The sequence below is a fragment of the Sminthopsis crassicaudata genome, chromosome 1 (genome assembly GCF_048593235.1).
Source record: "Sminthopsis crassicaudata isolate SCR6 chromosome 1, ASM4859323v1, whole genome shotgun sequence".
In the NCBI taxonomy this organism is placed as follows: Eukaryota; Metazoa; Chordata; class Mammalia; order Dasyuromorphia; family Dasyuridae; genus Sminthopsis; species Sminthopsis crassicaudata.
Window position 1 is genome coordinate 274,586,018 of NC_133617.1, and position 114,174 is coordinate 274,700,191.

General features: G+C 33.0%; 1 protein-coding gene across 1 annotated transcript; it reads left to right on the forward strand.

The window, feature by feature from the left end:
- The first annotated feature begins 7,250 nt into the window (after positions 1-7,250).
- SGK3 (serum/glucocorticoid regulated kinase family member 3) lies at positions 7,251-109,460 on the forward strand. The gene is given in 18 exon segments (XM_074278811.1): positions 7,251-7,419; positions 28,592-28,812; positions 34,544-34,627; positions 40,641-40,713; positions 53,199-53,274; positions 66,363-66,450; positions 74,513-74,562; positions 77,724-77,781; positions 84,173-84,256; positions 84,359-84,490; positions 84,876-84,988; positions 85,101-85,137; positions 85,245-85,331; positions 91,236-91,331; positions 94,392-94,496; positions 94,498-94,548; positions 102,181-102,270; positions 107,419-109,460. Coding segments are annotated over 17 exon segments (1,473 nt in total). The 5' UTR covers positions 7,251-7,419; positions 28,592-28,734; the 3' UTR covers positions 107,590-109,460.
- The last annotated feature ends 4,714 nt before the right edge of the window (positions 109,461-114,174 follow it).

Sequence of the window (114,174 nt, forward strand, 5' to 3'; positions counted from 1 at the left end):
TTTTGTTTGTGCAAAATCTTTTAGCCTTCCATGAGTAACTCTAGTCTTTGTTTAGTCATGAACTCTTTCCTTATCCAGAAGTTGAAAATTAATTTCTCCTTTGTTCCTGTAATTTGCTGATGATATCTCTTTATATCTCTGTATCCAATTGGAATTTATCTTGGTATATACTGTGTGCAATATTGATCCTTATCTAGTTTCTGCTAGACTGCTTTTTAGATTTTCCAGTAATTTTTCTGTTGAATAGTGAGTTCTTACTTCAGTAGCTGGGATCTTTGAATTTTTCAAATGCTATGCTATTGTGTTCAGTTCCTTCTTTTGTACATAATTTTTTTCTACTGATTAATTTCTATTTTAACTATATAAATCATTTTAATGATTATTGCTTTGTTTTATAGTTTGAAATCTGGTACAATAAGACTCATCTTCCTCTATATATGTATTTCCCCCGCCTTGAGATTTTTAACCTTATGTTCTTCAGTATGAGTTGTAATATTATTTTTTCTAGCTATATAAAAATAATCCATTGGTATGGTGGAATTGGCACTGAATAAATTGCTTTAAATTAATTTATTGTAATTTTATTATAGGGATAACATACCTATGACAATGAATGTTTCTCAATAAATTAAGGTTGATCTTGATTTCTGTAAAGAGTGTTTTCTAGTTGTATTCATATAATTTCTGGGTATGTCTTGGTAGATAAACTCTTAAATAAGTCATTATTTTTAATGGAATTTCTCTTCTGCTGAGTTTGTTGGGAATAAAAATGAATACTAATGATTTATATGAATTTATTCACATTCTGAAAGTATGCAGAATTTATAAATTGTTTCAATTAATGTTCTAGTTGACTTTGGGTGGGTTCTTTAGATAGACCATGATATCTGCAAAATGGTAGTTTATGTAAATCTCAAAAGCAAATAATAAATTTCATTGTCAAATAATAACTGTTGTAGTGTACTTAGAGAATAATCTCAGTGGAAAAAATAACATAGCTTCAAGGGTTGATGGTAACTTGTTGAATGAAATATAAAGAGAAATAGCATGATTGCTATATGTATATATTTTTTTCTATCAGTTACTAGGGCTTATAACTCCATCTCTTTCAGTAGTCTGGGTCATAAATGTATAATTATTGTAGGCTTTATACAAAAAAGGACCTAGTTCTATATAAAATGGAATTAGTAACATATGTGTAGAGTAACATTCCTATATGAAAATGATATACTATTTGTATATCATATTTAGGCTCCTTTGGGAAGTCATATTATTCATAAGATCGTAGAAAGATGATCTAAAGGTCCTTAGAAGGAACTTTGAAAGTCGTTGAATTCCAATTTTCTTATTTTCCAATTGAGGAAACTACAACTGAGATTTGTCCAGAGTCATTTAATTGTTGTTCAGTTGTTTTTTCAGTCATGTCTGACTCTGTGACCTCATTTCAGTTTTTCTTGGCAAAGATACTGGAATTGTTTGCAATTTCCTTCTTCAGTTCATTTTCCAGAGAAGAAAACTGAGACAAACAGGGTTAAGTGACTTGCCCAGGATCATATAGCTAATAAGTGTTTGAGGTCAGATTTGATACCACTATGATCTCTCTCCCCTCGTTCCCCTCACCCCCCAGAATTAAGTGATTTGCCCAGGATCACACAATTAGTAAGTGTCTGAGGTCAGATTTGAACTTGGGTCCTTCTGACTCTAGGGCCATTACTCTATGTATTAACACTCTTAAGAAAATACTTTAAAATTTAGTAAGTTATTAAATATATATTACCTGAAAACATGATTACAGTATTTTTAGGTCTTTTTGGAAATCTTTCAGTTAATTTTCTATTCAACAAATATTTTTAAGCACCTATTATGTTTAAGACATTATGCTAAACACATGTAAAATGACTACCCTGGGTAGCTTATAGCCTAGTAGGGGAGATGAGATATAAACAAAAATAACTATAATACAGTAGCTATAATTTGTATCACTATTGCTTCCCATTCTCCATTTATTTACTCATTAATTATGTGATGTTGTGTTCTCTTCATTACTGCATCATCTCCAACTTTCTTCAGCCAGATTTATGTTCTCTATCTTTTGTCTTTCTTTGTATCCCCAGCTGTTAATTAGCACAAAACCAGGGGGCAGCTAGGTGGCGAAGTGGATAAAGCACCAGCCTTGAATTCAAGAGGATCCGAGTTCAAATCTAATCTAAGACACTTAACACTTCCTAGCTGTGTGACTCTGGGCAAGTCACTTAACCCCAGCCTTAAAAAAAAAAAAAAAAAAAAAAAAAAAAACATTAGCACAAAACCTAGAATACAGTAGGTGCTTCACAAATGCTTATATTAACTTACTGTGTGCTTTTTTCAAAACAGAGCTAGTGTCAGATTCCATATTAATTATCAGAGACCCTGTACCATAGTAGGTGCTTTATAAATGCTTATTGATTTACTGACTGTCCTTTTTTTCAGTCACAGAACTAGTGTTTGTGGTCTATTTAATTGTTTTTTTTTTTTCTGGTTATATAGGTATATTAACTTTAAATACATATTTCTTTATGAATCATGTTGGGAGAGGAAACTCAGAAAAGAGGAAAAACCACAAGAGAAAAAAAGGCAGAAGAAAAAATGTGAACATAGCATATGTTGATTTACATTCAATCTCCAAGATTTCTTTTTCTGGATGGAGATGAAGTTTTCTATCCAAAGTTTATTGAGATTGCCTTGGATCATTGAGGCACTGAGAGGAATCTGTGATCTATTTAAAAAGCTGTCATACTTTTCCTAGAATTTCAAACATAAAAATGTTTTCTTATTTTGCATTTATTTCTGAATATACTTCTTTTCAGGGTTAATATCTTAGCATAAGAATGTAAGGTCCTTAATGGGCAGCTCGGTGGTGCAGTGGATAGAGCACCAGCCTTGAATTCAGGAGGATCTGAGTTCCAATCTGGTCTCAGACACTTAACACTTCCTAGCTGTGTGACCCTGGGCAAATCATTTAACCCCAGCCTGGGAGGTGGGGGGGGGGGGGAATGTAAGGTCCTTGAGGGCAGTAATTTTTTTTTTTTTTTTTACTTTTCCCTTGAATCTTCAGTGTTTAGCACAGAATCTCTTTCATCATAAAGGCTTAATAAGTGTTTGTGGTTTGATTCATTATCAGAATGTTATCATTTTCTTTTCACATTTTTATTGAAGTTTTTTTTTTATTTCCCAAACATATGCAAGGATAATTTTTTAACACTGACTCTTAAAAAAACTTGTGTTCCCATTTCTTCTCTTTATCCCCCTCTCTCCTAGATGACATGTAATCCAATATATGTTAAACATGGTAAAAATATATTAAATTCAATATAGGCATACATATTTATACAATTATCTTGATGAATAAGAAAAATCAGATCAAAAAGGAAAAAAAATGAGAAAAAATAAAATTCAAGCAAACCACAACAAAAAGAGTGAAAAGGCTATGTTGTGATCCACCCTCAGTTCCCAAAGTCCTCTCTATGGGTGTAGATGGTTCTCTTCATCACAAGATCATTGGACCTGGCCTGAATCATTTCATTGTTGAAAAGAGCCATGTCTTCAGAATTGATCCTTGTATAGTTTTGTTGCCCTTGTATAATAATCTTTTGCTTTTTTGCATTTCACTTAGCATCAGTTCATGTAAGTTTCTCCAGGCTTCTCTGAAATCATCCTGCTGATTGTTTCTTACAGAACAATAATTTTCCAGCATTCATTCATATAATCATATATCATATGTCATTCATATATCATAACTTTTTTAAGCCATTCTCCAACTGAAGGGCATCCACTCCATTTCCAGTTTTTTGCCACTACACAAAGGGCTGCCACAAACATTTTCACACATACAGATAGGTCCCTTTCCCTCCTTTAATATCTTTTTGGGATATAAGCCTAGTAGAAACACTGCTGGATCAAAGGATATGCACAATTTGCTAGCCTTTTGAGCATATTTTGAAATTGCTTTCCAGAATGGTTGGATCTTTTTACAATTCCACCAACAATGTATTAGTGTCCCAGTTTTCCCACATTTCCTATCTTTTCCTGTCATCTTAGGCAATCTGAGAGATTTTAAAAAATAAATCAAGTCTAGAAGATTTCGAATGTCATTCTAGCTGTCATTTATCATTCTTGTAATCATGTGTAAATCATTTAAGCTCTGCAAGATCAAGATAGTGTTTGGATTTTTGTTGTTTTCAATTTTATAGTATTGTAAGAATCAAATGAGATTAGACTTTCAAAAGTGTTTTGTAAAAAGGATAACTATTATTCAATTTTAAAAAAAAATGCATCATAGGGCCAAATTTCCTTGTTTTAGTGTTTCAGTTGCATCTGATTATTCATGACCCTATTTGGGGTTTTCTTGACAAAAAAATGTACTTGAGTGGTTTGCCAATTTTTTCTCCAGCTCCTTTTGCAAATGAGGAATGGAGACAAAAGGATTAAATAACTTGTCCAGCACAAAGCTAGTAAGCATCTGAGGCTGGATATGAATTCATGAAGATGAGTTCTTCTTAGTTTTAAGCCCAGTTCTCTATCCACTATGCCACCTGATTTTCCTGAATTTCTTTTTACCATCAATCTCTTCCCCCCCTACTCCCCCCTCCCCTAAAAAAAAAAATCCTCTTCCAAACCAACTAACTACAATTCCAGTTTTCAAATAAGAAGCTGTGGCAGGGTCAGGATAGGTGGGGACATCAATTGATGATACAAAAATTAATTTTATATTTATATGGGCATTTCCAGAGCATCTATTATATAAAATGACACATATCTATGTCCACTTAATAAAAATAAAAATAATAATACTTTGTGTTTATAAAATATTTTACATACAATTTAATTTGAATTTTATAGTATCTGTAAGATAAATAGGACAGGTGAATATTTGTTGTTGTTTACCATTGCTTCTGTTGTTTTTTTGTAGAGGAAGAACCTGAAACTTAAGACAATAAGTGACATATTTATCCAAAGTCACTCAGTTGTTAAATTGTAAAATTAAAAGACTTTATCTGAAGGCCACATATAATCTAAACCATTGGTGTCAAATAGAAATGGTGCCACTCAGCCATGTAAAAGGAGAGATCCCTTTAGGCCACATATTAACTTAGTTTTAAAATGTAATATTACATATGTGTTATGTTTTTATTTATTTTGTTAAAATAGGAGCACTCAGAAAGTGCTTTAGTTCCCTTTGTGGTCTTTACAATTGTTATCTCTCATTTAAGTTAACTCTTCATTTTGGACTGGAGGAAGATGAGGCTCAGGTGATTAAACATTGTGCCCAAGGGCATACTAGTTAGAGGGATGATAGTTTAGGTAGTTTAGGTAGCTCTCTCTCTTCAGATTTTTGAAGGGCGGTCATGTGAATGACGGATTTGACTTCTGTCTTGACTGGAACCAGAGAGCAGAGATGAAAGTATTAGATGGAAATTGCAAAGAGGCATTTTTAGGTCTGATATCAAAGAAAGCTTTCTAAAAATTAGATCAATCTGTATGTGGCAGGAGCTGCCTTCAGTGACAGCAGGTTCCCCTTTCACTTGAGAGTCTTTTAAAAATTATTATTAAGCATCGTCAAATCAAAGACTGAATTACTATTTCAGAAGATTTTTTTCCAATAGTGGGTTATACTAAAAGACATCCAAGATCACTTTCTATTGTTTTTTCCTTAGTCCCAAGTCTCAGTTCATCACCCTTTTACATAGTACTGGAAAACTTATGTGGCTTCCTGATCACTTTTTTCTCTAGGTTTTTGTAGCTTGTGTTTTGAAAGATGGCTTCAGTCAAAACTTAAAAGTTGTTCAGTTGTTTCCTATTCTTCATAACCCTCTTTAGGATAACTTGCCATTTTCTTCTCCAGTTCATGCGGCAAATTCAGGCTCACACAGTAGTTAGTAGGTGTCTGAGGCTGGATTTGAGCTCAAAAAGATGTCTTCTTGACTTCAGTAGAGACCTCTAGTCAGTAAAAGGGAGATTCTTTGGTGGGTCTATTAAGTGGAATTCTACTGTTCATTAACTGCCTCACCTCTCACTCATATCCCACCAATTAGTACTACCTGTACTTAATTGTAAGAATGTAGCAGAATTGCCTTCAGGTGTTAATGCTATTACAGGATCTCTTTTAAAGTGATGGGACGCAGAATCAATTATTTACTCTGAATTTTTTTTTTTTTTAACCTTCGGGTTTGTGGTCTGGTTTAGTTTACTGAGAACTTATCTAAATTAAAGAGGGGAAAGTCCCACTACCTCATCTATGTGACTATTAAGCGTGAAAGAGCCCACTATTTTGAATGAAGCTAGGAGGAAAGGTATAAAGCTGAAAATGAGAGCTGGTGTTGGCAAAAAGCTTGAGCACCAAGGACTCCTTTTCCTAGCTCTTTGCAAACCTTAAAGCGTTATATAAATCTTAGCTGCTGTTATTATTCGTGATTTTATATAGTTTCAAGTCCCAATCAAAATCCCCAACTCCTCTTAATTCCAGCGGTTTCTCCTGGTTATTTACATCCTATTATTCCTGCACATAGCTTGTTTTTCCTATATTTGTTTGCATATTGTCTCCCCAGTCAGACTGTGGGGTCCTTGAGGACAGGAATGACTTTCGCTTCTTTTTGTATCCTCAGTTCTAAACGCAGTATATAGTGGGCGTTTGATAAAAGTTTATTGTTTGTTAATAATAACTCGCTTTTTTTTTTTTTACAGGTTGTCTCCTTAACAACGTTCCAACCTTGAAACATGAGGTGACTCCAAAACCTTTGGGTTTTTTAGCCTCATTTCAGTGTTAGCTCCGAGGCGGGGACCATCTTCACCTTTTTTTGTACACCTACTCCCTCACTCTCCCCCGCCAGCGCTTAGGGAGTTGCTCCGCTCGTAGTAGGCGCTAAAAAAGTGTAGACTGAGTGATTAATAATGAATGACAAGGCAACAGGAAGGACCCTTTTCTGTTTCCTTAGTCGCTGTTAGGGCTTTAGGGTGTCTTTCCACTTCCCCTTAACTGTCTTTTCCTTTTGCCCCTTCGCTTGCCCCCCTTCCCCCGCCCCTTTCTTTATTCTGCTGCCCTTCAGGTTGTACCCTGCCCGGGGCCCCTCTCCTGGGCCCGGCAGCGGGGAAGTAGCAAACTGGGGGGGAGGGGAAAGGAAGAGAGGGCGGGGAAATGAAGCCCCCTACGGGGAGGCGGGGCAGGCCGTAAAGCCCCGGTGATTGGCCGGGGGCCGCGCGCTGGAAGGCGTGTTCCTTTTGGGTTTCGCCCCGCCCGGATGAGCAGGAGGGTGTGAGGGTCTCTGGGGGTGGAGGTTGCTCGGCGGGAGCCCAGCTGATCTTGGGCTGGATTCGCTTGGGATCCGCTCTTCGGCTCCTCCGGGACTGGGGTGGGGAACGCCGCTGCTGCGCTGGCGCCCTCAGGTACGTATTTGGAGTCTTTCGGGAGAGGGCCGGGCCCGCTGCGGAACCTCCCTGGCCGGCGGAGAGAAGAGGCTGGGCGGGACCGGGCTACAGGTGGTCGTGGCCCCGCTGCCAGAGCGCTGCGCTGAGAAGCGGAGTAGCGAATGCTCCGGGCAGCGCGTCAATTCCCGTCTCGTCCGGCTGCCCGCTAAGTTGGAAGCTGAGAGAGGCGCTCCCGAGAACAGGTCCCGGCGGAGCTCGGGGCGGGGTCTGCAGCCCCTCCACACCCCCGGCTGGGAGGAAGGGGGGAATGGGAGCCGCCCCACGGGGTTGGGGAGCCCTGGTGTTGGAACGCAGAAGCTTCTCTCCGCGCGCGTGTCCCCGGGCTCTGAAAGGAGGCTTCTCGGGGCATAAATTCTACTGCAAATCCACATGCAGGAGACCGTAATAGTTGATGGAGAATTAGGTTCGATCCAAAATTAGTAGAGCTTTCTTCATAAATTGGATTTCGTTGCTATGTGTTTTCTTGTCACATTGATTCCCAAATATATCACTGGCCATTCCCATACATATCCGGCAGTTCTTCCCAGAGGCAGCTAAGGTGGCAAAAGGATAAAACGTTATGGCTTAGAGTTAGGGAGTCCTGAATGGTGTGGGCAAATCTCTTAACTGCCTCAGTTTCTTCATCTGTCAAATGAGGGTGATTCCACCTACCTCCCGCCGTGGTTGTGAGAATAAAACAAAAAGATTTGTAAAGCATCTTGTAAACATTTTAATACATTTTGCAATGTATCATATTCTTTTGTTTAAATTTGTATGTACATTTGTCTACAAATAATATATACTATCTACCATATATGTTGCAAACATATAAATGCTTAAAAGAAATTAAGAAAATAAGGCTTCTCTGCCTCCTAACTCCAGGGGAGGAAGAAGTTTAATGGTAATAACAATAAAAGTCTGGTCCTCACCTATAGATTTAGCCCATTCCAATCCTTTAAAAAAATGCTTTACTTATTTTGTGATTCAGAAATACAAAAAAAAAAAAAAAAAAAAAAAAACAAAAAAAAAAAACCTGTACAGAATTTTCAGTACCTTATGTCTAGACAAACTTCTGTTCATTCTGTTATTCTTAGGCTATCAGAGATTTATTTTTTTCCTTGACTTCTTTAAAAAAGAAAGACAATCATAGAAATCTAAAAGAATAAAGGAATCTAGTTTTGGCAGTGTCACCTTGGCTAACTTTATACATATTTATTATGTGTGTGAAAAGGCATTTTAAAAAATATTTTGTTTTCAGCAAGCTCTGCCTTCTTTCCTTCCCACCTTCCTCCCCCTTGCCCATTGAGAAAAAAGCAAGGAAAACAAAACCTATTATAGACTTGTGTAGATAAGTAAAACAAATTCCTTTACCTGCAATGTGCCCTGCAAAAAAATGCCTGAATCTGCATTCTTGTGTCTTATCACTTCTCTATCTGGAGATGAGTAGCATGTTTTATCACGAGGCCTCAGGAATTGTGGTTGGGTCATTGTGTTGATCAAAGTTTCTGCATTTTTCAAAGCTGTTTGTTTTTACATTACTGTTTTGTTGTTGTTGTTGTTGTTGTTTTTTGTTTGTTTGCTTTAAATCACATAAACTGTTCTCCTGGCTCTGCTTCCTTCACTTTGTATCATACAAATCTTCCCAAACTTCTCTGAAACCATCTCCTTCATAATTTCTTACAGTATTATAGAATTCCATGACACTTGCATACCACAACTTGTTTAGACTTTTCTCATTTGTTAGGCATCTTTTCAGTTTCCAATTCTTTACCACCACAAAAAATCAGGAAGCATTTATCTGCTAAGTAAACCCCCAAACAATCAGGTCTAATGGAAACGTGTGTGTGTGTGTGTGTGTGTATCTATCTATATCTATTTCAGCACTTAGCCCAGTGCCAGGGATATAGTACATGCAAGTGTTTATTGAATAGGATGGAATTGGATTGGATTTTGTAGTTTTTGTATACTGGCATGAATTCCCACATATTGGCCTGGAATACCAACTTAAATGGGATGTTTTTACATACCTTTCTAATAGACATCCAGAATAGAAGATTCTAAAGCCTTGTATGTTTGTGAACCTCTAGTAATCTGAAGAAGCTTCTGGATCCCTACTTTAAATAATATTTTTAAATATATGAAATATGTAGGATTACAAAGAAAACTAATTATATTGAAGGACCATTGTTGAAATGTTTCCAGTCATTAAGCCCAGGCTAAGACCTCTTGTTTTACTGATTATAGGCAGTTACTACAATTACACATTTTACATTAAAATTGAAAATCAAAAAAAGATTGTTTAATGGATAAATGAAGACTGATTCATAGTATTGAATAATGAGAAGTCTGTAATATATAGAGGCTCCACTAATTCAGAGATGTTTCTATTAACTTAAAACAGGACATTTCTCTATTAAAATTACTTTTAGATCCAGTTTGATTTGTGAAGAAACCTCATTGGATGACTGGAAATAGCAGCCTACCCTCCTTTCTTTGCCGCCAACTTCAATAAAACTTCTGAGTAAACCTGGATTTTCAAAATCCAAACCTATTTGAAGTTTCCCTTTGACTTTTTTCCCCTTAGCAGAGAGATGATTGGTTTTAAAAGTTTTACCAGGGAATTGAGAAAAGTAACAGAAAATAAGAAACACTTGATTTGTCCTTATTTACAGATATAGAAATAAATTTTGTCAGCCAACTAGAATTTATTAAGTTCCTACTATGTTTCTGGTACTGTCTTAAATACTCAGATTCAAAGAAAGACCAAAGAAATAAAAAGCAAATCTCAGTTCCTGCCTCCACAAACCTCATAGTTTAATTATTTTAAAGAGTTCCCTTTTCTTTTCCCTTGAATACATTTTGATGTCTTTAATACTGATCATAGTTTAGTAGTTGTTCAGTTACTTTTAAGTCATGTCTGCCTCTACATGACCCTATTTGGGACTTTATTGCTTGGCAAAGATACTGAAGTGGGTTGAAATTTCCTTCTCCAGCTTATTTTACAGATGAAGAAACTGAGCTAAACAGGGTTAAGTGACTTGCCCAGGGTCACACAACTAGTAAGTGCTTGAGACTGAATTTGAATCAGACTTAGCTTCCTGATATCAGTCTAATACTCTATCTACTGTGCCACCTAGCTGCTCTATTTAGTAGCTACAGCCTAAGAAGTTTAGCTAAGTTTACTAATTTTACAAGAAGATGAATGAAATATGCCTTTGTTTAAGTCAGTAAGCAGTTGTAAAAACTGTAGAAACTGAACTTGGTCTTTTGCTGTAAATATTTTGTAAAAGAAGATATTGATCTATCCTTAATTTTAAAGATAATACTGTTTTAAATTCCTGATGGTCTTAGAGTGCTATGAATGCTTTTTTTCTCAGCCATATCCTGCTTGGTAACTTAATTATATGATTCATAATTATCTTCCAACACTGATTTAAATCAACACTAAAAAAATTGCCATAAGATTAATTACTTTGAGAACAAGATAAATCTCTTTTTCTAGTGTTATAGAACCATGCTCTTACAGTGCTTTGGTTATGCCAGTATCAAATTAAAACCTTTTTATACCTTAGAGAATTATGAGCACCTGACAAATTAAATGATCTCTTTGACAGTATTTGGTTATTCATGTTCCATTTTTGTTCTTTGATATTGAATTCCTGTTGAAATAATGTTGTTGTAGAGACAAAGTTAAAAGGAATAGTTTTCTCAAATTGCCATCAACTTCGAAAGCATAGCATATGTGATCTTATTGGTTGTTAAAACTTGTTAAAATAAGATTTGGAACACATAGGTTAAGTTGTTTAGGCAAATCACTTCTTTACCCCCCCATCTTAAAATGAAGAGGTTCAGCTAGATGTCCCTTTCTGCTATTGTCTATTGTTGTCTATTGTTTCATGAACCTCCTCCATTCTTAACCTCATTCGTTTTCTCAAGTCATTTACATTCTCTCTTGCCGTTCACTTTTTTTTTGTCTTAATATTATATTCATTTCAATTTTACATGGCTCTCCACTCTGAAACTTCTTGTTCTTCTTTCTTGCCCAATTACTGCTCATTTCCTTCCATACTATACTTAGTGGATTGTATTCAACATTTGCTTTCTGGATGCTACTGAAAGAAGTCTCACAACTGTGTTGATTGGGTCTCAACTGAGCCCTCACTAGTGAATGACAATCCTGTAAATATTTCCTGATTGACTTTTTTTTTTTTAAGTGTTTTTTTAATGAGGCAATTGGGGTTAAGTGACTTGCCCATGGTCACACAGCTAACACATATCACAGCTAACAAGTATCAGAGGCAGGATTTGAACTCAGGTCCTCCTGAATAGCTGGTGCTCTATCCACTACACTATCTAGCTCCCCTTCTCTATCCAAACTCTTCCCTACCTGTATTATTATTTACCTGACTTCAACTAGGTTTTTTGGCTTATACTTTGAGAACATTGAGACCATCCATCATGAGGATTTCTCCATAGACCCCTTACAGCTCTTAGGTATCATCTCCCATTCTCTCTTCCTTTGCTCCAGTTTAAGAAGTAGTTCTTCCAGCCAAGTGTCCTTGAACCCATCTCCTCCTCTCTGTAATTGCCAGTTTTCTTCATTTACTCTCTTTTCTCATTGCTTACAAAGGCTCCTAGACCTTCCCTATGCTCAAAAATTCTTCATTTGAATCTGCCATCCTCTTGTAGTATCTCTTCAAGGTCAAACTCATAGGGGAAAAAAATTGTCCCTAATGCCTCTGCTTCCTCACATACTGCTGTATTTTCAAACCCTTGAATCCCAGAAACCACTTGTTTGCCATTGGTGACCCCAATTTAAATCACTATTTTAATTGCTATAAGCAATTCCCAGTCATACTTCTTGACCTTTCTCTAACTCTTTTCTCCCCTGTTTGCCCCTGTTACTGTTGACAGTAACCATTTAATATTCTTTTCTTGGATTTTCCTGACATTGCTTTCTTCCTATTTCCTTCCTTTATAAAGTCTTGAATGTTCCTCAGTTTCTTTTACTGGAGAATCATCCACTTTCTCCTTTTTATATTTGGTGTACTCTAAGATTTGCTTCTACTCCTACTCAGTTTCATCAAATTTCATGAGTTCAGTCATCTCGATGCTGATGATTCTCAAATCAAAATTTTTCTTCTCTCCTCCCTCTTTCACTCTTTTGCATCAACCCTTGCCTACTGAGCATCTGTATATCAAACTCAACATGCCTCAAACTGAAATCATGGAAAGTCTTTTCCTCAGACTTCTTTATTTTTGTTAATCCAAGTTAACAGGCATTTATTAAGCACTTAGTATGTGCCAGGCACTATTGCCCAGGTCCTCAACTTTAAAGTCATCCTCAATTTTTGTCTTACTCTCTCTACCATATGAAATCAACTGCTATATTCTTCTTCAACATTTCTTTACTACTACCTACTCTTTACTACTTTACTACTACTACTACTACTACTACTACTACTACTACTACTACTACTACTACTACTACTACTACTACTACTACTACTAAAAACAAACAAACAAAAAAAACACCTTTCAAATGCCCTTTACTGGATCTTATCCCAACCACTCTATCCTTTATCCACCCAGCTCCCAAATTGATAATCCTCTAGGGTAGCTCACTCAACATTTCAAGTAGCTTACTTCTCTCCCTTGCACTCCTTTGTTTGGCACTAAAAATCTTTTACTGTCTGTATCTCATTTGTTTTTGAACACTGATTTCATATTCCTCCCATGAACTTTTTACCCTACTATATATTTAGAAAATGTGGCATTCCACTTCCCACCTCTGTTTTTGTATGATCTCCTTCCTCATCTTCACCTTTTGGATTGTCTAGCTCCTTTAGAATTAAGCTAAAGCCCTGCCTTTTAAAGGACCTCTTTCCCCACATCTTAGAACTGTCCTTCCCTTACTTCCTTCCCCTGTATTTTGCCTATTTGTGTAGTTTTCCACTTAGTCATTTGTAACCTTCTGGAGATCAAGGAATTTTTAATCAATTAATAAGTATTTACTAAATGCCAATTATGGGCCTAGCACTGTACTGCTAGGGGTATAGATTTTATCTTCATGTCCCCAGTTCCTAAGATAAAACCCAGCACACAGTAAGGATTTAATAAATACTTAATTTGTAGGATCATAAACCTAGAGCTGAAGGAACCTTAGGGCCACCTAGCCCAATCACCTGTTCTTACAGATAAAAAAACCAAGGAAAGCCTAGAAAGATGAGCAGTGTGACCACACAGGTAGTGTTTTAAGTATCAGATTTTGGCTTTTAACTACTTAGTAGTATGTATTTGATAGAATCTTATAGATATCAGCGTTGGGGATGCAGATTCTTCTGTTAGGAAAGAACCAATAAAGAATGTATCTATGATTTGTTTTTATTTTTGAAATAATTAAAGAGCAGAATTTTCATTCCAATAGAATCATAGGTAGTGAGGTCCAGGTGGTTTCTAAAATTTTTTGATCCTGTAGCCCTTTTAGTAAAGCTTTTTTGAGTATGCACCCTCAATGTGTATATATTTATTTATAAAGTAGATACCATTTTCTATTATACTAATATATACAATATAAACCATACATAAAATAGGAATGAACAGGATGAAATAAGAGTAAAATAATCTTTATTTTTGCTGAGGCAATTTGGGTTAAGTGAGTTGCTCAGGGACACACAGCCAGAAAGTGTTAAGCGTCCAAGGCCACATTTGAACTCGGTTCCTCCTGACTTCAGGGCTAGTGTTCTTTTCACTACTCCAATTAGCTGCTCCATAAAATAATATTTTTAATAGTTTTATTTTATTTGAAAAAATTTTGTTCTTGAACAACAAGATTGAATATGCTTATTTAAATTTTAAAAGTTTAAAGATCCACGTGCATATCTTGAGGGAATAGAACAGACTTAATAACAACTGGGCAGAGTTGGGTAGCTCTGCTTTGTTCCTGTCATTCATTATCATAGTTTTCATTCTCCTGTAACAGTGACCCTAGTTAGTGATTAATAACTATATAGTTTTTGGTCCCTGCAATTAGTTAAGCAGGTGAATATCTCTTACTTAAGGTAGGCACAACAGTTAAATAATAAGTCATAGTCAACATAACAGCTTTTCAGTAGGAGTCATATTTCTCTATGTATAGTATTTAAAACATGTGTGCAGTGAAAAAAACAGCTAGCAAAAGTAAATTTTCTATGATTTCCATTCAGTAGAAAATTTAAATATTCCATTCTTACTTTTGGGGGACTACTTAATTTTTAGTAATCTTACTAAGGAAAGAGAAACTCTTAAGGTTTATAAAATACTTTAATGCATTATCCCCTTCGATTTTTTTATAACAATCCTCTAATATGGAGCTCTACAAATATCATCATTTCACCAATGAAGCAGTTTGACATTTCCATGTTCACAGATGCCTTAATGATAATTTTTTCTTTAAAATGTGGATAAAACAAGAGGACATTCAGTTCTGGATCTGGTTGTTACCATTGAGGATGATCTGATTGCTGGGATGTTAACCTCAGGGGGAAGAGACCATGTCAACTTAAACCATATGATCAAAGAGAGAAAAGCTGGTTGTTGTCTAACATTCATCCTAAATTTAAGAACAAATTTCAGTAGGTTCAGCCAAAGAATAAATAGAGTTTTGTGAAATAAAATTGACAGAAAACATCATCTCAGGAAAGCTGAGAAGCTTTCGAGTGAATTCTTTGGGACCTAAAGAACAGTTCGAATAAAGAAGAAAAGAAAGATATTTAAAGAGATCTGTTCAGATGAAGAGAGAATTCACTAAACAGCTTTGTTTCTTCTTAGACCTGGACTGAATTGGGAAGCAAGGGCTTACAAACTTGTCTGAATAGTGTTAAAAAGATTAGAATGAAGCTACTTAGCAAAAGTTAATGATAATAAAGAGGACTGAAAAAAAATATTAAAGCAAAAGGGATAGGACCATTACTTGGAGAGAGAAGACAGGAGGCTATAAACTGCCCAACTTTTTGTGTCTGGATTTTTTTTTTCCTGTCAAGAATAATCTTTGATCTTTGTGATGGAAAGGACAGAATGAGAAGACCTTATCAGAAATGAAAAGCTGACATAAACCAGGAGAGAGAACACCTTGCTCTTGATGAGTTTGAATTTTAAGCCTAGACATATATCCTTGAGCACTCAAAGAATTAGCATGTGTGATTGTTAGTTATTAGTGATAGTTGTACATTTAGGACAGGATAAGGGTACTAGAGAACTGGCTTTGTAAAACAGTTGTCTTGGTTTTCAAAGTAAAGAGTCTTCAGAGTATAAGTCTGTGATTTTGACTTTGTTACTGGTAAAATTCTATTATGAATAGTTAAAGAATGGTTAGAAACTATTTTAGGAGTAGGTAGATTTTCAATGTGATGAATTCTGGGGCTTGATGTCTTTCTGACATCAAATTCAAATTTAGTCTCAGACACATACTAGTTGTATAATCCTGGGCAAGTCATTTAACTCTATTTGCCTCCCTTTTCTCATCTGTAAAATGAGATGGAGAGGAAATAGCAAACTGTTCCTTCATTTATTCTTATGGAACAGATAATAAATGAACCTTAGTTTGAATCAGAATTGATTGGATAGCCAGACCCTCAGGAGAGTCATTAGTATTTTATTGTTAGCTTGGAAGAAGGACCTGGTCTCTTGTGAAATGGTCTGTCCATCTGTTCTTGGCCTAGTTCTACTGTACATTTTTAGTAGCAATTTGGATATAGGCACAGCCATTGGCATTGACACATTCATCCAATTTGCAGGTAGCACAAAGCTATTAGATGCAGCTAATGGTTTGAATAATAGAATCAATTAAAAAAAAGATCTTGATAGGCCAGAGTGTTGGACTGAATATGAGAGGAAAAAGTTTAATAGTGATATATTTAGACATATTTAAATTCAAGATAGAAATTCCATAAATAGGTATAAGATGGGGGAAATGTTTGACACAAATTTGTCAGAAAAATGTTTGGTGATTTTAGTGAATTGTATTCCTAATGTGTCAGTAGTATAATACAAGAATCAAAAAAGGAAATGTGATTTTTGGGCTGCCTTAAAGAATATAACTTCTGAGAATAAGCAGTTGATACTTGTACTGACACTATATTCTACACAGTAAGATACCTTCTTTCTCTGAAATGCTGTGTTCTTGTGAGTAAAGAATATGGATTGGAATGTCAAACCAAACAAAAGTTGTCTGAGTATGGAAAAGTCTTCATCTCTATGTCTCGTTCTTTGCTTTCACCTTTTAAATTATATTTAATATTTGCTCTTTCTCAGGGTTGTTAGGTTGAAAGCACTTTGTACACCTTAAAAATACTCTATTAAGTTGTTTCAAAATATATTTCAGAAACCTTTTATGATATGTGCCATTGAGTATGTTTTACTGCCTGAAAAAAATCTTGCAAGAAAATATTTGTTTTGGAATGATGCTTCCTTGTATTTATGACCTTTGTATCTTGATAATTACATATTACAGAAGAGCAGAAACTGTATATGTATGTTTAACCTTCTGGGGTTTCCAGCATATGTTATCATGTACGCTTTCCGGCTTTACCAGCTTATTTTAATAGTGTGCTCCCGCATGACAGAAATTACAACTTGGAAACATCTGAACCACTCTCTTTGTAAATGTTCTTATTGCTTCTGGGTTTTAGACTTTCTGAAAATGAGGTAACACTAAAACTTTTAAATATATGGGGGAAAGATCCATTTTTGACAATCATTTGTCAGACTTAGAAAGCCAAAAGTTATTTCTGAAATTTAACACAGTATTTGCCTTTTTGCTTTTATTGTATTACTGGAAATGATGTTAATCCTCATTTTCCTTTTTCAACACTTGTGATTGTATATCCCCACCCGATGAAATCTCAAATCTTTGTAATTATCAAAATAAAGAAAGTTAAAAAAAAGTATAATTCTATACAATCCATTTGAGAATTTGTGAGTGACCATGGTGTAAAAATTTCTGGAGGACAAGGAGTCTGCCATTTCTCCACAGATAAAAATACCTCGGAAAACTAATATGCCTAATCTAAGAGGAATACTTTTCTGTATTTGAATGACAAACTCTGTTAATTTGTATAGTTTTACATGCTCTCTTTGTAAATGTACTTTCTAATGGTAGCTAAAAAGCATTATGTGACTAAAAATTTTACCCATTTTATTCTTTCAGTATTGCATATGAGGAACTGTCTCTTTATACATTCTGACTAAAATTGCAGTTTTTTCCTTTCTCTTTATATATACGAATAATAGTAAATTTAGACCCTATCATTATTTTAATTCTTTAATTGTTTTTTTATTTCATTGGTGTAGGATTGCTCCTTTCTTCACTTTCTTTCTTTACTATGCAGTTAATAAATCCCAACTTTAACTTCTTACCATGTAGAACGCTTTATCCATGATTTCTCATAAATTCTTCAGTGTTCTGGAGTCTTTCCTCTTTATTTTCATTTTAGTTTCTTAGGAGTGCCAGTATGTCATGTGGTTGTCCATAAACAAATATTCTGGTACTCATTCTTAGTATAGTGATTTCCTAACCTACTTTTATATTGATAGGTATCTTTTATATTATCTTTTATGCCAATAAACATTCATTTATAGTTTTAGAATTAAAGGAGAATTTAGTGTTAAGTAGTTCAACTTCCTTTTTTGCATATGAAGAAAATGAATCCTAGAGAGATTACATGATTTGCTCAAATTCCCAACTAGTAAATGACCAAGAGGGAATTTGAACCCAGATCCTTGATCCTACACAAATAATTGAACCAGGCTCCATGTATATAGTCTGTTGTCAATAACATGCTGCAGTCTATTTATATATCTTTTCTTTAGATATTTGTAATTTCACATAGATTGGGATTAGATTTATGATACCACTGATTTAGGGAACTCCCAGCTGAGAAAATTCCCTCTACCAATGCAGGATATCAGCTTTTATGCACCTTATAATGTTAGACAGTTGTTCAGAGCACTAGGGTGACAACCAGTATATGTCAGAAGACAACAAGTATGTCAGATGTGGACCTTGAAATTCAGGTCTTCTTGACTTTCAAGACTGGCTCTCCATTTGCTATGCCATGTTGCCTCTTGAGATTTTTATATCTGGTTGCAGCTAGATGATGCAGTGTATAGACAGAGCATTAGCCTGGAGTCAGGAGGACCTGAGTACAAATCCAGCCTCAGACACTTAACACTTCCTAGCTGTGTGATACTGGGGCAAGTCACATAATCCCAGTTACCTAGTAAGAGAAAGAGACAGATGGAGAGAGAGAGATTGACTTTAATTATCCAAAACATTAATAAATATAGTTAGAATCTATTAGCTTGATAGAGTAGAAAGGGTTCTTGGCAGGAGAGATATTGTTAGTTTACCTCTGACATTCACTTTGTCACCTTTGGGTAAGTCACTTAACCCCTCTAAACTTCAATTTCCTAATCTGTAAAATGGGCATAGTAACAAAAATACCCACCTCAGGGCTGAAATCTGGATCAATTATAGTAACATATAAGGAAGGGTTTTACAAACCTGCTCTATGAAGGTATAAATTTAATTATGGATGTCATTTGTCATTTCCTTGATTGACATTTTGTCATGGTTGGAGAAACAAAGGGAAGAGTTGCTTTATAGAGAAACTTAAAGACCCAGCAAACTGAAATCTGAGGAACAATACCTTCTTCCATATGCCACTTATCCAGATACATGAAACTCTATGTTTTCTTTCTTTCTAGATTTTGAATATAGATAGACCATTCTACAACCTATGGAATCCAGAACAAAGATCAAGTGTTTCCCTAGGTCTTCCTGCAACCTTCCCTGGGGCTTTCCTCACTTGCTCAGGCCCTTGTCTATTCTCAAGAGCATACACCTTTGAACATATAGAGTTTTCTGTGTAACCAAGTGTGGGCTAGAGGATAGAAAAGGGAAACACGTTTGTAGGACTGGAAAGAGTATACAGGTTGGGTTAAAGCCTCCTGGTCCATGGTACTACTAATAGTGACTGCTTTCCCTGGTGTGTGGCAAAGGAAGTTTTCTCTGCTCAGTTCTTCTCTTAGGTGAACTGCTGCAGGAACCAGTTGTGCCTATGTTCTTTCTGTCCCTCCTCCCTCCCCCTTTCTACCTGTACTTAATTAAGCCTTGGTCTTTATCCTTCCAGATCAGAACCAATCCTTCCTAATTCCTCCTTTAAAACGAAGCGAAACATGTGCTCCTGTAGAGTCTCCAGAGTCCTTCCCCAGAGGCTTACTTCTTTCAGTTTTTATTTTCATGTCTCGGACACACTTGGACATTATACGGAAAAATGACTCGGACATAGACAAAAATCTTTTTTTGCTCTGATTCACTGGAGAGGCAGCTAGGAGGCACAGTGGATAAAATTGGACCTAGAGCCAGAAAGATTGGAGTCCTTATAGACTGAGTAAGTTACTTAACTGCTTCTGCCTCAGTTTCTTCAACTGTAAAGTGAGGCTAATAACAGCACATATCTTCCAAGGTCATTGTGAGGCTCAAACAAAATGATATTTGGCAAGTGCTCATAGTAGGTCCTTCATAGATTCTTATTCCTTTTCATAGTAGAAAAAAAAAAACCCACAACAAAATAAGCTACAGAATATTCCAACAGTTCTTTTCAGCTAATCTTAATTTGAGTTTTTGTCTTGTTCCTGTCAGTGCTGTTTTGGTGTATATTCCTAACCATAAAGCATTAAGTGAATTATCCTCTTTGCTTCTGAGTTGTGTTTATCTAAATTCAGTTTAGTCCATGTGACTCTACAGGATGCACTGAGTTTCTCATTCCTGTGCCAATCTTGCTTCAGAGATGTAGGTCTTTGCTTCAACTGCCCTTGCGTGGCTGGGATGATAGAAGCTGGTAAAGCTCTCCTATGTTTCCTGGCTCCACTGTTGACTTTACCTGCTCTTCTCTGGTCTCACCATGATTCTCACAATGCAAGAGATCTGTTATAATAATACTGTCTTGCTACTTATTCATTACTTAAAGGCTGTCATAGCATATGGTTCCCATTCTCGATAATAGTAGGGTTGTTTGATCACACCATCTATGGATACTTAGTTACTAACATTCCTGGGTTTTTGGTAGGGATGTATCTCCTGTCTGTCTATTATTACCAATACTAATTTTTTCCCCAAAGGCTTTCCCCCTGCTTTTTAGACCAGAAACTAACCATATTTCTACAATATTAATTATTTTTGGTGAGAATTGAACAATTTCTTGCTTCTGTATTTTCTCCCTTACTCCTTTCAGGATGTACATTGAATTTCAGTTATGCTAGGGAAGAAAAAGGATTGGAGAACACTGCCCATAGGCCTACTTTTTCTCTTCATCATGTCTATGACTCCACAGTATCCATATTCCCTGGATTTTCTAGCAAAAACATAGAAGACCTGGCTGAAGGAAAAAGAAAATGGATTTTTGAATTCCACAGTACACAGAGAGGTCTGTGTTGGGTGAAGGGCACCTCACTGAGCAGTCAGAGGGGCATTTTCACATGACAGAGTCGGGACGTAATTATTGTTGCCATTCTTACCATTCCTGCCAATGAATTTTGGAACTTGATAGAAAAAAGCCTGTAATTAGTTGGAGTAAGCTTTGTGAAGCCATTCTTGGCATTCCAGCAAGTTTAAACCCTGTTGTGATTTATTATCTCTTCCTCCCTTACCCAACCCCCATATAATCTGTACTAAGATGCAAATAGGTGCAGGGAAGTTTCTCATGAATAAGTAAGTTTTGGTGCAGTTTTGTAGAGACCCCTAAACTCTGGGACATGTAGTGTTTATCATATTATTAGTCTTGCTGTAATTTAGAGCATTTGTTGTATTACTTATTTTTGTGAAATGATAGATTTGGAACTAGAAGATAATTTGGAGATCTAGTTTGAACCCCTTATTTTAAAATATGTAATTGAGTGATGCCCAAAGAGATTAAATAATTTGCCCAAAATAATTGCAGAGCCAGATTTGATTCCAGGTTTTCTGATTCCATATTCATATTCTTTCTATCTCTCTTTTTAAAAAAATAATATCCATAATTCCTATGTCTTCTTTCTCTCATTTCCTTTCTTCCTTCTTCCTTTTTTTCCTAGAGGATAGAGAGCCTCTAGCTTTAAAGCCAGGAAAATTTGGGTTCAGGTCCTGCTTTTGACATATTCTGGCAGTCAAACTCTTAATCTCTGTCAAACAGGCCTCCAACTCTTAAGTTGCAGAACGTGTGCTGACTTGCAATGGTAGGAGTATTTTGTCTGAAGTTCATATATACTTAAGTAAGACTTATATTAAGGTTCATTTGGAGGAAATGTTAACAGATTCTAGGAATGTTCTGGAATTAAATTGACTTTGAGAGATCAGAGTACAGTATGTATTGAGGGGAAGGGCTGGGGAAGGCATTTAAAAGGAAGATGATAGTGAGAAAGGAAAAACAGGAAAAGTTGTTACTAATTCACCATGTGATATCCAGGAAAAACACACACACCAGAGTTCATTATATGCATCCTGCACTGACAGGCCCAGTGAGATTTCTTGGCCCATTTTACAATGGAATTAATATATATAGATATGACAAGGTGTGTTTTGTTTCCTTTAAAAATGTTTTCTTAACTTAAGATGTTTCTTGGAGTGCTTACACATGTGTACATATATAAGAATTCAGCAAATGTATAAGAACTCAAACATAAAGAAGTTTCGATGAATAATTATGCAGGTTTGTTGGAAATGAAAAGTACCCAGAGAATATCCTCTTCTTGATTAAAATGAGCCCTGTCTCTGTAGATATTCAGTTACTATCCTTGTGATATCTTGAAGAGATCACTGTTTTTGAAATCAGAAAACCTGTGTGATAGCCATAGCTTAATCAGCTTAATCTCTTTCAATTTCAGCTTTCCCATCTCTAAAACTAGAACATCTATCTCTGGGGTTCATTAGAAAAAAAATATTTTGTAAACTTCAGAAAGTAGTATAAATGTCAGATTATTGTCTTTATTCCCTTCGTCCTTGCCCCCTTTCCCTTTCTGTTTGTCTGAACTGCCCAAGTCCCAGCTTTTCAAGACCATAGTAGTCTGATAGAGAAAACAGCCTAAGAAAGTGTCTCCAAATGCATGTAATAACAATTAGACTGATTAGGACAAACTAACAGTCCTTTACTATAAAGCCAAGAGTATATATAATATTGTTAGAAAGAATATTGGCATGCTCACCTTTTCATTTCATGCATTCATCTTTTTTATTGGTATGAAAAGGGGACCTTTTCAATTTATTTTACTGAGGCACAGTAGACACTTAAATGTTTATTGATTGACTGATACCCTCTGTCCTCTGCTGGAGTAGGTACTCTGGTGTTCCTTCCTCTGCCAATGTGCTTGTATCTTTTGAAAACCTATATATCCTACAAATATTATCTTTTATGTGTCAGCTGCCCAATGAAACCTTTCCTTTTTCCCCCTCAATTATTATGGTCTCTCCCTCCGTAATGGAGCACTTGATTGAAAAAACATTTAGTAAGCACTTGCTCTGTTCCAAACACCACACTGTTTAGGATACGAATGCAGGCAAGGAATACAATCTCTGACTTTAAGGAGTTTACCTTGTATTAGGAGAAGACAGTGAAAAGAAGCTAGAGTTGGCTGATTATCTACCGAGTGGAGGTGGTTTGGAAATAGCCTGGAGGTTCTGATAGTCTGATTCTGGGCAGAATACTATGAAAGCTCATCATAGGGATTTAGTATTGTTGAAGCCGAGTTGGACACTTGTCTTACTGTTCCCCCTGTGTTTTAGTTATTGATGTGTTATCACTTTCTTGTAAGATTGTAAATTCTTTGAAGTCAAAGACCATTATCTAACTTTCTAACTCTTCCTTTCTATACAATTTCTTGTATATACTTAATTTTTGGCAAATATTTGCTCGTTTTAACTGCCAGTGAGAAATTAGTGAAGCATGGTAGATTACTTCTAAATAAGTGCTATGTAGTTCAACTTTGTTGAGTTGAAGACAGCCACAGAATTTTTAAAGAAGAATGATTTAGAGAATTTGTTAGTGAAGGAGAGCTTAGAGAGGCTGGTTACCAAACTGTTTTTGTAGACTGAGCAAGGTGCTTCGTGCTTAGATTAAAACTTTTATTGCATAAACTTTTGGATTTTTTTGGTCAAAGAAAAAGTATCCTGTCAACTAATCATCCAACATTTACTAAGTTGGTACTAGGAAAAAGACAAATAGTTCACTACATTGTAATAAGAGGAGAAAAGAGAGGAGTGTGACCCCAGAGAAAGTACACTCAAGGTAACTTTATGAAGGGTAGCATTAACAGAAGAGATCAGGAAAAGCCTTCAATAATAGGAGGTATTTGACCCATGTTTTGTCAAAGGAAACTAGGAATTCTGAGAGGGAGAGATATAGGGACGGAACTAAGCCCTGTTCATATTCTCTTCTCTTTCTCATTTCCCCCACAACCAGCTCAGTACTACAATGAAAAGAACTTCAGAATAAGTTTCAGAATGTAAGAAAATGGGGTTCAGATCTTGATTCTGCCATTAGCAAATTGTGTGACCTTGGACAAGTCAGTATATCCCCAGTGTCCTGGTTCAATGATCTTGAAGGTCATTTTCAGCTCTAATATTATGTAGTTCTTTGTATTAGATGATATTTTTATGCAGACTGATAAAATAATTGTCCAATAGCATTATAGTTGACATCATAAAATAACAATTATTTATAAAGCATTTCCTAAGTACCAGCCTGAAGAAAATCCAAAAGATCCTGCCTTGACAGTTCATATTTCTAATAGGGAGCAAGATCATGCTCTAGAGAGAAGCAGTGGGCAGGATCCAAGGGGAGTAGATTTGGTCTAAGCTGTCAGAGGGTTTACAAGTGAGTCACGGGTAGTAGATTGTTATGTCCTTTCCAATAGCAATTGATTTGAAGATTATTCCCAAAGCAGGGTGTGGGAATGAAAGAGAACAGGACTGGTGGTAATTAGTGACAGAGCAATCTGTCCATGCTAGTGCTGGTGGATGACTGGTTAAAATATGAATCATGGTCAATCTAGTGCTGGCTAAGTGGTGTGTATTGGTGGTAGTGGTGGAAGGAGATATGTTTCTTAATTCTTAATCAAGATTGCTTAGTCCCAAGTTGTAAGTCTTAAGATTGAGTGAATCTCAATGTGCCCTGGGGACAGGGTATGGTCACTGGAGGTCCTGGAGTCAAAAGAGTCCCTGCTCCTGGAGAGAAGAACCGAACCAATGCTAGGGCAGATTTATTTTATTTTTACTTATATCTTTATTTTTTCCACTAATAAACATTTATTTTCTTCTCACCCCAATGACCTTGATATAATGGAGCAATTAAGAAAAAGAAAGCTATCATAACAAACATGCATAGTCAAACAACATTCATCAAGTTCAAAAAATTATGTCCCATTCTGCACTTTAATTTTATCACATTTCTTTTAGGAGGTAAGTGGGTAGCATCAGTCCGCTGAAACTGTGACTTGTTATTATATTGATCAGAATTTTAAAGACTTTGAAAGTGGTTTTTATTTATGATGTAATTGTATATTCTAATTTTGCTCACTACACTTTTAGTCAATTAATAGAGCTCTTCCCACTTTACACTGAAACTGCATTTCTTCATTCTTATGGTTTAATAATATTCTATTATATTTCTTATATTTGTTTAGTCACTCTCCAAAAGTGGGCCATTTGAAAAAAATTCAGGTTTTTCCTTCAATAAAAAGGATATTTTGTATACATGGGTATTATTTTTCTTTCTTTGATTTGTTTGATATACATGCCACATAGGGGCATTGCTAGATCAAAGGACTTTTTCCCATAGTTTAGTGACTTTTGGAGGCATAATTCCAACTTGCTTTCCAAATTGACTTTATCGAACATAATAGTGTGCCTCTTTTCCTACATTCCCTCCAACATTTATCATTTTCATCTAATGGGGTGTAAGATGGACTTTGAATTGCTACAATTTTCATTTCTTACATTATTAGTGATTTGGGATCTTTTTTTTTTTTTTCTTTCATGTAGTTGTTGATAGTGTAGATTTCTTTCTTTCTTTTCTTTTTTTTTTTTTTTTTGGAAAATGGCGTTTTCATATCCTCTGCTTTGTTTGTCACTTCTCTCCGTAATAAGACCTTTATCAGAAAAACTTGGTGCAGATAGTTACTGGTTATCCTTCTGGTTTAAATATATTGAGAATTTTTTTTTAGTGAAGATTTAAATTTTATGCAAACAAAATTGTCCATATTATCTTCTGTGATCCTCACTGTCCTTTGGTCATGAGCTCTTCTACTCATAGATCAGCTAGATATTTTCTTCCTTGCGCCTCCATTTTGCTGATAATGGTATTCTTTATGTCTTTCCCATTATGTTTCATTGCTTCCTTTGAAATTCATAAATCTTTTCTTCTTCCAGATGAATTTCCTTTTTCTTTATCCTAGTTCTCTAAAATAATCCTTTGGTAATTTGATTTGGTATTGCACATTGGCTTGATACATTATTTTACTTATTATAGCTAAAAATTCACATTTTTATTATATTGCCTTGATCTAGCCATGAGCAATTAATATTTCCCCCCCCCATTATTTAAGATTTCTAGAAAGACTTTCTTTAATTGTATACTTTCTAAGTGTGTCTTAATAAATATACTCCCAAATATTTTATACTTTATGTGGTTATTTTGAAATTTCTCTTTGTAATATTTTCTGCTGGGTTTTGTTGATTAATATGCACAAATAATGATTTGTGCAGATTTACTTTATATTCTGCAATTTAGCTTAATTATAATTTCAATTAATATTTTTATTTGACTTGATTTTTTATGTAAATCAAAGTATTAGGAAAAAAGTCATAATTTTGTTTCTTTTTTTACCTTGATCATTCTCTGGATTTCTCTTTCCTGTTTCATTGGTATACCTAGCATTTCTAGCACTATGTTAAATAGTTGTGATTTTTCATAATCTTGCTTGGTCTATTAGAAAGGTTTTACTTTTCTTTGTTAAATAGGATATTGGTTCTTGGTCTTAAATAAACATTATTTACTGTCTTAAGGAAACATTCAAATGGAAGTTATCTTTTGTGAAAAACCTCTTTGGCATCTCCATAATTCATATGGTTTTTATTATTTAAGTCACTAATATAGTTTATTACATTTACGCTGGTCTTGCATTCTTAGTATAAACCCAACCTAGTTATTATGTGCAATCTTTTTAATATGTTGCTGTAACCTTTGATATCTTATTAAACATTTTTATGTATTCATTAAGGATATTGATCTGTATTTTTGTTTTGTTTTTTGTTTATGTTGTGTTTTATCAGGACAAAGTTATCAAATATTTATTAAATTTCTGCTGTGGACAGAATAACATGTTAGGGGACAGAGTTTAGATAAGAGAAATAGTCCCTGTTCTCAGGAGCTAAGGTGATGAGACAAAGAGATAATTGTAATATATCACATGACATGCCTTAACAAATCAGAGGGCTACATAAGTAGGAATATCAAAACCAAATGAAATGTCCAAAGGTTTTTGATAATACAAGTATTATTGAATCATTATAGGCATTCAAGTGAGAACCTGATTTTTTTTTTTTTTTTTTTTTTTTTTTTTTTTTGAGTTCAACAGAGACAATTAGTTGTCTTAACCAAGAGTTTTTTCTTCTGCTTCTGTTTTGCAGGTTAGGACCAGCAATCCTTAGAGATTTGATTAGTCCTAAGATTTCTTGACTCAAAGATAGGTGAATCTCTTTGACCCTAGGCTAGTTCTAGCTTGGGAATCGTAGCATACAACTTTGTCCTGCCACCTTGGAGAGTGCCTCAGCTACAGATATAGAACCTTACAAGTGAGGGTGTGGCTGCAGCATTTTTCCCAGTTACATTGACATCTATCATATTAACTTAAGTTTCACATTGACCCGTCAACCCAAATACATGATAGACCTCCATCCTGATTGTATTTCTTTCAGATTCCTGAGGGTTTTTGTTCCCTTATTTTTCTTCATCTGGTTCTCCCTCCCTACTGACCTAAGTGTTCATATATGCTCAGATTTCCCCCCATTTTGGAAAACCTTTTATTAATCCTATTGCCCTTTAAATACTGTCTTATTTTTCTTCTTCGTTACAGAATGTCTCCTGCTACTTACATATCCTTACCATCTATTCCCTTTGTAACCTCTGGCAATGTCTTCTAGTGTATCTCTGTTGAATTATAGTTTTATAGTCTTGTTCTATTATGTCTTAGACATAAATCTAAGAGTGCTGTCTTATTTCATCTTTATTTCTTTGTCTTCAGTATTATAAGCATTTGATTTCTTTTTGGAACTTTCTTGATTTCATTTTCTTTATGCAGTATTTTGTATTTAATCTGAATCTCTAAATATTTTATATCAGCTTGATATTTTGATTTTTTTCTCACTTAGCTCCTAACTGCTTTTCTTATTCCATATTTGTTCCTTTAGTTCAACAATTCTCTCTCCTTTAGCTAGATTTTAACAATTACTATTCTATATTGAGAACTAAAATCTAGATATTTCATCAAGTTTCTGCTCCTGTGTTTTTCAACATAGAACATGCATATAATTTAATATCATATATCAACTCAGTGTAAGCAAACCTAAAATCATCCTCTGTGTCTTCTTTACTCACCAAGAAGCTTCAAAACAATTTCTCTTGAGTTGGCTGTTGCAGTCATTGGTATACTTTTCTTAGTCTACTCCTTTATAATAACATTTAAATAAATGTTTAGAAAGGTTAGAAATAGTCTCACCATATCCTGTGGAAATTTTTTTTTAAAATAGCTCTCTCATTTATCTGTTCCTTAATTTCTATTACATTCTTCATGTTTGGACTATTTCAATCATTTCTTAAACTACTTTTCCAACTTTTAGTCTCTTCCTGAAAATTCTGTAGATCAAACAAAATCAATACTAATTTTATTATCTTAATTCCTTCTTCAGAAATCTCTAACTGCTACCTATGTTCTATCATTTCTTCCTTTGGCATTCAACACTTACATATGACCTGAGTCTAGTCTCATGGTCCCCCAAAAGACCCTTATACCTCTAGAAGATAGAACATAAGAGTACTTTTTAAATGTTGCTAAATTCTATTTTTTCTTCTTTTTGTTAAAGGTTGCATGATGGAATTTGAATGTTTTCCCAAGAAACTTTATGTTTTGGATCTGTATTATTGAATTTGTATAATATTGGAAACTTCTTCAGACTCTTTTTTTGTCGTGTCCATTTGAGACATTTAACCCAAAAGAGGCTGTACCATGGACTGCAAAGAAAGCTGCCCAAGTGTTAGCATCCCAAGCTCTGATGAACACAGGGAGAAAAAAAAGAGGTTCACTGTAAGTATATATATTAACTTGAAGTATTTGGAAAATAAAATTTTGGGAAACTATGGTTTATAGTCCAAGTATTGTCTCATTACAAGTAAATAATCCTTTCTTAATTTGTCTAATGCAACATACAACATAGTTCTCAGAATATGCAGTAGCATTTTGCTAGTGTTAGCTAAAGAATGAAGGCTTTAGAAATCAAAGCTCAACTGCATATATTTGTGACTTTCTTGATAATAATACAAATGGAACATATGCCATTCTCCTTTTTTTGAAGTCAAATGGGGACTTGGCTATGCAAAATTGTATCATCAACAGAAGCTTTTTATAAGCCTGTCTTTTTTATTTTGTTGGTAATCTTTCTTCCTACTTGAAATAGACATTGTTCACATTTTCTCTGTTAAAATGAGAATCTGTAGGAAGACATTTACTGATTTGTAGTTGGACAATTTACACTTTATTTTGTAACCAACATTTGTTTTTGGCATTTCTCTTTCTACTGTTGGCACTTTCATCCTTGAAGTCATCAACTCCTGAAAATGTATTGTCATTTTCAACTAATCCTGAGTTATCAGATTTTTTTTTGTTTCTTTCTTGGCATTATCTCTGGCATCTTTTCTTTCATTCGCTATACTGTCATAATAATTTTTTCAAAGGATGTGGGATCCAAACCTCACTGACCCAGTCAGATGTCTGGGCTCATAGCTCTTGGAACCTGTATAGAACTTTCACCTTATTACTTCTTATTAAAATTACCTGGTTGATTAATGTGGAAATATGTTTAATATGATTGTATATGTATTTTCTATATCAGATTGATTACTGTGTTGGGGAGGGTTGAGGAGAGTAAGGGAGGAAAAATGGAAATCAAAATCTTATAAAAATAAATATTAAAAACTAATAAAAACAAAGTAATAAATTAATTTTTAAAATTTTAAGTCACCTGGTTACAAAATCCCAGTGGAGCTTTCTGGATTTTGCTTATGGATTCAAAGAACTGTTATGCCAGATCCTTAAAAACTTTCTTCCTTTTCTGCTATGGTCTTATTTTGCTTTTTTTATTTCCCCTTTCCATTTTGTTTTATCTTTAACTTACCTCATTGTACAAATGCTTACTATGTGCTAAACACTGTGCTAAGTGCTAGGGATACAAAGAAAGGCAAAAAGGTAGTTCTTCTCTCAAAGATCTTGTATTTCAATGGAGAGACAGTATTTAAATAAGTAGGGACAAAAGATACATGAACAGAAATTAAGAAATTAAGGCTTTTGCAGCTGAGGGGGATCCGGAAAGATTTGAGGAAAGTGATCTTTGAACTAAGTCTCAAAGGAAGAAGTGAAGGAATAGAAAAGGTAGAGATGAGGAGGGAGAACATAAGAACATAAGGAAGGAACAATGTAAAGGAAAGAGCAGAAAGAAGGTTATGTTTGTGTGGGAACAGAAGACAAGTTGGGGAGAGACTTAGAGAGGTAGGAAGAGGCCAGCTTTTAAAGAACTGTAAATTTACAATGAAAAAGAGAATATGAGAATTCAGAAAAAGACAAAAAGATGAGAAACATAGAAGCGTTTACTTACCAATGAAATTTTTCCACTCTCTAACTGACTGGGCTAGCTTAAACCTTAATACAACCCCACCCCACCCCCAGGCCTTGCCTGGTGTATGATTCTCTTTAGGTTGTATGCCAGATACCTTTGCATCTACTGCCCTTTTGCTCACGGAAGGAAATGCCATTTTCTTTTCAGATTTTTGTTTTTCCTATTCCATTTCTTTGGATTAAATTCACTGGTTCATTCTTCCTATCCTTAACTCACTCTGAGACAATTAAGAAATCTCCTGATGGCATGTTGATCTTGTGGTGCTCCATTGATATGACTTAATATTTAGCTAATTAGTTTTCCCCTCCTTGCTACCAAGAGAAAACCAAGAAAATACCTACTAAGCATAGTTTGTCAGCTTAAAAAAATCAGAGATCAATTTCCTCTGCCCTTGACTCTTGAATGTAAATTTCTAGCTCTCCAGTTCCTCCTAAACTTTGGTTCTACATCACCAGCTGCCCCCTGGACATTTTGAATTATACTTAACAGAAGAAATTCAGTATGTCCAAAAGAGAACTCATTGGCTTTAACCTACCCATTTTTCTTATCTTCCCTGTTTCTTTTTTGGCTCTTCCTGTCACTTGGGTTTATAACTTGTGTCATTTTTTTATTATAACTTTTTATAGACAGAACATACGCATAGGTAATTTTTTACATTATCCCTTGCATTCACTTCTGTTCTGACTTTTCCCTTCCCTCCTTCCACCCCCTCCCTTAGATGGCAGGCAGTCTTATAAATGTTAAATATGTTAATAGTATATCCTAGATACAATATATATGTGCAGAACCTAACAGTTCTCTTGTTGCACAAGAAGAATTGGATTCAGAAGGTAAAAATAACTTGGGAAGAAAAACAAAAATGCAAATGCAAACGTTCACGCTCATTTCCCAATGTTCCTTCTCTGGGTGTAGCTGATTCTGTCTATCATTGCTTAATTGGAACTGAATTAGATTTTCTCTTTGTCAAAGATATCTAGTTCCATTAGAATACATCCTCATACAGTATTGTTGTTGAAGTGTATAATGATCTCCTGGTTCTGCTTATTTCACTCAACATCAGTTCATGTAAGTCTCTCCAAGCCTCTCTGTATTCATCCTGCTGTTTCTTACAGAACAATAATATTCCATAACATTCATATACCACAATTTATCTAATCATTCTCCAATTAATGGACATCCATTCTTTTTCCAGTTTCTAGGCTCTACAGAGAGGGCTGCCACAAACATTTTGGCACATACAGGTCCCTTTCCCTTCTTTAGTATCTCTTTGGGATATAAGCCCAGTAGTAGCACTGCTGGATCAAAGGGTGTGTGCACAGTTTGATAACTTTTTAGGCATAATTCCAAATCGCTTTCCAGAATGGCTAGATTCGTTCACAACTCCACCAACAATGCATCAATGTCCCAGTTTTTCTGCATCCCCTCCAACATTCATCATTATCTTTTCCTGTTATTTTAGCCAATCTGAGAAGTGTGTAGTGGTATCTCAGAGTTGTCTTAATTTGCATTTCTCTGATCAATAGTGATTTGGAACACTCATATGAATAGAAAGTTTCAATTTCTTCATCTAAAAATTGTCTGTTCATATCCTTTGACCATTTATCAATTGGAGAATAGCTTGATTTCTTATAAATTAGAGTCAATTTTCTATATATTTTGGAAATGAGGCCTTTATCAGAACCTTTAACTGTAAAAATGTTTTCCCAGTTTGTTGCTTCCCTTCTAATCTTGTTTGCATTAATTCTGTTTGTACAAATTCTTTTAAATTTGATATAATCAAAATTTTCTATTTTGTGATCAATAATGATCTCTAGTTCTTCTTTGGTCACAAATTCCTTCCTCCTCCAAAAGTCTGATAAGTAAGCTATCCTATGTTCTTCTAATTTATTTATAATCTCATTCTTTATGCCTAAATCATGAACCCATTTTGATTTTATCTTGGTATACTATGTTGTGTGGGTCCATGCCTAATTTCTGCCATACTAATTTCCAGTTTTCCCAGAAAGTTGTTATCAAATAATGTATTCTTATCCCAAAAGTTGGGATCTTTGGATTTGTCAAACACTAGATTGCTATTAACTTCTGTGTCATTTTACTCATCAATTATTCCATATTGTTAATCACTTGCCAGATCTTGTTGATTCTATGCCTACCACAGCTCTTAGCTCTGTTTCTGCTTGCTAACCTGTCCACTTATTGAGAGCAAGAAATGTTTCAACTTTGTCTTTATAACCCCAGAAGCTAGTACAATGACTGGAGCATAAGTCTGTTGAAATAGTATGTCATTGTATATTATGTGTTACTTACACATTTTATTATGTACTATAATATATTGTAAGAGGCCCTTAGGTGGCACAGTTGATGAACACTGGGCCTGTATTCAGAAATACCTGAGTTCAAATTTGGCATTAGACACTTCCTAGCTATATTAGCTGGACAAATTGCTAACCTCTGCTTGCTTCAGTTTCCTCAACTATAAAATGGATATGAGACCACCAGCTTCCCAGAGTTGTTGTGAGAATAGCATCAGATAATATTTGTAAAGTACTTACCACAGTGGCAGGCACATAAAAGGCACCACATAACTTTTAGCTATTATTATTATTAAAATATAATTATGTATAGTTTTTAATGGAACACTTCCTTTATTGCCTAAAAAATTACTGGGGAAAAAAATCCTGAAGAGTTTTGGATTTTCTCTTTCTTGAAGATTGTATCACTTCTAAATATTTAATGAATATGTAATCTTTCTTTCTACACATTATATATCCTACAATGGGTTTATGTTTATATGTATTTTTGAACATAAATTCTTTGAAGGCCATCCATATCTTATATGTGTTGATACAATGTGGTTTTCTGAGGATTTTTTTTTCAATGAAATTGATGATATATTGGTACATGAAGAAAATTAGGAGACCTGGATTCCAGGGCTTCTATTTAATTAACATCTGATCTTGGGCATTTAACCTTTCTGAACCTAGTTTTATGTACTGGAGATATTATCTAGTAAAATATAAGCTCTTTAGGTGAGAATGGTTTTGTACTTATCTCTTTAATCATTAGTCCTTTTACTTAATGTGCACATTATAAATATTTGTTGAATTGTTGAATTATTTCTTATCTGTAAAATAAATACAAAATGCCTTTCTTGCTTACCTCACTGGGTAGTTTTGAAGATTAAGTAAAATAATTAATACTTGCAAATAAATTTTATAGATTACAATACATTATGTAAAGAGAAAATACTATTGTTAAAAAGAATAGGGGGTATTTATTTCAATTTTACCTCTAAAGAAGTTTTCTATATAAACAATTTCTTCATATCTCTATGTCATATCATGTCTACCCTATTTTTAGGAATATATGGATATAGGATTGCTAGTATGAGGAATGGAATATTGGAGATTTTTAGAAAAAAGAAGTCTTTGAATTGGAAAGAAATAGGATATTTTAAATGAAGGATACTGGAAAAACTCATCAGATAAGATATTTTTTTCTGAACTTGTATAGAATTTTCATTGCTAGTGAAGACTTACTTGAAAAGTGTTCCATTCAGTTCTCTATCTTCCTTGATTTTCTGAGATTCTCATGTGAGAGAACAATGTTGTCCACAATGCTCCCAACTCTCCTACTCTTAAACTTTACTAATTGCTTTCTAGAGGAGTGGTGCTGACCTCCCCTTTCCTTGCTTAGAAACTAAAATATATTCGAACTATTATTGTCTTTCCCCTCCCAAATCTGAAACCTAGTCTCAGCCAAAACTTTGGAGAAACAAAAAGTATTTATGCTTTTAAAAAGTTTTTAAAGCTTTTATTTAGAAGATAATTTTAATCTGTGCACAGTTACAGGGTTTTTTTGAGAATACTTTTCTCTTGAGTCATAAGTATATTATTTTTAAGTGAATAATGTTATTGTGTTTAAAACTTTGTAGTTTCTACAAACCTACAACCTTTGCATTTTAAAGCACTGAAAAATTTCCATTCTTATATAATAATAATTTCTTTTGAGCTTGTGCATGATAAAAGAAAATTAAAGTGATTTAATAGGTTTAATAGGCTTTTTTTTTTTTTTTTGATTTGGTAAATCGGATATTCTTGGCATTTTTTGTTTGCAGTTAAATTGATTTTCCCTTTATTTTTACAGGTTTATAAAGTATTAGTTTCAGTTGGAAGGAATGAATGGTTTGTCTTCAGGAGATATGCTGAATTTGATAAGCTTTATAACACAGTGAGTAAGATTCTGTCTATAAAATTCAATTAAAACAAAAATCATCTTAGGAAATTCCAATAGCAAAAAAGTATTTATTTGAGTTTAATTTATATTATAATGCTTATTCTTTTGAACAAAAACAGATATTTCATTTAAAAATTGCCCCTTGATAATAAAAAAAAAACATGAATTATGCTAACTTAGTCACAAGATCATTTGAAATATCTTTCAGAAGCTTAAAATATCCAAGGCTACAAGGAGATACCATTCCCCTGGTAATTGTTACTATAATATTACTTGGTTAATCCAATATTTTGTTTAGTTTATAAAGTCTAAAATGAGCCCAAACATCCTTTGTGAACTTAGGTTTTTTTTTTTTTTTCTGTGAGACCACTTCAGTTTGCATTTAAATATGTCTCATTTTTTTAAATATAAAGGACTTGACATACGTGAAATAAACAACTATCAGAAGTTCTTTGAAAGTTCCCTCTATCATCCACCTGCCCCCTATAACTGAGGGTTTTTGTTATTTAAAATCTGCAAATCTGTTTTCATATTCATTTAATATTAATCATAACCTAGGGATTAATAGGTACAAATATCTTCTAAAATGGGGGGGCAGTATATAAACTATACTAATAAGTAAAGGAATAGTCCAAATATGTTGCAACTATTTTTTATTTTAAATTGAGAACTATTTTAAATTAGCACTATGATTTTTGTCACAACTAAGTGTTTTTGCTATTGAAATCTATTTCACTTAAGGGTTAAGACAATAGTCATCATGTCTCTAGTCTTAAATTTTATTTATGTATAATTAAAATGCTGTGTGGCATTGTTGAAAGACCATTGGATTTGCCCTCAAAAGGTATCTAGGCTTTAAAGCTTCATTGCATTTATTAGCTGTGTGACCACTAAAAAGTGAAAACCTCTCTGCTCCTCCATAAAATAGTAAGAATGGTAATACCTTTAGTACCTATCTCCCAGAGTGGTTATAAGGAACAAATAAGATAATGTTTGTAAAGAATTTTGTAAATTTCAAAAGTGCAACATCAATGCCAGCTAGAATTTTCTTTTTTCTGACACCTTCAGATGGAAAGACTTAAAATATTGGCTGATAAAAGGCTGCTGTCTACAGATGAGCCAATTTAGATGTAGGCAGACCTAAAATCAGAAAGCTGGCTATGGGGTGATTTGATTCCTTTTCCTAAATATAAGCCCTGAAATTGACAAATATAAAATACTCTTTAGGTCTTATGTATTCCCTGTAAGATTATTGAGGGCCTGGGACTTTCTTTTCCCTCATTTTGAATTTGCAGGTCTTAGTACAGTGCTCTATAAATAGTAGGTATTTACTAAAAGTTGATTGATTGATTGTTCTATGATGGCAGTGGAATAGCTAAAAAGAAAATATACCAAGAATCACAGTTTTGGAGCTATAAACATTTATTTAATGGATGGTACTCTTAGTGTGCAGGTTTTTGTCCAGTGAGTAATAAATTGATATCCTGATGTAGACTTAAGCCATAATTCATATGAAAATATTGATATAAATGAAATTGAAAAAGATTTTGGAGGTAAATGGAAAGATGTCCTTGGAGAGGTGAATAATTTGTTGGAGCTAGTCTTGTGTTCCTTAAAAACACAATTTTATGGATTGCTTGCTCATCTAAATACGCTAAACAAAATGACTACTTTGAATATGTTATAGTTTATGTGTTTTAATATGTTACAAAGAGTGGAGAAATAGAGAAATTACATGAAGAACTTAATAAGATCCTCCAGACTAAGACAACAAATTACTTGATACCTAGTTACCCAAGCACAGAATGAGTGGGTACTGGGAAATATCAACAAACTGTACTGGACAGTACAGTTCATTACCAAGAAAATAAAGGATCCAGAAGGTTGTAGTACTGCTTGGGTGACTCATACTTATATATCATAAATTCCTCAAGTAGAGTTAGAAGGTACTGATAAATATAGACAGGTGGGGAGAGAGGATAGAAAAGAAGGAAAGGAAGGAGAGGGGAGAAACTGAGTACTGCATACCTTAAAAGACAGGAAGAAACTGGTTACAGACCGAATTATCATTTCAGAATTAGATGAGTATGTGAAGTCATATCATTGATTATTTCAAGAAATAATCATGATAAATCCTAAATTAGAATAAAAGGTGAATATGGTAAGTCCAGTTATAGCAACTCCATTTCCACTTCTTTAAAATTGTTTATTATAGAAATTTAGAAATGGACAATTCTTCTGATGTAATGCCCACTGGTTGTGATTGTCCCCCCTCAAGATCTATCTTGGGCCCTCTTTTTTTTTCTTTCTATCTCATCTCACTTGGTGATCTTATCTGTTCCTATATGTTCATTTATGAATATCTAAATGATTAGATATGGGTATGGATATCTGTGCAATCTCCAGGTATAGTCTCTATCTTGTGTTCCTCTCCCACATCATCAACTTCCTATTGGATAGTTCATAATGGGAAATTCCGTAGACATTTCAAACTCTTCATACTCCAAACAGAACTTCTTATCTCTCTTTTCAAACTCACCTCTCTTAGTAACTTCCCTATTAATGTCAAGGGTACCACTCTCAGTTCACTTAGATTTATCACCTTTTTTCCTCACTTCCACTGAACCCACATTTAATCTATTCTTAATTCTTATTACTTTGGCTCTCATATCTCAGGTAGTCTCCAATAATAGAGCCCCACTACCTGAAAAAATATAGGCCTTTTCCACTTTTTGCCTAGATTAGTGTAATAGTTTCCTAATTAGTCTCCTTGCCTTGGGTTTTGCTACATTCTATTCTGTCTTCTACATAGTTTCCTAAAGTATAGTCTGACCATATCACATCCTTCTGAGCTCCCTCAGAAAATTAGTGCTTTTCTGTTATTTTATTGTGATATTTGTCTGATATTATGTGAAATTATATGATATTTAAAGCTCTTTACAACCTTGTTCCTTACTGCTTTTCTAATTTTCTTCTTTATGTACATTGAACCAGCCATTCTAGCCTAGTTGCTGATTTTGCATATAAAGCTCCTGTGGAGTAGTGACCTGCCATCTCCACCAATTGTTACTTTTAGGGCAGGCAAGGCAACCTAGCTGCAGCAGACAGGTTTTTTGAGAAAGAGACAGGAAATAATATGTGCCAAAGCAATAAAATCACTACTAGCATTTGACTTAAATGGAGACATTTCAGTGCCCGAGGCCCAGGAGCTTCAAGTGCCTATCGCACCACCAGCCCTGCTTCCAGCTTACCCTTGCATATATCATCCAATATATTTGTATAGGTGTAACTTGGGAATTATTCTCTAGATGTTGCAACCTCTGCCTTCTTAGCATTCCATAGATTGGGTCCATAATTACTAAAGCTTTGGAATATAAAAAAGTTTGCATCATGAAAGTCCTTTGTATACATTCAAATGATTGAGGTGCTAGTAAATCTTGGAAGTTGGGTCATGATTATCCTACTGCTCAGTATTTTGCATGTATGCCTATCTTCCTCTATTAAATGCTTTCGAAGGAGTTGACTGATTTTGATTAAATTTAATGTATTTTAAAGAGGAATAACGTAGTTTAAGCTGTTTTCTTGAAACAAAATGGAAAATTGAAGCAATAGATATGCTTTTATAATTTTTAGTTCATTTGAGTTAAATTTGAAGGATAGATGTATATATTTGCTAGAGATAATGTAATTTCAGGGTATTCTTAGAACCTCTAAAGATTTTTTAAAAATTTTTGTCTTTATATTGAAAATGAGATAAATTAGGAAATGACAAATTTCTCTAGGTTTTTTTCAGGTGGGAAAAATATTAAGAAAAACCTATAACAATTAGAATTTTATGTTTATTTTGTATATTTATATATACATAATATCAGTGTACATATATAGATACACATACATGTTGGACCTCTGATTTTTTTGATGTAATGAATTCTTGGTGTGGGAACATTCTACCAGTGCAGATTTCATATATGGTATCAAGTTTGAAAACTACTACCATTAAGATCTTTGATAGTGGCTTTTTGATCTCTTTGTGTGACAGTTCTTGGCTAGGGTGACTGACCATAGTGAAGTAGATAGTTTATTTGGCTTCTCTTTTTCATTTTAAAAGAAAATATTGTTAAAAATTTTATTTTCTGTATTTTATTTATGAGAGCCAAGTTCATTTCTATTTTCATCATTCCTTTTCCACCTCTTTTTTTCTGCTTCATTTGTATATCTTTTTGTTTCTCCTTTACATTTTTCTCTGCACCTACTTCTTTTTCTACTTTTCCTTCTCTTCTTTTATCTTTTGGATTTTTTCAGTATTTAAGATCAAAGACAACCTTCTCAAGATATCTTGGTATTTACTGGCTAGATTTCTTTCTTAAGTACCATGCCTTAAACCAAAACCAATCTGATTCTGATTGGCTGCCAGTGGGTCCTAGGCTAAGCCCCATTTGATCATTGTTTAGGTCCTGATTTTCTCATATTAAATGTAAATAGCAGCCATTTCTGTTTTAGCTAGAAACCCTGAGGGTCTTCCCCTCCCAGATTCATTCATTCATTCATTCATTTATTTATTTAATTAATTTTTGACTAGGTAAAAGAAGAGATTCTTTGCCTCAGTTTCTATCTAGCCTTAATCACTGAATAGGTGTGGCCTCAGTCAAATTGAGACCTGTTGAACACCTTCAACCAAGAAAGGCTCCCATTTCATCAGGGGAATCTCTAACCCTCTTTATTTCTATCTGGCCACTGGACCCAGATGGCATTGGAGGGGTAAGTGAGGCAGGTGATCTTGTACAGCCTCCCTCACTTAATTCAGTTTACTTGTATGTTATAGCATCATCTCTTTGATGTCATGGTACTCTGGGAGAATGAAGGACAAACAACAATAACAACATAGAGGGAAAAATGAGAAATGATATCAGCATAGTAGTGATTAATGGAAAAAAAAAACAAGTCAAACTTGACCAAGATTCCCATAAATCAGAAATTAATGTTCACTTCAGACATGAAACAAAAATAAAAGTAAAAAATGCTACATTCACATTTCAGTTGCTAGTTGAATTATAGTTAATCTCCTTTGGATTGTAGAAACTCATATCTTTACTTTATAACAGCTCATATTTATCTAGAGCTTTATAATTTGCCAGTTGACTTTCATCATGCCTTATCTTTGCACTAATTCTGAAGATAGCTAGTACAAGTTATAGTTATCCCCATTTTATAGATAACCAAAATTTGTGTTTCTTTTCAAGATCAGGTTCTCTATGCATTGGTAAGGTAAAAAATATGTAATCTTGCACACTAATTTATATTAACAAGCTAATTTGTGAAAACTAAATAAGGAGGCAACCAAAATAAAAGAATTCATGCTCAATCAGTAAACATTTATTACATACCTACTACGTGCCAGGCTACCATATTCTAAGCACCAGAAAGTCATCAGTGGAAAGCTACTGTAATTTATATAAAGAAAACATAGGTAACATGTTTTCTTGATGGATAGAATTTATTGTTATTAACTATTAAAGTTTATAGACAGTCTAAGAACTATGTGAATTTTAACAAGTCCTGTTGTCTTATCCCCCATTCAGTCACAACAAAAGGTTGTGAAGGCATCAGATAAGACTTGAGCACAATTTTGGGTTTGTTTTGTGGTTGGGTTGGGCAAAGAATTCCTCACCAAGTAGCAAGGCTTCTGGGAACTGCCCTTGTCATTTTAGATAGTTTGATCAACTTCAGAAAGCTGCCCTCATCTGTTGTTAGGGCTCCACTAAAAGCTTTTCAATTCAAGTAGAATCTGTCTCAGTTTACATTCTGCTGGTTTAGTACTCAAGAATGAGTCACCTCCTTGCTAGGATCGGACTTTAGTATTAATGCATTTTATTACTGTGTGCTGACTGATCATATCTATAAGAAAAGATACCTTAGGGTAAAGATTTTTAAAAATCAGATTTAATTTCTGTGAATTTTTTGATTTGTAAAATTGTTAGTGCATGTAATTTTATTTTTAAAATTTTAGCTAAAGAAACAATTTCCAACTATGACAATGAAGATTCCTGCCAAAAGAATATTTGGTGATAATTTTGATCCAGGTAAGAAATGATTTAATGGAAAATATTTTGCCAAAAACTAGCTCAGCTATTAACTAACAATCATATATTCAAGGAAAGTTTAACTTAATCATACAGCAAAATTTTAATAGCTTAATCACATGACTAGTGAAAAACAATAGCAGGATTTAGCTATCTTTCTGAGAGCTAGAACCATACTATATACTTTTATGATCATAGCTTTACCTTTTTTAGGTAGACATTGGGAACCATTAAGTCAGTATTTATTGAGATGCTTATTTTACTTACTTTTATTATTTTTAAAATACATGTGTGCATATAGATACATGCCTGCATGTATTCATATACATACATACCTGCATTTACACATACATACATTTACACATACATACATTCCTGTAAATCATCACGTTGGGCTGTTTGGAGATGAACATCCTGAATATTAACCTAAATCTTATATGCATATTTATCTCATAGTGTTTATGGTGCTGGGGAAGATATATAGTACAGTAATTAACATTAATTGCATACAATTTTGGGAGCTAAGAGTAGTCAGAAGCATCTAGAAGAGAGACAGTAGTTTGAAAGGAGAAGAGAGTAGGTGTTTTTCTCCCAGGCAAATTTGGTGATTTGTAGTTTTATGGAGCTAGGTCTGAACTTAGTTGAAGTTCAGGATGAAGCTGAGTTAGGTTGGGAAATTTAGCTCGTTGAATTATTTTAAATACTAACTTTACTTGTACTCTTTAAATGTAATGTTAAGTTCATCCTAGTTACAGACTAAGTGTCTAAAATCTGAAGCCTTTCAGGGTGATACTGAAAACTAAGAGGTAACTTTAAGGACTTGGGCAGCTAGGTAGTACAGTGAATAGAGCTCCAGCCTTGAAGTCAGGAGTTAAAATTTGGCCTCAGACATTTACTAGTTATGTGATTCTGAACAAGTCATTTAACTCTGCTCAACTCCTTAATAAGAAGGAGATAAGGAAAAGAAAATGGCAAACCAGCGTCTTTGCCAGGAAAACCTCAGATAGAGTCATAGACATGACTGAAACAACAATAAATGTTAAGGATCTAAGTGGAGATGGAAACATCCAACTACTTGGTCAGATGATTATAATTTTTAAATTAATTAATTAAATTAATTTTTACAAAAATTGTATGCATAGCATAGGTAATTTTCCATCATTGACAATTGCAAAACCTTTTCTTTCAAGTTTTCCCCTCCTCCCCCCCACCCCTTCCCCCAGAGGGCAGGTTGATCAATACATATTAAATATGTTAAAGTATAAGTTAAATACAAGATATGTATACATGTCCAAATAGTTATTTTGCTGTACAAAAAGAATCGGACTTTGAAACAGTGTACAATTAGCATGTGAAGGAAATAAAAAATGTAGGCAGACAAAAATAGAAGGATTGGGAATTCTATGTAGTGGTTCACAGTCAACTCCCAGAGTTCTTTCCCTGGGTGTAGTTGGTTCAGTTCATTATTGCTCTATTAGAACTGATTTAGTTCCAGATGAATAGAATTAAAGACAGGAGTGAGTTAGGTCTGGTTTTAATCTGTGCCTTCTTGGAGTCAAGGCTCCAAGGTACGGTCCCCTTAAAGTATAGAACTTTTCCTTACTGCTGGAAATTAAAAAAAAAAAAAAAATGAACCATGGTCCCTGTTCTTTGGAAACCCAACATCTTCTAGAAAGGTAAGATATAAAGAAAAGATACATTTTTGTATTTTTGTTGTTGTTGTTCAGACTTGGGAATTTATTAGTGTAGGAAATTATTTCTACTGGCAACTTTTCTTTAATTTACAGCTTTGGAGAGTTGCTTGTATATGTGTGTGTGCTTCTGTATACAAACACATGCACATTTCCAAACAGATAATAATGCAAGATAATACATGATTAAATATGTCAGAAAGAGTAACACAAATAAACACCATAGGAACTTAGAGAAAGGAGAGATTGGAGTGGGCACTAGGATTGAAAGAAGGCCTATTAGAGGAAGTTGGGTTTGAGCTAAATTTTGTACAATCAGTAGGATTGAGATGAAAAAAGGAGGGAAGGAAAAGTTTTGAAGAGTGAGTGATAACTTGAACAAAGGTCTGGACTTGGGAATGAACACTCTGTTAAGGGGGACAGAAAGGGAATTTGGTCAGAAGGTAAGGTTTATATGAAAAGCAGGACAGGAAAAAATAAATTTCAGTAGACTGGGTGATGCTGCATCATGAAAAGCCTTGAATATTTGTTTGAGGATTTTGGATTTTGTTCTATAAGCATTGGAATGTTTAAGCAGGGAAGTGTCATGACAAAATTGGGATTTGAGAAAGATTAGTGTGGAGGTGGTGTGGAGGTTGAATTGGAGCAGAAATTTGATAAGAACAAAAATGAAACAATTGTTTATTAAAAGCCTTGGGCTGTTCCAGTGGGAATTAAAAAGGAGCAATTTGAAAGATTTCAGAGAAGAATCCTCAGAAGTAGAGGTGATAGAAAAGAATAAAGATAATTTTGAGGTTTCAAGTCTGTCTGTTAACAGAAAATAGGAAAATTGCTGTGAGTAGAGAAAGATTGATGAATATAATTTTGGAATACCAGGTTTGAAGTTAAGACATCCAAAGTAAATGCCCTGTAAGAAGTTTGAAATGCAGAAATTCCGAGATCTGAGATAAAGATTTGATAGCCCATAGCACAAAGGTGATCAAGCTATGCCACAAAGTCAGTGCACCAGAAAAATTTAGAGATCTCTGGAACGATGCTCTTCCATTCATACATTAATTATAACACATATTGTCTGTGTAAAACATTGCATTGGATGCTGGAGTAGATATAAAACAATGCCTATCTTCATCGGTCTTAAAGTCTAGTAAGGATAATAAATGTATATAGACAATAAAAATTAGAATATTGTAAGGATAGAAGGAATATAAGTGCTTATGGGATCAAATAAAGGAAAGATGCTTGTTGGACATTTTTAATTGGATGTCCCATTGATATCTGAGTTTCAATATATTAAAACAGAACTTATTATTTTTTTCCTAACATCTACTTTTCTCCTAAATTTTCCTTTTGTTGACAGTGGGGCTAGTATTCTTCCATTCACTCTGATTTGAAACTGGTGTTCTCTTCAACTCTTCTCTTATTTCTATCTCCATGATATCTCTTTTTTGCATTTCTTCTTTTCACTCAAGATCCTCTCTAGTTCAGGCTCTCATTACTGCTTGCCTGGACTATTGCTGTAGCCTTCTAATTGATCTCTTTGCCTCAAGGCTCATTCTAATCCATTACAGGGCTGTTAAAGTGATTTTCTTAAAGCTCAAATTTAAATATAAAGTGTTCTAAAGTCATCATGCAGTTGTAAGTTATTAAAGCTTACGTGTAATTGTATTTTTATTGTATATACCTATATGTTTCCTTTCAAGAAGATCTTATTTGGGGGATATATTTGAGAATATCAGCCTATATTCAGATAAATATCATAAATTGGCCATTTTGTATAGTAAAGATTCCTCTCTTTCTAAGACCTAGTCATTTAACCATTAAATTTAGTATTATTAACTACTACTAGAAAGTAGCATATACGTCAAAACAGGATCATGTTTTTCTTTTGTAGCATTACATTTCCTTCAGCATACTTACTAATTTGATATGAAAGAGTGAACCATAGCAAGTATGGCATCTTTCATTTTTCAATATCAGTAAAATAAATTCCCAATTGTTGGTCAGTCAACTAAAAAGTATTAATACCTACTATGTGCCATGAACTAGAGATATATATTCAAAAAAATGAAGCAATCCCTACTTTATGTTTTAATAGGGAGGATGACAAGTACTTATAAAATACAGATAACATAAAGTTGATAAATATAAATATAAACAAAGAAATTAAATACAAGGTATTTTGGGAGGGAGGAAGAATCAGGGAAGGCTTCGGGTAGAAGATGGTGCTTGAGCTGTGTCTTGAAAAGAGAAATTCTCAAGCAGAAATAAGGAAGAATTATATTCCAGGTATGTGAGATGATCAGTACAAAATTCCTGACAGTGTGTGAGATAGATGGGTTGGAGTGAGGAGATTCTTATAGTTGAGATAACAATTAGGATTTTGGTGCAATAGTCTATGCATGAAGTGATGAAGGCATAAACTAAAAGAGTAACTGTAAGTGAAGAGTAGACTTGGCTTTGATAGCTGTTGTGAAAGTTGAAAGATCAATTTTTGACAACTTATTAGACATGTGAAGTGAGGGAAAGACAAGAGGTCAGGATAGCATCAAAGTATACATAAGTCAAAGAGAATGGGAAAAAGTGGTGGTGTTTTCTCTAGAACTAGTTAAGTCTACAAAAAGGAAGGTTTGGGAATAAAGATGATGTTCATCTTAAGGTGATGTTCACTTAGAACTTTTAAGATGTTCCCCCAAGATATAACTTGAAATGTTTAATAGACAGTTGATGATACAGGACAGAAGGTCAAGGGTACAGTAAGTAGAGGGGTGGGGCTGGACCTTTGTGTCTGAGTCATGTATATAGGCAGGATAATAAAATCCTCAGGAGTTAGGTGACCACTAGGGAAACTGTAGGCAAAAAGTTAAGAGGCTTTGGGTAACAACAGCAGTTTGGGACTATGATATGGATACTAAGCCAGGAAGGGAACAGATTAGTAGCACATAAACCAAAAGAATGATGTTACAAAAATTCAGAGAGGGATGAGTGTCTAAGAAGATGGATTATTCGACAATGTCAGATGCCACAAAGCTGAGAAAAAAATCCCTCATTGAACAAAGGTCTGGACTTGGGAATGAACACTCATTGTAAATACTCATTGTGATTTCTGGGTAAGGTGACCAACAAAATGGAAAACTAGATAGTATTTCCAGTCTTCTGGAGTTTTAAAAATTTTTAAATAAAAAAAAAAATTAAATATGAATATGCACAAGGACTAAAGTAATTGCAGCTGTCTTCTCAGGAAAACACAAAAAATTCTAATAAAATAATATTCTAATGAATTAACAGCAAAAGAAGGTAATCCAGCCAAGTATGTAGAGTCCAGAAGATCTGAGTTCTGCTGGGGCCACAAACACTAACTGTGTGACTTTGAGCAAACCATTTGACTTCTTTTTGCCTCATTTTCCTCAACTTGTAAAGGAATTAACAAAGGAAAAACAAAGTCCTGGTGGATTCACAGTAAAATTTAGTCTAGCTTTTAATGATTAATTAGTTCCAGTACTACACAAATTATTCTTAAAACAAAACTCCTTTTATGAGATTCATTTAGTCCTTATACCTAAACCAAGGAAAGATAAAGTACTAAAGAACTGGGATGGAATAACATCACAAGTCAAGAAATATACTAGCTTATCATAAATATGAATAGATGTTGAACATTTATTTGGAGAAACAAGATCTGTAATGTCAAGGAAAAAAATCAAAAAAGTTGAGAGGAGGGACAATAGCATTACCAGATCTCAAAATATATTATAAAGCAGCAGTTGTCAGAATAATTAGTATTGGTTAAAAATAGATAAGTAGATCAATGGAAAAGTCTTACAGATTTAACAAAATAGAAATGGTGGACCTCAATAATCTAATGTTGCTCCCATTTAGGAAAAACTCCCAATTTGATTTTTAAAAATATGCTGAGACATTTGGGAAGCAATCTGGCCAGAATTATCTTTAACAATGTACACATTTCACAAAAAGTTCAGAATAGATATATGACCTGTTAAATGATCACATTTTTTAAAAATTGGAAGAGATAAAGAATCAGATATTTTGCAGTTATGGATAGGAAACATTTTCTTAAACAAAGTATAGAGGCAATTACAGAAGATAAAATAGATGATTTGGGTTACTTGAAATTGAAAGGCTTTTTCACAAATGAAATTAATTCATCTAGGTGAAGAAGGAAAGGGATTTAATGAGAAAAATCTTTGTATCAAATAAGGGTTTGTCAAATATCCAAGATGTATAGATATTACAGATACATGAACCAAAAATCTTAACTCAGTAGATAAATCATCAAAGAATTGCAAAGTTTTAACAGCCATATACAGTGCTCTGTATTACTAATAATAAGAGAAATGCAAATCAAAATAATCATGCTGTTTTATCTCATACCTACTGTTACAGAGATAACAAAAGAAGTGAAGTTATTATTGGAATGGTGGCTCATTGTTGGAGTTATCAGTCAGCATAACCATTTTGAAAAACAATTTGGAATGATATAGATAAGGTTACTATGAAATGATAAGAGATTCCACTGCTAGACATTTCCCAATGAGTATGTTCTCACATATTCCAAAATATTTATTGTAGTCCTTTTTGTAGTAGCAAATACCTGAGGCTGGGGTGTAAAGAGGTGTCCATTACTTGGGGAATGGCTAAGCATACTGTGATGTGTGTATTATTGTGCTTCAAGAATTTATGGATATGATAAATACAGAGAAACATGGAAGGACTTAATATGAATCCATGCAGAATGAAGTAAGCATGGATAATTCAGAAAAATGTAGATGTAAAGACCTCCAACAAAACAATAAAAAATAAATGTTGGGGGCAGCTAGGTGGCGCAGTGGATAGAGCACCAGCCTTGAATTCAGGAGGACCCGAGTTCAAATCTGGTCCCAGACACTTAACACTTCCTAGCTGTGTGACCCTGGGCAAGTCACTTAACCCCAGCCTAAAATAAATAAATAAACAAATAAATAAGTAAATAAATGTTGCAAAATTATAAAGAACAACCTAGCACTAGTGAAGAGACATGAAGAGACAACCCCTTTCTCCTCTGCAGACATAAGAAGCCCATGGATATAGAATGTTATATAAGTTTTCCAACTATAGCAATGCATGCTCTTACATTCATCAGTAGAGGTTTGCTCATTTTGTTTTTGTTTTTGTTTTTGTTTTTCCTTTTTTTTCCTTTTAAGAATACTATTGCCTGTCTGAGAAAGATTAGGGGAAGCATTACGAGAAGAAATTCTGATGTAGAAAGCAAATGATACCAATAAAATAATATGGAAAAGAAAATGAAGGCTGTGGAATCACAAAGAAACCAAAGAACCATGGCCCCCAAAGAAGAGAGAGAAGAAAATACTTTCACCTACTCTTTTAGCAGAATTGGAAGATCCACAAGTGTGGAACACTATATATTTTTGGAGTTTTTTTATATATTGATGAGGGTATTGGTTTTTTTTTTTTTAATCTTAAAAAAATTCTTTGTTATATAGAATTACTTTCAGAAGGGGGAAGGAGAGAAGAGGAAAATTTAAGCAATCTAAAAACAAAGGATATCAGTAAAACTTTTTTTAATGAGATCACTGATAACCTTGGAGAGAGCAATTTCAAATGAGTGATAAAATTAAAAGCCAGATTAAAAAGAATTGAGGAGTAAAAAGAAGTATAATCATTTTTTCAGAGATTTAGCTGAGAGAGAAAAAGAGACAAGATATAGGATTACACCTTCAAAGAAAGGTAGAATCTAGCAAAGGTTTGTAATGGATGAGGTATACTTGGACTGTGAGAACTGTGAGGAAGGAATCCATTAATAGTGAGAGGTTAAAGATTCTAGAGATTGTAGAAAGGATAAGGGTATTTGAATATTCATTCTGCTCTAAAAGTAGGAGGGAATGAGATCAAGTGCACCGGTACAGTCGAAAGAAAAAAGACCATCTCTTCATTAGAGAATGGGGGAAATTGAGAGTGGAAAGTGAAATCAAAGAATTTTGCAATGAAGAGAATGAAAAAAGAGGGGTATCATGTTGAGTAACCTTACATTTTTTTCAGCAAAGGAAAAGACAAATCCTCAGCCAGGGAGGAATTTGGGACAGTCTGAGGAAATAAACAGTTTGGAATTTCCTGTTCTGTGGGCCCATTGATTTTATATTGTGCTCAGTAATATGACCATGAGATTTTCTCCAACTTCATGTGATGGAGTGGAAGAAGGTAGGAATAATATTTAAGACTGAGTTTTGTCAAGTGAAGAGCCAGAGATAGGGAAAAGGAACAAGGGATTCAAGAGCAGAGATCAATATAGGGTTGAAACTGTGATTGGGTTGACTTGGTGATAAAAAGAGAAAAGTAAAAAGGATATTGGTTTAAGAACATATTAATGTTGAAAATTTGTAGTTCAGGTGGAGTGAAGAATAGACAGAGGTGGAGTGATAGGTTATTGTCAGAGAGTGTAAAGTTTCTAAATGGAGGAATAGAATATTTATAGGTAATGGTGAGATATGGTGTGTGACCATCTTTTTGTGTGGTTGGGGTGAAGTAGTAAATCATAAGCTTTAAGGAGTTGGAGAAAATGTAAGTTTAGGGAGCTTTTGGGAGCATCTACATCACTATAAAGTCCATAAACATAAGAGTAGGAGTTGGAGAAGAATGGAAGATGCTCTCATGAGAAAAAGGAAGATTAACCTAGAGGTTATATATCTACCATAATTTTGATCAAGTATACTTCAAGTATACAATAATACTATTCAAGATTACTTAATAAAAGAGGTAAAGAGAGAATCTGGAAATAATAGTGAAGAACAAGGAATATTTTATTTTCCTTTCCAGGAGCAGTGTGGAAGAGGGTATATGAGAGAAGGTGGTTAGTGCTGGAGAGAGGGACCAAGCATGAAGAGATCTCTTAAGGGGTGCCAGGCCTCACTGAGGGTAATAGATGAAAAGAGCATGCGGGAAAGAGATCCCAGATGAAAGGGATTTTGTTCAAAATGAAACGAGCATTCCAGAAGACCTAGAACAATGGTTGAGACTGGGACTTGGGTAAAATAAAGTGAGGAGAATGAACATAAAAAAAAACAAAAAAAACAAAAAAAAAAAAAAAACATGTTGAAGGGGATGAGGAGAGTTTTCTTCTAACTAGTCAATGTTTAATTATTACAAGAGTAGGGAGGAAAAAAAGAAGAAAGCTAGGGAGAATAGAGTTTGGAAATTGACAAAGGCAGCTCAGACTTCGTGAAGATATTGCAGAAGAGCCTGGTCTGTTTGCTCTTTCCTCTGGGGGACCTCTTCCTTGGAAGAGAGTAGGCTAGTGGAGGGGATAGGGAAGGAACTATGATTATTTGGTGGAGGGCACTCACTGGTCTGTAGTTAGATGAGGGTCTGCAGCCTGCTTGGAGCTTCCCAGACACAGGTGCCCTTCCTCTCTTCCAAAAGGTGATGAGTAGAGGGAATGGATCATGGGGGAGAGGTGCCAGTAAAGGGCACTCTGGGGATTAAGCCTGATCCTGTCAGCTGCAGGTGCATGAGATATAAATTTCCTCCAGAGCATCAGATTAGGACACCTGGAATAAGGTTCAAATTCATAAATAAAACTCCCCAAATCCTTTTATACTTTGTAGAAGTTCTGTTTCTCTATCTTTGTGAATATGACGATACTAGGGAACTTTGATTTCTTCATTATGACTACCTCCTTCCTCAAATAGAGTGTAACTATTCACAACAATAAATTGTCTCAGAATTTCTGAGGCTGAAAAATTCATCCTTCAGATTATATTTATTGGAAGATTAGAAAATTCATAGAAGAATCTATCAGTGAGCTCCCATTATAAGTTTGACCAAGTTGATGTGACTCAGGATGACTCTTGGCACAAATGTTAACCTGGTATCCTCATGAAATGTTGGAGAATGATTTTAGTGGAATTTATATGACTAATAATGACTGGTGTTTACGTGGTGGTAAAAGGTTTACAAGATTGTGATATCTGTTCTTATTTGATTCATATAAGAACTTGGATGGGTAAGGAGCAGGTAGGTAGAAACAGTAAAATGACTTGCTTGAAATGACACAGAATCCTCCCAGCTAAGTCCAGGTATGAGCTCTCTGTCTTCTGAGACCAGCACCATTATTGCCAATCTGTTTAGCCAAACCTTGGTTTGGATCTTTGATGCTACATCAAAACAGCAGTTTTCCTTAATTAGAAGCAGCTGGGAGCCACAGCTTAGAGATAGAGAAAGCACCAGGCTTAGAGTCAGAAGGACTTGAATTCAAATTTGGCCTCATGCACTTGCTAGCTTCTTGATGCTAGGCAAGTCACTTAACCTTTGTTTGCCTCATCCATAAAGTGGTAATGATTGAGATCAAATTTGTAAAGTACTTAAGAAGATGCCTGGCACATAGTAGGTACTTAATAAATGCTTATTTTCTTCATTCTTTTCTTTACCAATAAATGCTGAGTAATTTGGAATAGATAATCTCTAAACAGGTATAAAGTAGTTGGTATAGTGGAAAGTGATGGACTGAAGTTTTAATGCTACTCTTTTTTACTAACTATATGGCTTAGTTAAAATACTTTATCTCTTTCAGCCTCAGTTTTCCCATATGTAAAATGGGGGAAATAATAGCACCTACTTTTTAAGTTGTGAATATCAAACAAGATAAAGTATTTTTATAAACTTTAAAGCACTATATAAAAGCTAAGTAGCATTGTAGAGTAATTCACTATATAATTTCATAGTTACTAATTGACATGGCAAAGACTAATATTTTCTGCAAAAAATGTGGATAGATGAGGAAAAATTAGAGCTCAATTGAAAGAAATATTGTTGATTCAAATGAAGCAGCATAATAATATATAGAGGAATAAGTGAGAAAACTATCAGTTGTACCCTAACTCTAATTTGGGACTTTGAGTAAATCTCTTAACTTTCTTTGATTTTATTTGCTCATTTTTGCAAGAAAGCAGTTGATAGATATGGAGGGTATCGAGATGATATCAAAGGTTACTTTCATCTCTAAATTCTTTGATTGTGTTTCTCCTGAAGCTCTGTTGTTTCTCTTGCTAATTAATTTTGTTAGAATGGTCAGCTACTCATTCTGTAGTCATTCAATAAGTTTGAGTGGATGAAATAAAGTTAGTAGTGAAAGAAAAAAATTTAGTAGTACTTAGTGTATAATATAGGCTACATGCTTATTGAAAAAAGGAAATTCCTGTCTTTTCAGAACTGGCCTCTGAAACCAAAGCATACTTCTAGTAAGTATCCACAAAGCACAGTATCACTCTGGTTATTTATGACTAGACTTTTTTCACAATATCCCAAATTCTTATATATCTTATTCTCCCTGCCCTATAAAAAGTAGCTAAATGTGGGTGTAGTTGTACATGTTCGTTAATCAGTTTATTAAGCATCTGTTATGTGCAAAGCATTAAGCATTGGGGATATTAAAAAAAAAAAAGGAAAAAGAAAAACTATAGGTACTTTAAATCTTGGCTCTGGATACAATTTTCATAGAAACTTTTTTATGTCCTATGATACAAACAGCAATAACAAAATTTTCCCTGTAATTCTCTGAGAAAAGTGAGTGCTAAGAGAGAAAAGTATGCTCTAAGTCTAAGGAGGACCTTTATTAAAAGCCTTAAGAGACATATCTTTAGGAGAAGCACAATCAAAGAATTTAGAGATGAAAGTAACCTTTGATATCATCTAGATACCTATCATATCTATCAACTGCTTTCTTGTAAAAATGAGCAAATAAAGCCAAGCATTATTTAACAGCTCATTGAAATACTTTTTTGTGGGTTTTAGGTTTGATTTTTTTTTGGATCTAGTTTTTGATATTCCATCTTTCTAAGGAGGGAAATAATTAAAGAGCTAGTCAAAATCAGGAATTAAATATATATATATGTATATATATATAAAGCTTCCAAAGTATAACTTAACATGCAGTATACATTCATTTCTTATTTCCTCACACACAGTCTTTATTTGCATTTCTATACAATAATATCTCTTACCAAGAGAGATATTGTGAATAGAAGGACAGACAACTTTGGCATCAAGATCTCAGTTCAAGTCTTTTTAACACAAACTAGCTATTTGATCACAGGCAACTCATTTAATCTCCCATAGTCCTACATAACCCTTTAAAAACTATAAGTTACTAATTCCCCTTATGACATCACAAGTTTAGTCCAAAAACAAACAATACTTCCTAGACAAAGTATATCAATATCTTTTAGGAAGATAATTATGGCAAGCAGGAATGAAACAAGTTTTTTCTTGTTTTCTCAGTTCATGCAAAAATCTCAGTTAATTGCAGTAATCAATTCTATATTTTTATCTATTGAAGTTTTACTCTCATATTTCATCACCATTATCATAAGATCAATTCTTGTTAATGTGATTAACCACAATATCAAAGGTTGGAAAACAGGATGTAAATAGTCTCTCTTGGAAGGCAGAATATTTTAGACCCTTAAATAGTCATTTTGTGTAAATTAGTTTTGAGAGATATGTTCATATTCTATTAATAATTTTAAAGTGTGTATTTCAGTATTTAAAATCATACACAATGTGTGTATATACATATATACATACATTTGTATATATGTATATGTACATTTTGTGTGTGTGTACTGGAGCTCCAATTAAATGCAAAATAACCTGATATATACAGTTAGAAGAATTATCTGTCATAATTTCCTAAACAGTATTTATTGTCTATATCTTTGTTTTTATAACTCCAAATAATATGATTGACATGAATAATCCTACTAGCATGTGTCTCTTTTTTAACAGATTTTATTAAACAGAGAAGAGCAGGACTGAATGAATTCATTCAGAATTTAGTTAGACATCCAGAGCTATGCAACCAGTAAGTAACTTTCACTTGTGTTCTAAAAGGGACTTTATTAAGACATATTGCATTTTATATACATTGTAGAATCAAATTTAGTTAACTATGTCATTTTGTGTGACTCATTTTATTTATATTTATTTCTATATACACATAAATACACACCTCAGAGTAGAGTCTATTCAAGATGTTTTCTCCTTATCAGAATAAATGTACTGCATAAAGCATATAAAATTTATTTTTGCTTTAAATAACACATAGGATTATTATCTTGTTTTTTCAATGTTTTCCCAAATTATAACCATTCTTGTAATAATTACAAATTCTCTCTATATTTTTTCTTAACTAATTTGTTTAAAAATTCTAATTTAAGAGAGTTAAATAAGAGGAAAATTTTGCTAGTCATTCTTCCAGTTAAAAAAATTCTTAGAGTTATCTTTAAGGCAACTTGAATTGACTAAAGAATAAAATATTTAAGCTGTTTGAAAAAAAAAAAGCCATTTTAAAAAATCTTGTTTTATTAAGAGGAAACATCCCAACATTTTATTTCTCCATCTGCAACTCAGAAATCTTTAAAAACAGTGTTAATACTTTTCTAGCTCTCTTTGTTTTTCTTTGCTTAAGGAATGTAACTGTGTTCTTAAATTTAGAAATTGTAGATCTACTTTAACCTTTAAATTAAATTAGAGAACAACTTCAGCATGAATTTATAATTTAATTCATTTTTATTTCTTAAACCACTCATCTATATTTTTATCCAAAAATACAAGCTTTACATATGGTCTTTTTTTTTAGCAAGTTAACTTTTAGGCAAAGTTAACTTCATGAAATCAATATATACTTTTATTTGATGAGCAAAAAGCATTGAGAGAGGCAGACCAGCAAAATGGATATAAGACCTGACTAAGTTTAGATGTGGAGAGTTTTGGGCACAAATTCCTATCTTAGATGAGCAGGTCACAGGTTTAGTGAACTTCATTTTTCCTCATCAACAAAAGGAAATTAAAAATACCTATCTGCTAGGGTTGTTAGAAGACATCAGTGTAATAATTTATGAAAAGTGCTTTGTAGCCTTTAAAACACTATGCAGATGTCTGGTTATTACTATCATTAAAAATGTAATAAATCAAATCTAGGTCAGAGGCTATGCTGATTATTTAAAAGAAAATTTACAGTGTCCCAATGATTATAAAAATAAAGTATTTCCTACTTTTTATTTCAATTTTAGTGATAGCAGTTACTTATGACATACTCATTGGTGTTCTGACTTTTAAATCTGATTATTGTGCTAAGCCTAGGTTTGTACATTGTAAAATGAGAATACTACTTCCATCTTGAAGGTCAAATGAGACACCTCAGTAAAACACTTTAAACTGGATGAGCTTCTGTAAAAAAAAAGTTTGTCATCGTTATTTGTTACTTGATAATGGTTATCAGTGCCCCAGGCATACATAGTATTTATTTCCTAGTTATTTTGTATTACTTAACCAAAGATTGACATTATTTAAATTATACACTCAGTGTTACTTGTAAGTATATAGAAACTTTTGTCTGAAGCTTTAAATTATTTCATGTTCATAAAATTTTTTCTGTTAAAGTAGTTATAAGAGTAAGTTACATTTTTAGAATACTTTCACATTATTTCATTTGATTTTTCACAACAGCTGTTGTGAAATTAGTGCAATTATTATAATTTCCATTTAATGAATGTGCATACTGAAGTTCATAGAGGTGATTGATTTGCTTAAGATAATAAAGATTGTTAAGTGGCAAGCCTGGACTAAAATGGTGCAGTGTTCTTCACCTTCTTCTATGTTGCCATGTCTGAATTGTCATGTCCTGGAGGGACAGGAAAAATGCTCGCCCCACTTTAGAACTACTGACAAAATATTATGGAGATAGGGTCAAAGTTTTTCCTGATGGAAAATGACTGTGAATGGAGGGTCAGAGAAGTGATGTCAGCAGTTTGCCTCTCAGTTGCTTTTTTAATGCTTTAGGTGCAGAAATAGGATTTATACTTCTGCATATACATAGAAGTACATTTAATAGGATATTGAAAATTTTAGCTCTATTATTATCATGCTACCTTGCTTTAAGAATTATATTTTTAAATGAGGGAATCTTTTCCTTTGGAGGGCTGCATTCTTCCAAGTCCATTACAGCTGATCTTGTAATTAGGAAGATTCTTAATTATGATCTTCTGCATATGTGCTGTTTCTTTCTAAACCCAGTTCATGTTATTACCTTTACCATGCTTAATGACAGTCTGCCCTCCTTTATGGCTGTAGCATCTTGCTAAAGAGATTGTATAATGAAAATTAATTGTGAAGTAAGAATTAATAAGTTGTGTTTTCAAGATAGTTCAGAACTGCATGAAGCATTAAAATTTTTCAAAGGCATGACACTGTTATTTCCCTAACCAATAACTAGAATAGATTTACAGGAAGAATTGATGAATTTGACTAAATTTGTTTATGTTTAATAATGATGTGCTTGGGGCAGCTGAGTGGCACAATAGATAGAGGACAAGGCTTGGAATCTAAAGTGTGTTCATGAGTTAAAATTCAGTCCAGATATTATATTATTAGCTATACATTCTGGACAAGTTCTATTTGCTTATCTGTAAAATGAGATGGAGAAGGATTTCAGTATCTTTACCCAAAAAGTGACAAATAGGGACTTTAAAAGTCAGACACAACTGAAAACAACCGAACAACAATAAATAATGTGCCTCTCTAGGAGAAATATTTTTTTCTTTTGTTGAGTCTAATTGCCTTTTCTTTTTTTCTCAATAATTGAAGAATTCAATTCTTTTTTTACATGAATTTTGAAGCAATGTAAATAACACACCTTAAAATGTATATTTTCTCAATCATCATATATTAATAAGAGGAACTCTTATTGTGGTCCTAATTCTCAGAAAATAATAATAACTTGTATTTATAAAGAGATATCGGCTACAAAGGCAATATAGTGTAATCATGTAGTACATAGACTGCTTAATCTTAAATATAGGAATGCCTGGATTCATGTTTTACTTCTTAAACATGGTGGCTCAGCAACCATGAGCACAAGTCATTTAGTCTCTGTTCTCTGAGTAGTTCTTTAAGACTACAGTTTTTAGTTAAGTTGCTGATCTGAATTGATAAGGGGAGTTTCTTTATGTGAGAGTTACATTTATCAGTGATAGACAGGCTTAGTCCCTGTCTCTTTCCTTTTAAATTATATACTTCATTGTGACATTGACCTAGGCTGTCAAAAACTGCAAATAGAATGTAAACTTTTCTGGAGCCAGGGTTTTGAATATGGATCTTATAGCAGACTGCTATTTCTTTCCTAAAGATCAGCGAAACTTAAGTACAGAAAGACTCCACACTAGTGAGTTCTGGCTAGGCAAAGAATTTTAAATCATCTTTAGTCTCGTGTACATCAAAATATTTGTATTGGAAATTTTTGTCACAACAAAAAACTAGAAACAGAGCAAATGACCATTGATTTGGGGAATTGTTAAATAAATTGGGTAACATTATTGTAATATAGTAGAATATTACTGTAAAGAAGATGAATATATATGAACTGGTACAAAATTAAGTAGGACTGGGAATTTCTTATGTACAATGATTACAACAATGTAAATAGAAAAAGTAATAGGAAAGTATTTGACCTGAATCTAAATTGTAATGACCAATTTGGGCCCAAGAAAGGACATGAAAATTTCATTCTTTGCAGCGATGTCATGTTGAGGGTGAAATACTATAAAATAATGTTAGTTTCAGTTGATATGAAAATGGAAAATGACAATAAATATTTTTAAAATCCTCAATCCTGTGCAGCCTCCCCCCCCCCTTCAGTAATAGTTGAAGAGTGACTAATTGTTGAGAGGGTAATATGGCATATGCCAAAATCAATTCAGGTGTTCCTTAAATATGTAGTAAAAGAGAACTTTAAGAATTTTGGTTGACAGGAGAACTGTAAGGTATAAAATAATATGGTTTATAGCTCAAGATAAAACAGGGTGTTTTATGCCAAAAATGTTTGCCAGTGTCATGGAGAGTGTCCTACATAGATTTGAAATAAAAAAGGGGAATTCTACAGATCGTGAGATCCTTCAGATAGGTTCCTGTTAACAAATTCACACATGTATATACATATGTGTATGCACACACATGTGTGTGCGTATATAAACATGTGATTTTTTTGTATGTATATGTGGCATGCAGGGATTCTTATGTTCAGTTTAGTGACCAATTTCTATTTGACTTTTCACTAATGGTATAGATAACCCATAGAACTTGTTCATAAATGCATATGTGTTAGATACTGAAAAGGACTAGGGAACTTGACCTGGAATTTAACTAATAGAGAAAAGAGTATGAATTGTCTTTGGAATATTACAAAAATTATTTTAATAACCACAGGCTTTTTACAAATCATTGAATACCATAATTTCCAAATATTTAAAGTTAAGGTTCACCCAAACGGTGGTAGAAAGGTGCATGGTGCATGTTAGTGTATGAAAATTCTGAAAAAAGTTGCAGATGAAGAACTGCATAAGAAAAGCAGTGCAAGGCCAGAAAAATTTGTGAATCTGTAGTAGAACAAAAGCTAGGGATAACCAGTGTATATATTGCCTGCATATCCCATTGTTCTTTCCACAATGTTGAGAGATATAGGGAAATGTGTATAGCATGCTGAGTGAACCCATCCTAGCAAGTTGTGATAACAAAGGACACAAAATCACAAAGGTTGGGTATGTATGGCTATAACATGATCTACATTACTAGAGGTTGTATTCTCATGGATGAAATTACATTTCCCTTGAAATATGGAACAATATCTATTACAGAGAATGAAGAGGTATAGAAATTTTTACCAAGAATTTGTCAAAATGTTTGAAATCAATTCACTTACTTCAATTGGAAAGTTGGAAATGAGGAAGATGACAACCAAAAAAACCCATTGGAAAATATAGTTAGAAATGGGTTCAAAGATACTTGTAGGCCACAGAGTAGTCAAAATATACATGATGAATATATCCAAGAAGAGATGTTCAAGAAAAGAGGTAATAAGCATTGGACATAAAACCCTAAATAATACAACAAAAATTAAATTGGTTATATTTTAACAACAAGAAATAGCTATATTGGAGTCATTTCTGAATCTGCTGCCCATATGCAATCATGCATCTGACTTGTTAAAAACAAAGTTCAAAATAAACAGAGACATAAGGATTAATGCATAGTTAACAATTATCTAGTAACTTAATAGCCTCACTCAACATATGAAAATAAATTATTCCATTTAAAAATGGAAAATGGATGAAGGTAAAGATTGGTTATGATCAACCATTTCCTACAGACATTAAACTGATCTAAGACAATTGTCACAATTAAGAATTAAAAAAAAAACCTTAGAAAATATGTTGTTCATGGTTAATGTTGAAACCACAACAAGGAAGTACTTGATCTCTTTGTAGAAAGGCATAGCCTTTTTAGAATTCAAATTCATTTGTGAAATGTTACAAAAGATATGGAAAAATTAGGACACTAATACATGGTTGGTGGAACTATTAACAAATTCAACTATTTTGGAGAAATCTGGAATTATCCTCAAAAAGTCATAAAACCGTGTATGTCCTTTCACCCAGCAATAATACTATTAAGTCTGCTGCTCAAGGTGACCAGAAAAAAAAGGAAAAAACAAACATTATGTTCTAAAATATTTATGCTAGCTCTGAACTAGAAATTGAAGGGATGCCCATCAATTCATGATTGTGATGGAATGCTACTGTGTTGTATGAATTGATGAGCTGTTTATTTTTAGGAAAATACAGAAAAATGTGCATTAAATAATGAAAAGTCAAAGGAACAGAACTAAGAGAACATTGTATAGAATAACAGCAATATTATTTAAATGGAAATGTGAATGACTAAGCCATCTTGACTTACATGAGTATTCAGATCAGCTGCAAAGGACCTATTAAGGAAGTTGCTATCCACCTTTGGAAAAAGAACTGACTGATATACAAAACTGTGTGATTAATACTTTTACATATATTTATCTGTGTCAAATGTTGGCTTTCTCTAATACAAAGTTGGAAGGGAGGGAGGGGAACAGCTTGGAATTCAAAATGTAACAACATTTTAATTTTAAAAATGTTACAGAGGAAGGTAGCAGAAGTTCAGGAACAGTGCTGCCTTAGAAAATAATAAAGCTTGGCTGAGGACAAATTTACAGAAAGATTGTTATAATACCCAGCTAAGCCCACTCATCCCAATTATACATTTATAGAGTAAACCAGAAGGAAAACAATCAATTAAAAATTAAAAAGTAGAGCAGATTCTCCAGCATTTCTCAGTATTCTTCAATAGATGGTTTTGGAGCCATAACAAGGAAACATAGAATGAAACAAAAAAAGGAATCAGGAAAACAAAATTAAATTGGATCAGCTACACACAAATAAAATCTGTGCTGGATATAATAAAATTTAAAACTTTATGAGAGTAACTCTTAAGATATATTAAAGAGGGTAAGGTCCAAAACAATTTGATATAGACAGTAATATTGCTCCTAAAACACAAGTATTGATCTTCTTGTAATAATTCTTATAATCTCTATAAAGTAATTGCTAATAATTGATATGTCAAAAGTATCTTTGAGGGATAAAAGGAATAGAGAAAACCTTTTATTATGACAAATCCATCTCTCAGTTCCCCATCCTAAGAACTAAATACTCAGTTCCATTTATGGAGTGACTAGGGCAAACTAGAATGGCACCCTGGACACTCATGGACACTATATAGCCTAATGCACTAATGCAGCCTAAGATGACATATAAACCTTTTTGACTGCCATATTACAGTCTTATATTGTTTGTAGTCTAGTAGAACCAATTTACCTTCAGATCAATTTCTGTCTGTCCATGCTTCCCCTTTTTATATTGATGGAAACATCTAAGGCTTAGAGAGATTAAAGTATTGGATAACTAGTAAATAGCAAAGCTAGAACTCAAAACTAATCCATATTTTAAAAAAGCCCGTGCTCTTTCTGCTGCATACTGAATTTGTAAATGTAAACATGGATGTGTCTTGTACTTGCAAAGCACTTGCTGATTCCAAAGTACTTTCGCATCTTTTATTTCTTAGTATCCTTATGATAGATGGGAATTAGGTACAGTAGATATTGTCCTCCCCCTTTTTTTCCCCAGAGAACTGATTGTTGGGGAAATGGCAGCTTGGGATAGAACAGTTATATCATTTCACGGTTTGTATAGCCAAGGAAAGAAATTCCAGGCATAATTTGACATGTACCCTAGACTTCAAGGGAGCATTAAAAAAATTCAGAGAAAAAAAGCAAGTATGATACCATCACCAAAGATTCTAAAAGGGAAGATTGTTCAAGAAAAATATAAAGTTTTAAAATTTGAAATCTTTATATTATAATCCCATAAATCCCACTGAGGAAGAAAAGAGTAGGGGAAAAAATACCATGTTGCCTAGGGAGCCTTCTGGCAATCTCATAAGTCTATTATGCAAAATGCTAAAAGAAATGTGAAAAAAATGAGTATTGCATAATGACCACAAACCTGTAAAAAATGATATTAAAGCCTAAAGAGAGCTGTTATTTGTGACAAAAACCTATGATAATTTTAAAAGGACACTTTTTTTGAGATTTTTTTCCATATGTTTAGAAATAGTAGAAAAACAAGGATTTAATGTCCGTTGCTTTTCACAGATGGTATAATATTCAACAGACAATAGCAACCCATTCTTCCTTTTCTAAGAAGAATAGTGTTAAAAGTGAAAAGAATAAATATGGTTTGCCAGTTTAATCTAACATTAAGATATAAGAGAGTACTAGGCTGCTTGAAGATACCTCAGTTTCATGGCACGGCCTTGTAGCAATTTGCAGTTAAGATTTTTAAACCACCATCAGTGATTGCAGAAAAGTTGTGGACCAGAAAAAAAGAAGCAAAAGACTGGACTGGAACAAAAAGACTAGAGATGGACAGATACTTCATTTTTTCAAAATGAGAAGAAAGGTGGAATATGAAAACTACAAAACTATGACATTCACATTGATATTAATGATGCCTAACAGAATTCTACAGTGGGTTCTTAAATGGGATTTCAGCATGGCTCAATGGATGGATAGATTTGGAATCAGGAAGATCTGTCTGAATCCTATCTCTGACATCTATTTATTATGCAATCTAGGGCAAACCATTTAAATAAAATCATTCAAATTTTGCCTTAGTTCTCTCATCTATAAAAAATTATAGCACCTACCTCTCTGGAATGATATAAGGATCAAATGACTATATATGTAAAGCATTTTAGTACCTTAAGTACTTAACCTTAAACCTTAAAGTACCATATAAATATAGTTATTATATTTTATGTCATATCAATATATTGTGTTAATAATACATTGATTATATTATAATTAAGATACCATGTTAATATATTATCATATATTGTACCAGCTATCACAGCTGCTAAAAACATAAGCTATTTGTCATTTTAGACTTAGAACTTCTTCCATTACCCCTTCCTTGCAGCCATGTCCTCTGGAAGTGATCACATTGGGAAATTGGTCTTTAACTTCCATGCCACTATTGTGGTTAATGAGGCTTTCTTAGGATTAAGGTTAGAAAGAAAGCAGTAAACATTTAAGTGCTTAGATGTGTCACTGTGCTAAGTGCTTTACAAACATTTTCTCATTTGAGACTCACAACTACTCTTGAGAGGGAAGTGTTATTATCAACTCTCTTTTACAGTTGAGGAAATTGAGGCAGACACATTAGGTGACTTGTTCAAAGTCACATAGCTAGCAAGTGATTGAGCCTGGATTTTTACTCATTTTTCTAAATGAGTTTCCTAAAAACTCATTTTCCAGGACTAGTGCTCTGTCCAGTGTACCATCCTAGCTGTAGAATATAACTGGAAGCATCTGGAAGTGTCTCTCTATTTGACTTCACCTTTGCATGTCTTACAGAGATTCTTGCATTCATTGACCAGGTTTTAAAATTTTGGTTAGCTGGAATTCCATTTAATTCTGTTTACTTATTTGGCCTGAATTAATATCACTTGAAAAGACTGTCCTGGGCCCTTTGAAAATCTCTTGTTGGCAGACCTGATTAGAAGCTTAGTATGAAAATTGGTTGGCTGTTGTCCTTTGTTCTCCAAGAGAACCAAAAATGTCATCATTATTTTAGAGTCAAGTTACAGTGTTTACCTGTGGCTGATCAGACTGATACGATCTCAGAATGCTCTGCCAGAGGTCAGACACAAATAGTCCATGTAAACATTTGGGGTGGATTCTCTAAGTATATACATCTCACATTTGTTTTGAACTCCTTCAGTTCTGCTTTACACATAGAACATAGTAACTTCAAGGCACACCATGCTGAGTAGTCCACAGCACCACTCTCCCATGTCATACAATCAGGTATAAGATTATGAGATACTAAAGGAGAATAATTCATCACTGATGTCAAAGGCCTTGTCCTAGAAGTTAATGACTTGTCTGTGGGGTACTCAGGAAGTGAGACATTTCACTTAGTAAAAGCATCCTATTACACTGATAAGCATGACATAGTTAGTATGCCCTGCAAGCCTGGGCAAGAGATTCTATAAAGCTCAGTGTGGACCATAATAATACTTTATTATTAAATAAGAAGTTTAATAATAAAGTCGTAAGTCCCAAAGAAAGAAGAGTAGGGAATCATTTCTAAGATCCAGTATAGAGGTTTAAGTAGCCTTCATTTTATTCCTTTCTATTTATTCAAGGAGTCTAGCATTTAAAGATTGGAAAATCAAGAGAATGTTAAAATGTCATATTTTTAGTAATTATTTGACAGATTGTCTCCCGAGAAAAATTTATACATTTACAGTAACAAATTTGAAAGATTTAAAAATTCTGATCAGTACCATGACCAACCTTTATTCCATAGGGCCAATGATGAAGTGCCACTTACTAAACTCAAGATACAGAATAAGACATTTGTAGAATTTTTTAAAATTGTGTGTAGGGGGCAAAAGGGAGAATAGGTCCAAAGATATTTTGCCAAATAAAAAAGAAAAAAGTCATTGAAGGATTTTTAAAATGCACAGAAGAGACCAGACAAGCAGGACATCTTTGAAAGTTCTCTGTATTAAATGTAATATCTTTTTAAAGAAAAGCAAATTGTATATATGGGTTTGGATATTACTCTCTTTTTCTATTCTATACACTTGAAATGTTCATCTTATTTGTTTTTTGCAAGGTTGAGAATTTTTTTTTAATTTTAAAATTTGTCTCCAGATTCTGTGTGATTGAGATGGAAAAGTATGGACTGGGGAAAGGGAGAGTTCACTTGTATTGATGGATACCTGACTGAACATCCACAAGTGTGTTGATTAATGCATTTATTTCTGTGTGGCTTTTCTTCTGCTATTTTTATTGACTACTTTTATGAGAACAGAAGAGATTTATGGTAATTTGTGCAGATGTTGGGCATAAGGCAAAGAAACAGTGAATATGTTAACTATCAATGGGCCCAAACTAAAACAATGAAATTCCATAGAGATAAAGTTTACATTTTAGAAATTCAGGTATTTTGGCATGGGGGAGCTCACTTTTGCTCAAAAAGCAAAGTTGACATACAAAAAAGTCTAGTAGTGAGTGATGGATTTTTGGGATGAGGGCGAATAAGCCTACTGCATAGTGCAGGGGGAAAAAAAGCTAATACAATTTCAATCTACAAAAATGGAAATAAAGTATATATATGTAAATAAATAAAGTAGTAGTCCCACTATATTCTTTAGTCTCCATATATAGTCTAGAGTGTCGTGTTCAGTTCTGGGAGCTACATTTTATGAGAGATATTGGCAAATTTGTAGAAGGATAACCAGGATAAGGAAGTAGATAACTATTATATGAATTATGCTTGAAGGAACTAGAGGATATTTTGCTGAGAAAACAAGATTTATAGGGAATTTTGTAGTAGTTCTTAAATACTTAAAGAAATGTTATTTGGAATAAGGATTAATTATGTTATATATGGTTCCAGAGGGCAGAATTCATATCACTGCGTGAAAATTACAAAGAAGAAAAATGTAGAAATAACTAAATAGCAAAGTAGATAGGAAGTGGCCCTCAGGGTCAAAAGTTCCATTTCTGACATAATGTCATGATTCCCTAGGCAAAGACTTCAAATCTCAGAGAAGAATACTTGTCCTTTGTCCTTTGGAAATGTTTAAATCAAGCTTGTAGATCATTGAGTGAGAATTGTTGGCATTATAGGACCTTTAAACACCCTTTCAGTATTGAGGTTTGCATTCATACCCTTCACAATAGTTCTACTTTGTAGAACCATTGAAATATGAAGTTCTTGGGACAACTAGATGGTGCAATGGATAGAGTACCAGCCCCGAAGTCAGATGGACCTGAGTACTGGGCAAGTCACTTAAATCCCAATTGCCTCAACAAAAAAAAAAAAGAAAAAGAGAAGAAAAGAAAAGAAATATGAAGGTCTCTTTAATAATAGGAATCTTTGATATTTTAGAGGAATGGTGTCCTTACTTTAAATTTTTTAATCTAGGTAAAAACAAATAGAAGTATTTTTAGCATGTTGCCAGCTCTTCTTTGAAACTTGATTCTTCTCAGTTTATTACTTAGCTCCTACAGTTTTCCTGACTTTTCACTCTATCTCTAAACATGACATTTTAAATGTATAGTTCATAATCCTTGTAACTTTTACAAAAATGTTATGATCTAGAAAGACATGTTCTTTTAAGGCTTTCTATTTAATGTGAAAGGCAGCATGACATAATGGATTAGAGAGTTAGCTATGGAGCCAGGAAGAACTGGGTTTAAGTCCCACTTCTAACATAGTACAGCTTGGTGTTACCCTCAGCAGGTCACTTAACTTCCTGGTCTTCTATGTAACTTTTGGAGACTTTAAGTTGCAGAGGAAGTATCAATCTGTGCTCGTAGGAGTTACCTTATTTGAATGTTCTAATAAAAAAAATAAAATAGTAATGATGATAGTTAACGTTTAAATAGTGCTCCTAGGCATTGTGCTTAAACTCTTTACAATTTTTACCTTATTGGGTCCTCACAAATAACCCTGAAAGGTAGGTGCTTTTATTAATCCCATTTTATAGATGAGGAGACCAATTTCTTATCCCTACTGATAATATAAATGCAACTTAATTGTGGTACTAAGTGACTATATTTTTTTCCTTAAAATTATTTCAAATAATTTTTCAGTTAGAAAATAAAATTATTTTTAATGTTTGAACCACAAATTTTATGTTTATATAGATTATTTAGTGCCAAGAATTAGCCTTTTAGGGCAAATGAGTATTTAAGATTGAAGAAACAACAACAAAAAAATCAATGTAAATATTTATACAGTATATACATGTGCTAAGTATCAATCTAGGAGCAGGAGAGAGAGTTTTTAGAAATAATTTTCTCATTCAGATTTTTAATAGAATAAATTATATCTTAGATAATCTGAATTCTTGTATTAATTGTAGAAAAATAAATATTATAGGAATATTGGAAGTTGGTGGTATTAGAATAAATCATCTTTCCAAAAAATCTGGACTTAACACAAATTAATGCAAGGTGAAGTGAACAGAAACAAGGGAATATTGTACATAGTTACAGCAATATTTTACAGTGATCAACAGTAAGTGACTTAGCCATTCTTAGGAGAACAATGATTCAAGACAGTTCCAATAGACCTATGATGAAAAAATCTGTCCATTTCCAGAAAAAAGAACTGATGGAGTCTGAATACAGATCAAAGCATTTTTAAACCTTTTTTTTGTGTGTGTTTTTTTTGGAGGGGTTAGGATGGGATGGAAGGTCTGTGTTTTTACAACATGACTAATATGGAAATATATTTTTCATAACTAAGAATTTTGTATATAGGTATATAACCTATATAAAATTATTTGCCTTCACTATGAGGAGGGAGGGGAAGGAGAGAGAAATTAGAACTCAAAAACTTTTTTAGGAACGTGTTAAAAATAGTTTTTATGTATAATTGGAAAAAATTAAATATTTTTAAAAAGAATAAGGCATCATAACAAAGCTAATTTTGTTTCTAGTCCAGATGTCAGAGCATTTCTTCAAATGGACAGTCCACGACATCAGTCAGATCCTTCTGAAGATGAGGATGAAAGAAATATTCAGAAGGTAATAAAATGGACTACTATTTGTTAAAGCCACATATAGTTAGAGAACTGTCCTCTTCCCTGAAATACATATGCCTGTGCTTTTTTACTTAATTGTGAAAATCAAGATCTGCCATGAGCACCCTCCTTTTCCCTATGCCTTAGAAACTCATCATCTCCACACATCCTGTCTTCCTTTATTTCTGTATTCCATTTCCTCTGTTATCTTGCTCTATTGAACTTTTTTCTAAGTCTCCAACCCCTACCTTTGATAACTATTTATAGCTCCTTCCCAAATGCCTACAAACATGCCCAGGTCACCATTGTTCTTTAGAAAAACAAACCTGTTACATGACCAAATGAGCATGACCAAACTAGCCTTCTGTGTATTCTTCACACGATACCCTGGCTCTCTTTTGGTAGCTTTGCACTGGCTTTTTCACACATCTAGTATGCTTTCCTTCCTTACTCTTGTTTCCAAGACTCTCTCTTCCTTTGCAGTGCAAGTCAAGCACTATCTCTACAAGAAGCTTTTTCCTGGCTCCTTAATCTTAGTGCCTTCCCCTCTCTAACTTTGATTAACTCCACTTTGTTGTATTAATTTTATTGTTCAGAGTTGTTTGTATCATGAGTTCCTTGAGGCAGGAACTGGGTTCCTCCCCCTTTTTGTTTGTTTTGTATCCCTAGCATGTAGCTTCAATCCTGGTATACAGTAGATGCTTAAAAAATGTTTGTCTAGATAATTTCAACTCTCTTTCTTCTCTTTTACCAATAGCTTACTAGAATGAGTGGTCTACACTTCCTTTTCCTTTTTTTTCAGCCACTTGCAATGTCTTCCTGCTACTCTAACTGTTCTCTGACTAATTAATAGAGTTAACAAATCTAGCCCTCAGTTCCTTTGATCTGTCTGATGTTCTTGATACCATTAGCCATGTACCTTCCTTTTGCAAACCATTATTTCTCAGGTTTCTCTGGTACCATTCCCTTGTGACTTTTTCTTGAGCCAAGTGCTCTTTCATACCAGCATTATATACTTACTTCTTCTTTGGTGTGAGTATTCCTCTGTGATGAACCCTCTTTTCTTCTGTATATCTTGTCCCTTAAGAGATTTATCTTCCATGGATTTAATACATTAATGACTACTATAACTTGATGATCTGGTCCTAATGTCTCTTCTAAGCTGCAGTCCCACATGTTAGCATGTTAAAGTCAGCAAGTTTTACCAAAACAAAACAAACAAAAAAAGAAAACCTAACTTCTCCCCTAAAACAGTTGCTCCAAAGTTCCTTCTAGTTAGGGAATTCTCATTTAATCATCATAGCACATAACCTGTTGTTATTATGTGTGTGGGTGTGTTTGCTCTGGGCCTCAAGTCAGGCAGAACTGAGTTCATAAATGGCCTCAAACAGCTTATTAGCTATGTTGATACCAAGCAAGTTACTTAACCTGTTTGCCTCAGTTTCCTCATTGGTAAAATGAGCTGGAGTAAGAAATAGCAAACTATTCAGTGTCTTTGCCAAGAAATCCCAAAACAGGGTTGTGAAGATTTGGTTTGACTGAAATGTTTGAACAATATGTTACATATACATATACATTGTTTTTATATTAGATATAATATATATTTATGCATAGTATGTTGACATGTGAATATTATGCTAGATGAGTATGTGTTATTCTACTTCATCCCTCCCTTCACACACACACACACACACACACACACACACACACACACACACACACACACCCCACCCTATAAAATATTAGTTCCCTGAAACGGGGGACTGTTTTGTTTTGATTTTGTACTGTCAGAGCCTGCACTTGTTCAACACTTTCCTTTTTGAATTCAATTAATGGGAAGATACATCATGAAAAATTTTAATTAGTGCTAGTTTTAAGAGAATAATAACTTAAAATGAAACATACTCAAACCTTAGTCCATGAGTAAATTTCTCATTTTATAAGTTACATGAGGAAAATTTAAAAATTTTGTTGATAACTCTTACTCATCTCAACCTTTAACCCATGCTAAGCTTCAAAATGTTATTTTGAATTACAACCACAACCTTGCTACCAGGAAAAGCCACTTAAATAAAAATACTTCATTATTTCTTCCTCTTCTTTATCAAGGAAGATACAAATGGCAGAGATGGAGGAGGAACTCTGATTTTAAAATATCACATCACTTTCTTATTCAGCATTTTATCTTTACTATTGAATAAATTGTGCCAAATTATCACAAAGATGCCTACCACTCTGGTAACACTAATCTTCCAGCTGAACATAAATTATTTATTTAATATTAATAAGACTTTAGCAAATTAACTGTAGGTATAAGCTTCTTTAAAGTGTCAGGAAAGAGTAAGAAGAATATTATAAGAATATATACTTTCCTAATTTATCAGTTTGGCATTGTTGGTGCTGGAGTGATTTATTTAGTTTTTATAAATCTCTGATATAAAAGTTAGTATGGCATAATGAATAGACCATTAAACCCAGATTTTGAAAGAATTGGACTCTAGTTCTACCTTTGACACATATTGGCTGTATGACTGTGGGCAAATCCTTTCACTAATGTCCCACACAAATATCCAAAACCAGAATGGGAAATCTTTTTTTTGCTAAGGACCACTTGGATATTTATAATATTCACTAACCATATAAAATTGTTAATTTATAGAACTCAAGCAACAAGAACTTGTTGTACCTAGCTTTCAGTTCATCATTATCCCTAGTTGCCTTAGCAAATGATTTTGTGAATCTTATATGGCTCACAGGCCAGACATTACTCCCCCCCCCCCCCACTTCCCCCGGGCTTTAAGATTATAGGTTGCTATTGCAAATGTGCTGTGATAGGGGATTTCCTTACCTAAAAAAAATCACACCTGTGAGGTCTAGTCTGTTTTTCCACACACACACACACACACACACACACACATAAACACAAAAGTTAAAAATTCAATCCTTCCTCAGGATGAGGTCCAGGGAAGGTACTGATCATAGCACCTAGAGATGATATGTTGTAATAGATCATATAAATGTCCCATGTGATCATAGGGTGATGTAGAACACAGTGTTCTAGAGTGTTTAGAATCCTGTATGTTTTCTATCCAGCTTTGCCACTAACTATAAGCATGAACAAGTTGCCTAATTTCTTATAAGAGAACACATTTATTTCCACATATATTACTCTCACTCAATAAATTATTCCTTGTAATAAGTATTATAAAAGAATCATTGAACACATCAACTATGACATGTCTGAATATGTGTGTATGTGTGAATAAAATAATTCACATTCATAGTTCTCTACAGCTTAGCTCTTCCCTGAAGCCAAGTGCAATTATAATTACAAACTCTACAGATTCTTACTGTAATTTACTGTTACTTACTGTAACTGGTAAACATAGTACTGGAAGAAACTTTAGCAGTCAACGAGAACAAATCCACCTTTTAGAAAATGAGCAAACTTTAACCAGAGAGGTTAAGTGATACATACAATGCCATGTTATTCATTTCTTCAATAAGTTACAACTTGACCTGACTTTACTAATTAGATACATTCCTGAAAAGTTATAATAGCTTACTTTATAAACTCTTTATGGATGCAAAGAGTTTTCATGGGTATTTATTAGGCTTTCACATTGCTCCTTGAGTAGGTTATAGGGAGTCATACCCTATTTACTAATGAAAAAACTAAGACTTGGAAATTGTGACTTGTCTAAGTTCAGTCAATATACAGATTTGAGCATACTATTTTGACTTTTTTTTTCATGTTTTTTTTTTCCTTTTGTTCTGTTTCTTTTTTCACAACACAACTAATATGATTGTTGTTTTACATAATTGTATACATAAAACCTGTATCAAATTGCATCTCCTCTTAGGGAAGTAAGGGAACAAAGAAGAAAACTCAATATTTAATACCTCATATTAAATATTTTTAACATTACACATTAAATCTTCACTGTCTTTATGCATAAAAGGAAATGTAAAATGCTATTTAGAATAGAAAATAAAAACAAATATTAAAGTATACACAGTTAATGTTCACAGCTCAATTTCTGTAATTTCTGGGTTTCCAAGATGCTTTATTTTGTACTGTATAGATTTCCTTAACTTTATTTTATGGATCAATAACAATAATTCAATAATAAAGTGACTTGCCCGAGGTCTATGAGAATTGAGACTTATAACTAAGTTTCCTGAGTCCAGTATATGTTTCACCACATGTCAGACTCTGTGGAACTTGAGTGTAAAAGCATAGAAGTCTATATGCCATTTTTTCAGGTATTCCATAGAACTATAATACTGTAGCATTAATCACATTCAACAAACCTTTATTTTAATCTATTATGTGTATAGTTCTCGGCTTGAGATAGCAAAGGTGAATTTAAAGATGGTTGTCCAGTTATTTTTTTTTTACCCAAAATTTTGTACGTCATAGCAAAATTGTGGTGTGGCATAAAACTGTGTTGTATCACAAGAAATTCTAAGATTTGGAATTTAAAGAATTGGATGGAAATTGAACTGTATTAGAACTTGTTCTTTGCTCAATGGGAGCTTATTTAGCTGTAGATTGAAAAGGGTACTTGTACCTTTTTATTTAAAGTTAAAATCCTAAAGTTTTTACTGGAGTTTATACTTGAGCACAACATACATTACTCAGATAATTCCTAAATACTATTTGGCTAAACATTTCTAGGAGCTAACAATTAAAGGAGATGGGAATCTGAAGTTCACTCTTCTGCCATATATTTTAAATTTAAATTTAAAATTTTCCTTCTCTCTAAAAAATACGTATATGTTTGAAAAATCTAGGTACACAAACTGAATTACTGGGGTTTTTTTTTGTCTATTTAATATGTAAAGAATTTGTGAAGTGAGCATTTTTGAAGGGATTAACTTTATTTGGCTTCTTTAAGACTCACCTTTCCCAAACAAAAGGTAAAGAATTTCAAGGGAATTAATGAAAAAAAAAATGCAAAGGTGACCTATCCATACCAGATATAAAACTATATTTTTAATTGGTGATCATTAATACCATTTGGTATTGGTTAAGTAAATAGAGTAGTGGATCAGTAGAATAATTGGTTAAGTTCATGAGACATAATAGTCAATGACTATAGTAAACTATTGTTTGATAAACCCAAAGTCTCCAGCTTCTGGAATGAGAACTCATTATCTGACAAAAATTGCTGGGAAAACAGGAAAATAGTATGGCAGAAACTAGACATTGACCAACATATAACACCCTATATCAAGATAAAGTTGAAATGGATTCATGATTTAGACATAAAGGATGATGCTGTAAACAAATTAGGAGAACAAGGGATAGTCTACCTCTCAAAACTGTGGAGAAAGGAGGACTTTATGGCCAAAGAAGATCTAGAGAACATTATGAAATGCAAAATGGATAGTTTTTATTACATTGAATTAAAATTTTTTTCATAAACCAGAACCAAATGTAGCCAATATTAGAAGAAAAGTGGAAAGCTGGGAAACAATTTTTATGGCCGATATTTTTGATAAAAGCCTTATTTCTAAAATATGTAGAGAATTGACTCACATTTGTAAGAATATAAGCCATTCCCCAATTGAGAAGTGGTCAAAGAATTTGAACAGACAATTTTCAGATGAAGAAATTAAAACATTTTTAGTCATATTAGAAAGTGCTCTAAATCACTATTGATTAGAGAAATGTAAATTAAGACTGAAGTATCACTTTATATCTCTCAGACAGGCTAAGATGAAAAGATAATGATAAATGTTGAGGGGGGGTATAGAAAAACTGGGACACTAATGCATTGTTGGTGGATTTGCAAAATGATCCAACCTTCTGGAGAGTGATTTGGAATTGTGTCCAAATGGCTATTATTCTATATGTATCCTTTGATCCATCAGTGTCCGTACTGGATCTGTATTCTAACAAGAAATAAAAGAGGGAATAGAACCCACATATTCAAAGTTGTTATAGTAGCCCTTTTGTAGTGGCAAGAAGCTGGAAATTGAGTGGATGCTCATCAGTTGGGGAATGGCTGAATAAGTTATGGTATATGAAAGCAATGGAATATTGTTGTATAAGAAAAGATGGAACAGGTGATTTCAGAAAAACCTGGGAAGACATACATGAACTGATGCTTAGTGAAGTGAGCAGAACCAAGAGAGCATTGTACACAGTAACAAGTTTAAATGATGATCAGTTGTGATGGATTTGGCTCTTTTCTTTCTTCTTTTCTTTTACTTAATTTTTTTTAATACTAGCTTTTTGTTTTCAAAATACATGCAAAATTTTCAACATTTACTATTGCAAAAAACCTTGTGTTCCAAATTTTTCTCCTCCCTTTCCCCTCACCCTTCTCCTACATAGCATGTAATCCAATGTATATATTAAACTTGAAATTCTTCTATACATATTTCTGTATTTATCATGCTGTACAAGAAAAATCAGATCATAAATGAAAAAAATGAGAAAAAAGCAAGCAGCCCCCCAAAAAGTGAAAATACTATGTTGTGATCCACATTTAGTCCCCATAGTCCTTTCTCTGAATGCAGATAGCTCTCTCCATCACAAGTTGATTATCATATAATCTTATTGTTGCTGTGCATAATGTTCTTTTGGTTCAGCTCACTTCACTTAGCATCAGTTCATGTAAGTTTATCCAGGCATTTTTTTTCCTGAGGCAATTGGGATTAAGTGACTTGCCCAGAGTCACACAGCTAGGAAGTGTTAAGTGTCTGAGTCTCCAGGCATTTCTGAAATCATCTTGCTGATCATTTGATATCTCTTTGAGCATAGTTTCAAATGGCATTCCAAAATGGTTGGATCATTTTGCAACTTCTCCAACAATGTATTAGTGTCCCAGTTTTCTACATCTTCTCTAACATTTATCATTTATCTTTTTCCTGTCATCTTAGCCACCTTGAGAGATATGTAATGGTACGTCAGAGTTGTCTTAATTTGCATTTCTCTAATCAATAGTGTTTTAGAGCATTTTTTCATATGACTAGAAATGATTTTAATTTCTTCATCTGAAAATTGTTCATATTCTTTGATTATCTCTCAATTGGGGAATAGCTTGTAAATTTAAGTCATTACATTTTAGAAATGAGTCTTTATCAGAATTGTTGGATGTAAAAAAATTTTCCAGTTTTCTGCTTCCTTTCTAATCTTTGCTGCATTGGTTTTGTTTGTACAAAAATTAATTTAATGTAATCAAAATTATCCATTTTGCATTTCTTAATTTTCTCTGATTCTTCTTTGGCCATAAATTTCTTCCTTCTCCACAATTCTGAGAGGTAGATTATCTCTGTTCTCCTAATTTGCTTATAATATGCTTGGCTCTTTTCAACAATGAGGTGATTCAAGGCAATTCCAATAGTCTTTGGATGGAAGGTGCTATCTTCATCCAGAGAGAGAATTATGGAGACTGAATATAGATCAAAGTTTATTTTCACCCATTTTGTTTTGTTGTTGTTTGTTGGCCTGCTTTCTTTTTCCTTTCTCATTTTTTTCCTTTTGATCTGATTTTTCTTGTGCAGCATGACAAATATGGAAATGTGTTTAGAAGAATTGCACAAGTCTAACCTAAATCGGATTGCTAGCCGTCTTGGGGACAGGGAGGGAAGGGAGAGAAGGAGAAAAATTTGGAACACAAGGTTTTGCAAAGGTGAATGTTGAAAATTATCTTTGCATGTATTTGGAAAAATAAAAAACTACTTAAAAAAAAAAAGAATCACTAGGAAAAAGAATTCCTAGGCTTCATTTTGGCCATGTGGTAGCTTGCTGGATAATATTTAGTGGATCAGAATTGATATAAATTTGTATAATGTTAGTGAATCTTTTCAAAGATGTATGGTTTAAAAAAAGGTCCCAAGTTATCAGGAATTTAGTTTCTGATAACTCTTACAGAGAAAAGCTTATCAGGGATTGACTTGTTGAGTTGGTAATAACAAATCAGAAACATCTCAAGCTTTCAGTCTTAATAATGCCAGATTTATACCATATAAGCAGTTAAAATGTGTTCTTTAAATGACTATTGACTTCAACCTTACTAATTGAAAATATTATTTTTCCCTCCCTCAAACAGCTACATTCTACCTCACAGAACATCAATCTGGGACCATCTGGAAATCCTCAGTAGGTTTAATTTATTTTAGACTATCTTTCTAGTGTTTATTATGGGGGAAACATCTTAATTTTAAAATGATAAAGTATAGTTTTATAACTAGTAATTTAGTCAGAAACCTTAGAAATAATATTTGAGAGTGAATACTTATACATATATTGTTTTTGTGCTTCCTAAATTACTTAATATATCATGCCAAGTTTTTTTTTTTTTTTCTTTTTCTGAGGCTGCGGTTAAGTGACTTGCCCAGGGTCACACAGCTAGGACGTGTTAAGTGTCTGAGATCACATTTGAACTCCGGTCCTCCTGAATTCAGGGCTGATGCTCTATCCACTGCACCACCTAGCTGCCCCATCATGCCAAGTTTTAATCCCTCTAGCAATTTTATAGCTTTAACAAACTAAATTTAACAGAATGTAATTGGTAACATTCCTGATTCTCTATTTGTAAATAGGATAAAATAGCTTAAAAAGTAATAATACATGCAGTCTCATTTAAAAATGCTTTTTGTCCTAGGAGACAATGCTCCATTTCAGTCAGGGAAAGTAACAGGTTTATTCTAAAATAAGATAAAAGTATTTGTTTTTAAAGAAAAAAGATGTTTTAATTTCTTTTACTTCTTTTTTTTTATATTAGGGAGAAATGGAATAAGTATTTATATACTATTTACTATACATCAGACACTGTGTTAAGCAATTTACAAATATCTCATTTGATCTTCTAAACAACCCTGAGAGAGATAGGTGCTATTATTATCTCCATTTTATAATTGAGGAGACGGTAAGCTTAAATGTCTTGGCCAAGTTCATACAGCCAGTGTCAAAGGTCATTTTTGAATTCAGGTCTTCCTAATTCCAGGCCTATGAACTATGGCACACCTGGTTCCCATAACAATACTTATATTTCTGATTACATACCTTTTCCCTCCTCCTTTTCCTCATGAGATTTTTTGGTAACAAAAGGTTTAAAAGAAAGTTGGGAAAAAAGCAGATTGGCAAATTAGCCAGTCACATTAACCTTGTCTAACAATCTATCTAATATTCATTCCCTATCTCTGCAATGAAGGGAAAGAGATGTATTTTCTCGGTTCTTATCTGGACCAGAAAGCTTGATCGTTATAATTTTTATAGTATTGAGTTTTATTTTATTGTTCTTTTAGTTCATATTGTGTATTGTTTTATGGTTCTATTTATTTCAGTCATTTTCAGTTTATGTCTTTCCTTTTAATTTTCCTTATTTTTTTAAATAGTACAGCACATGAATAATCTATTCTGTTTATGTGCTACTATCAGAGGGCCCTTACCTGGCTTCTGATTTTTTGCTACCACAAAATATGCTACCATGAAGATTTTGACCTTCTTGAAGTATATGTCTAGTATTGGAATCCTGTAGTCAGAGAGCATGGACATCCTAGCTATTTTTTTTGTACAAATTCCAAATTGTTTCTTGAATGTATGTATTAATATACAGCTCCGCCAGTAATATATAAAAAGATGCTAGATAATAAATTCAATGAATTCCAGCTTTGTAGTGGTAGGCCTTTCAAATCTTTGTTACCCATGATTGCATATCACTTTACCCAGTAAGTCATCCTTAAAATTGGTTAGGGGTTAAGGATGTCAGGAGAATATTTAAAAGAAGGATGTGGTTTTGAATGGTCCCTTTTAATCTGAATATCCCATAATTTTGTATTTGAAGAATTAATAATGTAGAAATGGAGGAAATTTCTATTCTTAAGTTTCTTATACAGATGAAATCATAATTCTGTCTCCTCTCAAAGGATTATGAGCCAAATTCAAAAAACATTGTTTCATTTTTAAAAATATTCCATTAAAAATGTGTTCCCTATCTCTTATTTGGGAACAGTAGTTAATTTTATCTAACTCTACTCCCATTTTCCACTCAGATATTCAGTAAATTCTAATAGCTCTATGTTATCTTCATGATCAGAAATAAAAATTCTCTATTTGGCTTTGAAAGTCCTTCATAATACATCCAGCCATTCTGGAGAGCAATTTGGAACTATGCTCAAAAAGTTATCAAACTGTGCATACCCTTTGACCCAGCAGTGTTGCTACTGGGTTTGTATCCCAAAGAGATTTTAAAGAATGGAAAGGGATCTGTATGTGCAAGAATGTTTGTGGCAGCCCTCTTTGTGGTGGCCAGAAACTGGAAACTAAGTGGATGCCCATCAATTGGAGATTGGCTGAACAAATTGTGGTATATTAATATTATGGAATATTATTGTTCTATAAGAAATGACCAATAGGATGATTTCAGAAAGGCCTGGAGAGACTTACATGAACTGATACTGAGTGAAATGAGCAGGACCAGGAAATTGTTGTATACTTCAACAACAATACTATATGATGATCAATTCTGATGGACGTGGCCCTCTCCAACAATGAGATGAACCAAATTAGTTCCAATAGAACAGTAGTGAACTGAACCAGCTACACCCAGCAAAAGAACTCTAGTAGATGATTATGAATCACTACATATAATTCCCAACCTCTCTAATTTTGTTCACCTACATTTTGGATTTCCTTCACAGGCTAATTGTACACTATTTCAAAGTCTGATTCTTTTTGTACAGCAAAACAACTGTTTGGACATGTATACATATATTGTATTTAATTTATATTCTAACATATTTAACATTTATTGGTCAACCTGCCATCTGCAGGGAGGGGGAAAATTAGAACAAAAGGTTTGGCAATTGTCAATGTTGTAAAATTACCCATGCATATATCTAGTAAATAAAAACTATTAAAATTTAAAAAAAAAAGAAAGCCCTTCATAACCTACCCTCTTTCCCCTTTCTAATCTTCTTATTCCATAATTCCCTACCATGGATTCTGTCATCTGAGACACTGGACATCTTATTCATTGAACAAGATTCTTCATTTTCTGACTGAGCATTTTCACTGTCTGCAACTCCCTCCCGATTGCATAATAAGTAGGAATTTAAATTTCCTTAGAATAACAGTCCCCAAACTTACTAGGTTTAATTGGTTAAAGATATTACTAAATACTTTGTAAATATCTGAAACCATCATGCTATGATGTTCAGTGCAAATATAGTGCTCACAAAGAAATTACGACTGTTAGCATGGTTCTTCCTGAGGTAAATACTCTGGTTTACTTTTGTATCTTTCTTAATTTGTTTCAGTGCCAAACCAACAGATTTTGATTTCCTAAAAGTTATTGGAAAAGGCAGCTTTGGCAAGGTAAAAATTTTTTTTATCTTATTTAGTAAACCTATTGAATAAAAAACTTAAGTGAGCATCTTCTTGTGTTTGTTTGGAACTATGTGAGGTACAAAAGTTTTATGAGGCAGATTTTTTTCCCTGTAAGATACAATTTAATAGTAAAGATAAAATATGTGCATATTTATCTAATACAAGGTACTATTTTACAGTGCCATAGAGTAGTATAGACATAGGAAGGAAAGAAAAACACTTCTAAGCAGATTGGTTAGGGTTAAAGAGAGATTCCTGGAAAAAGAAAAATAATTAAGACAAATGGGTTCGTGATTTAAAAATAAAGGGTGATATCATAAGCAAATTAGAAGAAAATGCAAGAAATTCCCTGTTATATCTATGTATTGGGGGAAGAGAAACAAGAGGTTGACAAAAATCAAATTTATACAAATAAGAGCCATTCCCTAATGGACAGTGGTCAAAGAATTTCAATAGGGAGTTTTCAGAGTATAAAACCCAAGCTATTATAAACCATATAAAAATGCTCTAAATCAATAATTATTTAAAAGTGCAAATTAAAACAACTTTTGAATATACTTTTATATCCATCACTGGCAAAATTGATGGAAAAGGAAAGTAACAAATATTAGAAGGACTATGCAAAAACAGGTACATTAATTCGTTGTCAATGGGATTATAAACTTATCCAGGTATTCTAGAAAGAAATTTGGAACTATGCCCAAAAGGCTATCAAACTGTACATACCTTTAGATCCAATAATATTGCTACTAGATCTGTTCCCCCAAAGAGATCAAAGAAAGACAGAAAGGAACCATATCAACAAAAATATTTATAACAATTCTTTTTATAATGGCAAAGAATCAAAAATTGAAATGGTGCCTGTTAGGTAATGACTGAACAAACTATAATATATGAATATGATGGAATATTTTTGTGCTGTAAAAAATAGTGAAGGAAATGGTTTCAGAGAAATTTGAGAAGGCATGTATCAATTGGTGCAGAATAAAGGGAACAGAACCAAGAAAACAGTTAACACAGTAAGAATAATATTATAAGGACAAACAGTTTTGAAAGACTTGAAAATATTGATCAGCACAGTGACCACCCACAGTTCCAGAGTATTCATTGTGAAGTATGCTATCCACCTCAGAGTCAGAATGAAAAAAGAGGTTTTTGGAGGGGGACATGGAATAAGGCCAATACAATACAGGAATTTATTTTGCTTTAATCTACATGGTTGTAAAAAGGATTTTATTTTTCTTTCTTTCTCAAGCATGGAGGGGATAGGGAAAGGTGGGAAGAAGAGAATGTGGTCCTGAAAATAAAACTGAATTGAATTTAGTTAAATTCAAACAAAAAGAAAATGGAAGGTAAATTTTTATTACAGTAGTCAATATCAACATAAAATAAAAATGTATGCATATATGTAGTATTCTACTTAGCTGTATTAGCTGTATTTGAAACTAGATAAAAAGTTCTAGGTTCTGGCATTTAGGAAATTGTATTACTAACAACCATGCATATATAGTTAGACATAGTTAATCATATTTATCTTTGGGATTTGAATGAAATTTAAGTTGAGGAATGATTAGAAACTAATGAACCTGGGGGAAAAAACACCACCAAATGTGATTAAAAGAAAAGACATAAAAAATATCCCTAACAGAAATGGAAGAATTTGGTTAAAGAATATAAAAATATCTATCATCATGAACTGAATGTGAATAATATAGTATTAATTCTAAACTTCCTCCATTGCTCAACTTATCCAGTGTATATATAACTTGCCTCCGCTTCCTAACCACTTATTCCTTTTGTAATCAGGTGAATCCTCTTTCTGCCTCCTATTGAATCTGCTCTTCAGTTTTAATGATTTCATTGCCAAATCCAGTAAAATTTTCTGTTTTTATTCTCCTTGTTCTTTCTGACATCTCTGACATTGCCATTAATTCTCATTTTTAGTTTTTTTTTTTTACTACCAATACAAATACTATCCTGATTCCCCTACTTAGGTGACTTTTATTTAAAAAGAAAAAAAAAGAAAAGTAAAGAGAATGTGGCCTACAAATTCTAGGTCAATGAGTCTGACTTAAATTCCTGACCATATTCTAAAAGGTATTAATTAAAGAAATGTTAATAAACATCCAGAAACAAAGTTGAAATGACAAAAAGTGACTCAATTTCATCGGCATTAGGTATGCTATGGGCAGTTAGATGGTGCAGTGAATAAAACCTCAGGCCTGCAATCAGAAAAACTCTTGTTCCTGAATTTAATCCTGGGCAAGTCACTTATCCTGTTTTCCTTAGTTCTTAATCTAGAAAATGAACTAGAGAAGGAAATGGCAAACAACTTTAGTACCTTTGCCAAGAAATCCCCAAAAAGATGTAACAAAGAGTTGGACATGACTGAACGCTAGGTATTAAACCTTATTTACTTTTTTTCACAAGGTTGGTAGTAAGGTTTGCTTAAATTTTAGCCATACAATGATAAAGCCTTTCATGTTGTTCTTATGGAAAAGAAGAAAAGAGTCAGGCTAATGATAAGTCTGATGGATTTAGAAATGGTTGAAAGGTCAGGTTCAGAGTAGTTATTAATGATTTAATGTTAACTGGAAGGAAATCTTCATTAGAGTATATCAAGGATCTAAGATTGGCACTCTATTTTTATGTTCTGATCAAAGATTTGGATGAAGGATTAAATTTTCATGTGACACAAAACTGGATGCTCTAGAAAACAGAATCAGAATTCAAAAAATATCTTGACAGCCTAGAACACTGGACTAAATTTAATAAAATGAAAGGTAATAATAAGCTGATATTTTTATGGCATAGTCTGGGAACATAGCCATCATTTCTAGCAGTGTTTTTGTGGGGAAATGAGTTCCAAATTCCAAATAGCCAACATGCAAAGTAGCTTTTAAAATGTTTTCTCCTTTTATTATGAACTAAACAAACATGAACTTTTTCATATTCAAGAATAGAAAAGAAAATTGCCTATGAATTGATGCTTTATTTTTCTGGGCTTGGGTTTGTTTTTATTTTTTTCCAGTATTTACTAATACTATCCTACTTGTTGGTGCCTCTTTCTGAACTTCCTTCTGACCCCTTCTGGATTTTTAAAATTTCATTGATTTCTTTTTTCCTTATTCTCACTATTTCACTCCCCCATTATGACAGCTCTCCCTCTTCCAAACTAAAATCCCTCCTTTATCTAAAATAAACCAGTATAATCAAACAAAACTAATTCTCACATTAGTCACATCTGAAAATGTTTGTTTATTTCATTCTATACTTGTAGTCCCATCATCTCTCTGCCAAGAAGTGAGAAATGTGCTTTCATCATCAGTCTTTTAGGTCATGTTTGGTCAGTACCCTGATCTTAGTTCTTATAAATGTGCTTTTGAAATATTCCAGTAATGCTGGTAAGGAAGGATCACTGGGTCCCTTTACCACTTAGTCTTCAAGAGATACAAAGACAAAACTGAAAAGTGTAGAGGGCTAGAACTGAGCAAATGAACTTGGATAATCAAGCATGTGCGGCTAATTGCCAATTGGACAATTCTCTATTGCCACATGTTTGGAGGATGAAATCTACTTAACTATTCTGTGCCAGCTAGATTGGTGGGTGTAGACAAAGAAGGGGAAGTGACATGAGTGGGTGGAGTATTTGTTCTTAAGGAGTTCACATAAAGGTGAATAAAAAAACTGAAAAAAAACAGTAACAGTTGAGCTTTATATAGTATTTAAGTGTTTCTATGTACATTATTTCACTTGATTTGTATGGCAATCCTGCAAGGTAAGTATTATGGGTATTATTGTCCTCATAAAGGGAATTGATACCCAAGGAAGATCAGTTACTTGTTAGGGTCTCACAGCTGAAGAAATATTGGAGATTAAATTCAAATCCAGGTCACTCTTGACTGTAAGTTCATCATCCTTATCACTATACTCTAGCACATCAGGTGGCAAGTAAATACAAAGTAAATATTTAATAAATGTTTGTTGACTGATTGACTTGTAGACCATATTTTATAAAAAGAAGTTTCTTTAAAAACAGCTTGTGAAGGATATTCAGGAAAGATAGCAGCCCAGTTCCCAGTCAGCCCAATTAATCTACTATTATGCCAATCTTTTTACTTTTAATTGATCAACCTAGTCCTAGTGGACTAGTCCTCTGGACCAGTCAGATCTCAAGTATGATTTTATTGCCTTTTTAGAGAAAAAATAGCTTCATTTGTGTCAGGGACCTCCTTAGTAGATGTTGCCTGACTAGCCTATCCTTTCTGGGATAGCCATTGCTACTGTCACATTAAAGAAAGACAGAGAGATTTTGAGTAGAGGGAATACAGGATAAGATAGCTGTACTCTCAGATGGTAAAAGGCAAAGTCATCCAGGAGCACATTCTTTTTTTTTTTTTTTTTTTTTTTTTTTTTTTTTTTTTTTTGAGTGGAGAGTCAGATATCTTCATTTAACCAGAAAAAAAGCTGAGATTTAGGTATATTTAAGAAAGTTAATGATATGATCCCCACAGATTTGAAGGCTGTTAAAGGTTAGGAACTATATTAAAATACAAATAAAGTAGAAACTCATTTTAAGCAATTGATAAGAACATTTTCCAGTAGAAAACACCAAGATTGGAAGGAAGAAACAGGTAAAGAGCAATGGATTATAAAAGAAGATTTAGTGCATTTTTACACATTTATAGGAGGAAAAAAATTTTTTTCTCATATAATTACCTCCCCCCTTGATCGCTCTTTCTTTCTTTAAAAGAATAATCTCATTTTCTTCATCTGAAATTTAGAGTTTCAATTAGATTAGCTCCAGGGTTCATTTTAGTTAATATTCTGTGGGCAAGGAATGGGGAAGAAGAGAAAGGGATGGGGAAGGAAGGAAGGAAGGAGAGGGAGAGGAGAGTAGTATTCTGTGGTTCTAAAATATACCAGCGGAGGCTTTTCTGATTTAATCCTTACCATTGAGGAAGTCAGCATGGTATAGTTTTTTACCTAGAATAAACATCACATTTTAGTAGCATTTTAATATTTACAAATCACATTCCTCACTGTGAAATAGCACAAGTAGATTGAGAAATTGGAGATGTAAGTTCTAGTTCTGATGCTTTAAACTGTTTTTGTAAAGCAACAAGAGGATACTTCTTTTATAGTTAGGGAGACCTTAGAAAATCATCCAGTTCAGACCATATGCAACCGCAACATTCCTGTAATTGGGAAATATCCAACAATTTTAAAAAATATTACAGATCAATGATAATGTTAACATGTAGCTTTCTAATCAATATGCATCCCATTGGGATCTTAATGTTAAGATCAGTGACCTCTAACCTAGTCTTTAGTTTACATAAGAGGAAATTATAGCCTGAAAAGGCTGGAAGTGACTTATGGAACCAAGATCATATGGCTAGGCATAGAGACAGAATTGAGGCTAGGACTTCATTCTCTCCTGCTCCCAATTCAACATTCTCCCCATCTATTCGGTGCTGCCTCTCCTAGTTTACATGAATAATTTCACTTGAGCTTAGCCACCTCTTCTTTCTTCCTTCTCTTTGTTCTTGTCTCTCTAAAACCTCCACTAAGCTAAGGGTTTGCAGTATGCTTAAATACTTCTGTGCCACTACTTGCAGCAAAGAACAGCTTCTAGAATAAGGTGCTTAAGGCCTCTAGCCTAAGCTTGAGAGAAAAACCTAATTATTAAAGATATGTTTATTTTTATTATATATTTATCATCTTTCTTTCTATAACTTTTTTAAAAACAAATTTTGACATAAATCTTAGAAGTTTGTGTACTTCTGAAAGATGATTTTAGGAATTTCCTTTAAAAAGAGAGAAACTTTAGGTATTCCAAGTTCCAGTTAACTTCATCATTTATCTTTAGAAAGTAAAGATACGATTATTTAAAGTTAATCAGAGTTACTGAGTACAAGGAGGATCAGAACCTCATTCCTCTAGTAATCTTCCTATCTACTTTAAAGGAAAAAAGAAGGAAATCAAGTGAGTAAAATTAGCAAATTTCACTTTTCAGAACACAAGTAAACAATTATCAGTCATTTTGTATCCCCCCAGTTAAGATTTTTCGTTCATTGGTGAATGGATGAATTAATGAACAAAGCATTTATTAAACACTTACTGTGTGCAAAGCACTACACTAAATTCTGGATTTACAAATAGAAAATCATATAGTCCCTGCTCTCAGAGAGCTCACATTCTAATGGAAGAACAACACATGAAAAATTCCAGCTGCTTGTCAAACCAAAAAGTTTCATGAACCTTTGGGTACATTGGCATCCCAGATGTTAATGCCTCATCTTTTAACGCCATTTCACATAAAAATAAATTGTTATTAACAAAATGTTAAAAAGTATTTTATTTTGAAATGTGACAGGTTCTTCTTGCAAAAAGGAAACTAGATGGAAAATTTTATGCTGTCAAAGTGTTGCAGAAAAAAATTGTTCTGAAGAGAAAAGAGGTAAATTAAAAGACTTGTGTATAAAGTCATTATAATTAACCAAAATGTTGTTCTTAGTATATATTGCAAGGTGTAATTCTTTCCTTTTTTTTTCCCTCCCAGCAAAAACACATCATGGCTGAGCGTAATGTGCTCTTAAAAAATGTGAAACATCCATTTTTGGTTGGGTTACATTATTCGTTCCAGACAACTGAAAAGCTTTATTTTGTTCTAGATTTTGTTAATGGAGGGGAGGTAAGTTTTATATATAATCTTTTTATTAGTAGTATTTCTAAATATTATGCTAAAAATAAAAAGGTCTGTTTTTCTAGATCTCATTTACATTTTTATTTCCAGGTTATCCTTATCAGTTATTTTTGAGCTCAAATAAAAGGAAAGAGAGAGAGGGAAAGAGAAAGACAGTTTAAAGAAAAACAGTTCAAAAAAGATAAGGCAGCATACCATATCTTAAAAAAGAGAAGGAAGAACATTTTCTTATGTCTTCTTTATGGGGTCAAACTTAGCCAAGATAACTTTATTTTTTAAATGCCAATAAATTCATTGGAATTATAAAATTATAAAATGTATGTGTATTACTTTCCACTTTGATCTTAGCATGGATTTTTTTTTTTATTGACAGCTTTTCTTCCATTTACAAAGAGAACGATCTTTTCCAGAACACAGAGCCAGATTTTATGCTGCAGAAATTGCCAGTGCTTTGGGCTATTTGCATTCCATAAAAATAGTATATAGGTAAATTTTATAAATTTCTTTTTTTTTTTTTTTTCATAAATGTTCTTAGTAAGTAATGTTTCTTGACTCTTAATATCTTAATATATAAGTCTATATTTTTCCTTTGGAACAGGGACTTGAAGCCAGAAAACATTCTCCTCGACTCAACAGTAAGTTTTTCCCCCATTTATTTTATAGGTAAATTCCAAAATTCTTTTAAAATGTATTTGTGTTTATGGGCATGTGCATCATTATACTAATATTCTGTACTCAACAGGGACATGTCGTTTTAACAGACTTTGGGTTGTGTAAAGAAGGGATTGCTATATCTGACACAACTACAACATTTTGTGGGACACCAGAGGTAAGAAAGATTTCACTTAGCATTTTAAAATATAAAATTCTAATAAGTTGCGAAAAACCCCAAGTCAAGGGAAAAAAAAAGCTGTTTATCTGGTCAGAAGTTATTTTTCTTTTAAATTCCCTCCAAAGGGATCTTCTCTTATAACAAAGAATAAAATAGAGGGGTAATAAAGCTTAGCAAAACTTACCAAAATATCAAGAAAACTAAGGTATTCAATATTCATAGTCCCCTTTAATTGTATTGTTATTGTGATCCTTTCCGTTTGCATTGTTGAAGTCATTGTATATGTAGCTTATTTTCTTCTGCTTACATACATTTGTATCAGTTAGCAATCAATGCTATTAACTAACCCTTTTGCATATATTGTGGTTTCATCATAATGATAATCTTGAATGGATAGCTGCATGGATTGATGATAAAGTATTTATTAAGCTTTTTTATGTATATACACACACACACATACATACACACACATATACACTAGGGTTATTTTGAGGCACAAATGATCAACATTTACAAAACCTTAAGCACAGAGGATCAAATATAAAAAAGCAAAACAATCTTTGCCCTCTAAGATCCAGTGTTCTAATAAAAACAGGACCTAAAGGGACCTTGGAAATGAGAAATGGAAAGAGCATTCAAGGAGCTTTGGTTTGGAAATGGTAACTGGAAATTGATGTCTGGTTTCAGGCAAGGAAGGTTTATTATTTACCTAGCAGAGTCTAGGGTGGTCCTAGAGGCAAAGTCCAACGTAGGAAGAGATTAAAGAGAGTGAGGATGTGATGCAGAATGCCAAAATACAAGTACCATGGTTTGGTAACAGTGAATGGGAATAATTCTAGAATGTCTTTGGAACATCAAAAAAATTTATACTCACCATGATTTTAGTGTTGAAATAAGTTTTACATCTTTGTAATTTTATATTTGATTGTATTCTTTTTCCTTGAAAATTGACTCATTTTTCTGTAACTATAACTAGAGCATGTAGTTAACTAAATTACTGGTCAGAGGACTACTTAACAATTGATTGCACTGCTTAAAGTGATGAATGTTTTAAACAAAATCTATATAATTTTCCCTCATTGGAGATAAAAATAAAATACAATTAAAATATACTGTCTAGGAGTCAATTCAGCAAATGCTTATCTAGAGCCTGTTTTGTATAATGTTCTGTTCTAAGGATATAAAGATAGTCCTTGACCTCATAAAGTTTACAGACTGATGCAAAGGGTAATTAACTATACATGAGTTACTATAGATTCAGAACAGAATTTGATAACCCCCCCCAAAAAAAAGAAAGAAAACAATGTGAAAATTGGATAGAATTGATTAGTTTCATTAGAAGTAAAAGTTGGATAGATCAGAAATTCAATTTAGCAAGCATTTATTAAGCCCTACTAAATGGCAAGTGCTATGCATGGTGCTGAGCTTATATCTAATTTTAAGGCAGGAATGTGGGGGAGGATGGTGGAGGAAGGGAATATGCATGAATCAAGTGCCTTTCTAGCAGTTTGCTAAGCATTTTATAAATATCACTTTTTTTTATTCTCATCACAACCCTGGGAGAGACAGATGCTATTATTATTCCACATTTTACAGTTGAGAAAACTGAGGCAAGTAGAGCTCAAGGGACTTGTTCAGGATCACATAGCTAGTAAATGTCTGAGACTGGATTTGAATTCATATCTTCCAGCCTAGTATACTATCCAGATCTTGTTGAATGACTCACTTACACAAATAATTTTTGGAAGGGGAGAACACTGTCTAGAGAAAAATGTATCATGAAAAATTTGAATAGATCATTTTTACCTGAAGGTGAGAGAGTCAAATGAGACCTAATGAAGTGGAAGACACCTGAAGTTTTGGAGATACCTGAAGTTGGACATAAAGGAAAAGATTATTAAGAGGGGGAGATATATACGATAGGTCTTCATGAACCATCAAAACTATAGAGGCCTAAAACCCCTATCCTTTGAGTGGTTGAAACATTGATTACAAAGAACAAATCTAGATAGGTCTATTAAATTCAGATTGTGGGGAGCTTCAATGCCTCTTTGGTCAGATTTTATATTTTATTTTTTAAGTGTAGGAGAGCCTCTGAAAATTTTTGAGTAGAGAAATGTTATGAATGTAATAGCATATTAGGAAGATTACTTAGGTAGTGATATAAAAGACAAATTGGAAAAAGGACAAATTGGAATCAGAAAGATGAATTAGAGAAGATATTACAGTATTTTTTAAAGTTTTATTAATATGTTTAATTTTGACTTGTATAAACATTTGCAGATTACCCCACTCTATTGTAACATGATCACAAGTAACCTCATCTAAAAGTATCTGCTATATCCCACATATATAGCAATTACCACCTCTTTTTAAAGTTTTAAAATTGACAAATCCATTTTCTCTCCTTCCCACCTCATTGATAAAAGAGAAAAGAAAAAAATTCCATGTAACACATATGTATAGTCAAGCAAAACAGATTCTCTCATTTGCTGTATGCAAAAATATATATCTCATTCTCTCCTAAATTGTAATCGTTCTATGAAGAAGTAGAAAGTATGTTTCAGCTTTGGTCCTCTGGAGTCTTAGGTGGTAATATTATTTATCATAAAAGCTTTGAAAGTTTGTCATTATAGTTTTATTATTGTATAATTTAATTGCCTGATCCTGAACATTTCATTTTTCATAATTAAGTTTTTATAATTGTTTGTTCTTATAATATTGTTATTATAGTATAAACTATTTCCATGTCTTTTTTTAATGTCTCTGGATTCATATTTCCTCATTTCTTATAGCATAGGAGTATTCCATCACATTCATGTATCACATTTGTTCAAACATTCTGCAAGTGAAGCTATTATAGTAACAGTTCCTGGCACAAAGTCAACTTAATAGAGCTTTTTCATTCATTCATTCTTACTATTTTTATGTCAGAAAAAAAAGGTATCAATAAAGTAGAACTATAAGCCAAAATCCTAAGGTTAGAGGAATAGAGTGAGAGAATTAAGACTATAGGCAGGAACTGTTATGCATTTCAAAAGCTTCAGAAACAGAGTTGACTTCATGTGGAAGTGAGGGTTTTAGGCTAAAGGAAAGGAGACTATAAAGAAGAGAAGAGAAGGAAGTGATGCATGAGAGAGATCTGTTGATTGCAATAACATTGAAAAGGAGGTTGATGGAAGTTTAAAAAAAAAAAAAGATTGAAGTAATAGAATAATAGGATTTGGCAACCAGTTGTAATAAAGACGAAAGCTAATGGTGACTCTTTATAGATAATTATAATCTAAATCAATAATTTCAGAATTATTCTAAAGTGTTAAAAACATGTGGTGTGAATAAAATCTTTCTCATTGTTGCAGCATATACTTAAATATTTATAAGTGAAAACAAATGACTTCATGAGGCAAAAAGAAACAATAAAACAAAGTCAAACACCTGAAAAAAATAGAAGAGAATGAGCACTACCTCATAGGTAATTTAAGAATTATTGAATTACCTGAAAGTCATGATCAAAAAAAAAATTTTAGACATGATATTTCAAAAAATTAGAAAGGTAAACTGCCCTGATATCTTATAACCAAAAGGTAAAGTGGAATTAAAAAATTCACCTACAATCACTTGAAAAGAATCCCAAAAATGAAAATTCTCAGGACTTGAACTCAGATTTTCCTTACTTAAAGGCTGACTCTCTATTCACTATCCATTTTACTCATAGTCAAACATTAATAAATGTTTGAATTAGATTAAATTATACTTAATAATTAGGTGAAATTTAGCAGACTTGCTAAATTTATGAGAGAATAACAATTGTAGAGTCCCAGGATAGCAATTTTTTTCTTTTTTATCTCTCAATAGTATTTCATTTTTTCAATTACATGTAAAGATATTTTCAGCATTAATTTTGGTAAGATTTTGAGTTCTAAATTTTTTTATCCCTTTCTTCTTTATCTCCCCTGCCTCAAGACAGCAAACTATCTGATGTTATACATGTACAATCATTTTAAACATATTTCCATATTAGTCATGCTATAAAAGAAAAATCAGAACAAAAGGGAGAAAAAGAAAGAAAAAGCAAGGAAACAAAAAGAAAGGTGAAAATAGTATACTTCAATCTGCTTTCAGTCTCCATAGTTCTTTCTCTGTATATGGATGGCATTTTCTATCCTGTCTATTGAATGCAATGTTTTTCTTAAAACCATTGTTTTGGAAAGTGTTAAACATTTTCTTTTCTTTGAAACCTATATTATTTTTGTGATCTGAAATTACTAAATACTATTTTCTGTATCTCACAGCACTCCCAAGTAGAAATATTTTGAGGTTTTTTTTTCCCCCTCAAAAAACAAAAACAAAAACCCTATATTTAACTTGGAAGAAAGGAGACTATGCTTTTTATTTTAAAAGCCAGTTCTGTACTGTCATTTGTTTCACCATCTTGATACTTTAAGTAAGTGTAAATAGTAGTTACTGTAATTAATAATTGATCTACAAATATTATTTTTGGAAAACAGCAACTATTAATTACTAAGTAAGAATCAAACATTGTAAATCTGATTGACATTTCCTTTCTTTGAAAAGGGAAAAAAAAGGGGATTATAGTTTCCAATTTAAAGTTTTCTAATGCCTAAAGGGCAAATAACTATGCTTGCTGAACACAAACTCTGATTGACCCAGGCATAATAAACTTAGCACAATGCTATGTTGTTCAAAATAGTATACAGTCAGGGAATCTTTATATCAAAAACTTGGTGATGATTTTTTTTTAAAACAAAAACAATTAATGAAACCAACTATTAAGGCTTGAAATGGATACAGTCTGCTTTAGTAGTGAAGAGAGTATTCATATTGAATAAATCATAAATCCTTAATCTGTAGTTGTTGAATGAAATCCATGCTATATCCAAGGAGGAAGTATATGATTAATTTAAAGTTTTTAAATCTAAGTATAATATTAAAAAGTATCCTCCAAGGCTTTCCCCAAAAATTTTTTTAAATGCAATTTTGGGTTTGTGCTAGACTTTACAAACATGAACATTTCTTTGTTTAAAAACAAAAACATATGAAACCACAGGTCTCTCAGCTTCTTTAAAATTAAAAATTATGGAATAAATCCAACACATGTTTTACCGTTTTTCTGTGTGTATGTCTCTACACACACACACACACACACACACACACACACACACACACACACACACACACCATTAAAAAAACACACACACATCTTGTAACAAACATAGATAAGCAAATTTAATGGTATACTCATCTTTTGGGTCCATTATCTAAAAATTGATTTTGATACTATTACATTTATTAAAACTTATCAAATGACTTTAAGCTTCAAATGAAATTCATTAGGTGATGAACTTAAAGATCTCATAAAGTTTCACAACTGATTAATCATATGAACTAGTTGATTTTGAATAGACCTGGAGGACAACAGTCTTCCTTCTTGAAACTCAAGGACATTTTCATAGGGAAGAAGAATATGAGGTCCAACCTCCTTCCCTGTTCTCTCATACTTCTCTAAAGACTTGTGATGTCACAACTTCTCAACTCAGCCTTTCTTTACACCAGATTTCTGCTCACTACTAAATATCAGCAGCTTTTAAAAATCACTACCACCGCACACCCCAAATACTTTGATAATTGCTAGGTTTCCAAAAATTGAAAAGTAGATTTTATATCAGCAAAAGTTTGTCTTCTTCTGTGATAGTATAAATTTTCAAAAATTGAAAGTAATGGATTGGTTACAATAGAGCAGAAAAGCCTATGTGTTTTTTTTTTTAATGAGAGAATAATTGATCCATATTTCTTTTTTAATTTCTAAAGCATTTTTTACTAACTTTGCGTTAATGACACTTGCTTGAGTAATTAATTTCTGATGTTGAATCTTCTATTTAGTACCTTGCACCAGAAGTGATCAGAAAACAACCCTATGATAATACTGTAGATTGGTGGTGCCTTGGTGCTGTTCTGTATGAAATGCTTTATGGATTGGTACGTATTCTTTATTCTCCTATGTCAATTTTAAATAATTGTGGCTGATTTTTTTTTTGTTGTGGTGATGGTAAACTGCCAATATTTTGGCAAATTTTTTTTTTTTTTTGGGGGGGGGGAGTTGGTGAACAGAAAGGCAGCCAGACTGAATTACAAATTAAAGACAAAAGAAAACAAAACAGTTTTTTGTTTTAGCCATCTAATCTAATTTTGCTCTTTTGTTATGTTTATTTCATAGTCATCTTAATTATTCCCATTACCGTTTTTAATGTAAATGGATATTAAAATACAGCATACTCATTCCATTAACTTCTCATGAAATTTGGAAGAATCATACCAATCATACCCTTTACCTAGATCATCCCTTATCAAATTCCTCTATTAGAGAATACTTTCTAAGTTCATATGCAAATTCTAATTTTGTCACTTCTATCACATCCTTATCTCCATAGTTTTCCAGCCTCCCTAGAACCTTAGGATTTGTCAAATTTAAGAACTTGAATATATAAACATATACAAGCTAAGTCATTGTGTATGTTATAGAATTATCATATCTGTTTGGGACATAGAACTAACTAAATAACAGAAGTAATCCTGTGTTACTTAGCCTAGATAGATCTACTTAATACATACAGCTCTACTTAATACTGGGAGTATAGAAGTCTTTTTCATAGGAAGGAATTGCTAACAGCTCTCAGATGTCATGTCTATAAAAGAAATCAGAATAAGACAATGATTTGGACTCTAAGAAGTCTCCAATAAGTAAAGGTGATTCTCTTTAAACATTCTTATAAATAGTAGTAGCTTCTTTTGGATTTTTTTTTTTAACCTCTGCCCCTGAATGTAAATCCTGACATTGAAGATTCAGTAAAATTTTATCTGTATTGCCAAAGATAGTAATAGGCTTTTACATTTTTATCTTTCCTAGACTTCCCTAGGATTTTCTCCCTTTTAAAAAAAAGAGAGAGTGGGGTTTGGTTATGAAGTTTTTCCTTAACTCTCTCCTCCTACCCATATATCTCCTATAGAGAGTTGGCAGAAGTGGTCCTAAAGGGGACACAAAAAGATGTCAAGAGTTTGGCATAAATGTTTCTGATACTGAAGGATCAGAAAGATAATGTCATGCCACTGTTCTCTGTCTTAACTATAATTTTGAATGTACTTAATAAATGCTTAGAACTTCCTCTTCCAGAAGTAATGCTACCATATCTGCCACCAGTTGATGCTTGTTTCTGCTACACACAGATTTTTTTCTTTAAATGTTTTGTGGATCCATATTTTCCTTTTCTAATACCATTGTAACTTCTCAGTGGCCCAAAACACACACCTAAAAATAATAAGTTTTTAATATAAGAAGATATAATCATAAGGAAGACAGTTTTGCCCTGACTTTGTTCTATTTAAGTGGTGGCCCTGCCCACTAATTATAATTACTTAGTTGTACCAATAACTTACCTAGACTGATAAAAGAACTTAGGTGATTATTCTCTATTTTGGTTTCCCCATTAATATTATTTCACAATATGAAATGTTTTAAGCTCTTTGAAGGAAAAAAAATTATGTAAATATAAAATAAAAATGTTGACTGTAAAGTAAGAAATATATATTATAAAAATCATAAAGGCTTTTTTGAAAATATAATTGCCCAAATTAAGATATATAAGCAGATTTGCTAGAATAGTTTGTATAAAATACCATGAAATCAAACTTGGAATTCATTTCAATTAAAAGTTAAAACTCAAAGAAATTCCCATAACTAACTCTTTTCCCTTTCCCTTTGTACTTTTTTTTTTGCTGGGGCAATTGGGGTTAAGTGACTTGCCCAGTCACTTAACTAGGTCGAAGTATTAAGTGTCTGAGGCCAGATTTGAAATCAGGTCCTCCTGAGTTCAGGGCTGGTGCTCTATCCTCTGTACCACCTAGCTGCCCCTCCCTTTTTCCTTTTTTTTAAAGTAATTAATGCCCTTAAAACACTAAAAATTAAAGGAAATTTTGGTCTTTAAAATTATAATCTTTAACTGATGAACTCAAATTAATTCTTTTATCTGAATTAATATTCTTATTTTTAAAGGAATCTCTGTCATTGCTATCAGAACTAGTCAAATTCTATCCTCACTTCACTTCTTCTAGAAAGTTCTGGACATTTTAACTTTTTAACCTATTCTTTTACTAAGATCCATGTTTGGTAGAAAAGGTCAGCACTTGATTTAATTGTTCATTCTCAATAGGCCTATCCATACAACTAACTAGAAGAGGAGGTGGTTTGATAATGGGAAATATTCTATGTTCTTTTTGTTTTCCTTACAGATTTCTTATTATTGTTAATAATAACATTATTAATAACTATATTTTTAGTAACAATGGCTCATGGTAAAACTTTAAACCAGAACCAAACTAAAATAGTATTTATTCTTCCATTGATCTCCTAATAATGTTAGTAATTTGTTAGTGAATTTAACATTGCTTCTTGTAATTCATAAGACAGTAGTTTTAAAGTTAGCTATGTAAAAATAAAATATTTATATATATATGATATTAGTGCAGTTTATATATAAGTTTTTACACTTTTTATAATAACCCATTTCTTAAGATTTTTAATGTTGTCATCTTTGCATTAACAACTAAACTACCATAACACTAAATCTTGAAAATCACTGTACAATCCTTTTGAATGAATATTATCAGAGACTATTATATTTAAAGTGTGATGAAGCTGAAATTTTTTGTGAAATGTGTTTCCTATTTTTATTCTTGAATTTAACATCAGTAAGTCAGAAAAAAATAAATAAATGATTAGTGGTGTTATCAAAACTCTTTTCTGAGTTTTGTGCTTCAATTTACAGATGCTGAGAAAACCCTCTATTCTTTTGAATGACCAAGCCACTACCCAAATTTCTTATAATCCCCACTCTAGAAAGATGGGTGAGAACTTGGATAGGTGTTTGAGGATTAATTAAAAATCAAATAGTTGAGGCCCAGGTATTTTTAGCTCCAGAATTTTAATCCATTTTTGGTAATCTCGGCTATTACTTAAATGTTTTTCCTTTTGCCTTTTTGTAGCCTCCATTCTATTGCCGAGATGTTGCTGAAATGTATGAAAACATACTTCATAAACCCCTAAATTTGAGGCCAGGAGTGAGCCTCACAGCTTGGTCCATTCTGGAAAGAACTTCTTGAAAAAGACAGGCAAAATCGACTTGGTGCCAAAGAAGACTTTGTATGTAATGTTTTCAATAATTACTTTATTTTAAGGACCTTATTTAAAGAATTTAGATGCATATTTGTTAATGACTCACAAAAATGTCTTTTAATTTATATATTTTATTATTTGTGAGATCCCAGGACATGCATTTTAATTTGTTTAAAATTTATATAGTATATATATATATATATATATATATATATATATATTTATAATAAATCTTGAAATCACCTATTAAGGAATAAGAAAATCCAGAAAAGAAAAAGAAGTTTCTTACAAGTCATATATCCTTTCCCAACTTTTTAACAATTAAATTTTGCTTTTTGTGTGTTTTTCCAAACTAAAATTCACTTTTTTCTCCCTCTCAATTCTATGTTCCCTTCACCTGACTCCCTCCCTTATCACTGAGAAAGCAAAAAGAAAAAAACCCACATTATAAACTTGTATATGTGTGTGTGTGTATAAAATTGTAATTACAAAATTATAAAATTGTATATAATTTGTAAGAAAAACAAATTCCCAATTTACCATGTCAAAAAATATCTCTGTCAGAAAATCTGTTTTATATGATGATTCTAATTCTGTTGAGATAGAAGAACTTTGGGAGTTAGGAGAGTTGCAAATCAATTGATTCAATAGAGTACAACTCTGTGTGTCCCCATTTGGGGTTTTCTTGGAAAAGATACTAAAATGGTTTGCCATTTCATTTTGCAGATGTGGAAACCAGACAAATGAGGTTAAATGACTTACTCAAGGTCATACAGTTCATGACAGAGATTATTGTCATCATTTCACTGTGCCAGCTAGGTTCCTAGTTCCTAGGCGAGACATGAACATAGATTCTTTGTTGATGGTGATGGTGATGATGCTCTTCAATTGTTTCTGACTCTTTATGACCACTATCAGTATATTACGCTTTTAATTTCTATTCTCCACTATCTTCTGAAGTCTGTTCAAACTCATGCTTGTTACTTCCATGACATCATCTATCTCATCCTCTGCTGTCCCCTTTTTCTTTTGCCTTCAATCTTTAACAATATCAGGGTGTTTTCTAATGAGTCCTGTCTCCTCATTTATTATGTGGCCAAAATATAGAATCTTCACCTTCAGTGTTTTATCTTCCAGTGAATAGCCTGAATTAATTTCTTGAGGTATTGATTGATTTGCTCTCCTTGCTTTCCAAAAGTCTTTTCCAAAACCATAATTCAAAAGCATTGATTATGAAGCATTCATCTTTATGTTCCAACTCTTGGAGTCATAAATTACTATCGGAAAAACCTAGCTTTGATTATACAGATTTTTGTCAGCAAGGCTATATCGCTGCATTTTAGTGTGCCATAGCTTTCCTTCCAAGGAACAAGTATCTTTTGATTTCATAACTGCAGTCATCAGCTGCAAAAATTTTTGAGCACAAGAATATAAAAGCTGTTATTGCTTCCATTTTTCCTTTGTTTGACAGGAAATAAATGAGACCATTTGCCATGATCTTAGTTTTTTAATGTTACACTTCAAGCCAGTTTTTATGTTTTCTTCTTTCATTTTCATCAAGAAGCTTTTTAATTCTTCACTTTTTGCCATCAGAGTGATATCATCTACATAGCTGGGCTACAACAAACATTCTGGATTTAATTCATCCAGTCTAGCATTTCACATAATGTTCTTTGTATATAAGTTAAAAAAAATGACCACAATTCAAGGCAATTCCAATAGATTTGTGTTAGAAAGAGCTATCTGCATCCAGAGAGAGCTATGAAGATTGAATGTAGATCAGAGCATAATATTTTTGCTTTGTTGTTGTTTGCTTGTTTTTTTTTCCTCATTTTTTTTCTTCACCTTTTGATCTGATTTATCTTGTGCAGCATGATGAATATGGAAATATGTTAAGAATTGCACATGTTTAACCTATATTGGATTGCTTGTTGTCTATGGAAGGGGGTAAGGAGGAAGAAGGGAGAAAAATTTGCAACACAAGGTTTTGCAAAGATGAATGTTGAAAACTGTATTTGCATGTATTTTAGAAAAATAAACTCTTAAAAATAAAAAATAAAATGACCGTATGCAACCTTGTCGTACTCCTTTTTCAGTCTTAAACCAATCAGTTTGTGCCATATTCTATTCTGTTGTTGTTTTTTTTTCTTAGCTTACATCCAGCTTCCTCAAGAGACAAGTAGTTAATCTAATATTCCCATCTCTCTGAGGATTTCTTGCCATATTTTGTGATCCACAGTTAGCAGCTTTAATATAGTTGATGAAACAGAAGTAGATATTTTTCTTGAACTTCCCTGTTTTTTTCCATAATCCAGGGAATGTTGGCAATTTGATCTCTAGTTCTCTACTTTCTTGAAAACCAGCCTATATTTCTGATAATTTTCATTACACATATTGCAGAATTCTAGCTTCCAGAATTTTAAGTATAATTTTGCTGGCATACAAAGTAGTGTAAATGTTCAGAAATTTGAACATTCTTTGTCATTGCTTCTTTAGGATTAGAATATAAACTGACCTTTTCCAGTCCATTGGCCATTGTTAAATTTTCCAAATTTGCTGGTGTATTGAGTGCAGCACTTCAACAGCATCATCATTTAGGATTTTAAATAGCTCGACTTGGATTGCTAGCTTTTTTGTTAGCAATGTTTTCTAAGGCCCACTTGACTTCATTCTCAAAGATGTATGGTTTCTAGATCAACACCACATCATAGTTATTGGTGGTGTTAAGAGCTTATATAGTGCTTCTGTATATTCTTGTCACTTCTTAAATCTATACCATTTTTGTCTTTTATCATGTACATTTTTGGATAAAAACATTTCTTTGAATCTCTAGATCTCTTTTTCAAGAGATCTTTTCTTTCCCATTCCATTGTTTTTTTCTGTGTATTTGCATTACTCATTTAACAAAACCCTCTTTATCTTTCCTTGCTGTTCTCTGAAACTCTACACTCAATTGGACATATTTTCCCTTTATCTTTTACACATTTTTCTTCTTTCCTAAGCTATTTGTAAGGCTTCATCAGGCATTTTGTTTTCTTGCTTTTCTTTTTCTTTGGAATGTTTTTTTCATGCTGTCTTCTGTATAATATTGTAAACCTCTGCCCACCATTTTTTAAGTTTTCTGTCTACCTGATCTAATAACTTAAGTCTATTCATCATCTTCACTTCATATTCATGAGGGATTTAGCTAGTTCAAACCTATATGATAGGCCTAATGGTTTTCTCTGCTTTCTTCAATGTAAGTCTTAATTTGTCAATAAAAAGCTCATATCCTAAGCTACAGGTTTTAACTGTTTTAACTGACTACATAGACCTTCTTTTGCCTTTGGTTGCAAAGTATATAATCAATCTAATTTCTATATTGATTTTCTGGTGACATCCTTGTGTAAAGTTGCTTTTTGGGTTTGTTGATAAAAGTGTGTTTGCTATGACCAGCAAGTTATCTTGATGAAACTATTAGTCTTTACCCTGTTTCATTTTATACTCCAAGACCAAACTTGTTTTGTTATTCCAATTTTCTTTTGATTTCCTTCTTTAGCATTTCAATCCCCTATGATAAATGTGGCCTCTATTTTTGGTGTTAATTCTGAAATAGAAAGTATTGCAGGTTCTTCATAAAATTAAATAACTTTCACCTCCTTGGTATTAGTGGCTGGATCATAGACATATATGCCCTGAATTTGAACAGATATCATTCTGTCATTTTCAAGATTGTACCTAGTTCTGGTTTTGTTTTTGGCTTTTGGTTTTTGTTGTTGTTGTTGTTGTTGTTGTTGTTGTTGTTGTTGTTGTTGTTGTTGTTGTTGTTGTTGTTGTTTTTAGCATTTTATTGATTATGAGGATATTCCTTTTTTCTAAGGGAATCATGCCTATAATAGTATATGTAATGATCACTTGAATCAAATTTATCCCTTTTCTATCCATTTAAGTTCAGTAACATCCAAGATGTTAATGTTTAAACTTTTCATCTCCTATTTGACCACATCTAGTTTATCTCAGTTCATAGATCTTATATTCCAGTTTCCTGTGCAATATTGATCTTTGTAGCATCAGACTTTCTTTTGTCACTAATCACACCCACAGCTGAATTTCCTTTTTTTGGCCAGTTGCTTCATTCTTTCTGGAGCTAATTGTACATGTCCTCCACTCTTCCCTAGCAACATACTGGATACTGTATGACCTAAGAGGCTCATCTTTCATTGTCATATCTTTTATAATTTTTAATACTTTCTTTGGGATTTTCTTGGCAAAGATACTGGAATGATTTTCCATTTCCTTCTCAAGCAAATACTGCTAATTGTGTGACCTTGATTAATTCACTGAGCTTCAGTCTTATGTAAAAGAAAAATGTTAATATCTGTAGTATATTACTTCAGATGGTTGTTTTGCAAATCAAATGAAAAATACATATATTATACTTTACAAACCTTAAAAACTCTATATAATTATCAGTTATTACCGTTATTATTAAATTAGTTTTCTTTCATTGAAGGGAAAGTATCTAAAAAAGCTACAATATACACTGAGAAAAAGACACTTAAGTGTAATTTTTGTAAATATATGAGAGGGCCAGTAGATACTTGAAACATTTGTCAACTGTGAAATTACTAGCAACAGATTAAGATACTATCAGTAAACACATTACAAGTAATTACACTAACCATAGAATAATAGTTGTGTTTAAGAATTTAAACTGTTTGTTTCCCAGTGTTTTGATTTAGTCATGCCCCACATCAAAAGTTAGTGAGTATTAAAAAGTAAGTAATGGTTGTGTAGCTTTTATAATGAGGAGGTGCTTTTGAAAGTTGTTACCCCATACTTTTTTATAGCCATTCCAGTTGGGAAAATGCTTATAACAAGTTTCACTTGTTATATTGCTGGGACAGAAACATTGTGTAAAGTTTCTATCGCTTATCCAGGAGAAGATATTTTCTGTTTTGGAGAATTCGTTAAGCAGCAGTTAACTGACTAACATTTTTACCATTAGATATTCTTTTGACTTTCCCTTAAACCTAAGTAGAGGAAAGGTCATTGAAATTACATCAGTAATTCACCACAGTTTTTTGGAATTTTGGCCCCTTAGTTTTTTGAGTTTTCTTAGCATCCTTCTTTTTAAAAAAATATTATGAACTTAAGCAACAAACATCAATATTTTAGTATACAAGGAACAGAAAAGAGAATTTATATATAAGAAAATATAAATCTTATGTACTTTGGGCTTTTAAAGTATGAAATTTTACAAAATAGCAACTTTTTTTTCTCCTCCTGAATTTTTTTTTCCTTTTTTCTAAAAATGTATCACTGGTGCTTATCACTATCTACTAATTTGCCCTCCCTCTCTTTTCTGTTTCAAAATATTTTGTATTTTCATTAAAATTATTCATCCAATTCCTTGCTGGGGTTAAGTGACTTGCCCAGGGTCACACAGCTAGGAAGTGTTAAGTGTCAGAGACCATATTTGAACTTGGGTCCTCCTGAATTAAGGGCTGGTGCTCTATCCACTGTGCCACCTAACTGCCTAGCTGTTATAATAATTTAGGATTTAAATAAAATAGATTATATTTTAAAAACCAGGGCCAGGGATAACAAATATGACAAATTACATTATGCTATTAATAAATTCACAAACTAATTAGAATTTTTTTTTAAAAAAAGTTATTGGACAGAGTAAGAATAAAAAAAAGAATAAAAATAATCACTTTTCTGCACTGAAGTAAAATAACTTACTTTGCAGGGCAGTATATGAATGGAGTTGGAAATTCTAATGTCTCTAGTTTCCAAATGGCATGAAATAGTCTAGAGATTGTTTCCCCTGGATCTAGGGCCCCACTTTTTTGTGTAGGCATCAGACCAAGCACTTTTTTTTTTTTTAACTAAGTGCATATGGCCTAATTTACAAACTGGTTAATGATTTCCTACAAGTTAAAAAGGAGCTCACAAGTGCACATTTCTAATTAGTTTGTGAATTCTCCACCAGAGATAACACACATTTCTCTCTGACCTTCTTTGCAACCCTCACAATAATTATAAAATACCATCTCTGAATTAGCTCTGGACAGGCAGAACCCATAAATATTGGGAGTGCAACAAATTATCAGCAGAAGATAATTTCAAAGATCACCAAAAAAAAGTCTGTTTCAATTGGAAATGGGAGAGAGGCAGTGAAGCACAAACAGCTGACCCCAAAGCCAGGGCAGACAGAGCAGAGCCCCAGGGCAGAACAGTCTCAGTGTGATGGTGTGACCTCCTGGGGCAGAGAGTTTGTGAGAGGAAGGTTATAAATATTTCTCCAAGTTCAGCTTCCTTTTTAATATTCTTTTCATTAACATTGTGATAGGCACTATGTATGTTCTTTTTCAGATTCTGCTTATTTCAATATATGCATCAGTTGTTAGAAATCTTCCTCAAGTGCTTTTCTAAATATTCATCATTTCTTACTTCACAATAACACTCCTTTATATCAGATGGCTAGAGTTTTATTAACTCTTCCCCAATTGGTGGTTACTTACTTTGTTTTTAGGTCTTTACTACAATAAAAGTACAACTAGAGGCATAGTAGATAAAGCACTAAGTTTAGAGTCATACTTATTAACCATTTGACCCTAAGAAAGTCACCTAACTTCTTAAGGGTCAGTTTCCTTATCTATAAAATGATAATGTTTGTATTCTTTGATCTTTAAGGTCTCTTGCATTTTTACCTATGAATTAATGAACTAATAATGAAGTGTTTAAGTGCTCACTGTGTACAAAGTACAGTTTTTGGGAATATAAATAAAGAAGCAAAATTGCCCTTGCTTTCTAGGAGCTCACATGTTATTGAGGAAGAAAACATATATGGAAGATTTCAGCTATAAAGCAGATTTAGTACCATAATCCTTAACATGAATATATATTTTTTACTTTTCCTATAAATATATTAATATATATTGGACCTTTTCTTTCTTGCTTTGCTCTTCTCGGAAGGTATATGCTTAGGAATAGAATTATTGGACTGGAATTTAAACAGTTTTGTCATTTCAGAACATATGGACCAATTGGTAGTTCTGCCAGTAATATATTAGAATTCTTTTCTTCCCAAAGCCTTTCCAACATTAGCTATGTACATTTTTTAATATTATCTTTTCCGGTTTTCTTGATATAAAATGAAATTACCAATGCTATTTAAACTTAGATTTTTTTCTATTATTTGGAGCATGTTTTCTAGTGATCATTGATTGACACTTTACAGTTCTTCTTTTGAACTCTTTTCCTGTCTTTCTCTATTAATTTAGTGGGAAATACATGTCATCTTCTTCTATATCTTGCATATCTAACTTTTATCAATAATATTTGAGACAAATTTTTTTCTCACTTGATATTTAGTTTAGTTTTTCTTCTAAGTACCACAAAACAATTCTAACTCTTTAACAATCAACTGAAAACAAAAGGCTGCCTCAACTTTTGAGATATTGGTATAAGTAATCTTGAAATGTAATCAGACTTTTGATGATGCCATGTTTACCCTTTCACTCTCTATGTAAACTTTCCCCTCAGTCCTTAACTAGAAGTAAGTTTGGAAAAAAGGAAATGATAACTTGATAAATTTAGGGATAGTTGGGTTGCCCAGTTTATTGACTGCTTATGTTGTACAGAATTAACAGAATTTTATTTTTATTCCAGCTTGAAATTCAAAATCATCCTTTCTTTGAATCACTCAACTGGACTGACCTTGTACAAAAAAAGATTCCACCACCTTTTAATCCTAATGTGGTAAGTTTAATATATTCATATACCTTCTTATAAAAATATAGGAGTAGAGCTTTATTTTATTTCTGCTTTCATTACATCAAATCTATAAATCTATGTGTAATGAAATGAAGTTTGTAACTAAATTTGTGAAAAATATCTATATAATTTAGCCACTTATCACAATTAGGCCAGCTTGAGAAGGGAATGACAACCACCTGTGTCTTTGCCAGGAAAACCTCAAATGTAGCCACTAAGAGTTAGATACAACTGAAAAATGACTGAACAATTGTTGTCAAGTCTTCCTCTGGCACATATATTTTACTAATGAATTTCAAGTTTAATTCCTAACTATTCCTTTGAATCTTGCTATTTATAAAACCATTCTTTTAGATTGGCACAGCTGGTAGTGACTGTCAGGCAAGCTTATGGGGCTATTAATAATATCCCACTAATCAGCTATTAGAATATATAGCTGAGAACTATACTTTTCTATAACATTTTAGGGGAAAAAACTAGACTAAAAAATATTACTAACTTCTAAGTTTAACTACCTCTTCTACATATCCTCATTCAGATTCTGCTGCATTGTAGTGACTGTGAGAAGAAACTGTAATTTAGCAAATGTTTTATCATCTTCTTTGGGCAAGGCATTTATAGATATATGTATAAATAACAATATAAAATAATCTTGTATAGTTTGCAAGGTAGTGTATAATTAATATTATCTCTGATAGATTAGAAAGGAACCAGCTGACAAGGGACTATTTCTCTTGAACAGATTTCATCAATGCCAAGAGTACCTGGTGAGGAACTTTCTCTGCTAGTACAGATCAGCATGCTCTCTTCTACCTAGATTCTTAAAAAGTTGTAGTTTTAGGATATTAAATGATTTGCCCAAAGTCCCTCAGTTAAGTGTCCAAATTGGAGCTTTATCTCAGAGAAGCTTACAGTGAGGGAAGCTTATGGTCTTTCACATACCTTACTGCCTCTTTTCTCCTGCTTATTTTCCTTTTGTTGTTCAGTCATTCCAGGTATGTCTTACTCTTTGTGACCCCATTTGGTCTTTCTTGGCAAAGATACTTGAGTGGTTTATCATTTCTTTCCCCAGTTCACTTTACAGATGAGAAAACTGAGGCAAACAGGATTGAGTAACTTTTCCAGAATCATCTAGTACCTGAAAAAATTGGAACTCAGGTCTTCTTGACTCCAGGCCCAGCACTCTTTCTGCTGCATCATCTAACTGTGCTAGTAATTTCCTTAACATTCAGAAAAATGAATAATTGTTCAACAAGTTAATATTCAGCTATTGACAGAAATTAACTCTTTAAGAAAGCGACACTTGCTGGACCAAACATAACTTTTTCCTAAATAAATATGCCAGCCCAGAATTTTGTCTCTTCTCCTCTCCTTTATTCATTTCTCTGTTTAAAGAGAATGTGTGTTCCTAGCTCCAAGCATGTTGTTATAGTTAATATGGTAACCAAACCATAAGAGTAGCACACATCAAAATCCTGTTGGACCTCTTTGCTTTAAATACATTTTCCCAAAATTTAATTTTCATGTTTAACTTATCTGTGAGTCAATGAGTCACTGTATTAATTAACTCTCACTCCATGCTGGTTTTTTGTTCTTTTTCTTTTTTAAACAGGCTTTTGATTTTTTTTGTTGTAGGACATTCCCAGTAAGGAACTTCCCCTGCTGATGCAGATCAGCACCTTCTCTGTAACTGATGGTCTTGAATAATTTCCTGTAGCACTGAGAAGGATTTGGCTTAGAGTTACAAAGCCAGGGTGTGTCAGAAGCAGGACCTGAACCTGAGACTTTGGATTCTGAAATTAGTTTTCTCATTGCCTCTTAGCTTTTTAATCACTTTATACTAAAAAAAAATTTATGTATGTTGTGTTTCTGTATATTTGGAGTATCTAGAACAAGAAAAAAAAAAAGTCTCTTTAAGTAAAATTCATTTATATAGCTAAGATAGAGGGTACCCTAATGAGACTGTACCAGAATAGAAGAGGGCTCAATAGTTTTTCTTAATATTGCTTGTTTTTCCTATTAAGGAAAATGAGTTTTGGACTGGAAGGAACAGAAAAAACAATGGCTCATAGGACGATGATAACCAAGAAAAAAACAATCATTTAAGAATGCATCTAGATGCTTGTCTGTGTATTTGAAAATGGAAAGGATATTAGAGCTGTAGTCAAATTCGTTACTTCATCTTCATAGGAATCAATTTCCATGCTGGTTAAAAAAAAAGAGGTAGTGGTGGTGGGTGTGATTTGCATTATTAGAATATCTGAATGTTACAGTCCATGAGCTACCCTCAAAAAATCATAAAGAAAAAAAAAAGTAAGATTGCTTTAGGAGTGAAAAGGAAAAAATGTCCTGATTTTCAAAACAGAAAAGAATGGAATGAGCTTGACTAGGATTCTTGGCATAATTCTATCATGTATCATTAAGGAATTTCTTAATACCAAAAAAAGAAGCAATGATTAAAAATGATTAGAAAGTCCCCACAACCACTCATATCAGACTAATCTCATTGCTTTTTTTTCTTACAAAGTTGGTAAAATGATAGACTAAAGGGATTCTAATATAATTTTACTTAGATTTTTTTTTTTTTTTTTTTTTTTAGCAAAGCATTTAAGTCTATGTTAATCTTATGGACAACATACATATGTACATAGTAAACAAGTAAATAGAGGTTTAAAGGCCAGTTTCAAAAGTTAGTCATTAGATTAACCTTTTGAAAAGAGTCCTCTAGAGATTTGTGCTTTGCCTTGTGCTATTTAGCATTTTTATAAGTTATTTTGATGAAAAGCATAGCTATATCAGTCAACAAATATTGGTTAACCACATGCTGTATGCAAGACACTGTAGTAAATACTGAGGATACAAAGAAAAGCCAACCCTTTCCCACCACCAAAGGCCTAATCTCAAAGAATTTACAATCCAATAGGAGAGAAAACATGCCAGCTAGATAGAGTGATTGATAGACATACACATAATACATACATATGCTACATTGGAAATAAGGGAAGGAACCTTGTTTTAAAAGAGATTAGGAAAGGCCTTTGTAAAAGAAGAAATTTTAGCTGGGACTTGAAGAAAACCAGGGAGAAAAGGAAATAGAGATGAGAATTGAGATAGCTAGTGAAAATGCTGTCTGGAATATCTTGTACATGTCTAGCACATTTAGCAGATTTGCAGATTACCCACTTCTGGGAAGATATTCTATGTCAGAAAAGATTCACGATCTTAACTGGCTTAGAACAGTGAACCAAAATAAACTAGATGGAATTTAATAGTCAAGGAAGAAGAAAGATTGATAAGATAACAAAATAACCAAAACCTAAAGCCCTTTTGAAATTAAAAGTTGCACTTTATCCCCCCAAAACAAAATCTTATTAAACCCTCAAACAAAAATATCATTGACTTCTTTGCAAATGAAATTTATATTGGGAGAGCCAGATTCTTGTAGTAGTGAAAACAAAAATATTATATTGTCAATAAGGAATGGGAGTGACATCGGATAGAGAATTATATTATCCAGTAAGGAGGCAAATATAGAGGCATAGATATATGGCTTAGATGGAGACAGATCTGGAAATTAGTGATCACTGTGAAATTGGGAGTCTGGAAATGGGAAATATTCTAATATAAAAATTGGAATAAAGAATCAAGTAGCTCAGCAGAGATTGAGCAACACTCATATCATTCCTTTATATTGAGCCCTAAAAAACTACAACCCTTAAAATGAAGTTTGTGTAATAAGAACCATAGTTTTGTTTTTCATCAAGAGATCTAGAGAATAAAAAAAAAAATATCCATATTTGGACGTTTCTTTTCAAATTTTTTATCCATAAAAATCTTTATTGCCAAGTTTGGAAAATCTGGAAAGTCATGTTTTACTTTTGTCAGAAATCTTAGATCTAGCTTTTATTTGCTGAGATTGAATAGTGGAGTATTGGGGGTAGTAATAGGTTGTGGAGAGAGAGAAAAAGAAGAGAGGGAAGGAGACAAAAGGGAATAAGCATTTATATAATGCCTTTTGCATGTTTCTCACTAAGTACTTTACAGATAACTTATCTGATCTGATACAAAAATTCTACAATTGAGAAAAACAAGGCAAACAGATTAAATAATATGCCTAGAATCACACAGCTAGTCAGTGTTTGAGGCCAGATTTGAAATCAGGTTTTCCTGATTCCAGTTTTAGTGCATTATTCATTATGTACCTAGCTGCCTTAAGAGAACAAAAAGTTGCTGTTAAATTCCTGTTTCCACTGCAAAACATTTTTTGGTTTGAAGATAATTTAGGTTAAGTAAAGATTCAGAATCTATCCCAGAATTGATGTGAAAATCAAATAGGATCATATTTGTTTAGTCTATTGCCTGGCATATAGTAGATAGTATATAGATGCTTTTTAAAGTCATCATTATTATTAGTCATTAGGCATTTGTTTGATAAAGAGACCTAATCCTGATAAACCAGCACTATTATTTTATAAGTGAAAAAGAAGTAATACATTGCCATCTATTGTCAGTTGTGAAAATTGTCAGCATAACTGTTTTAATCTATGTTTGTTCCTGTAGGATTAAACTGATTACCTTCTTCTTATAATTTTAATGAAAGTCTTTTTTTTTTCTAGTTTATCCCCTCATTGTTACTGTTGATATTTTTATCCTCTGTTGTTTTCATTATTATAATTTTCTTTCTACAGCATCCTATAGGATTTATCCACCATTCTCCTTCCTCCTCACCTACTTTTTCAGCTACCAAAAGAATGGGAATATCCAATTTCTTAACCCCATATTAATTTTCATCAGTTTTCATTAGTGCACTTTCTCATATCTTACTCATTAAGAAATATGGTCAACACCTAGTTAAATTGGTACAGAAAATTATCCTACTATACTTGTTGTTCCTGTCAAAGCATCGAATTCTAAAATGTGTTGCTATTCAAAGCAGATAAGGTAGATAAGTAGACTAGGAAAAGATAATACAGGAAATGAAGAAAGTATGGCAACTGAAAGAAGAGAAGGATACAACTTTCAGAAGCATTTATTTATAAAAAAGAAATTTACAGATACAGTTTAGATATCTAATGAAATAACTAAAGTAAGTGAAGATTAAATAAATAACATTATCTTTTTTTAACATCTTAGGTTGGACCAGATGATATCAGGAACTTTGATACAGCCTTTACAGAAGAAATGGTTCCATATTCTGTTTGTATATCTTCTGACTATTCTATAGTGAATGCCAGTGTTTTGGAGGCAGATGATGCATTTGTTGGTTTCTCTTATGCACCTCCTTCTGAAGATTTGTTTTTGTAAGAGAGACAACATTCAGAAAACACCAAGGAAATACAAACCTAAGGATCAAAGTGAAATTTTTCTATGATGTGAGAAAATATTCCAAAATGTGTCTTAACTAGTGCCTCATTTTTATATGTAAAGTTAGAATCTTTAAACACTTTTTTCTGCTGTACATGAGAAAAAAATAGGACATTTCAGAAAGTATAAAGTAAACTATGTTACTCCTGCTTATTAAGATTATTTTTAAAGAAATACTTTACAAGTTATTCTTTACATTGACCTGTTTTTAAGCAAAAAAAAAAAAAAAAAGTTTGCCGTTGACTGTTGTTTTTTCTAATAGGTTTACATTAGTACCCAGGATTAGCTGTTTTCAACAACTACAGCAGTTCAGTATATTGCTTTTCAATTCAGTCCATCATCCTTATAGTGAGTTTTAGTGTTATGTCCTAACTATGCAATTATCTTTTGTATTTGTTGTTGGAAAAGAAATAACATGTTGCCATATTAAATCACTGGTTGAAATCTGAAATTCTTGACAGTATTAAAATGAAAGTGCATCATTAACAAAAATATGTTGGTTTATAGTTTTGATGACCTTTCATTCTGCAGATCTTTAAAGATTAAAAAAAAAAGCCACAGAAAATACTTTCTATTTAAAACATTGGAGTTCAAATTGGCATGATTTTTTTCCATGTAAGAAACAGAAAATAAACTGTTCACATTTCTTTAATATTCCAAAGATTTAAAAGATAGTCAAGTATTATGGATTTTGTGCACGTGTTACTGAAACATTCATTTTTCTATGCACTGTATCATACATTTAAAATTTGTATGTTCTCTGTTTTCAGATTGTTAGTTTTTTGTTTGCATCTTTATTATATTATACATTCATTCTGAATTTGCTTTGCAAATATGTAAATACTTTTTTCAAAGCCATTGTCTTTATTAGGAGTCACATACAAGTATGAAAAATTTGTCAGAATTCTCATATAATTAGAAATTTCAAAAATTGTCTTAAGTATGCAAGCTTTCTCTGTAGATTGCTTGATCAATTCCAAAAGCATTTTTAGAGTAAAATAATCATAAATAATTTAACAGTTGTGAAAAACATTCTAATTTGGACTTCATTTATTTAGAAAAGTAATCTAATCTTTATCCCATGGCATGCTTACTTATGATCACTTATAGTTCCTGCACAAGCTGACTATAAATCCAGAAGAGCTAGAAAATACAGTTTAGAAGTTTGAAATCCTAATTATCAATTGGGGAGAATTTTTAAAAATCATGCAAACAGTTCTTCAAAGTATATGGGAAATATGATTTATAAAAGGGCTAACTTAGCATACCAGTTCAAATTCTTTGATGAACATTTATTTTCCCCCAATTTTTGCTTCGAAACAATAATCACAAAAATTTGTGTTTTTGGTTTTTTTTGTTTAAAAATAATGTTGCTCTGCAGAATTAAAAGAAGAAAAAAGTTTCACTCAAAGTAATGGTCTAAGCACACTTTAAAATTGTTTTCAAACACTGTATCTTCCTATAGAAGTAAAAATTTAGTAACTACACTGTAAATATTTGTTTTGTCTGGCACTACTGTAAATTCTGCTTTTACACAGAAGCTTTTTGTTTATTGTACATCAAAATGAAAACTGCAGCATCTTGCGGAATTTGTTTTGATTTGGCCACTCTTTAAAAACTTAACTACCCAAAGTGAAAGTGCAATATTGTGTATTTTTAAGAGAAAATGATAAAAGGTAGAATGCTAATATTTCTCAGATTACAAGTAATGCAATTAGTCTGTAATATAAAATAAAGTTTATTGTAACCTTATGGGCTCTTATTATCTCAAACTAAAATTAAATATAAATATTTCTTTTGTTGTTTAGTCATATCTGACTCTTTGTGACCGTATTTGGGATTTTCTTGACAAAGATATACAGTGATTGCCATTTCCTTCTTCAGCTCACTTTTATAGGAGGAACTGAGGCAAAGAGTTAAGTGACTTGCAAGGTTTACACAGCTAGTAAGTGAGGCCATATTTGAACTCCTGAAGATGAGCCTTCTTGATTCCATGCCCAGTATTCTAATCACTGTGCCACCTTGCTGCCCATTATGCCTACATAATTTCAAAATTTGCTTTCTTAGGAAAATAAGTTACTAGATTATTGCTAGTCAATATATATCATAGGCATAAGGGGAAAAAATCTAAATGTGATATCTTCATTTCTATATTAGGGGCCTTGATATGGTGTTTTTATGGTTTCTTTTGCAAGATTTTCACTTTTTAAATTGGAAAATTTTTTCATAATTACATGTAAATATTTTTAAGATTATCCTTTTGTAGGTCATTATACAATAGGATAATTCAGAATAAAGCAAGGTAATGATTGGTTTGTTTTTATTACTAGGAATAATTTAATGGACTCATAGGTATTAAGTCACATAACTCATAACATGTAGAGCAGTATTCTTGGAATCCAAAATTCTTGCCACTTGCTTTAAAGCTGTTTTGAAAACAAAGTTGGTAGTTGAAAAACAGAGAAAGTTGACAAACACAATTCTTCATCCTATTTGATAAGTTATAAAGATCAATTCACTAAGTAAAACTACTTTAAGAATATAACATTGGACATTGTTGGTGGAATTGTAAATACATTCAGCCATTCTGGAGAATGATTTGGAACTATGCTCAAAAAGTTATCAAACTGTGCATACCCTTTGATCCAGCAGTGTTAGTACTGGGCTTATATCCCAAAGAGATCTAAAAGAAGGGAAAGAGACCTGTATGTGCCAAAATGTTTGTGGCAGCCCTCTTTGTACTGGCTAGAAACTGAAAAATGAATGGATGCCCATCAATTGGAGAATGGCTGAATAAATTGTGTTTTATGAATGTTATGGAATATTATTGTTCTGTAAGAAATGCCCAGAAGGATGATTTCAGAAAGGCCTGGAGAGACTTACATGAACTGATGCTGAGTGAAATGAGCAGGACCAGAAGATCATTTTACACTTCAACAACAATACTATATGATGATCAATTCTGATGGATATGGCCATCTTCAACAATGAGATGAACCAAATTAGTTCCGATAGAGCAGTAATGAACTGGATCAGCTAAACCCAGCGAAAGAACTCTGGGTGTTGATTATGAACCACTACATAGAATTCCCAATCCCTATATTTTTGTCTGCCTACATTTTAAATTTCCTTCACAGGCTAATTGTACACTATTTCAAAGCCCAACTCTTTTTGTACAGCAAAATAGCTGTTTGGACATGTATACATATATTGCATTTAACTTATACTTTAATATTTAACATGGATTGGTCTACTTGCCATCTGGGGGAAGGGGTAAGGGGAAGGAGGGGAAAAGTTGGAACAAAAGGTTTTGCAATTGTCAATGCTGAAAAATGTCCTATGTATAAATAAAAAGCTATAAAAAAAGTTTGAAGAAAAAGAATATAACATTGGTCTGAGAGTATAAAATACCCCTTGACTAAAAAGGAATTAAGGAAATCTTGGAACAAAACAGTAGTCATTAAGTAATTTTTGAGGCTATCTATCCATTTTGCTTTTTAAGTTTATCTACAGGAAAAATTAGTCCAATCAAATGGTACTATGCCATTTCAGACTGTTAAACTTTAAGAGTTTTTTATATATAAGGATAAGCTTTTTTTTGTGAAGCTGTCTTTTTCTGTGCCCCAGTCCTAATAGTAGTCTGATACTTGAAACTAGCTTTATAGCACTGCATTAACATTCTAATCTAACACATTTTAGTTGTCATTGCATTTTTTTGCTTCTGATATTCATAATCAATAATATATATTAATTGAATAAAAAATGAAGTGTTGGGATTAGATAATTACTATTTCTACCAATAAAGACTTATTCAAGACAGCAGATATAGATTCCACTCTATTAAACAGTATAGTACATATACTATAAGATGTAGAAAACAAATAAGCATTTATATATTATCAAAGATAAGTTTTTATATGAGAAAATATAGCAATATATTATTTGCAAGAGGTAAATAACACACTTTTTATATGCATTTATGACAAAATGTTTGCTGAAGTTTCATAGTGTTACTGGCTATATTGAATATTCAAATGGATATAATCTCAGCAATGTGAATGTTTCCTCCAAAGTGAAGATCATATCCAATTCAAGACTTGTCAATCCCATGAGATTCTTGTTCATGTCTTTTCACATGTTTACCAGAGTGTGTCCATGTACAGAGAGTATTCCTCATTTTTATATCAGGTACTGGTGGAACACTGGACTCTTCTATGTATTCATTACTTTTTCATTTGTGTTTTCTTTCATGACATCCTTTATTAAGTTATTTGTTGGGTTGTTGCCTACTTGCCCACCACATTCTTTTCCATGATCCTCTAATTGATACTCATTCTAAATTTTTCAGAGACTAGTGTTCACAACCATAAACAGCACTGCCAGTAGAGTACTGTTATTTTTAAAAGGAGCCTTATTCCAGGAAAAGTTTGTGTTGAGAGAGAGAGGGAGGGAGGGAAGGGGGGAAAGAGAGGAAAGGGAGAAGGAGAAATGGGCTAGCTCTTATATTGTTCACCTAATTGCAACATTGATGTATCAGCTATTGTGATTCAGAACCATCTATTACCTAGAAATGAGTGAGGGGTTTGTTTTAATTAGGGAGGACCTTGGGATCATTAGTAGTGTACAAATCCCTATATGTAATCAAGTCTAGGCTGTTCCTATTTAATCATGGGACCAACTTACTATAGTACCAATTCTAAATATATTTGGATATACTAACAATGGGACTAATTATTCATATGCACATAGTTGGGGAAGACGTTTTCCTTTCATTTTAGTTTTTCACATAGGGATTGTTATGTGAATTCCCCAAGTGATCAAGGAATTTACTAAGGAGCCCCTGTGATGTTCTGGTAGTTGAAGGAATCAGTACCTTATGGTCTGAAAATACAATTTCTAGGATCCCACCAAGAAATTCTTTCATTTGGACTCCATGCAAGACACTCATTACAACAATGGCAAAAAGCTTTAATAAGCAAACATCTTTGTAACATTGGATAAATCACTTCATCTTTCAGGCCCTTGATTTCCTCTTCTATAAAAAGAGTTTTTTCCCCACTATAAATCTGATTTGATTGTTGTATACGTCATTTAATACTGGTAATCCAAGAGTCGCCTAGTTCTCTTGTTAAATTTGTTAAGGAATTTTATATAATCTTGTATAAGGGTTTTTTTTTTTAAGTTATTTTGCTCTAATTAAAAGCTAATATGTAATCCATATTATGTCAGATCTTGGATTTTCGTCATACTTCAGTCATGAGATTAGAGTTGTAATCTGGAGAAAATAACTTGCTGAAGGTTGCCTGTTTCCTTATATTCATAACAAGGAAACCTTCAGCATGCATATGGAATAGTTCTCATTAAGATTTTATAGAAATGAGAAAGACATAGTCAATCTTCTTGACCACTTTTTTCTTTTTCTTTTTCTTTTTTTAGTAATATCCTTGGTTTGGGAATTTGTTTTTCAATACGGTATCCCTCTCCCTGAAATAATTTGCAAAACCGTGCCTCTCAGCTTTTCAGAGTGGAAATCTGCACAATTGGTGTTGACTGGTCCAAGCCATTCTTCCTAATATCAACTTTTTCAAATATATAAAAGTTAGTCCCTAATTTGTTCTTCTAAGTCATTTGTCCAAACAAAAGTCTTTCTGTCGACAGAAAAGAAGTTGATTCATCTAGAACAGGGCTTCTTAAACTTTTTCCACTGGCGACCCAATTTCTGTCCAAGAAATTTTTGTGACCTCAAGTATATCAGTATATAACATAAGTATACAATTTATACAACTTAAAACATTTGCTGATAACGATAATTTGGGGTCCCCCAATTCAGTTATGTGACCCCATATTGTAATCCACAGTTTAAAAAGCTTTGATCTAGAGAAACCTAAAACAGTAAATATATTTGGCAAAACAGCCTTTGTACCATGGATAAAATTAAATATATCTTCTATGTATCCAAGAAATTTTTATTTTTCCCCTAAATATTGTATTTTTTGGAATACATGGAAAGATAATTATCAGCATTCATTGTTATAAGATTTTGTATTTCAAATTCCTCCCTTATCTCTCCCCTCCCCAAGACAGCAAGTTATCTGATATAGGTTATACATATACAATCTTTTAAAAATATAGTTCCATATCTATCATATTGTGCAAGACCAAGAGGGGAAAAAAAATGAGGAAAAAAAAAGCAAATGTGCAATCCACATTCAGTCTCCATAATTCTCTCTGAATGTAGATGACATTTTCCATCCCAAGTCTATTGGAATTGGCCATCAGAGACATCTCATGGGAGATGAAGTAGTAAGAGAAGAAATTGCTCTTGGAGAACTTTAAAAAACAAGATTAATATGCAAAACAAAATGGTTAATAAATTGTATGGTAAAATTATTCATTATTCATAAAAGAAGAAAATAGAACTTAGAAAGGGAAGGCCTTTGAAGTTTGAGCTATTGGTTAGGCTTTACAGAAGTTAGGGAAATATTTAGAAATTATTGAAAAAAGATAGCAATAAATAGGTATTCA